A 144,179-nucleotide genomic window follows, 5' to 3' on the forward strand; every position below is an offset into this window, starting at 1 on the left:
CAAGAAGCGTGTGGAAAAACCAAGGCGAAAAATAACTGCCCATGAACTGAGAAAAGTCAAGCGTGCAGCTGCCAAGATGCCACTTGCCTCCAGTTTGGCCATATTTCAGAGCTGCAACATCACTGGAGTGCCCAAAAGCACAAGGTGTGCAATACTCAGAGACATGGCCAAGGTAAGAAAGGCTGAAAGACAACCACCACTGAACAAGACACACAAGCTGAAACGTCAAGACTGGGCCAAGAAATATCTCAAGACTGATTTTTCTAAGGTTTTATGGACTGATGAAATGAGAGTGAGTCTTGATGGGCCAGATGGATGGGCCCGTGGCTGCATTGGTAAAGGGCAGAGAGCTCCAGTCCGACTCAGACGCCAGCAAGGTGGAGGTGGAGTACTGGTTTGGGCTGGTATCATCAAAGATGAGCTTGTGGGGCCTTTTCGGGTTGAGGATGGAGTCAAGCTCAACTCCCAGTCCTACTGCCAGTTTCTGGAAGACACCTTCTTCAAGCAGTGGTACAGGAAGAAGTCTGCATCCTTCAAGAAAAACATGATTTTCATGCAGGACAATGCTCCATCACACGCGTCCAAGTACTCCACAGCGTGGCTAGCAAGAAAGGGTATAAAAGAAGAAAATCTAATGACATGGCCTCCTTGTTCACCTGATCTGAACCCCATTGAGAACCTGTGGTCCATCATCAAATGTGAGATTTACAAGGAGGGAAAACAGTACACCTCTCTGAACAGTGTCTGGGAGGCTGTGGTTGCTGCTGCACACAATGTTGATGGTGAACAGATCAAAACACTGACAGAATCCATGGATGGCAGGCTTTTGAGTGTCCTTGCAAAGAAAGGTGGCTATATTGGTCACTGATTTGTTTTTGTTTTGTTTTTTGAATGTCAGAAATGTATAGTTGTGAATGTTGAGATGTTATATTGGTTTCACTGGTAAAAATAAATAATTGAAATGGGTATATATTTGTTTTTTGTTAAGTTTCCTAATAATTATGCACAGTAATAGTCACCTGCACACACAGATATCCCCCTAAAATAGCTATAACTAAAAACAAACTAAAAACTACTTCCAAAACTATTCAGCTTTGATATTAATGAGTTTTTTGGGTTCATTGAGAACATGGTTGTTGTTCAATAATAAAATTAATCCTCAAAAACACAACTTGCCTAATAATTCTGCACTCCCTGTATTTAAACAGGTCTTTCAAAGACAGGTATAAAATGGCTCTAAGCGTTTAAACAAGTATCTCGTCTTTTTCAAGAGAATTAAAACAAAGTTGAGAAAGTGCTGCTTTTTGAAAGGCTCAGGTGCTTTAAATACAGGTAAGTAATGTCCCACTTCCGGTTTCCTGGAATTGGACTCACAATGTTTGCAATGAAAAACATCCTATTTTAACAGTTTATTCCCATCCAATTTCATATTATTTTATTTGTAGAAATTGTGGAGAATAGGAGATCCTACACAACAAGTATACACAAATAGCACTCCTGAGTCCTCAAAGGTTGGTTAAACCCACTGGTAATAATAATTACAAAGAATTTGTGTCAATACTATACTCATAGTATTGACACAATTTTTTTGTAATTATTATTACCAGTGGGTTTAACCAACCTTTGAGGACTCAGGAGTGCTATTTGTGTATACTTGTTGTGTAGGATCTCCTATTCTCCACAATTTCTACAAATTTCAGTCTTTCATATACACAGCACCAACCCTGGAACTTGGGTCAATAATACCTAAGTATCCTTTTACTGGGCAGCAGTTCCCATCTATTTATATGTAGTGCCATTGGATCTCTTCTTCTTTTAGCTTTGCCAATTTCATATTATGTCTATATTATTATAATAACTTTAAAAGCTAATTGGCGTAATAACGTTGTTTTTTGTTTTAATCTCAAACTATTATTACGATTTGGATGAGTATGAACTGATTCTACCCAATCCCTTACAACTTCCTTATTGTCAGCCAATCAGATGAATCATTGAAAACAGTTCCCATTCAAGTAGTCATGTTATAGAGTTCCAAATCAGGTCCATTTTTCATATCGGAATCACATGGTATATTTGGACCAATGGTGATGCTGTTGATATGTCCCTTGGCTTGTTCACATTATTGTTCCATATATTGTTGTATTATTGTCCAATGCTTATCGATGATCAGAAAAGTCCTTTCTAACATATACAATAATGGCACGAATCACCAGTAATATAGTATAGTGCAAGATGTTAAATATACAATCGCCAGTAATATAGGGAAAAAAGTTACATCGTCCCAATTATGATTGTAAAGTTAATGTTCATATTTGATTATATTCTTATAGAGTGTTAAACTTATGTTAGTAAAAAATAAAATAGTGTAAACATGTGATTTTTGTAAAGTGCTTTAATCCTTGCTGACTTTAGTGAAGGAATATTTGCTTTCATTCAAAGTTGTCAATCTAAAACTATATATTATAATCTTATTGAGAGCAATTTATTTGTGATACTTTAGTGCTCAATGTCAGGTTGCCTATATGACCATTCATTAAATCTTTTAATAAATCATATTTTTAAGTCTTATTTATGTGAACCCTGGTGATTACTAGCTAACAGTTGTATTGCCAACATTTTACTTCTCATAGTACTTTGATGTTAACCCCTTAGTGACCGGACCACTTTTCCATTTGTTGACCGTCTGGGACCAAGGCTATTTTTGCATTTCTGTGGTGTTTGTGTTTAGCTGTAATTTTTCTCTTACTCATTTACTGTACCCAAACATATTATATACCGTTTTTCTCGCCATTAAATGGAATTTCTAAAAATACCATTATTTTCATAAAATCTTATAATTTAATATAAAAAAATATATAAAATATGAGGAAAAAATGGAAAAAAAACACACTTTTTCTAACTTTGACCCTCAAAATCTCTTACACATCTACAACCACCATAAAACATCAATGTTACATAGTTTCTAAATTTTCTCCTGAGTTTAGAAATACCCAATGTTTATATGTTCTTTGCTTTTTTAGCAAGTTATAGGGCAATAAGTACAAGTAGCACTTTGCTATTTCCAAACCACTTTTTTTCAAAATTAGCGCTAGTTACATTTGAACACTATCTGTCAGGAATCCCTGAATATTCATTCAAATGTTTATATTTTTTAAAAGAATACAACCTAAGGTATTAAACTTGGGGTATTTTGACTTTTTTCATGCAACCAATTTACCACCAATCTATGCCAAATTTTGAGAAAAAAAAATTCTGATTTTTTTGACAAAATAGCAATTTAAGAATACATTTACTGAAAATGTTAAGGGTTACTGACAAATAACACCCCAATATGTCTTCAGCAGCATCTCCTTAGTACAGTGATACCACCTATATATAGGTGTGTCAGTTTCTCTGGGGGCTAAAAGGCCTTATTTGTAGGGGACACATTCCAGTTTTCCAACTTGAAATTTTCACATCTGTCATCATGCACCCATGTTCTATTTGGGACATTTCTGAAGCCAGCCAATGAAATTTACCCCCATCAAACCATATATTTTTGAAACGTAGACACCTTAGGGTATTTCAAATGCTGGTATTTTAACACTTTCCATGCACTAATTCAACCACCAGTCTTTGTCAAACTTTTGGGTAGTCATTTTTTTGTGTTATTTTTCACACACATTGTACTTTAGGCATGGATTCTCAGTTCCTGTTATATGTTACTGCCAAAAAACACCTCAATATGAGTTCAATAATATCTCCTGAGTACAGTGATACCACCCATGTATATGTGTGTCGGGTTCTCTATGAGCTAAAAGGCCTTATTTTTAGGGGGCGCATTAAAGTTTTTCAACTTTTAATTTTCACATTTGTCATCATGCACCCATGTTCTATTTGGGTCATTTCTGAAGCCAGCCAATGTAATTTACCCCCATCAAACCATATATTTTTGAAAAGTAAACACCCTAGGGTATTTCAAATGCTGGTATTTTAACACTTTCCATGCACTAATTCAACCACCAGTCTTTGTCAAACTTTTGGGTAGTCATTTTTTTGTGTTATTTTTCACACACATTCTACTTTAGGCATGGATTCTTAGTTCCTGTTATATGTTACTGCCAAAAAACACCTCAATATGAGTTCAATAATATCTCCTGAGTACAGTGATACCACCCATGTATAGGTGTGTTGGGTTCTCTATGGGCTAGAAGGCCTTATTTTTAGGGGGCGCATTCCAGTTTTTCAACTTGGAATTTTCACATTTGTCATCATGCACCCATGTTCTATTTGGGACATTTCTGAAGCCAGCCAATGTAATTTACCCCCATCAAACCATATATTTTTGAAAAGTAGACACCCTAGGGTATTTCAAATGCTGGTATTTTAACACTTTCCATGCACTAATTCAACCACCAGTCTTTGTCAAACGTTTGGATAGTCATTTTTTTGTGTTATTTTTCACACACATTCTACTTTAGGCATGGATTCTCAGTTCCTGTTATATGTTACTGCCACAAAACACCTCAATATGAGTTCAATAATATCTCCTGAGTACAGTGATACCACCCATGTATAGGTGTGTCGGGTTCTCTATGGGCTAAAAGGCCTTATTTTTAGGGGGCGCATTCAAGTTTTTCAACTTTTAATTTTCACATTTGTCATCATGCACCCATGTTCTATTTGGGACATTTCTGAAGCCAGCCAATGTAATTTACCCCCATCAAACCATATATTTTTGAAAAGTAAACACCCTAGGGTATTTCAAATGCTGGTATTTTAACACTTTCCATGCACTAATTCAACCACCAGTCTTTGTCAAACTTTTGGGTAGTCATTTTTTTGTGTTATTTTTTACACACATTCTACTTTAGGCATGGATTCCTAGTTCCTGTTATATGTTACTGCCAAAAAACACCTCAATATGAGTTCAAAAACATCTCCTGAGTACAGTGATACCACCCATGTATAGGTGTGTTGGGTTCTCTATGGGCTAAAAGGCCTTATTTTTAGGGGGCACATTCCAGTTTTTCAACTTGGAATTTTCACATCTGTCATCATGCACCCATGTTCTATTTGGGACATTTCTGAAGCCTTCCAATGTAATTTACCCCCATCAAACCATATATTTTTGAAAAGTAGACACCCTAGGGTATTTCAAATGTTGGTATTTTAACACTTTCCATTCACTAATTCAACCACCAGTGTTTGTCAAACTTTTGGGTAGTCATTTTTTGTGTTATTTTTCACACACATTGGCCTAGATTTGGAGTTTTGTCGGTAACGACCCGAAAAACTGACGCCGGCTTTTTTCTGGCCGCACCATAAAAATAACTCTGGTATCGAGAGTCCACATAAAGGCTGCGTTAGGCTCCAAAAAAGGAGCGTAGAGCATTTTTAACGCAGCTTCAACTCTCGATACCAGAGTTGCTTACGGACGCGGCCAGCCTCAAAAACGTGCTCGTGCACGATTCCCCCATAGGAAACAATGGGGCTGTTTGAGCTGAAAAAAAACCAAACACCTGCAAAAAAGCCGCGTTCAGCTCCTAACGCAGCCCCATTGTTTGCTATGCGGTAACCCTTCCTACGTCTGCACTTAACACTCTAACATGTACCCCGAGTCTAAACACCCCTAACCTTAGACTTATTAACCCCTAATCTGCCGCCCCCGCTATCGCTGACCTCTGCATATTATTATTAACCCCTAATCTGCCGCTCCGTAAACCGCCGCTACTTACATTATCCCTATGTACCCCTAATCTGCTGCCCCTAACACCGCCGACCCCTATATTATATTTATTAACCCCTAATCTGCCCCCCACAACGTCGCCTCCACCTGCCTACACTTATTAACCCCTAATCTGCCGACCGGACCTGAGCGCTACTATAATATTATTAACCCCTAATCTGCCCTCCCTAACATCGCCGACACCTAACTTCAATTATTAACCCCTAATCTGCCGACCGGAACTCACAACTACTCTAATAAATGTATTAACCCCTAAAGCTAAGTCTAACCCTAACACTAACACCCCCCTAAAATAGTTAAAATAACTAGCTAAAATAGTTAAAATAATTACAAATTTACCTGTAAAAGAAATCCTAACCTAAGTTACAAATAAACCTAACACTAGACTATCAATAAATTAATTAAATAAACTACCTACAATTACCTACAATTAACCTAACACTACACTATCAATAAATTAATTAAATACAATTGCTACAAATAAATACAATTAAATAAACTAGCTAAAGTACAAAAAATAAAAAAAAACTAAGTTACAAAAAATAAAAAAATATTTACAAACATAAGAAAAATATTAAAACCATTTCTAAACTAATTACACCTACTCTAAGCCCCCTAATAAAATAACAAAGCCCCCCAAAATAAAAAAATGCCCTACCCTATTCTAAATTACTAAAGTTCAAAGCTCTTTTACCTTACCAGCCCTGAACAGGGCCCTTTGCGGGGCATGCCCCAAGAAATTCAGCTCTTTTGCCTGTAAAAAAACCCATACAATACCCCCCCCAACATTACAACCCACCACCCACATACCCCTAATCTAACCCAAACCCCACTTAAATAAACCTAACACTAAGCCCCTGAAGATCATCCTACCTTGTCTTCACCATACCAGGTTCACCGATCGGTCCAGAAGAGCTCCTCCGATGTCCTGATCCAAGCCCAAGCGGGGGGCTGAAGAGGTCCATGATCCGGCTGAAGTCTTCATCCAAGCGGGCCAGAAGAGGTCTTCCATCCGATTGAAGTCTTCATCCAAGCGGCATCCATCCGGAGCGAAGTGGCAGCATCCTGAAGACCTCCACCGCGGAACATCCATCCTGGCCGACGACTGAACGACGAATGACGGTTCCTTTAAATGACGTCATCCAAGATGGCGTCCCTCCAATTCCGATTGGCTGATAGGATTCTATCAGCCAATCGGAATTAAGGTAGGAATATTCTGATTGGCTGATGGAATCAGCCAATCAGAATCAAGTTCAATCCGATTGGCTGATCCAATCAGCCCATCAGATTGAGCTTGCATTCTATTGGCTGATCGGAACAGCCAATAGAATGCGAGCTCAATCTGATTGGCTGATCGGAGGACATCGGAGGAGCTCTTCTGGACCGATCGGTGAACCTGGTATGGTGAAGACAAGGTAGGATGATCTTCAGGGGCTTAGTGTTAGGTTTATTTAAGGGGGGTTTGGGTTAGATTAGGGGTATGTGGGTGGTGGGTTGTAATGTTGGGGGGGGTATTGTATGTTTTTTTTTACAGGCAAAAGAGCTGAATTTCTTGGGGCATGCCCCGCAAAGGGCCCTGTTCAGGGCTGGTAAGGTAAAAGAGCTTTGAACTTTAGTAATTTAGAATAGGGTAGGGCATTTTTTTATTTTGGGGGGCTTTGTTATTTTATTAGGGGGCTTAGAGTAGGTGTAATTAGTTTAAAATTGTAATATTTTTCTTATGTTTGTAAATATTTTTTTATTTTTTGTAACTTAGTTCTTTTTTATTTTTTGTACTTTAGCTAGTTTATTTAATTGTATTTATTTGTAGCAATTGTATTTAATTAATTTATTGATAGTGTAGTGTTAGGTTAATTGTAGGTAATTGTAGGTAGTTTATTTAATTAATTTATTGATAGTCTAGTGTTAGGTTTATTTGTAACTTAGGTTAGGATTTCTTTTACAGGTAAATTTGTAATTATTTTAACTATTTTAGCTATTAAATAGTTCTTAACTATTTAATAGCTATTGTACCTGGTTAAAATAAATACAAAGTTACCTGTAAAATAAATATAAATCCTAAAATAGCTATAATATAATTATAATTTATATTGTAGCTATATTAGGATTTATTTTACAGGTAAGTATTTAGCTTTAAATTGGAATAATTTATTTAATAATAGTTAATTAATTTTGTTAGATTTAAATTATATTTAATTTAGGTGGGTGTTAGTATTAGGGTTAGACTTAGCTTGAGGGGTTAATACATTTATTAGAATAGCGGCGAGATTCGGTCGGCAGATTAGGGGTTAATAATTGAAGTTAGGTGTCGGCGATGTTAGGGAGGGCAGATTAGGGGTTAATACTATTTATGATAGGGTTAGTGAGGCGGATTAGGGGTTAATAACTTTATTATAGTAGCGCTCAGGTCCGGTCGGCAGATTAGGGGTTAATAAGTGTAGGCAGGTGGAGGCGACGTTGTGGAGGGCAGATTAGGGGTTAATAAATATAATAATGGGGTTGGCGGTGTTAGGGGCAGCAGATTAGAGGTACATAAGGATAACGTAGGTGGCGGCGCTTTGCGGTCGGCAGATTAGGGGTTAATAAGTGTAGGCAGGTGGAGGCGACGTTGAGGGGGGCAGATTAGGGGTTAATAAATATAATACAGGGTTCGGTGGTGTTAGGGGCAGCAGATTAGGGGTACATAAGGATAACGTAGGTGGCGGTTGGCAGATTAGGGGTTAAAAAATTTTTTTCGAGTGTCGGCGATGTGGGGGGACCTCGGTTTAGGGGTACATAGGTAGTTTATGGGTGTTAGTGTACTTTAGAGTACAGTAGTTAAGAGCTTTAGAAACCGGCGTTAGCCCAGAAAGCTCTTAACTACTGACTTTTTTCCTGCGGCTGGAGTTTTGTCGTTAGATGTCTAACGCTCACTTCAGAAACGACTCTAAATACCGGAGTTAGAAAAATCCCATTGAAAAGATAGGATACGCAATTTACGTAAGGGGATCTGCGGTATGGAAAAGTTGTGGCTGGAAAGTGAGCGTTAGACCCTATTTTGAGTGACTCCAAATACCGGCGGTAGCCTAAAACCAGCGTTAGGAGCCTCTAACGCTGGTTTTCACGGCTAACGCCAAACTCTAAATCTAGGCCAAAGTATTTTAGGCATGGATTCTCAGTTCCTGTTATATGTTACTGCCAAAAAACACCTCAATATGAGTTCAATAACATCTCCTGAGTACAGTGATACCACCCATGTATAGGTGTGTCGGGTTCTCTATGGGCTAAAAGGCCTTATTTTTAGGGGGCGCATTCAAGTTTTTCAACTTGGAATTTTCACATTTGTCATCATGCACCCATGTTCTATTTGGGACATTTCTGAAGCCAGCCAATGTAATTTACCCCCATCAAACCATATATTTTTGAAAAGTAAACACCCTAGGGTATTTCAAATGCTGGTATTTTAACACTTTCCATGCACTAATTCAACCACCAGTCTTTGTCAAACTTTTGGGTAGTCATTTTTTTGTGTTATTTTTCACACACATTCTACTTTAGGCATGGATTCTTAGTTCCTGTTATATGTTACTGCCAAAAAACACCTCAATATGAGTTCAATAATATCTCCTGAGTACAGTGATACCACCCATGTATAGGTGTGTCGGGTTCTCTATGGGCTAGAAGGCCTTATTTTTAGGGGGTGCATTCCAGTTTTTCAACTTGGAATTTTCACATTTGTCATCATGCACCCATGTTCTATTTGGGACATTTCTGAAGCCAGCCAATGTAATTTACCCCCATCAAACCATATATTTTTGAAAAGTAGACACCCTAGGGTATTTCAAATGCTGGTATTTTAACACTTTCCATGCACTAATTCAACCACCAGTCTTTGTCAAACGTTTGGATAGTCATTTTTTTGTGTTATTTTTCACACACATTCTACTTTAGGCATGGATTCTCAGTTCCTGTTATATGTTACTGCCAAAAAACACCTCAATATTTGTTCAATAACATCTCCTCAGTACAGTGATACTACCCTTGTATAGGTGTGTCGGGTTCTCTATGGGCTAAAAGGCCTTATTTTTAGGGGGCACATTCCAGTTTTTCAACTTGGAATTTTCACATCTGTCATCATGCACCCATGTTCTATTTGGGACATTTCTGAAGCCTGCCAATGTAATTTACCCCCATCAAACCATATATTTTTGAAAAGTAGACACCCTAGGGTATTTCAAATGCTGGTATTTTAACACTTTCCATTCACTAATTCAACCACCAGTCTTTGTCAAACTTTTGGGTAGTCATTTTTTGTGTCATTTTTCACACACATTTTATTTTAGGCATGGATTCTCAGTTCCTGTTATATGTTACTGCCATAAAACACCTCAATATGAGTTCAATAACATCTCCTGAGTACAGTGATACCACCCATGTATAGGTGTGTCGGGTTCTCTGGGGGCTAAAAGGCCTTATTTTTAGGGGGCCCATTCCAGTTTTTCAACTTGGAATTTTCACATCTGTCATCATGCACCCATGTTCTATTTGGGACATTTCTGAAGCCAGCCAATGTAATTTACCCCCATCAAACCATATATTTTTGAAAAGTAGACACCCTAGGGCATTTCAAATGCTGGTATTTTAACACTTTCCATGCACTAATTCAACCAACAGTCTTTATCAAACTTTTGGGTAGTCATTTTTTTGTGTTATTTTTCCACATTCTACTTTAGGCATGGATTCTCAGTTCCTGTTATATGTTACTGCCAAAAACACCTCAATATGTGTTCAACAACATCTCCTGAGTACAGTGATACCACCCATGTATAGGTGTGTTGGGTTCTCTGGGGGCTTAAAGGCCTTATTTCTAGGGGGCGCATTCCAGTTTTTCAACTTGGAATTTTCACTACCCATGCCCCCATGTAATATTTAGGACATTTCTGAAGCCGGCCAATGTAATTTAGCCCATCAAACCATATATTTTTAAAAAGTAGACAACCTAGGGTATTTTAAATGCTGGTATTTTAACACTTTGTATGCACTAATTCAACCACCAGTCTTTGTCAAACTATTGGGTATTCATTTTTTTGTGTTAATTTTCACACACATTGTACTTTAGACATGGATTCTTAGCTCCTGTTATGTGTTACTGCCAAAAAAGACCCCAATATGTGTTCACCAACATCTCCTGAGTACAGTTATACCACCTATGCATAGGTTTGTTGGCTTGTTTGGGGGGTGCAATGCCAAATGTCTGACATGCATTTGTGATTTCTTTTCACATTTAACATATTTTCTTTGCCTATAGTCTTTTTTGGGGGTATTTTTACATATCCCAATTTATTTGTTTTCCATGAATGTGCATATATTTCAAAAGTTGACACCCCAAGGTATTGTATATGGTGTGCTTTGTTGCCTTTGATGCAACCGTTTTAGCCCAAACAATTGGAGAAAGTGTATGGTGGTAATTTTTCAATTTTCATTTTTACACACACATTGCTTTTTGACTATGATTTAGGAGAGACTGTTGTAAGTTATTGCAAAAAAACACTCCAGGTTGTTTTTGGCAAGACCTCCTGAGTACACCTATGCCCCCCATGCATAGGTTTGCCAGGATTTTGGGAAGGTTCACTTACAATTGTATGACTTGTAATTTGAGTTGAAAGTGAGGGTATTTTTTCTGATAGGCCTATCTTTAGTTTGGGGCCTATTGCATACCCCAGTTTTATTTATTGCCATGAAAGTGTATATATTTGTAATGTTGACACCCCAAGCGATTGTATATGGTGTGCTTTGATGCCTTTGGTGCAACAGTTTTAGCCCAAAAAATTGGAGAAAGTGTATTGTGGTAATTTTTCAATTTTCATTTTTACACACACATTGCTTTTTGACTATGATTTAGGAGAGACTGTTGTAAGTTATTGCAAAAAAACACTCCAGGTTGTTTTCGGCAAGACCTCCTGAGTACACCTATGCCCCCCATGCATAGGTTTGCCAGGATTTTGCGAAGGTTATGTTACAATTTTATGACTTGCGATTTTAGTTATTAAAAGTGAGAGTATTTCTTATGATAGGCCTATCTTTAGTTTGGGGCCTATCGAATACTCCAGTTTTATTTATTGCAATGAAAGTGTATATTTTTGAAATGTTGACACCCCAAGGTATTGTATATAGTGTGCTGTGATGTCTTTGAAGCAACCGTTTTAGCCAAAAAAATTGAGAAAATGTGGGGCGGAGCCTGCAGGCATCCAAGATGGCTGCGAGTCATTAGAGCTCCTTACGCAGAGATAAGGCTAGTTAAGATAAAATAGGTTCTGTCTTTTCAAACTAGCTAACAGACTGAGCACCGGAATGCTAAATTCCCCAGGAGTCATTTGGACTATTTTCCACCGGTAATCTCGGACGCAACTCACGCACGCCTCAAAACATAATTGGAAGGCCTTCACAAGCACGCTATAACGGAGCGAGTGCCCGAGACATTACAGCATAGCTGAACTCAATACCTTCCTCACGCAGTGCGGACAACAGGAGGTTCGGATATGTAATACCCTCGAGACATAATTAAGAAGCTACAACAGCAGATGGCCAAATGTGAGTACAACATAATAACAGCTATTGCGATACTGCGCAGCTTACACGCTATGTAAAGGCTTACACGCTGCCAGGCCCTGCATAAACAGCGCCCCATACTACCTGCAATGCCTGCATAAATCTATAAGAGATCATCCAGCACTTACTATGTGAATCGGCAGGAAAACTCAGAAACACTCACATCAGATAAATACTGTTTATAAGTTCTGTGCACAAAATCCTGCGTACAGAGGGGATTTAAGAGGACTTTAATTAAACAGGGATAAAGCTTACAAACCTCTCCCAAGTTCATGTGATAATAACTACTTAGAACCCGCTGATCTCTATACAGAGACACGCATTGACACTGCAACTCATAATGGCGTTGCGCAAACCGCCAAAGTCAGACAAGCATTTGAAAAGCAATAGCACCACACATAGTGTGGTCTCCAACTTCTTTAAAAATACAGAGAAGAAAAAGTCTCCACAACACTCTCTAGTAGAGGAAGAGGATATAGAGCAATATACTAGCTCCCAACCAGGTTCCCCTAAATCACCACATTCCGCTACAGACAGAGATGTAGATCAACCTGCCACCATCAAAGACATAGCAATATTAATTGACCAAGTGAAAAGCTGCATTAAGCAGGAATGTGCTGATCTTAAAAAAGACATCACAGACTTGGGGGCCAGAGTTGAAGCATTAGAGGGTGACCATGAGGATATTTGCATAAATATGACAGAGATCAACCACACAGTGTCCCAACATGATACCCTCATTAAGGAATTAGAAAATAAGCTGGATGACCTCGAAAACAGAACGAGGCGCTGTAATCTAAGATTTAGAGGCATCCCAGAAGAGATCGCAGGAGCAGATATAAAAGATTTCTTACAGGGCCTGTTCCACAGAATGCTGCTCTCATCTGTTCACGAAGAGGATCAACACATCCCCCTTGAAAGGGCACACCGATCCCTGAGGCCGAAGCCGCAAGAAGATCAACCACCTAGGGACATCATAATTTGTTTCCAGAGTTATCAAGACAAAGAAAAGATTCTATCTATTGCCAGGCGGCAATCCCACCTAATTCATCAAGGATCGAAAATCCAAATATACCAAGATCTATCCTTCCGTACGCTGCAACAGAGGAAAACTTATAATGAACTAACTGCACATTTGCAAGGCCTAAAAGTCCCATATAGATGGGGCTTCCCAGTATCTCTAATAGTCCAAAAGGAAGGGCGCCGATATGAATGCAAAGACCCTCTAAATTCCCTACAATTCTGCAAACAATTAGGGATCCCTGCCCCAACGTTCGAAAGATCAGGAAATGGGCGACAACATCAAGATGAAGCGCAACTCCCCAAAGACCAACGCAAGAACTGGCAAACACCAGCAAAGAGACCTCCTCGAAAACGCCAATTAACCACTCCAGCTGAAACCCAGGAGCCCCGCTGACAAGTTGAAGACTGGGGTTGCCTTTGAACTACGGCTTTGCAAGAACATTTGGGAAATATGACTTTGCCAGATGCTAATCGATCTTACAGATTGAGAGTCAGACTCCCATCCCCACAGTCTATAGTTTACATTAGTTAACATTGGTTTTAGAAAGACGATGCTAGTTGAGAAAATACATATACGGGGGGGAGGTAAATTGTTTGTGAAAGATGGGTAATGTTATATCTAATTTAAACAAACATCCGTATTTTGAAAATTCTCAGATGTTTTCTTTGGGCATTCATGTTATTGTAGCCTTTACAAATTTGTATTCTTAAATGACTGTTGATTGTTAACCGAACCGTGTTTAATAGCTTAGGTCCACTCATACCACAGGTAAGACATGTAACCTAACGTATAAGTTTTCAATTTATAGCCTTATTTCTGTGATTTGTTCCTCACTATTTTTTCCTTTTTATTACTTTTTCTCTACTTTTTGTTACACAGTAGAGTATTTTGTTGTTACTCTCAGACACAGTTGAACCACCACACAAACACCATTACACACACACTACAAACACACACAAACCCACGTTTCTTCTCGCTCCAGGTTTAATCACACTACTTGTACGAACACATCCATAAGATATTACACAACATACAGCTTAAACCTACGTCCAAGCGCACGCTTAATTTGAGAGAATAAATATGACGGCCAAGGACTCTACAGGAGATTTTATGATAGCAACACAAAATGTCAAGGGATTTTTGTCCCAGGAAAAGAGATCCATAGCGTTCCATGACTTTTTTAAGAAAAAGATAGATATCATACTGACACAAGAAACTCATTTCAAAAAGCATAGAGCACCTACCATCTCCAATAGATACTACACTCAGCACTTTCTCAGTTCAGGAATAGACGGGAAAAACAGGGTATGCACATCAGTTAGACGCGGAATACCTTTCGAGCTACTAGACAGCTATCGAGATAAAGAGGGCAGGATTCTGATCTTGGTAGGCTTACTATACAACAGGCCCATCACTATTGCCAACATATACGCACCTAATAGACCTACACCTCCTTTCTTCAGATTAGTTACCAGATCTCTACTAGATATTGCAAAGGGGCCGATACTGTTGGGGGGAGACCTGAACTTCCCAATATGTCCAGCTCTTGACACCTCCTCTGGGAAATCCTACATACCTATCAGACACATAAAAACTAATTACATGACACTCCAGATCCCCATGCTATTTGACACCTGGAGAGTGGTTCATCCAGAGACCAAAGATTTCACTTTTTTCTCCAACCCCCAACGTAGCTACTCTAGAATCGATTATATCCTATGTTCCCAAAATATGCTTACGAACCTTAAACATTCCAGAATCTCACATACCTCATGGTCCGACCACAGCATGGTTTTAACCTCCTTTACATGGCTATCCAAACCCAAACCTGAAAACCACTGGAGACTTAATGATAACCTTTTTACCGACACCACAGTCGTAGAGACGATTGACAAACGTACAGAGGAATTCTTCCTGCATAAAGACCCTATGGACACATCCGCAACCAATTATTGGGAAGCATTTAAATGCACCATTAGAGGTGAAATAATCCAACATACACATAGACTCTGCAAACAGAGATCAACTATATATCTCTCCCTTATAGATAATTTAAAAAGGGCAGAAGTGGCACACAAAACCGACCCAAAATCGTCCCAGAGACTATCTGACTTAACCATAGCTAGGACAGCACTAAATGTACACCTGACCCATAATGCACATCTACGAGCACTGACCACTAAAGCCAAATTCTTCATTGAAAGCAATAAAGCAGGGGAAATGCTAGCTAGATCATTAAAAAAGAAAAAACTGCAAACGTACATTCGCATGATAAGAGGTCAAGAAGACACTACTCAGCACCAAAATGACACTATTGTTGAAAGCTTTGCAGAATACTATAGGTCTTTATATAATTTGAACACCCAGAACACTTGCAATAAGTTAGAGTTAATACAGCAGTATCTTTCCAAAGTAGAAGTTCCAATGATCTCCGACACAGATAAGGAATACATAGAAACCCCCATTACTCTGCAAGAGGTCCTAGACACCATAAATTCTTTACCAACAGGTAAAGCACCAGGCCCGGATGGACTCACCTCTAAATTTTATCAATTATTCAAACTTCACTTAGGAAAACAACTACTATCACTCTACCAAGATATAGATAATGGCTCACAATTTTCCCAACCGCTTTTAGAGGCATCCATTACAGTAATCCCGAAACTCAAAATTATCGGCCAATCTCCCTAATCAATATAGACATGAAAATATATGCAAAACTATTAGCCTCAAGACTAAATAACATTCTCCCCCAAATTGTTAATAACGACCAGGTAGGTTTCATACAAGGACGAGAAGCAAAAGACAACACCACAAGAATACTTCACACACTACAATACGCGACGGATAACAACATACCCATGACTTTCCTCTCCACTGACGCCGAAAAGGCATTTGACAGAGTTGACTGGGACTTCATGTGGGCGACATTGATGAAATTCAACTTCCCCTGTAAATTTATAGACAGAATTAAAGCCCTGTATACCATTCCACTCAGCTAAAGTAATAGCCAACGGCACTCTATCCAATAGCTTTCTAATTAGGAACGGTACGAGGCAGGGATGCCCCCTCTCACCACTGCTTTTTATCCTTACTGTAGAAATTCTGGCGTCTATAGTCAGAACACACCCCGATATTAAAGGCTTCACATACGGCGCTTATACCCAAAAATGTCTTCTTTTTGCTGACGACATTATATTTACACTGACAGAACCGAAGACCTCATTACCCCCTTTACTAGAAATCTTTCAGAAATATAACCAGGTCTCAAACTTCTCGATCAATTTGGACAAGTCCATGCTAATGCCCCTTAACCTGGATGAATCAACTACTCAGTTCATCACCGCTCATACACAATTTGACTTAGTCAGGTTGATTACTTACCTCGGGACAGTTATCCCAGATAAACCGTCGGAGATATATAATAAAAACTTTACACCTTTATATGAGGGAATAAATCAACTGTTAGGCACTTGGCATAGACAGGGTCATCTGTCATGGATGGGGCGCATAAATGCGATCAAAATGTCAATAATACCCAAATATCTCTACCTATTCCAAGCGCTACCTATAGATTTACCCCAAAACTTCTTTAATACCCATCAAAAACGCATAGAATCATTCATTTGGGCATACAGTAAACCGAGAGTAGCGAGAAGGACTTTATACCTTACCAAAGAAGATGGGGGATTGAATGTCCCGATCCTTAGGAATTATTATTTAGCAACTATCCTAGCACGGATAGTAGCATGGTGTCATAACAGTCCATCAAAACAATGGGTCCAGATGGAGGCACAATTAATTGACACGCCCAACATGTCTAACTTGCCCTGGTTACAGAAAAAACACAGACCACATCAGGTAGGGACCAATCCATTAATTAAAACCACCCTAGATACCTGGGATAAAACACTTAAAGAACACAACACTCTCTCTACGAAGGTCTCCCCTATGTCCCCCATATTTCAAAACCCATATTTCTTCCCAGACAATTTGGAGGGCTTAGCCACCCCTTTCCCCAATTACAGAAATGTTCCTATCCATACACTGATACAAAAAGGCCTGTTTAAAAGCCAACACGACCTAAAAGAAGAAATAGGACCACCTTTTGATAAGTGGTACATATACTTACAAGCGAGACATTCAGTTATGACAGACCCACAAAAGCATGAACTTCTGAGAGCCCTTACACCTTTTGAGAACCTGTGCACATCTGCTACGTTGACGAAATCACATATTTCTTTGATTTAAACAAAACTGAGTAAAAAGACGCCTAACACTAAACCGTCCTATACAAAACAATGGGAACATGAGCTACAATTAGAAATTAATGAAGAACAGTGGTCTCATTCTTTCATCTCTACTAAAAAATCTTCCATTTCACTTAACTTAGTAGAACTAAATTACAAGATACTGTCTAGATGGTATCTAACCCCACACAGACTGTGCAAACTTTTTCCGTCAGTGTCTCCTCTTTGTTGGAGACACTGTGGAGAAACAGGAACCATGACTCATATCTGGTGGTCATGCCCAAAATTGAAACCATTTTGGGACCAGATAAACACATTAGAGATATAATAAAACTTGACATAACACTAAACCCCTCCATGGTTTTACTGAATCATACCCCTAACTTAGGCTGTGCTTACAGAGGGAAATTATTATCTTGCATGATAACCTGTGCGAAAAGATTGATTCCTAGAAGGTGGAAGAAATTAGAGATCCCGAGTCTAGGACAGTGGATCTCGGAGGTTACTATGGTACTAAAGCTAGAAAAAATGTACTATAGCTATATAGGGAAAAAAAACTTCATTCTGGAGGTTATATTCCTCTGGGAGCAGGCACCCGCAAACATTGGTTAAACAGAATGGGCAGTGTCAAAGGTCAAACAAAATGAAAGGGTGGTAATGTTAATTACAAATGATGATTACTATAATCGCATAATGAAACACATGGTCATGTACTATATAAGTGTGTATGCCTTCCTTTTCTTTTTCTCTTCTTTCTCTTTCTTTTTCTTTTGCTTTATATAAGGACTAATTGGATGTTAAAACATTGCTGGTGTTCTACAAAAGATGTAGTGTATTGTGATAATAGATTATTTGTTTTCTTTTCTGTATAAAACAAATTGAAAACTCAATAAAAACATTTATTTAAAAAAATAAAATTGAGAAAATGTATGGTGGTAATTTTTCAATTTTCATTTTTACATACACACACTGCTTTTTGACTATGATTTAGGAGAGACTGTTGTAAGTTATTGCAAAAAAATACTTTAGGTTGTTTTCTGCAAGGCACCCTGAGAACACCTATGTCCCCCATCCATAGGTTTGACAAGGGTTTTTAAAGAAAAAAAAAAAAATAGCCCCAATTTTAGAAAAAAAGTAGTGAAATGTAAAAATCTGGAACAGTAAAAGTAAAAAAAAACAACCAAAAAACAGTAAACATAACCAAAAAACTGCAAATTTATTTATTTTTTAAAAATTGACCATTGTATGGTACTGCTTGAAACAGTCCCCAATGCAGAGTGCAGGCTGTCCAGGGCAATCAGGACAGTGATATATAGTGTCCCTTCTCTTCCCCCTCTTGGTACAGACTCTGCATTTTTTTTGTGGTTTCTGATTTGCGGCAGTAAGGGGGATTTTAAAAATAAAATGGGTAGCCCCAACTCTGCTCTCTCCCATCACCGCCCGGGGAGTAGGTGTATCATGGTACAAAATCCCCAAAATGATCTGGAGCTGAAACTGTAAAAAAGTCTGTTTCATTCCGGGGTTTGCTTTTTTGAACAACAAAAAAGCATTGTGGGTTGCAATCTGCATTAGGTAAATTGCAACCTTTTTGTACCAGGCCCTTGTCTTCCGCATAATTAGGTAAGGCTGCAGCAGCTGATCTGCCAGATCAACCCCACCCATATGCCGGTTATAAGACTTGATGCAGACTGGCTTCCTTATGATCTCAGCTCTGCCACATACAGAGACCGCCACCGTCCTCTCATTGTGGATGGTGGTAAGAAGGTTTACATCCTTCTTGTCTCTGTACTTAAGTGCCAACAGCTCCTCTTGGCGCAGAGCTGAGTCTCCCCCCTTTGTAGCCGGGTGCGTACAACTTAGTTGTCCTGGGAAACCTGTGCGGTTCTTTTTAATTGTACCGCAAGCTACTGTATCAAAGCAATACAGTAACTTGAACAAAAGGACACTTGTATAAAAATTGTCTAAGTACAAGTGATACCCTTTGTTCATTAGGGGTAATATCAGGTCCCAGACAATCTTGCCAGTGGTTCCCATATGTTCTGGGCAACCTGGAGGGTCAAGGTGGCTATCCTTTCCCTCATACACCCGGAAGGCCTGAGTATACCCATTCTCGCTGTCACAGAGCTTATACACCTTTACCCCATATCTGGAGCGCTTGGAAGGAATAAACTGCTTGAATCCCAGCCTTCCCTTATACTTCATCAGGGATTCATCAATGCATATATTCCTTCCAGGTGTATAAGCCTCTGCAAACCTGGCAGAAAAGAGCCTGTCAAATTGGGGATGCTCCCTAGGGGGGCACAGGCTGTTGTCGCTGAAGTGCATGAAATGCAGAATCATTTCATACCTCTGCCTCAACATACTCTGGGAGAAAATTGGGGTAGAGCAGATGGGGCTACTGCTCCAGTAGGAGCGAACAGAGGGTTTCTTTATGATGCCCATCAGCATAGTCAATGCCCCGAATTTTTTAAATTCTGGCACATCGACGGGGGCCCATTGCTGCTTTGCCAAATATGTTTCAGGCTTTGCAGCACGGTACTGATGGGCATATAAATTAGTTTGGGCGACAATGTTCCCCAATACATCATCGCCCAGAAACACCTCCAAAACTGTTGGGGGCTAAAACCTGCCACATCTATATTTATTCCAGCATTTGCTGTGAAGGGTGGGATATCTGGCCTCTGGAGATGAGGCATTACCCACTCTTCAGCGGCAATGGCAGCAACACGCCTCCTTCTGGCAGGGGGGCTGGTAGGGGGGGGTAGCAGGGGGGCTAGCAGCCACAGATACATCACTATTAGTTGAGACTGCATCTAGTGATGTATCTGAGCATATGGCAGGGTCAAAATTGGGGTCGGAGTCAGACATAGAGACATCTGACTCTGACGCAAGGATGGCATATGCCTCCTCAACACTATATGTTTTCTGTGACATTATTGTATCTGTCACAGAAAAACAAATTAAATTAAATTAATTAGCTAAATGGCAAGCTAGGGGTTAATGGCTCTGAAAATTAAATGAACTAAATGGCCTTTTTTAAAGTTTTTAAAAAATTACAACAACGAAATTAACCCCTAAAAAATGCACAGAAAGCAAAAAAGTACAGCTATGCTACTGCCAGTGATTTATAGCGATCACTGGCAAGCTAGGGGTTAATGACTCTGGAAATTAAATTAAATTATCTAAATGGCTATGAAAAGAGCCTTTGGCTTTTTTTAAAAAAATTACAACAAAAAAATTAACCCCTAAAAAAAATGCACAGACAGCAAAAAAAGTGCAGCTATGCTAATGCCAGTGATTTATAGCGATCACTGGCAAGCTAGGGGTTAATAACTCTGGAAATTAAATTGAATTAATTAAGTTAAATTAACTAAATGGCTCTGAAAAGAGCCTTTGGCTTTTTAAAAAAAATTACAACAAAAAAATGAACCCCTAAAAAAATGCACAGACAGCAAAAAAAGTGCAGCTATGCTAATGCCAGTGATTTATAGTGATCACTGGCAAGCTAGGGGTTAATGGCTCTGAAAAGAGCCTTTGGATCTCAATTTTTTTTAACAAATATAATAAATAAAGCTCTCTCTGCTAAATACAGGTCTCTCTCTCTCTCCAACAAAATCGCAAGTGAGGAGAGGGAGGGAGATCCACACTGATCAGTGTCAATATTTACAAATATTGACATGATCAGACAAATGGGGTATTTTATTTATTTTTTATTTTTTTGGGTGGGAGGCTCAGATTGGGTGACCCTAGCTTGCCCCTATGATGAGGCAGGCTAGGGACACCCCCAGAGGCCCCATGATGCACTGGGCATCGCCATCTTGGATGCCCTGTGAAGGGGGAGGGGGGGCTATTTTGGGCTGTTTTTTTATTTTGTGCTGTTTTTTATTTATTTTTTATTTTATAACTAACTAAGTGCCTCGACCCACCGAGGCACTTAGCACACAAGCAGAGCATCGGAAGCGTGTCCGATCGCTTCCGATGCTCTGCTGCACTGCCGGGCTCCACGTGGAGCAAAACCAGAAGTGATCACTCGTGGTGGAGTGATCAATCGGGTCCCGGCACTCGTAAACAGTATTGCAGGGATGCCTAGACATCAAGGCATCCCTGCAATACTGGAAGCGTTAACTGTATTTTTTTGCAGGACGTATGGCGTACGTCGTCGGTCACTAAGGGGTTAAGTATCAGATTACTTATGCTATTGTGGTGTCGTTTTTTTTAATGATAGGTATATCAGCTTTGTTAATAGCTGTAACAATTTTTTAGATTTTAAATGAATGCTGCTATTCTTATGTCTTTATTAAGCCCCACTGTCCGTATGTCTTCATAGTATGTATCCACCATAGTTCCCTTCTATCGAGCTCCTTTTCCATCTTAACCCCTCTCCAATGTAGGGAAACTTTTTCTATACCAATCCAAGTTAAATTACTTTTGTTATATAGAGGGCAACGGTTGCAATGTAGAGGGACTCCATGGTCATCCTTTCCTTTTTTAATTTTGTTCAAATGTTCCAGTATTCTGGTCTTCATAAAACGTGAAGTTTGACCTAAATACTGGATCTTACAATTGCATTGTAATAAATAGATTACATTTCTTGTCTTACAACTAATAAAATCTTTTATTTGATAAGTTTTACCTGTTGTAGTTGAGACAAAAGTTTAGTGTGTTCTTTTTGTATAATTACACGCTTTGCAGTGACCGCAGGTGTAACAAGTTGTAAGGTTTGAAATTTGAATAGATTTAGGGGGGTTCATACCTTTATCTAGGGAGGGGGCTAATCTTTGTTTATAATTAGTGCCTTTTCTGAAGGTTATCTGTGGTTTCTCTGGGATTATAATATTGAGGAACTCATCATTCTTTAGAATAAGCCAATGTTGATTTATAATACGTTTGATTTGTTTGTGTCCACAATTGAAAGTTGTAATAAATCTAGGAAAAACTTGAGTTTGGACACTATTTATATTGTTGCGTTTTATTAGAGAGTGTCTGTTTCTGTTACCTACCTCTATTCTATCTTGTTCCAAAATTTTACTTTCATATCCCTTCTGTTCAAATCTAGTTTTTATGATGTTTGATTGTATATTAAAATCTTCAATTCTATCACAATTTCTCCTGATTCTCAGGAATTGTCCCTTTGGAATGGATTTAAGCCACTCTGTCTTTCCTTATGTATATGTGTTCATATCACATTTTTTGAAAAATGTTTTAGTGTGTATATTGCCTTCTATTATAAAAATTGAGAGATCTAAAAAGTCAATTTCTGTTCTGCTTGTTTCTGGTGTTAATATTATATTCATATTGTTATTGTTTAGATGTGAGACAAAGGAACCTAAAGTGTCATTATCTCTATTCCAGATGCATAGAACATTGTCTATGTATTTCCTCCATTTTACCAGGCTCGCCCCAAATACGCTATTGGACCATACGTAAGTGTGTTCGAAGTGGTCCATATAGATATTTGCATAACTTGGGGCAAACCTGGTACCCATGGCGGTCCCGCAAATTTGTAAATATTGTTTATCATTGAACCAAAAAAAGTTATGTTTCAATATATATTCAATTGATAAGACAATAAACTCTGAAAGGGCGGTTGCCAAATCATAATCTTGTTCTAACTTCCACTTTATGGCTTCTATGCCTTTTTGATGATCTATAATAGAATAGAGGGAGATCACATCCATTGTAACCCAGGAGTATTCTGGTTCCTATTTGGTGTCACTGAGTATATTTAAAGCATGTTTTGTGTCTCTAAGATAGGAGTTAGCCGTTTGTGCATATGGTTGTTAAAAAATAATCTATGAAGGCTGATAGATTGCATGTTAGCGAATCTATCCCAGTAATAATGGGCTTACCAGGGGGTCTCTCTGGATTTTTGTGGACTTTAGGGAGGAAATAGAATATTGGCGTTTTGGATTCTGTTTTGCAAAAAATAGATATTCTTCCTTAGAAATTATCTCCCTATCCATAGTTTGTGATAATATGTCATTCAGTTCTTGAGTAAATTTCTTTTTAGGGTTATCTTTGAGAATTTGATAAGTATTAGTGTCCGACAATATTCTATTTGCCTCCTCCATATAATAACTGTGGTCCATGATAACTATGCCCCCTCCCTTATCTGCTTACTTTATGATGCTATCATCATGTTTGTTTAGAGCTTGATAGATCTCAAATTCTTGTTTATTTAAATTGTAATATTTAGGTTTCGACTGTATGTTTTCTATGTCTTTAAGTATAAGTTTTCCAAAAACTTCTATATTTGAGCCTTTGCAAATGGCTGGGTAAAAAGTGGATTTATTTCTAAAATGGGAACTAGGATCCCTTACTTGTAATGTGTTTACTGTATTATAACTTAAAGTATCCTTTCTAGCAAAGAACATTTTAACTGTTAAATTGCGAATAAACTTCTGTGAATCTATAAAGAGTTGAAATGTGTTAACACTTTGTGTTGGAATACATTTTAAACACTTTAATAATACTGTTTTCTCTTGGTCCGTAATGGTTTGTGAGGAAATGTTGTGTATTCCTATTCTCTCTGGCACCTCCTTCTGTGCCTTTCCTCTTCCTCCTCTTCCCCCCCTGAATGATCTGGTGTCCTTTCTCTATTTCTCTGGTTGGTTCTGTCTGCATTTAAAAAGCAGCACTTTCTCAACTTTGTTTTAATGCTCTTGAAAAAGATGAGATACTCGTTGAAATGTGTAGAGCCATTTTATACATGTCTTTGAAAGACCTGTTTTAAATAAATGTTTGTTTTGATGACAAATATTTGCTGCCTTTTTGAAACCACAAAACATCTTTTTTAACCACATTGTGAGGAGCTGGATTCAGACTTTATCGGAGTGAGTATACTGCACTTAATATTCCTTTCAGCTATATCTACAAAGGAGACAATCCTATAAAAACCTTACTCCACATTAAAGAAGCACACTGGAGAATTGAAGGAGTTGGACTCTGAATTTATCGGAGTGAGTATATTGCACCCATTTTATTGTGTTTATCTATACACACCAAAGTGAAGTTTCTCTTCCCCAGCTATTATTGGAAGCTTTGATTTATTGAAGGGGAAACATTAGAACCTGCGCCTCTTTTTCCAAATTCCAAGGATCTATAAACAGTCTTTCGGGAGAGACTGGAAGAAGGCTACGGTTTGCTCAGAGGGGAGTATTGTTTTTTATCAATTTCTATACAGTTATTATTGCAAGATCTGTAATAACTTGTATTAGGCTAGTTTTCTAAATATATACACATATAAACATTAAACACATAAATACATAGATACTGTAAATAAACATATTTAGAAGTGCATTAAAGCCCTTTGCCATTAAGTAGATGAAAACATGGGAAAGCATATAAATGCAATATCAATATTTTATAAAGGTTTTAAGTATGTATTTACTGTAACTATTTCTCATTCCACTGTTCTGCACATAGCAGAATATTTTCCATGTATTTCTAAATAGATATTCCTATATATAGCTGTATATATCTATACCTACTGTGACAGAAAGCAAGGCCTGGTTATAAATGGAAGATATTTGAGACCAAGCATTGTACATGCTATTTCTCCTTTCAGTTAAAACCCCAGGGAGAAAGTGTGTGTATTTGATTATGCAGTTGATAAACTGTGTTCTGGGTACCTGGGGTTTGGGATAATTGGAGAGAGGGTGGGCCATTATCCCAGACAGCTGTGAAGCTGTCCAGCAGCTAATCACAGGTGTGGCTAATTAGAAGTTGTGAGGGTTTAAATAGCAGCCTCACTTAGGCCTTGAGAGAGAGTTACACAGCTACAGAAGCTGGTGTGTGTGTGTGTTTGTTACACTGTGTAAAAGACTTTTGTTCCTGTGAACTGTAAAAGGACATTATTTTTACAAAGCACTTGTGGAATGCTGTGAAGTACTGGGACACATTTAAAAGTACTTAACTTTGCTGCAGAGGAAGGATTTCCCTCTTTTGAAAATGAACTGCCTGTTTGTTATTGCTGTGAAAAATAAAGCCTTTTAAACTACAGTGGACTGTCCTGTGCTGCATTTGTGCCCTAGAAGACCGTGCTTAAAAGTGTTCCTGTTACACTCACACAATATTTTAATTTACCACACTGAGTCCCAATCTCCACCTCAGCTGTAGGATATTCCCGTTTATCTCCATGAACACAGATAATTCCCATTTTTTCCCCATAATCTAATACTGCATCGGGTACTATAGATTTAGCCACTAGTGTGACCATACTTCCTGAATCAAGCAAAGCCCTAGACACTTTACCATTAATCGTCACAGTACACCAATGGGAATCATTATTAACAGAGCTGTTGCTATTAGACAATAGTGAATGTGCAACATTACAGTCCATAAATTCATCTTTATCACAGTCTCTAGCAATATGCCCAACCTCATTACATTTAAAACATCTTACAGGTTGGTTATATTTAAATGTCTCCTTAATTCCTGGGGAAATGTCTCTGGTGTTTTGCCTATACACCTGCTGCTCTCTTATTCCCTTTATCCCCTGAACAGTTTTACCAGTTCTTGTAGAGCTCTGGGACTTGGGATTGTGGGGCTGATCCACTGAAGATCGTTGCAAAACTTCTCCTGAAGCTATAAATCTTTCGACCAATACAATCAACTGATCTGCTGTTTGAGGATCACCTTGATTAACCCACCGCCGTAGGGAAGCAGGTAATCCACGCTGAAACCGGTCCATCACCAGTAGTTCCACTATTTTGGTAGCCAAATTCACCTCTGGTTGCAGCCACTTCCTGGCAAGGTGTATAAGGTCGAACATCTGGGATCTTGCAGCATTATGAGATGAAAACATCCAGGAATGGAATCTTTGTGCACGGACTGCCGAAGTCACCCCCAGGCGTGCAAGGATTTCTGCTTTCAATTTCTCATAGTCACTGGCTCTTGCTGGCTCTAAATCATAGTAGGCCTTCTGAGGTTCACCACTAAGAAATGGCGCAAGTATACTCGCCCACTCAAATGTCGGACATTTTTCTCTTTCTGCTGTGCGTTCAAATGCCAAAAGATACGACTCAACATCATCAGCTGCTGTCATTTTTTTAAGATAATGACTAGCCCTTATTACTCTGGAACCTTGGCTGCCACTAACATATTCAGAGTTCAGTTTTTCTGATATGGCTTGAACCTCTCGTTGCAGAGTTTGTGTAGCACTTTGTTGCTCTTCCCGGGTCTTCCTGAATGTCTCAGCTTGCACAGCAGCCATCTGTTGTATTAACAATTCAGTGTTCTCCTTCTGTGATTTAGCCAGCAGCATAGCACTCTCTGACTGGACCAAGACCAACTGTTGCAGTGCTGCACTATTTTCAGCAGCTTTTCTGTTAGTCTCCTGCTGTATAGCATTAGAATGGATCAAAGCCTTAATGACTTCCTACATGTTGCTTGCAGATTATTATGCCCACAGACATACAACGTGGTTGCCCGTATTCTCCACCAAGTGTAACAGGAACACTTTTAACCACAGTGTTCTAGGGCACAAATGCAGCACAGGACAGTCCACTGTAGTTTAAAAGGCTTTATTTTTCACAGCAATAACAAACAGGCAGTTCATTTTCAAAAGAGGGAAATCCTTCCTCTGCAGCAAAGTTAAGTACTTTTAAATGTGTCCCAGTACTTCACAGCATTCCACAAGAAAAGAACTATTCTATAGTGGAGAAAGAATGCCTTGCCATTAAGTGGGCTTTAGAGACCCTTAGGTACTATCTGTTGGGAAGAAAATTTAAATTAATAACAGATCATGCTCCTCTCACATGGATGAGTCAGAATATGGAAACCAATTCAAGGGTTACTAGGTGGTTTCTTAGCTTGCAACCCTTCAATTTTACTGTTGAGCACCTGGCTGGTCTTTTGCAGGGCAATGCTGATGGTTTGTCTCGGGTACATTCATTGATGTCCATGGTCGCTCAACCCATTGGGTGTGAGCTGGGGGGAGGATATGTGACAGAAAGCAAGGCCTGGTTATAAATGGAAGATATTTGAGACCAAGCATTGTACATGCTATTTCTCCTTTCAGTTAAAACCCCAGGGAGAAAGTGTGTGTATTTGATTATGCAGTTGATAAACTGTGTTCTGGGTCCCTGGGGTTTGGGATAATTGTAGAGACGGTGGGCCATTATCCCAGACAGCTGTGAAGCTGTCCAGCAGCTAATCACAGGTGTGGCTAATTAAAAGTTGTGAGGGTTTAAATAGCAGCCTCACTTAGGCCTTGAGAGAGAGTTACACAGCTACAGAAGCTGGTGTGTGTGTGTTTGTTACACTGTGTAAAAGACTTTTGTTCCTGTGAACTGTAACAGGACATTATTTTTACAAAGCACTTGTGGAATGCTGTGAAGTACTGGGACACATTTAAAAGTACTTAACTTTGCTGCAGAGGAAAAAATCTGAAGTTAGAATATCACGTGCACGTTCACGTATTCACCCATTAAAGTCAATGGAGAAAAAAAAGTGGAAAAACCTAACACACAAACATGATCTCATATTCTCATTTGCACTAACCCGACATGAAAATATGAATATTTCTCATTACAATGTTCTTCACATAAGAAAATGTTCTATTTATTCATAAATAAATATTTCTACATATATCTGATGATTTTTTGGTAATATATATATATATAATATATACATGATTTTATATACGTAGTGTAACAGGAACACTTTTAACCACGGTCTTCTAGAGCACAAATGCAGCACAGGACAGTCCACTGTAGTTTAAAAGGCTTTATTTTTCACAGCAATAACAAACAGGCAGTTCATTTTCAAAAGAGGGAAATCCTTCCTCTGCAGCAAAGTTAAGTACTTTTAAATGTGTCCCAGTACTTCACAGCATTCCACAAGTGCTTTGTAAAAATAATGTCCTGTTACAGTTCACAGGAACAAAAGTCTTTTACACAGTGTAACAAACACACACACACCAGCTTCTGTAGCTGTGTAACTAACTCTCAAGGCCTAAGTGAGGCTGCTATTTAAACCCTCACAACTTCTAATTAGCCACACCTGTGATTAGCTGCTGGACAGCTTCACAGCTGTCTCTGATAATGGCCCACCGTCTCTACAATTATCCCAAACCCCAGGGACCCAGAACACAGTTTATCAACTGCATAATCAAATACACACACTTTCTCCCTGGGGTTTTAACTGAAAGGAGAAATAGCATGTACAATGCTTGGTCTCAAATATCTTCCATTTATAACCAGGCCTTGCTTTCTGTCACATATCCTCCCCCCAGCTCACACCCAATGGGTTGAGCGACCATGGACATCAATGAATGTACCCGAGACAAACCATCAGCATTGCCCTGCAAAAGACCAGCCAGGTGCTCAACAGTAAAATTGAAGGGTTGCAAGCTAAGAAACCACCTAGTAACCCTTGAATTGGTTTCCATATTCTGACTCATCCATGTGAGAGGAGCATGATCTGTTATTAATTTAAATTTTCTTCCCAACAGATAGTACCTAAGGGTCTCTAAAGCCCACTTAATGGCAAGGCATTCTTTCTCCACTATAGAATAGTTCTTTTCTTGTGGAATGCTGTGAAGTACTGGGACACATTTAAAAGTACTTAACTTTGCTGCAGAGGAAGGATTTCCCTCTTTTGAAAATGAACTGCCTGTTTGTTATTGCTGTGAAAAATAAAGCCTTTTAAACTACTGTGGACTGTCCTGTGCTGCATTTGTGCCCTACAAGACCGTGGTTAAAAGTGTTCCTGTTACACTACGTATATAAAATCATGTATATATTATATATATATATATTACCAAAAAATCATCAGATATATGTAGAAATATTTATTTATGAATAAATAGAACATTTTCTTATGTGAAGAACATTGTAATGAGAAATATTCATATTTTCATGTCGGGTTAGTGCAAATGAGAACATGAGATCATGTTTGTGTGTTAGGTTTTTCCACTTTTTTTTCTCCATTGACTTTAATGGGTGAATACGTGAACGTGCACGTGATATTCTAACTTCAGATTTTTGTGCTTGTTAGGTTACCACAAGAGTGAAAACTATTTACTTTCAACTCATAATATGAGCGCACCCAATGTAATCTGCTTAAAAGGTTATAAATATTTTCTTTTTTCAACTAATAAAAACATGTCATCAGCTAAGTAAAAGTTTACATGTTTAATCCCACTTACTTTGATTTTTAAACGAAGTTTGCTTCAGAATAAAAATTATATTTTTATTTCTCCTCCAAACAGCACTAATGCCCGCCCCTAGATGTAGGCTGGGTTTTCTCATTACCTATGCAATTCCATTAACTAATAGCAGGGCAGCAAGGATCATCTAATTTGCATATTTAGATTAGAACTGTTATTTGGGCTTGCCATGTATGTACAAGAGAAGTTATTCTCCTATCTGGCCAGTGCCAGAAAACTGCCTGAAGCACAGTGAGTGGCTGCTGCATGCACGGTTAGTGTAGGTTGTAAGCGGCAAGATGAGTGACAGATGAGGCAGAGATACATCAGCGGCTGTGATCAGTTAAACATATTTATTTCCTCTAAAGCACACGCTCCTATCAGGTTCCGTACCGGGATTCCTGTGACACTGTCTAATTAGTGAGTATTGCCTGAGTCAGTGGGGGACCGAGGACACAATGTCACTGAAAGGAGCTGAGCAGGCAGTTTGCTCCCTACACTGGGACGTCCCTGGTTCCACAAGCAGAGGTCTTAAGCTTCTACAACTAACACTCAGCAAATGAGCATCCATGGGCAGGTTTATGATGTATACTCATTACTCAGCAGGAAAACAAGATTTTACACTAACTGCACCAGCGTCCTCACCACTCCTAACACTAACGCTGTATGCTTGACGCTGCAAACAGCCCACTGTCTAGGAGCTACTGCAGCGGAGACGGCTCGTTTGTCACAACGATCAGATGTACCAGAGACTGCACGGAACAAGCCCAAACCTCTCCAGACCAGGGAATACAGGAACAAATGATAGTGGAGCCAGAACTTCTTCCACATAAAACATATGAACCTTATTGTCACAATAATAAAACCACAGTATATGGACAATAAAGGTCATATGTTTTGTATGGAATAAGTGCCGGCTCCCCTATCATTTGTAATTTGAGGGCAATCACATGATCTGTTCCTAGTAATACCCCGCCCGCACTCTTCTCTGGCTCCTAAGCTTGACAATGAGATTTGCGCATGCGTGGATCACAGAGAAGACAGAATGCGCATGCGGGCCGCCATGACTGTTCTACCTAGGTAGAACAGTTTGATTTGATGTACATAATGAGGATCCGGAGGGGTTTGGCAGGATAAAGGTTTATTTTTGTAAATTGCAGGTAAACAAGCAAAAATTTCTTAAAGATGTTATTTGCAAAGTAAAAGATTATGTCACAAAGTTTGCAATCGTGTAAAGTTTTTTTTTAGGTTTACTATCCCTTTAAATTAATGTGCCAACAAATGCATAAATATTAATTCATTGTCTAAAACCTTTGCACAATCTAATTGTATCACTGCCCAAAACTATTCTAGAAGTGTTATGAGTTTTGGTTTTTCTCACTGTCCTGCAAAATTACCTTTAATATCACTCAATGGTCAACAGCACACACTTACAAAGAAAATATCAGACCTTTAGGTTAAATGCACACACATTTAACAATGTGTGCCAATTCTAAAATGTTTAATGTAAGCTGTGTAATTTTAGACCTTTAGGTGAAACACACTAAAAAAGCATACACATTTAACTATTTTGCCAATTCTAAAATTTTTCTTGTAATCTGCTCAGTGTGAAAAAGTGCTTAATGTGACAATAAATTAAAAATCAATTAATTGTCTCAAAACTTTGCACATGTTTATTTTATCACTGACTAAGGGCCCCCTGTAATAAACTGTCAGCTAGTTGTTTGTCCACTTTTCTATGCTAATATCCATGCATGGATAGAAATTCATATGTACGAAGCAGCAAAATCTGTAAAAATGCAATTTACAAGTATTGAGCGAACTTGTCTGCAACTCTTCAATCTGATCCTTTTTTGCAGCATAAAGCTTCTCACTTGACATAAATCTCACACTTAACCATAGTTACTAAAACATTTATTTTTCCGCTGGATACTTTTTCCGCGTCAACCTTGTGAAGTATTTCCCGCCAGCATTTAGGTGGCGAGCACTATAATGAACAATAGGAGCTATAAGATATATGCCTACAACTGAGATAAAAAAGGTCAACAGACTTAAATTGTTACTCACTGTAGATATTGTTAAAAATGAAGACAGAGCAGATGCTTTTGAAAATCATTACAGATGCATATACAGTGTGTATTCCTTCAATAGTTTGGTTTAGATGGCCTTTCTTATAGAGAGGATGTTTAAAGATTCTGTCTGGATGGTTAATCAATATTGAATTTGTAGGCTGAAATTGCTGATTTAATTCAGCCTATGACGGCGCAGTCAATGGCCATTCCCGAGCTCCTAAAGTTCTTGGCAGCGCTGCACTTTTTTTGCCACAGGATCCTTTCAGGCCGTGTGTAGTGTAATTATTGGGATCAGTCAATCAGCCTTTTTCGCATCACCTAACAAAAGCTATTGATGCAATGATGCATATATTTCCTCCCTATGTTTGTCTACCATCTACCCCTGAAGGGTGTCAATAAATCAAGTCTCAATTCTATAGAATGGCAGGTATGCCAAACATCCTAGGAGCCATTGACTGTACCCATGTTGGAGTAAGACCGCCATGTTTATGCAAGAAGATTTATAGGAGCCAAAGGTCTTGCCATTCTCTGAATGTACAGATGGTGTGTGACTCCAATATGAGAATCATCAGTGTATCAGTAATATCATTATACCTTTTCTTGATCTGGTCCATGTATTTTTTTTCCAGGACCATGGGCACTTATAGCATCACTTATACGTTGCCAGATACTCCTTTTTCGTGTAAGTGAAGTTTGCATCACATAACATCCAAATATATACTTATAAGGGTCCAGTACCATACCTACACAAACCATGTTCTGCTGATGTGAAAAGTGGGGGTTCTTGGATTTTGATGTCTGTGAGTCTGCTCCAGAACAAGCCATAACTGTTAACATTTAATGCAAATAATTCAGAAAATGTAATTAACAAATAAGGGCAAATCGGCACTACAATCCAAAAAAACGTATAAAATAATATAGGCCTTTTACAATGCTAAAATTGCTCAAATTTTAGCATTGAAAAAGGTCATGTAAGTCCGAAACTTGTTTGTTGCACTATCTTTTCTAACTTGACTCTCCACTATCCCACCTGATGCCGAGTTTCCGGTATATCGACCAGGACTCTTTGGGATTAGTGTGATGCTTTCTTTTTTGAACTTTTTCTGTTTATTTTCTTAATTTATTCACTCTGCTTTTTTCAGTGCTATGTAACCTTACTTAGTGGGAGGGTAGTATGCGAGCAGAGTGATTTGATGTTATATTACCTTCTGTTAATGATTTTAATTGATAAATAAATACTATGTTTTATTAGTAGGGAATAGTGCTGTAAGCCCCCATACTTTCTCTCTTTTGTGTAATTTAAATAATTCAAAAAGTCCCGCTACTGAATAATACATTTTCTGTCAAAATTTCCAAAAGTTTGCTTTTATATAGTGCTGACTTCTCTTCCCAAAACAAATGTGACGTCTCTGACACCTTGAATCATGTGGGACAAAACTGACTGAAAAGTTCTCCAGAGAGAATAGTACATTTCAATTTTCGATACTAGCGAGGCATCACATTTATCAATCATCCGCCGTCGCTCGCTGCGGATTAGACACAACAATTTTTTATTTTTTAGTACATATGGATAGCGGGCTTCGTTTCACTCACTGTGAGTTGTAGCGAGTTTATCTGACACACGATCAGCGAGCAAATTGGCGCGTTAATACATGGAGCCCTTAAGTCTATTCAAGAAGTTCTATGTGTTTTGGTTTCACTGACTGCAAATAAATCATGTTAAATGCATTTTTTTGGGAGGGGGGTGCTTAATATTGCTTAACATAAAAAAATTAACTTTAATATCACTCAATTATAACAAAATGTTTCACAATAAAATATCTAAACTCCACACATCTATACAAAAAAAACAGTCCTTAAGGTGAAACAGATTGCAAGTGGAGCGCTAAATTATTGTGCACCCGCAAAAGGGCAAATTTGCCCTTTTGTGGGCGCACAATAACTAACCAGCAAGCTCAGGGTAGCAATTAGCGCTCAGAAAATTATCTAAAAGTGCTCTAAATGCCCTCAAAATAGAGGGCATTATAGTTTTTTATTTTAAAAGAATGTAGCAGTAGCATTTGCTTTTAAAATAAAAAACAACTGCATTAGGCAGTTTTGGGGGTCTAAAGTTAGTGGAAGTGGGGTGTTAGAAAATAAAATGGCACTGAAAAGTGCCTTTACATTGAGGTCTATGGGAACTGTGTGTTCCCTGTAAATATATATGTATATGATTATATACATATATATTTATGCTTTAACATGTGCATAAATACATATTAACAAATAAATATATATGTATATATAAGCATATACATATATATTTATATTTGCTGCCCATCACTGCACTACTTACCCCTTTTCTGCACTTAGGTTCTGATGTTCGTCTCTGACGGCATCAAAAGAAGGCTCCCATTGGAGCCTATGAAAACTCGCTCACATGAACACAATGCTTCTCAGCAATGCGAACACAAGCTCACATTCACATTGCGCTTTACTTATAAAGCAATATTTAGCGCTCCACTCATAATCTAGCCATATGCTTTTATTTTTGCCAATTCAAAAACATTAATTAAATCAGCTTAAGGCGAAAAAGGACTTAATGTGCCACATAATGTCTAAACATCAATCAAGGGGGTTTATCTCTGCCTATGCTTTTTCTAGGAGTTTCATCAGTTTATAAACACATTAAGTGCATGTTTTGAGGTGCTTAAAGTTAATTAACTAATTTTGAGGTTGATATCTGCCCTATTTCCAAATGCTGGGGACTTTTTTGTTTAGCCAGTTATTATGGAAGATGTCGTTCACATCAACTAGTAACAGATATTAGCATTTATTCCTGCTGTTGAGGACTTTCGTTCTTATCACTAACAATCAAGCATGCTGCTCAGACTTTATTGTAAGAACCTTCATGCTTGCTTAATTTCAGGCATTCTATTGTCACTGTTTTATGATGAAAAAATAGCTGCAGCTGCATTAAAGTAAACCTTTAGTTAGTAAAACTGTGTCTATGTGTAATGAAAGAAACATTAAACACTTAGAAATAGAACATGTTTATCATTATTCATTTTTCATCCTCTTATTTAAAGGGACATGAAACCCAATTTATGTCTTCATAATTCAGATAGAGCATGTAATTTTAAATAACTTTCCAATTTATTACTATTATCTAATTTGTCTATTTCTCTTTGTATACTTTGTTGAAAAGTATATGAAAAAAGGAGACAGAAGCGCCACATGGCCTAGTACTGTACAGAAAATATGAAATTCAGTATGTAAGGTTCAGATTCACTGATACTGAACTGAAGCAGCAGCCATATTAATTTAAAGGAGAACTTATTTATAGCGGCAAACATTTCGCTTACATGGTATTTCATTGTAATTACAAACCACAGCTAACGTATACTTTCTTACTCGTTATAGCTGGTAGATTTGAATACTACGATACCACCAGTTAATTAAAGCTATATAATTTTGTGTGCAAGCTATATGGATTACGCTTACAGAGTAAGTGAAAAGTTGACGTAGCAGTGGTCAGTTTATTAACACTAGTATTATGGATATTATAGTAAGTGTTATCTTTATAAGGGATCTATCTATTTGAGTAAAGCGTTATTAGAAACTCACTCAAAGCAACAGTCTGTCACAGAAATTAAGATAAACCTTTCTATAAAGAACATGTGTTAAAGTGGAGTGACACCGATACTGGTTATCTTAAATATAAATCCTCAATAAATTTAACATATTTGACCACTAAAGATATTAACTAATAAAGTATCAGCTCTAAATATTAGTCATCCTTGTCACTCTTATGAATTTTGTGGAACCTCATGAATGTTGTACCAATAATATTTCAAGCTCTGTGCAAACTTGTATTATACATAAAGAGGATAGCTACTAAAGCAGTACATCTTTTCTGAATTATGCCAAATAGATACAAGGCACAATAGATTGATTATAACATTTAGAACACAAGACCACTTGTAGCAATACTATTACAAATTTCAACTTTTGATTACACTGATCTTTTGTTACAGGGTGTACGTTTGCTAATGCTAGGCTCTGTTTTTCTAATACCGATTATATTATAATTGATTGGCCTAAAGCTTACACTTATCCTTGATATACAAGGTGTTGCAATAATATGCTATTTGGTGATAAAGTGTATATCATGAATGTTGCATACACTAGTATGGATATGACTCAGTGATATGTCATTCTAAACCTATAGGCATAAACTAATTCCAGGTGTGCTCATAATTTAATTATGTTTAAATTTTGCTGCTTTAGCCCCTCAACAGGTTAAACCACAGCTGTATATTTATATCTATCCTGATATTCACCAATAATACCAATCTAGAAGGGATTCCACATAAAGTCCCTAATATTACTGTACATAGGTGAATATTAGTACCAATTCACTAGCAGCGTTACACCAATTCACCTCACTTGAGAATCCTATAACTGGTGTACATTTAATGAGAGTGTATGCTGTTAGTTCTAATACCACATATTAAATTTATTGGAGGTGTTACATATCCGCTATACCCAGGATTACAGATTTTCTACAAATTAACAAGAATCTCTAGGCTCCTAGGAGTGATTTTAAGTGTGTGTTTTCCAATTTTAATTTTGCCTCTAATAAAAGTTAATTTTTAATTTAGACTAGTTATACCAGACAGTTTTGTCTTTGTTCTTTGCACATTCTTGCTTGGATTTTCTCTACGTTACCCGAATTAGATTTAACCGAGCATTCCCCTGAGTGCTATATATGTAGTCTTTTCTAGATAAGGCTTACTCAGCCTATCTTGCTGTTTGTTCATACATTCTCCCACTACATAGCACCAATTTCCTTAACTATATTAATGTGTATGAATTCACATTAGTTATTAGTGAATAAAGGGGATATTTACATTTGTTAATGTGTAGTGCCATTGGTAATCTCCTCTCTTTTCTTGGAATCTAACAGTCACCCAGCAGACTGATCTCCGGTGTTGTAGCACTGCAGCAATATTTAGTGGAGCACCGCTCTTGGTGCATTAGAGGCAGGCTGGAATCTAACAGTCACCCAGCAGACTGATATCCGGTGTGGTAGCAGCAATATTTAGTGGAGCACCGCTCTTGGTGCATTAGAGGCAGGCTGGAATCTAACAGTCACCCAGCAGACTGATCTCCGGTGTGGTAGCAGCAATATTTAGTGGAGCACCGCTCTTGGTGCATTAGAGGCAGGCTGGAATCTAACAGTCACCCAGCAGACTGACTTCTGGTGTGAAGCTCCAATGGGTCAGGATACAAGAAGCAAATGACCAAGATGCAAATTGGAATAAAAAGTATGGCAGCAAGTAGGTAAGTAAAAACTTACTTTAACAAAAATCATAAAACAAGCAATGCGTCTCTCAATCTGTTAGATTCCAGCCTGCCCCTAATGCACCAAGAGAGGTGCTCTAATTAAATATTGCTGCTACCACAATGGAGATCAGTCTGCTGGGTGACTGTTTGATTCCAGCTTGCCCCTAATGCACCAAGAGAGGTACTCCACTAAATATTGCTGCTACCATACCAGAGATCAGTCTGCTGGGTGACTGTTTGATTCCTGCTTGCCCCTAATGCACCAAGAGAGGTGCCCCACTAAATATTGCTGCTACCATACCAGAGATCAGTCTGCCGGGTGACTGTTTGATTCCAGCTTGCCTTACCAGCACCGCTAGGGGTGCCCACATAAATGTGAGTGTTATACCTTACAGACTGAATTTCATATTTTCTATACAGTACTAGGCCATGTGGTGCTTCTGTCTCCTTTTTTCATATACAGATTATTGATCCTGGATTGTGACCTCGATCCATCACAGACAGCTGCCTGGACCTGAATATCACCCTTTTTGGGGGGTTCCACTTCTTATTATATGGGACTATAATTGTTGTATTATATTGCGCTATATGCAACTGCTACCTGCCACGTTATATTACCAAATTGCATCTCAATTTCTGTTATAGTGTCAATTGTATCTTAATCTCGGTTTTAGTATCTTAATTCCTTTTATGCTGTACTGATTGTTGGTATATCAAGGGCGCCCCCTATCTATATTACTTTGTTGAAAAGTATATCTAGGTAGGCTCAACAGCTGCTGATATGTGGCTATACACATATGCCTCTTTTCATTGGCTTTCAGCTAACTCCCAGTAGTGCTTTGCTGTTCCTTCATCAAAGAATACTAAGAGATTGAAGCAAATTAAATAATAGAAGTAAATTGGAAAGTTGTTTAAAATTGTATGTTCTATCTGAATCACGAAAGAAAATGTTTGGGTTTCATGTCCCTTTAAGTCTGAAAATGTAAAAGTGCTTAACATGATTTATTTGCAGATTCGGGAATCCAATGCTTAGTCAGTGATAAACTTAGCTTGTGCAAAGTTTGAATACCATTGATTCACTTTTTTGACATATTTAGTCCTTTTTCAAATTGAGTAGATTATATTAAACATTTTAGAAATGGTAAAAAAGGTTAAAAGTACATGATTTTAGTGTGTTTCACCTAAAGTGTGTTGTTGGAATATTGTATTATGGAAAATGTAGTGGCCATTGAAGGATATTAAAGGTTATTTCTGCACGGTAAGCAATATTAAGCACTATGTTGTTCAGCTGCCATGCAATATTTCTGTGGTCATCATGCCGTAATAAAGCATTTTGGAAAAATAAAAAATACTCAGTAATCATGATATTATAAAGATATAAACATGTATATCTCATATGTTGCAGACAGATTTAGGTACAATAAGCTTCCATAGACATCAAAAACAAGATTCATTGATTTATTTAATTCCTTTTTGAATAAAGCATAAAATATGGATCTTGCTTCACTTGTGTGACGCGAGTGGTCAGTAAATACATATTTGTTCATGCGGTGTATCTTTTAGAATCTAACTGATGGTCTATATGTGTCACTACACTACCACAAAAAACGTACTCTGTGTGAGCATGAGGGATCAATATCTATTTACTCATAATTTAGCCATATTTTGTGTATTTTGCCACAACCTCGCCATGTTTTCGAAAAAAGTGAGAAGTGTAGGGTGGAAATGTTTAGATAATGATGCTGGGATTTGAGAGAAAATTTCATACAAGCCCTTGAAACTCCATGAAACTCCCATGTTCGCCCATGTGCAGCCCATTTTACGATAAAACAATTACTCTTTGTGTTTTGTACTTATAAGTAAAAGTTTTTACATGTTTTTATATCAAGTTTTCTTAAATTACAATTTACACTGTGCATATTTATTTAATACAATGTATTCCTATGTAATTTACATACACATTTTAGGTTTTGGATAAAATATGATTTTTGGTGAACAATTTTGTTTTACAATTTATGATGCACCAAAACAATACAATTTTTTTCCTGCATATTTTTATGTGAATGGTTCAATTACTTATTTTGTGTGATTTTTAAATTATGATTTTCATTGCGCATGTATGCATCACCTAAAATGCAGTATACGCCCCTGAGGGCCTGATATTCAAAAGTTTGCCGCTCAGGTGAGATGATCTAAGACATCTCGTCAGTATGGAGAGGTCCCTAAAAAAATCTTAGTAACACAAATTTTTATTTGAAAGATATTTATATTACTATGCAGAGTTCTTGATGTGAAGGAGATACACCTAAATTACAACATAAGGTCTAAAAAAAATCCCCACAAATTTGCATGATTTCTCTCCATGCCAGCAAGGTTTTGAATATCAGGCCCTAAGCGAGATGTCCTGTTTTCAGGGTAAAAGTGGCTTTAGATCATTCCATCATGGAAATAGAAGCACGGACGACCATTCTTTAATAATCTCGCCAGCTCAGAGACCTTTAGATCATTGACCTTAAATACTGTATAGCCTGTATCATTTTTTATTTTTTTTATTGTAATGCATTTATTTATTTTTAAATAAATATTTTGTAGACCATAGGAAAATACTGTTTACCTGTTCAGTATAAACACAGGTGTGTGCCATATATAAAACTATATAAACGTTTGTTCGCATGAGTAAGAATTCTCCATTTATTTAATCTGTTTATAAATCTACCAGAATTACACATTGATTTACATCTCCAAGGATGCTCCTTAGGAGAATCACATATTGGGCTAATTTGATTCACACATATCCTTTGTTTTTATATTTTTGTTCATCACACTTATTATAAAGTTATATTTTTAGACCATCAGCAATTGTAAATGTAAGTTGTTAAAGTGATGGTTAACTATTGCAAACTTCAACATGCGATAGTATAGATAACAAAAAAAAATGCACTTTCATTCACCAAAACGCTGAAAACTGTCAGTATTTGTAAATATTTACTTTTTAGATGCTTCCATTTCAGCTCCGTTCCTCCACCTGTACAATCGCCACCATAGATTTTAAAAATCACGTGTTTTCAACTTGCAATCAGAATCCTGGACAGTCGGCGACTGTAAAACACACTAACACGCCCCTCGTTAGCTATGCGCATGCGCTACATGTTAGATCTCAGACTGATCGTCTGAAAACATGTATTAAGCAATTAACGCATGCGCAAAGTGAATAGTTGAAGAACAATATTCCTTATATAATGACGTAGAGAGCGGGTTGCTCCGCTCTCTACTACAGCTCATACACAGATCAGGAAGTAATCCTGGGGGCGGAGCAAGGAGCGATAACGCTCAGTAAGTAAAATATTATTTAAAAAAAAACGATTGAATTTTAAATAAAAAAAAACTAGCGATTTTGGTGATAGAGACTTGAGTAATACGATTTTACCTTCAAATTGCCCTCAATTTACCATCACTTTAAGAAGATTTGGTCTCCAGGACTGTACACAATATTCCATCCAGATGAGTATTAATGAGTGATCGATATTCTTATCTAATTAAACTACATTTTTTGTAATATAATTTAAAGTAATAAAAATATTTTTTCGTATGCAAATTTCTTATATAAACACAATATTGACTACAATCAAACTATATATACATTTCCTAATACCACTGTAAGCACCAGTATTTTATATATTCTTTTTCTCATGCACATAGTATTTCTGCTATTATTAAGAGCAAATATAAGTTATGCTGACTAGAACAGAGCACAAAGGTATTAAGTAATATAATTATTCTTGGAAAGCCTTTATTGTGGTGAGTAAGGTTAATACAAATTATAGCCACAACAATGATGCAGCCCAATGCAATTCAAACTGTCGCAAGCATTTTCATTACTACCATCTAGTAATTGATTCTGCCATTGGACTATTCTAAATGTTGCTGAGACAAGCATTAGGTTGGCGATATAGTAACCATTTCTTATCTTAAAACAAGGTTGCAGAATTGAAACCTGAGTCACACACACAAAATAAATAAAATAACATTAAAAAAATATAAATAAATAAATAATATTAAATATTTTTTATTTTAAAAAATACTTTATACTTTCTTTAATCTGTGGAAAATTAAAGCCAAGATTATCCTACAGAATTCAACACCTATGAGCACAAATGTATTTATTCTATGTCTTTGTTACCAACAGTGGATTATAGTTTCAAATATATATTGATTTTTTTTAATTTTTAATCCGTGAGTATGTTTTCCTCTCCTTTGTTGAATTATTTGATGCTTTTTAGTTTTCCTGTTTTATATGTTAATTATCTGACTATTTAATATAATATTGATAAAGAATATTTCCTATCTACAGTGAACACATGCACCACATTTTATACATATCATGTGCTGATAGTATAGTTCACATATTTAAAAAATATGTGAAACAAGAAAGATTGCAATACAAATTGCCATTAAATTATTGACTAACTACTAAAACTGAAGATCTGCTGAGCATGTTTTCTGTCACAAATCCAGTGTGCTTTACTGAGTAACATTTCTCCTTGTTCTAACATGTTATATATTGATATATATTGAGCATCTATACGTTTGCACTTTTCATTTAAAAAACTGCTTAGAAATGCATTTCTCCAGGGAAGAAACTGGAAAAGGTATGATTGCTTGAAAACAGCTATTTGTAGAAGGTTTTCCTAAAGTTAGATTCCTCAATACAAGCTTAAAAATTCTATGTTAAAGATACCCATAATTTTATGAAAATGTCTCATACAGGACTATACAATGGATATTAGACATTGCTCATTTAGTAAAACAAATATGTTAAATCAAAGTTAACATAAAAATATACAAATTGTGTAAAAAAAATAGCAAACAATTTACTTATTTTCTTGCAAAATTAGCTGCTACCCTCAGGGATATAAGAGCTGCAATTTTGTTTGCACTCAGCCTCTTCTGAGCATGAGCAAATCTGACTTCCTGTTTATCTAGTATTTACATAATAGTAAACCAGCTCATGTTACTCTAAAAAGTTTTATGACATTAAGCTAGCTAAGTCTTCCTGTACAAACCCCAGCTTCCTTTTAGGGCTGTAATAGGAAGTAAAGGGCAATACACAAATAGAGAAATTTAATTTAAAATCCTTTTAAAATTTTGAATAATATATATTGCAATGAGTTCTATTAAGTATAAGCCACTGCTTAGTGCATTTTATTACAAAAAATGAAACAGACTGTTTCATATCCCTTTAAAACTGCATCTCATAAAATCCCTTAGGGAACAGCCAGACCTAATAGGAAATATTTAGAAAATTAAGAAATTGCTTAAAAAATCAAGCAAAACGTGAAGAAAAATGTATTTTTCTCTAACGCTATTTTTATATTTAATTACTAAAAGAAATTAGTAAAGCAAAATATACATTTTACTACTTGGATTGAGCAGCATTCCTAAAGAATAGTTAGAATATCATGCGCACAATAACCTATTCCTGAATGAAGTCAATGGAGAAAAAACTAACACTCCACTTGCACGCTAACCATAACACAGAGAGCTCCATTTAGTAAGCAAAGGATGCTGCTTTGGAGGCCTATAGGTAAGTTATGAAGCAGCGGTCATAAAGGTGGTGAAATCAACCCAATCCGATCGGGATGATTGACAGCCCCTGCTAGCCGCCAGTGATCAGGGGGCGGCATTGCACAAGCATTTCACCAGAAATGCTTGTACAATGTTAAATGCAGACAGCGTATGTCTAAAAGTGAATCATGTATGCTCGACATTTTATAAATCAACCCCATATTCTCATATTCTTAAGCTAATCCGACATAAAAATATGAATAATTCACATTCCAATGATCTGCAAATCGAAGAATATGTTCTATTTATTCATTAATATATATTTCTACATATACATGTTGTTTTTTGGTACAATATATGTCTATAGCTATATATTTAGATGATTATATACAGGTATAGATATATACAGATAAATATAGGAATATCTATTTCAAAATACATAGAACCTATTCTGCTATGTGCAGAACATAAGAATGTGAAATATTTACAGTAAATACACAGTATAACAGTTTATTAAAAATTAATATTCCATAAATATGTTTTTTCATGTTTTCATCTACTTAACTGTGTGTGTGTGTGTACTGTACGTATGTATTATGTGTTTATATGTGTATATATATATGTCTGTAAATACATATATACACATATAAATATATAAATACGTACATATAAACATATATACTTCTATACACATACATTCACATATTTACACATGCATATGTATATATGTATCTCCATTTTATAGCCCTTTGCCTGCCTTTTTTTTTTTTTTTTTTGTAACACGTGAGATCTCATATCTTTGAGCTTTTGTAAATTTTGTGTACAATATTTTTTTTACAATAATTTTGAATATATGGTGTAATTATGAGTGCAGCTGTACTTTGTAATTTTTTTTTTATGTGTACTGTGACCCTTTTTTGTTTTGCAAAACAGTTAACCAGAGATCTGAGGTAACGGTAATCATTCTAGCGTAAATCACAATTTACTTTCAACTTGTAATACGAACACAATTTAACTTGCACTCAAAGTCAAACTAACGTGAAAACCTGATATCGCTTACACACAAACTCTAGTGCTCCACTCTTAATCTTGCCCTAGGTGTTTAATACACTCCCCTGCCACTAACAAAAAAAAAAGTATATGTGCATATCCTCCAAGAAAATGGTGATGCTATACTTAATTAGAATTAAAGAGTTATTTACATTTGTTTAGCATGTCCCTATAGTGCATTCATTTCTATTACATATGGAAATACAATCTAAAGATTACAGGAGGAATTTTTTTGGAATTGTTTCTCTCTCTCTCTCTCTCTCTCTCTCTCTCTCTCTCTCACACACACACACAGATGACTAAAACAGCAGACACACACACACAAATCACATATATATAATGAGGAAAAGAGTAGCTTATTTGTGTAGGTCTACTGTTAGTGACACAAATTGATGTCAAAGGGACAGCAAACATTGTATAGTTACAACATTTCTCTACAGTTTTTCATTAGATTCAAATATCAGTCTTAATAATAATTTAAAAAAAAATGAATACCTTGTTTGCTGCAAATGTTTTTTTTTTTTTTTTTCCAATAACCACTTTCTTTATTTGTAGAAACCAATCAGGACTTCTGGAGATGACAAGGCTTACCACATTTATTGTGTTAACAAAATCTTTATTGTTATTAAGAAATAATAAGATGACCAACTGCAAGATATGGATATAAATAAGGAAAGGTAAGGCTTTTGAATCCTGGAAAAATCTACAATTTAGATACTTTAATTACAAATTAAAATGATGAAACTAAATTGAAAGTATATTGAAAATTGTTTACTGTCCCTTTAACTACTTAAAGGGATATGAAACCCACATTTTTTCTTTCATGATTCAGAAAGAACATGCCATTTTAAATAACTCTCCAATTTACTTCTATTATTTAATGTGTTTCTTTCTCTTGTTATCCTTTGCTGAAAGGTTTATCTAGATTAGCTCAAGAGCAGAAATGAACCTAGGTTCTAGCTGCTGATTGGTGGCTGCATATATATACAGATGGTCATTAGCTCACCCCATGATGCATATTTATCAAATGTCTGTCGGACATTATGAATGCGGAAAGAAATACCCTCTCCATAATCAGCATTGCACCAGCAGCTCGTGCAACGCCGCCCCCTGCAGACTCAGCAGGGAGGTGTCAATCAATCTGATTGTACGCGATCGGGTTGAATTCCGGCGATGTCTGTCCGCCTGCTCAGAGCAGGCGGACACGGTTATGGAGCAGCGGTCTTTAGACCGCTGCTTCATAACTGCTGTTTCTGGAAGGTCTGAAGACTCGCCCGGGCCCTCAAGCTCCATTCGGAGCTTGATAAATGGGCCTCATTGTGTTCAGTTAGAAACCAGTAGTGCACTGCTGCTCCTTCAACAAATTATACCAAGAGCAATTATACCCAATGCTGCTTTTTAACACCCGCTGGTATTACGAGTCAGGCAGGAGAGGGTCTACCGCTCACTTTTTTTCCGCGATTTTAGCATACCGCAAATCCCCTTACATCAATTGCGTATCCTATCTTTTAATGGGATTTGCCTAACGCCGGTATTACGATCGCCTGAAAAAGTGAGCGGTAGACCCTCTCCTGGCAAGACTTCTACCGCATTTAAAAATCAGTAGTTAAGAGTTTTATGGGCTAATGCCGGAACATAAAGCTCTTAACTAATATGATAAAAAGTACACTAACGCATTTTAACTAGGCCGCAACCACACAAAAATATCGGCCAATTTCAGATAGCCGTCATAGCTGAAAGGATAATGGAAAAGAGAGACCTCATCAAGCCACCGAATTGCAGCATTTTGTGCTACCATTAAAGTCTGACAACTACCTAAATTCATACTCTTATGAGTTACCGCACTGAGGGAAGCTGGATCGCTGAGACCTGAGAGGGCTAATACTTCCCAACACCCGGTAATGGAGTAATCTAAGAGCAGACACCGTTCTGCAATTTACAAACTTCCCACCTCTGTTGCCCATATCTGTCTCCCATTATGGATACGCAGCTATGCTATGACACCTTCAGCCCTGTGTTTGCATGGCTAGAAAAAAAAGATGTGAGAGCAGTTTGCTTATCTCACTCAGTCACTACACGATGTGTGCGTACAGCCTGATGATGACACCATAGTACAAGAGACAGAGGAGTTCCAGCAGTGTAACACCCTACCTACCTTTCCCTGGATACTTCCTACCTTCGTCGCGCCTGATCGAGATGACCAGGAGGTTGAGATATTTGCCATGGAAATGGGTAAACGACACTTAGGTAAGATGGCCACAGCGCCTGTAGGAAAAATAGTTACGGACCCTCTTCCACCTCCCAACCCTACCGCAGATTTCTTACTCCTCTTCCTGGCTCACAGACAGAAGACTAACCGACTGGATACTTCTTACCTCTTATGGCTCTTTACCCTCACACAATATCGGAGGATACAGGGACTTATGTAGCCAGCCGACAATCTCATTTATCCTGACCAATGGTGCCCACGGACTGGTATTGGATGAAGCAGAGACAAAGCACAAAACCACAGTAGGAGCCGTGTCAGTGTTTTCTGGTCTTGTACTGACTCATTAACTCATTAACTAATTCTCCCGTGGTTCTGCCCTGTAAACTTAGGCAACGATAAGCAAGGCTGATGTCTCATCTTCATATTTTCCTGAAACAGCAGCCGTACTGCAAAGCGGCAGAAGTAACACAGCTCAAAAGGACTTATATTTCAGCTTTATTTACACCGAAGCTTATATAACCCAAAGTTCCCTGCAAGAGACACATTAACACCAGTTGATATTGACGTAAAACTTGGTAATTGCCTGGTATCTTTCATTTCACCATAGTCCAAAGATCCCTTACTGCTATGTTGGACGTCTCTCTTTATAATTCCATTGGTTCATTTCCTATTATGTTATTGCAAAATTTGCTGATGTTCATAATATTTTATGCAATGAGCCCTAGACATGCTTAATCTGTATATATAACTATAGTAATTTAACAAATTCAATATCAATATATGTTGCATTAATTATTTCCATTATGTTCTGGCTGCTATTAATTATGTTCAGTAATAGCCGCTTGCATCTCTTGTTTGAACTATATTTAATGTCAACTGTATATGCACCTACTCAGGTTTTTATATGAGATTCTTAGAGTAAGCTCTAGATACAATAGTAGTATTTATAACGTTTCCAGTGACCTAATACTTACAGTTGATCAGCAGTATACTTGGCTGTTTGATATGCCCTATTTTTGCCATATACACCTCTTGGAAACTTTGTAGAGCTGCATTATCCATACACACTCACACCAGAAATACAGTTTAATGACACATTCTCACATCCCCTTACTACACTAATAAGTTAATTGACTGGGCATATTGTACTCTCTTTTGGAACCATTACTGTATAGATTCCTCAGGTTTCCCCTCTCCTACCTTGCTCTCATAAACCTATGTTGCTATTTATGTACCTCCTAAGCTGTATTTCTCTATCGGTTTGTGACAGGTTTAGATACGTATTTATACATGTCTTAGAGAGAGTAGACTCGAGAGTTGCCTTTCCTTGTTCTATATCACACAGCTTTAGTGACCTAAGAGTCCCCTTAGACTGATGTTCTAACTAGCTCCGCCCCCCTTCCCCCTATCTTATAGCGGCTTTGGCCCGCTGATTCCCCCTTTCCCTAAAATATAAAACCCCGCTACTAATCCCCCATTTTGCCCCAATCTGTCCTGATCAGATAAGCCACTCTGAAATTTAAACAGCATTTTGGGGACCATTATTATTCTTTCATATGCTAAAGGTTAAAATGAGGTCTCATAATTATGCTCTAGGTACCCTTATCTACCACACTTGAATGTCTTTTCATCTTTACTTTTTGTATGTCATGAGTTTTATGATCCGCATGATAGATATACTGCCCTTTCCCTGTTAGACTCTACATTCTTGTTGTTGAACTTGTTGTTCTGTAAACTAAAAGCCCTCATTGGCAGGTATTTACCACCACCGTAGATCAGACTCAGTAATTATAATGGTAATAATTGAATCCTTATGTGTTGGATCAATTATATATTCTGTTAAATCTAATTTGTACCTAGACATATTTTCTGATCAGCCAATCAGATTGAGCTCGCATTCTATTGGCTGATCGGAACAGCCAATAGAATGCAAGCTCAATCTGATTGACTGATTGAATCAGCCAATGGGATTGAACTTGAACTTGATTCTGATTGGCTGATTCAATTTTCCTACCTTAATTCCGATTGGCTGATAGAATCCTATCAGCCAATCGGAATTCGAGGGACGCCATCTTGGATGACGTCCCTTAAAGGAACCGTCATTCGTCGGGAAGTCGTCGGAAGAAGAAGATGGGTCCGCGGTGGAGGTCTTCAAGATGGAGCCGGTCGTCATCGGATGAAGATAGAAGATGCCGCTTGGATCAAGATGGTTGCCGGTCCGGATCGCCTCTTCTTCCCGGATAGGATGAAGACTTTGGAGCTTCTTCTGGACCTCTTCAGCCGCCGGATTATGGATCGCCAGCCCCCGCTTGGGCTTGGATGAAGATTTCGGAGCCTGGAACGATCGGTGATACCTGGCATGGTGAAGACAAGGTAGGAAGATCTTCAGGGGCTTAGTGTTAGGTTTATTTAAGGGGGGTTTGGGTTAGAATAGGGGTATGGGTGGTGGGTTGTAATGTTGGGGGGGGGTATTGTATGTTTTTTTTTACAGGCAAAAGAGCTGAATTCTTTGGGGCATGCCCCGCAAAGGGCCCTTTTAAGGGCTGGTAAGGTAAAAGAGCTTTGAACTTTTGTAATTTAGAATAGGGTAGGGCATTTTTTTATTTTGGGGGTCTTTGTTATTTTATTAGGGGGCTTAGAGTAGGTGCAATTAGTTTAAAATTGTTGTAATTTTTTTCTAATGTTTGTAAATATTTTTTTATTTTTTGTAACTTAGTTCTTTTTTATTTTTGAACTTTAGTTAGTTTATTTAATTGTATTTATTTGTAGGAATTGTATTTAATTTATTTATTGATAGTGTAGTGTTAGGTTTAATTGTAGATAATTGTAGGTAGTTTATTTAATTTATTTATTGATAGTGTAGTGTTAGGTTTAATTGTAACTTAGGTTAGGATTTATTTTACAGGTAATTTTGTAATTATTTTAACTAGGTAGCTATTAAATAGTAAATAACTATTTAATAGCTATTGTACCTGGTTAAAATAAATACAAAGTTGCCTGTAAAATAAATATTAATCCTAAAATAGCTGCAATATAATTATAATTTATATTGTAGCTATATTAGGGTTTATTTTACAGGTAAGTATTTAGATTTAAATAGGAATAATTTATTTAATAAGAGTTAATTTATTTCGTTAGATAAAAATTATATTTAACTTAGGGGGTTTTAGTGTTAGGGTTAGACTTAGCTTTAGGGGTTATAGTAGCGGTGAGCTCCGATCGGCAGATTAGGGGTTAATTATTGTAGGTAGCTGGCGGCGACTTTGTGGGGGGGCAGATTAGGGGTTAATAAATATAATATAGGGGTCAGCGGTGTTTGGGGCAGCAGATTAGGGGTATATAGGGATAATGTAGGTAGCGGCGGTATACAGAGCGGCAGATTAGGGGTTAAAAAAAATATGAAGGGGTCAGCGATAGCGGGGGTGGCAGATTAGGGGTTAATAAGTGTAAGGTTAGGGGTGTTTAGACTCAGGGTACATGTTAGAGTGTTAGGTGCAGACGTAGGAAGTGTTTCCCCATAGAAAACAATGGGGCTGCGTTAGGAGCTGAACGCTGCTTTTTTGCAGGTGTTTTTTTTCAGCTCAAACTGCCCCATTGTTTTCTATGGTGATATCGTGCACGAGCACGTTTTTGAAGCTGGCCGGGTCCGTAAGCACCGCTGGTATCTAGAGTTGCAGTGGCGTTAAATTATGCTCTACGCTCCCTTTTTGGAGCCTAACGCACTGAAAACCCAGCCATTCTGTGAACTCTAAATACCAGCGGTATTTAAAAGGTGCGGGAGAAAAAAGCACGCATAGCTAACGCACCCCTTTGGCCGCAAAACTCTAAATCTAGCCGTTAGGGTTTATTTTATTGGTAATTATTTAGTTTTAAATAGGATTAATTTATTTAATTGTAGTAAATTTTTTTAGATTTATATAAATTATATTTAAGTTAGGGGGGTGTTAGGGTTAGGGTTAGACTTAGGTTTAGGGGTTAATACATTTATTATAGTGGCAGCGACGTTGGCGGCGGAAGATTAGGGGTTAATAAATTTAATGTAGGGTTCGGCGATGTTGGGGGCAGCAGATTACGGGTTCATAAGTATAATGTAGGTGACGGCGGTGTCCAGAGCGGCAGATTAGGGGTTAATAATATAATGTAGGTGGCGACGATGTTGGGTGCCGCAGATTAGGGTTTAATAAGTGTATGATTAGGGGTGTTTAGACTCGGGGTTCATGTTAGGGTGTTAGGTGCAGACATAAAATTAATTTCCCCATAGGAAACAATGGAGCTGCGTTAGGAGCTGAACGCTGCTTTTTTGCAGGTGTTAGGTTTTTTTTCAGCCAGCTCAGCCCCATTGTTTCCTATGGGGAAATCGTGCACAAGCACGTTTTGCCAGCTTACTGCTGACTTAAGCAGCGTTGGTATTACAGTGAGATGTGGAGCTAAATTTTGCTCAACGCTCACTTTTCTGAGGCTAACGTCGGCTTGAAGAAAACTTGTAATACCAGCGTTGGCTTAAGTGAGCGGTAAGAAAAAAGGCTCGTTAGCACCTCACAACTTACCAACAAAAGTTCATAATCTAGCCGATTGTTTTTCTTAATGTTGTTTTTGGGAGGATCAAAACATAAAAAGCGTCATTTCTTTCTATTGTGATATCTATCAATAAAGTTAAAGGGACAGTCAACACCTGAATTTTTGTTGTTTTAAAAGTTAGATAATCCCTTAATTACCAATTCCCCAGTTTTGCATAACCAACACAGTTATAATAATGCATGTTTTATCTCTGTGATTACCTTGTATCCAAGCCTCTGCAGACTGCCCCCTTATTTCAGTCCTTTTGACAGACATGCATTTTAGCCAATCAGTGCTCACTCCTCGGTAAATTCACGTGCATGAGCTCAATGTTATCTATATGAAACACATGAACTAACACCCTCTAGTGGTGAAAAACTGTCAAAATGCATTTAGATTAGAGGTGGCCTTCAAGGTCTAAGAAATTAGCATATGAACCTCCTAGGATTAGCTTTCAACTAAGAATACCAAGAGAACAAAGCAAAATTGGTGATAAAAGTAAATTGGAAAGTTGTTTAAAATTACATGCCTTATTTGAATCATGAACATTTTTTTGGGGGGCTTGACTGTCCCTTTAAAGGGATATGAAACCCCAAAAATGTATTTTGTGATTCAGACAGAGCAAATCATTTTAAAAAAAAGTTTCCAATTTACTTATTTTATCAAATTTGCTTCATTCCCATGATATTCTGTGTTGAAAAGATACCTAGGTAGGCCTCTTGAGTTCTACAAAGCAGAAAAAAGTGCTTCCATTTAATGCTCTTGTAAATGGATAACATTCTTTCAAAACTGCTGCCGTATAGTGCACCAGGTGCGGGGGGGGGGGGGTGCGGGCCGCACCTGGGTGACACCCTCCATGGGGTGACACAACCTTTTTAGAGCTTACAGCTCATAATTTTTTTTTTATTTATTTTTTTTAAATTTTATTGAAATTCAAAGAAATACAATGTAGAGATGCATATATTTTTTATTAGAGGGGCCAGCATTTGTGAACATTAGTGGGACTGGGGAAGTTGCAGACACTTAATTTTTTTGAGCCAGTGCTGCAATTTCCACAAATAGTTTTCCCGGCTGATTTTGCTTGTTTGTACTTTGCTCTTCCCTGCCTAATTTCACTATGAATGTTGTGGGCGTGCCGTGGGGCTTGCAAAAGTTGCACTGCTAGCCTAAACCTGTCTGCCTATCTGTGCTCACTGCTCAGTGGCGTGTGGAGCAGTGGAGTCACTCATTGCTGTGCTGTCTCTCTAATCGGGAACTGGGAAATCATGCAGGGGGATGCCTGGCACCTGACTGCATGATTGTCTGACACTGTCTCTAAAGCGAAGGAGCCACATATGATGCCCACCAGACCGGTACGGTTACGGTACATTAAGTTCATACTGAAGAGGTAGGAGGGGAGGGCAGGCGGGGGTCTGGGGGTGGGCAGAGAGCAGAGGTGCTTGGCCATAAGAAGCGGTAGACACGCGGCCCGGGGCTGTGCACTTACAGACTTGGAACAGAGTCAGAGAGCAGAATTTTCATAGTTTGCGCGAATATAAACCTTTTCCTTTAGTGATTTATTTTTAGAGTGCTCTGTTTATCTTTCATTTGATGCTCTGCTGAGCCAGGGAGCATCTCTAGGCCATGAGCTTTATATGTCTGAGTGTTTTTGTGTGTGTGTCTGAGTGTTTTTGTGTGTGTGTGTGTGTGTGTCTGAGTGTTTTGTGTGTGTGTGTGTGTCTGAGTGTTTTCTTTTGTGTGTGTGTGTCTGAGTGTTTTTTGTGTGTGTGTGTGAGTGTTTTTGTGTGTCTGAGTGTTTCTGTGTGTGTCTGAGTGTTTTTGTGCGTGTGTCTGAGTGTGTTTCAGAGTGTTTGTGTGTGCATTCGAGTGTGTTTTTAAGTGTGTCTGAGTGTGTCTGAGTGTTTGTATGTGTGTGCCTTTGTTTTTGTGTTTGTGTGTGTCTGCTTTCTGGGGGGAGGAGGGGTGACACCATAACGTTCCGCGCCGGGTGACACCAACCCTAGTGACGCCACTGGGCCGGCTCCAAAGCACGCTCCTACTTTTAAAAAAAAATATACCAAGAGAATGAAGAAAATGGAATAGAGGTAAATTAGAACTTTTTTTTTTTTTTTTAAATCGCATGCTTTATCTGAATCATGGAAGAAAAATGTTGGGTTTCATATCCCTTTAAAGGAATTTGATGAATGAGCATAAACATGAATAGCAATCCCAATTTGAAAGTTAAAAATGAAACTTTATTGATTCAGATAGTGCATGTAATTTAAAAACAAAATCCAGTTTATTATCACATTCTTTTGGTATACCTTTTTAGAGCTTACAGCTCATAATTTTTTTTTTATTTTTATTTTTTTAATTTTATTGAAATTAAAAGAAATACAATGTAGAGATGCATATATTTTTTATTAGAGGGGCCAGCATTTGTGAACATTAGTGGGACTGGGGAAGTTGTAGACACTTCATTTTTTTGAGCCAGTGCTGCAATTTCCACAAATAGTTTTCCCGGCTGATTTTGCTTGTTTGTACTTTGCTCTTCCCTGCCTAATTTCACTATGAATGTTGTGGGCGTGCCGTGGGGCTTGCAAAAGTTGCACTGCTAGCCTAAACCTGCCTATCTGTGCTCACTACTCAGTGGCGTGTGGAGCAGTGGAGTCACTCACTGCTGTGCTGTCTCTCTAATTGGGAACTGGGAAATCATGAGGGGGATGCCTGGCACCTGACTGCATGACTGTCTGACACTGTCTCTAAAGCGAAGGAGCCATGTATGATGCCCACCAGACCGGTACGGTTACGGTACACTAAGTTCATACTGAAGAGGTAGGAGGGGGAGGGCAGGCGGGGGTCTGGGGGTGGGAAGAGAGCAGAGGTGCTTGGCCATAAGAAGCGGTAGACACGCGGCCCGGGGCTGTGCACTGACAGACTTGGAACAGAGTCAGAGAGCAGAATTTTCATAGTTTGCGCGAATAAACCTTTTCTTTAGTGATTTATTTTTAGAGTGCTCTGTTTATCTTTCATTTGATGCTCTGCTGAGCAGGGAGCATCTCTAGGCATTGAGCTTTAATATGTCTGAGTGTTTTTGTGTGTGTAGTCTGAGTGTTTTTGTGTGTGTGTGTGTGTGTGTCTGAGTGTTTTTGTGTGGTGTGTGTGTCTGAGTGTTTTGTTGTGTGTGTGTTGTGTGTGTGTGTGTGTGTCTTAGTGTTTTTGTGTGTGTGTGTCTGAGTGTTTTTGTGTGTGTGTGTGTCTGAGTGTTTCTGTGTGTGTGTCTGAGTGTTTTTGTGTGTGTGTCTGAATGTATTTTGTGCGTGTGTCTGAGTGTGTTTCAGAGTGTGTTACAGAGTGTTTTGTGTGTGCATTTGAGTGTGTTTTTAAGTGTGTCTGAGTGTGTCTGAGTGTTTGTATGTGTGTATGCCTTTGTTTTTGTGTTTGTGTGTGTCTGCTTTCTGGGGAGAGGGGGGTGGGACACCATAATGTACCGCAACCGGGTGACACCACCCCTAGTGACGCCACTGGGCCGGCTCCAAAGCACGCTCCTACTTTTAAAAAAAATATACCAAGAGAATGAAGAAAATCCCAATTTGAAAGTTAAAAATGAAACTTTATTGATTCTTACACCCTACGCCACCTCTGAGGTGGCGGGGGAAAATCACTGATAGCGAGCAAGCCCCTTCAGTCGCGCAATTGGTCGTGCAAATGAAAGAGTGGGCATTACACACTCAGATGAGTGTGTAATGACAAATACGGAGAAATGTTGAAACTCACAGCGCTAAAGAAAAGTGACCAATGGCTCCTATCTAAAGTGGGTCCCCAACTACCCACAGAAAGAGATAATACAGTGTCTAGGGTTTAGAGAGGAGCGCCAAAAAGAGGCAAGGGTCTAATGAGTGTGGAAGTAATGGTATAATTCAGTATGGTAATAAACTGGAGTAGTGAATAATCCTATGTTAGCACTTATTAAATTTATTTGTTTCACTCTAGAGAATTTTCCTTTGTCATATTATTATTATCATTGTATTATTTTTTTTGTATTGTTTATCGCTCTACTTTTTAAGCTAACACCCCCACTAGGGTGTACTGATTAGAACCTTTGAGGTAGACGGGAAGTGACGCTTACCGACACTCATCATTCTAACCTTACTGTTTTTAAGATCACTATCTGTTAGCTTCATATCAGCCATTGATTGGGTCACTTCTTTGGAAGGATCATACACATTCATTTTGGCATTTTTAAACACTACTTTTGTTCATTCATCACATTTTACACTTGTATATTTAATTTTATTGTATTGATTTTATGTTATTTGTTTTTACTGTACCATGGATCCATGTTTATTTATATAATCTGTAATAAATTGCGTTTTAATATTCTTGCTAATTACTGTTGGTTAGTCCTGTAGTCTTTGAGGCTAATTAGCAGTACCTAATAAGTGCTAACATAGGATTATTCAATACTCCAGTTTATTACCATACTGAATTATACCATTACTTCCACACTCATTAGACCTTGCCTCTTTTGACGCTCCTCTCTAAACCCTAGAACTGTAATGACAAATACGGGCAAACGGATCAACAGATCCACTGCCCATGTGTAGCGAAGGCGGGCGGACAGCTTCGGGAGTTGAGAAGCTGTCCGCCTGCCGCATAATACATGAAGCCCTATGTGTTATTGCATTGCCTTTTTTATATTTGTTTGTTTGTTGTTCGATTGTATTACATTGAATGGTATTTTTTTTCAATGCCCTAAGCTCAGCCATAGGCACACATCCCAGAAAAAATACTAGTCTAAGGGGATTTTGATGAGGGGCACACACAATTGTAACGCTGATAAAAAATAACTTCTTTATCAAAATCACTCCATGAACATTGGGATAGACAATAGTTTTCTTCTGCCTGATTTTTTGGGTTTGCCAGTGTTGTCCTTAAAAAATCAGTAAACAAATGTGTAGCTTGTATGGGTCCTGGGCACTGCTGTAATCATTCTTACAATAACAGAAATAAGCAGTGGTTAAAGAACATTTGCATCAATAATCAATAATAATAATGATGTATAGGTGTAAGTTCATAAGAATAAAAGATGTATTTCACATGCCATAACTAAAATATGATGGTTATTCAAAAGCTAGCACTCATAAGCAATACTTATGTACATTTTGTAAATAATGCATGAGAATTGTAATTCATAGCCCACAACATAAGTAACTATAGTCAATTAATGTGCAATTATAATATCACAATTAAAAGTAATGCAATTACAATTCTCAAAAATAGATTTTTTTTTTTGATTTGCACACTTTCGTAGACAAAAGCTACTGAGCTTGTGCATATATATTAGGCATGTGCAAAATTTCGGGAGTTTTGCGTTGCTGCTCGTAACGCTGAAAATATAGCATTTTCAGCATTTAAACAGCACCGCAGACATTACAAGTCTTGTCAGCATAGGTGTACCGCAAGCCTTTTAGCCTGTAATGCAACGTCAGTACTGCACTCCTAAAAATTATGTTTTTTTTAATGGGATTCCCATAGCGATGGTATTACGAATTTTGCGTTCTGGCTAAAAAGCCAGTGTTACAGCCTAAAATGACAAGATCCGTAACACCATCTAAAGTCAGCACCCATAAACAACTATTACCCCCCTAAACCGTGGCCCTCCCGCATCGTAAACATTATAATAAATTCATTAACCCCTAATCTGCTACTCTTCACACCCGCCACCACTAATAAAATGTATTAACCCCTATTCTGCCGTTCCCTGACATCGTTGCACCTATAATAAAACCTATTAACCTCTAAACCACCGACCTCCACTTTGCAAACACTATTTAAATATTATTAACCCCTAATCTGCCATCCATCCACACTGCGCTATAATAAACCTATTAAACCTCTGAACTGAAAGCCCCCCACAACGAAATAAACTAAAATAAATGATTAAGTCCTAAACTGAAAGCCCCACAATGGAATATACTAAAATAAACTATTAACCCCTAAACCTAACGACCCCTAACTTTATATTAAAATTACAATTTCCCTATCTTAAATTAAATTAAAAACTTACCTGTCAAATTAAAAAAATAATTTTAAACTAACAATTAAACTATATAATTATTAAACTAAAATTAAATTAACTACCAATAAAATAAACTAAACTACACATTAAAAAAATACTAACACTAAACTAAAAATTACAAAAAGTATCTAATTACAAAAAATAAAATAACTAAATTACAAAAAATAACCAACGAAATGTGAAAAAAGAAAAAAGAATTAAACCTAATCTAATATCCCTATCAAAATAAAAAGCCCCCACAAAATAAAAAATACCCTAGTCTACAATAAACTACCAATGGCCCTTAAAAGGGCCTTTTGTGGCACATTGCCCCAAATATATCAGCTCTTTTACATGTAAAAAAAAATACAAACACCCACCCAACAGTAAAACCCACCACCCAACCAACCACCCCAAATAAAAAAACTATCTAAAATAACCTAAGCTAACCATTTCCCTGAAAAGGGCTTTTGTATGGGCATTGCTCTTTTACATTGCCAAAACCCTAATCTAATAAAAACCCACCCAAAAACCTAACACTAACCCCCGACGATTCACTTACAGTTGTTGAAGACCCCGCTTGCAGGATCCATCCAGCCGGCAAAGTCATCATCCATGCGGCAAGAAGTCTTCATCCAGACGGCCTCTTCTATCTTCATCCAGCTGGCGAAGTCCCTCATCCAGGTGGCAAGAAGTCTTCTTCTAGGCAGGCTCTTTGATCTTCAGCCAGCTGGTGTGGAGCGGGTCCATCCTGAAGACATCCGACGGGGAGCATCCTCTTCATACGGTCGCCGCTGTATAACTGATCTTCAATTGCAAGTGACGCAATCCAAGATGGTTGTCCCTTACTTCCTATTGGCTGAAATATTTCAATCAGCCAATAGGAATTAGGAATTAGAGCTGCTAAAATCATATTGGCTATTCCAATCAGTCAATAGGATTGAGCTCTCATTCTATTGGCTGTTCCAATCAGCCAATAGAATGAGAGCTCAATCCTACTGGCTGATTGGAACAGCCAATAGAATGAGAGCTCAATCCTATTGGCTGATTAGAACAGCCAATAGAATTTTAGCAGCTCTAATTCCTATTGGCTGATTGAAATCTTTCAGCCAATAGAAATGCAAGGGATGCCATCTTGGATTGCGTCACTTGCATTGAAGAATCAGTATATGGTAGCGACCATATGAAGAGAATGCTCTGCGCCGGATGTCTTCAGGATGGACCCGCTCTGCGCCGGCTGGATGAAGATCGAAGAGGCCGTCTGGATGAAGACTTCTTGCCACCTGGATGAGGACTTCACCAGCTGGATGAAGATAGAAGAGGTCGTCTGGATGAAGACTTCTTGCCACATGGATGATGACTTCAATGGTGGGAGCAATCCTTCAAGTGGGACTTCAACAACTTTAAGTGGATCGTCGGGGTTAGTGTTAGTTTTTTTTTTAAGTTTTTTTTGGGGTTGTTTTTTTTTTCGATTAGGATTTGGGCAATGTAAAAGAATTAAATGCCCTTTTAAGGGCAATTCCATTAAAAAATGCCCTTTTCATGGCAATGGTTAGCTTAGGTTATTTTAGATAGTTTTTTAATTTTGGGGGGCTGGTTGGGTGTGTGGGTTTTACTGTTGGGGATTGTTTGTATTTTATTTACAGGTAAAAGAGCTGATATCTTTGTGGCAATGCCCCACAAAAGGCCCTTTTAAGGGCATTGGTAGTTTATTGTAGGTAAGGTTTTTTATTTTGGGGGGAGGCTTTTTTATTTTGATCGGCGCTATTAGATTTCGGTGTAATTCTTTTTTTATGTTTGATAAATTTGTTTGTTATTTTTCGTAATTTAGTTTTATTTTATTTTTAGTAATTTTTAGTGTTTTGTTTTTATTTTGTAACGTTAGGTTTTAGTGTAAGGCAGGTTAGGTTTTATTTCACAGGTAAGTTTGTAATTATTTTAACTAGGTAGTTAGTAAATAATTAATAACTATTTACCTAACTAGTCTACCTAGTTAAAATAAATACAAACTTACCAGTGAAATAAAAATAAAACCTAAGCTAACTACAATATAACTATTAGTTATATTGTAGCTAGCTTAGGTTTTATTTCACAGGTAATTTTATATTTAGTTTTAAATTGATATTATTGAGTTAATAATTGTTAACTTTAATTTAGCTCTATTTCAATTATGTTAAAGTTAGGCGGTGGTAGAATTAGGGTTAGGCTTAGGGTTATGTTAGGGTTAGGTTTAGGGTTAATATATTTATTTAGTGGTAGTGATGTGAGAGGCCAGAGGTTTAGGGGTTAATAACTTTAGTATAGTGGCGGCGACATTAGGGGGCAGCAGATTAGGTTTTTTTAAGTTACGAAAGGAACGAAAATTAGAAGTTTGATGACGCTTGGGTCTATTCTTCTTATCCTGTGGTAAAAAAAAACTCCCTTTTCCACCAGTAAACCATGGAATTTATCTCTGCCAGACCAGGACCAAATAAAGCCTTAACCTTAAAAGGTAGAGACAGAAGCTTGGATTTAAAATTCACATCTGCAGCAAGTATTAGCCAGCTTTAGAGCCTTGATCATATCCTGGATCACCTCTATAGTAGTCTCCTTTGTAATTAGATCAGACAAAGAGTCAAACCATAAGAGCTGCACCAGAACTGTCACAATACTAGCAACTGGTTGCCACTGCAAAACTCTGATGAAGAAACATCTTTCTTAAATAACCCTCAAGTTTCTTATCCATAGGGTCTCTAAAAGAGGAACTATCCTCAAGATAGATATAGCGACCCCTCTACTCTAGGAGCAATGCACCCACATATCTTGCACTGAATTCAGCCACAGGGGAAACTTCCTTATAAACACAGGAGACGGGTTTAAAAGGAAGACCCGGCTTTTCCCATTACTGAGATATAATGTCAGACATAGCGATCTGGAACAAGAAAAACCATCACCAGATTTAGGTTTGACATCAAAAACTCTATTCAGTTTATTAGCCTTTTAAGGAACCTCTGCAACAGTTTCAGAGTCATCCAAAGTAGCTAAAACCTCCTTCAAAAGTAAATGGAGATGGTCCAGTTTAGATCTAAAATTAAGCTTCTCAGAATCTATTGTACTAGTAACTGAAGATTCTGAATTAGAGATCTCGCCCTCAGAAGCTGTAGAGGAATCGATCCTCGCTAGATAACTGAGAAAGACTAACCAAATCAGTCTTGGCTGAATCAGAACCATAGAAATGTTCTTAGATTGCCTCTTCCTTTTACCAGAACTAGGTAAAAGCACTGCAGAAGTCAACTGTGCAGCCAAAATCTTTAGGCAAACAAACACTCCCAGAGACTGACTGAGAGGAACTGCAGGACACTGCAATGCGAATCAGTCAAAGACTGGGACATGTTAGAAGAAGGCTGAGACAAACCACTGAGCAGTATTATCCTGAGAAAAAGAAGGCTCATATAAGGAAATCTTATCCTTAGATAATAAAACCTTACTAAGGCAAGGGGAACAAAATTGCACAGGAGGTATAACCTGGGCATCTGCAGAATAAAGACATTTATCAGATGACATAGAGAAAGCTTGGGATTGGCTTCCATACACCTAGATTTGGAGTTTGGCGTTAGCCGTGAAAACCAGCGTTAGAGGCTCCTAACGCTAGTTTTAGGCTACCGCCGGTATTTGGAGTCCACTCAAAATAGGGTCTAACGCTCACTTTTCAGCCGCGACTTTTCCATACCGCAGATCCCCTTACGTAAATTGCATATCCTATCTTTTCAATAGGGATCTTTCTAACTCCGGTATTTAGAGTCGTTTCTGAAGTGAGCGTTTAGACATCTAACGACAAAACTCCAGCCTGCAGGAAAAAAGTCAGTAGTTAAGAGCTTACTGGGCTAACGCCGGTTCATAAAGCTCTTAACTACTGTACTCTAAAGTACACTAACACCCATAAACTACCTATGTACCCCCTAAAAACCGAGGTCCCCCACATCGCCGACACTCAATAATTTTTTTTTAACCCCTAATCTGCCGACCCGCTCACCTACGTATTCTTATGTACCCTAATATGCTGCCCCTAACACCGCCGACCCCTGTATTATATTTATTAACCCCTAACCTGCCCCCCACAATGTCGCCATCCACTACCTACACTTATTAACCCCTAATCTGCCGACCGCAAAGCGCCGCCACCTACTAACGTATATCCTTATGTAGCCCTAATCAGCTGCCCCTAACACCGCCGACCCCTATATTATATTTATTAACCCCTAATCTGCCCCCCTCAACGTCGCCTCCACCTGCCACACTTATTAACCCCTAATCTGCCGAGCGGACCTGAGCGCTACTATAATAAAGTTATTAAACCCCTAATCCGCCTCACTAACCCTATAATAAATAGTATTAACCCCTAATCTGCCCTCCCTAACATCGCCGACACCTAAATTCAATTATTAACCCCTAATCTGCCGACCGGAGCTCACCGCTATTCTAATAAATGTATTAACCCCTAAAGCTAAGTCTAAAGCTAACACTAACACCCCCCTAAGTTAAATATAATTTAAAATCTAAGGAAATTAATTAATTCTTATTAAATAAATTTATTCCTATTAAAGACTAAATAATTACCTGTAAAAATAAATCCTAATATAGCTACAATATAAATATAATTATATTCGTAGCTAGTTTAGGATTAATATTTATTTTACAGGTAACTTTGTATTTATTTTAACCAGGGTCAATAGCTATTAAATAGTTAAGAACTATTTAATAGCTAAAATAGTTAAAAATAATTACAAATTTACCTGTAAAAGAAATCCTAACCTATAATTAAAATTAATCCTAACACTAGACTATCAATAAATTCAATTAAATAAACTACCTACAATTACCTACAATTAACCTAACAATACACTATCAATAAATTAATTAAATACAATTGCTACAAATAAATACAATTAAAATAAACTAGCTAAAGTACAAAAAATAAAAAAGAACTAAGTTACAAAAAATAAAAAAATATTTACAAACATAAGAAAAATATTACAACAATTTTAAACTAATTACACCTACTCTAAGCCCCCTAATAAAATAACAAAGCCCCCCAAAATAAAAAAAATGCCCTACCCTATTCTAAATTACTAAAGTTCAAAGCTCTTTTACCTTACCAGCCCTGAACAGGGCCCTTTGCGGGGAATGCCCCAAGAAATACAGCTCTTTTGCCTGTAAAAAAAAACATACAATACCCAAGCCCCCCCAACATTACAAACCCACCACCCACATACCCCTAATCTAACACCCAAACCCCCCTTAAATAAACCTAACACTAAGCCACTGAAGATCATCCTACCTTGTCTTCACCTCACCGGGTATCACCCACCGATCCGTCCAGAAGAGCTCCTCCGATGTCCTGATCCCAAGCCCAAGCGGGGGGCTGAAGAGGTCCATGATCTGGCTGAAGTAATCTCATCCAAGCGGGGCAGAAGAGGTCTTCCATCCGATTGAAGTCTTCATCCAAGCGGCATCCATCCGGAGCGAAGCGGGCAGCATCCTGAAGACCTCCACCCGCGGAACATCCATCCTGGCCGACGACTGAACGTCGAATGACGGTTCCTTTAAATGACGTCATCCAAGATGGCGTCCCTCAAATTCCGATTGGCTGATAGGATTCTATCAGCCAATCGGAATTAAGGTAGGAATATTCTGATTGGCTGATGGAATCAGCCAATCAGAATCAAGTTTCAATCCGATTGGCTGATCCGATCAGCCAATCAGATTGAGCTCGCATTCTATTGGCTGATCGGAACAGCAATAGAATGCGAGCTCAATTCTGATTGGCTGATTGGATCAGCCAATCGGATTGAACTTGATTCTGATTGGCTGATTCCATCAGCCAATCAGAATATTCCTACCTTAATTCCGATTGGCTGATAGAATCCTATCAGCCAATCGGAATTTGAGGGACGCCATCTTGGATGACGTCATTTAAAGGAACCGTCATTCGTCGTTCAGTCGCTGTCGGCCAGGATGGATGTTCCGCGGTGGAGGTCTTCAGGATGCTGCCGTTTCGCTACGGATGGATGCCGCTTGGATGAAGACTTCAATCGGATGGAAGACCTCTTCTGCCCCGCTTGGATGAAGACTTCAGCCAGATCATGGACCTCTTCAGCCCCCCGCTTGGGCTTGGATCAGGACATCGGAAGAGCTCTTCTGGACGGATCGGTGTGATACCCGGTGAGGTGAAAGACAAGGTAGGATGATCTTCAGGGGCTTAGTGTTAGGTTTATTTAAGGGGGGGTTGCTTTAGATTAGGGGTATGTGGGTGGTGGGTTGTAATGTTGGGGGGCTTGGGTATTGTATGTTTTTTTTTACAGGCAAAAGAGCTGTATTTCTTGGGGCATGCCCCGCAAAGGGCCCTGTTCAGGGCTGGTAGGTAAAAGAGCTTTGAACTTTAGTAATTAGAATAGGGTAGGGCATTTTTTTTATTTTGGGGGCTTTGTTATTTTATTAGGGGGCTTAGAGTAGGTGTTAATTAGTTTAAAATTGTTGTAATATTTTTCTTATGTTTGTAAATATTTTTTTATTTTTTGTAACTTAGTTCTTTTTATTTTTTGTACTTTAGCTAGTTTATTTAATTGTAATTTATTTGTAGCAATTGTATTTAATTAATTTATTGATAGTGTAGTGTTAGGTTAATTGTAGGTAATTGTAGGTAGTTTTATTTAATTAATTTATTGATAGTCTAGTGTTAGGTTTAATTGTAACTTAGGTTAGGATTTCTTTTACAGGTACATTTGTAATTATTTTAACTATTTAGCTATTAAATAGTTCTTAACTATTTAATAGCTATTGTACCTGGTTAAAATAAATACAAAGTTACCTGTAAAATAAATATTAATCCTAAACTAGCTACAATATAATTATAATTTATATTGTAGCTATATTATGATTTATTTTACAGGTAAGTATTTAGCTTTAAATAGGAATAATTTATTTAATAAGAGTTAATTAATTTCGTTAGATTTAAATTATATTTAACTTAGGGGGGTGTTAGTGTTAGGGTTAGACTTAGCTTTAGGGGTTAATACATTTATTAGAGTAGCGGGTGAGCTCCAGTCGGCAGATTAGGGGTTAATAATTGAAGTTAGGTGTCGGCGATGTTAGGGAGGGCAGATTAGGGGTTAATACTATTTATTATAGGGTTAGTGAAGGGGATTAGGGGTTAATAACTTTATTATAGTAGCGCTCAGGTCGCTCGGACAGATTAGGGGTTAATAAGTGTAGGCAGGTGGAGGCGTTGTTAAGGGGGGCAGATTAGGGGTTAATAAATATAATATAGGGGTCGGCAGTGTTAGGGGCAGCAGATTAGGGGTACATAGGGATAATGTAAGTAGCGGCGGTTTACGGAGCGGCAGATTAGGGGTTAAAAATAAAATGCAGGTGTCAGCGATAGCGGGGGCGGCAGATTAGGGGTTAATAAGTGTTAAGGTTAGGGGTGTTTAGACTCGGGGTACATGTTAGGGTGTTAGGTGCAGACGTAGGAAGTGTTTCCTCATAGCAAACAATGGGGCTGCGTTAAGAGCTGAACGCGGCTTTTTTGCAGGTGTTTGGTTTTTTTTCAGCTCAAACAGCCCCATTGTTTCCTATGGGGGAATCGTGCACGAGCACGTTTTTGAGGCTGGCCGCTTGCGTAAGCAACTCTGGTATTGAGAGTTGAAGCTGCGTTAAAAATGCTCTACGCCCCTTTTTTGGAGCCTAACGCAGCCTTTATGTGGACTCTCAATACCAGAGTTATTTTTATGGTGCGGCCAGAAAAAAGCCGTTAGTTTTTCGGGTCGTTACCGACAAAACTCCAAATCTAGCGGATAGTAAATAAAATAGCCCTTTATTTCCCTTATACTCTAATATAAATATAAAAAATAGAATAACATTCTAAGCATAGATAAATAATTATTAAACCCAACACCTCTACCACCCAGCCATGCTGGAGAGACTCGCCCAACTGGTAATCAGTAATCCAATCCACACCAGCAGATAAATCCTGTTCAAACTGCAGATCCTAGAAAGCTGCAAACATCAGAGAGAAGCTACAGGCAGTAAAAATGATCTAATGCCAGAAAATCCCGTCTGTCTCCTAGAAAATCCGGCTTCCAAACAGCTGGCTAGAAACAAACTGTTTAGCACTCAGGAAGTAACAGAGCGGTCACATGATCACAAATTCAAAAGTAAGGCGAGTTGCAACAACTTTCTTAAAGAGATATTACCCAACTAAATAAAAGGTAAACTTGTGCAAACAAATCCCCATAGCCAAAATCAAAAAAGCTCTTAACATGACAGAACAGTACCTGAACTGCTGCCCAATAGATCCCCAACATTTTAAATGAATATTCAGTCCCGTAAGGATCCACCTTGTTCTCTAAGTATCCTTTTTTTCAAAACAAGGAACTCCTAAGTGCTGCATCCTTCTCATCTAGAAGGTAAAGGCACTTACCTGTGGATCCACTGTAGGGCAGGTACAGAAAACAGGTGTGACAGAATCCTCACTGACATAGACCTGTAGATAAAGAAAAACAGTGTTACCAACCCTGGTTTTCTATATAGGGGGAGCAAAAATGTTGGAAGGTAAGCAAAGACCACCTTGTCATCTTCCAACTTCTAAAAGTCACCATTACTCTTACTAAAGATAATTACATGGACACAACATAACCTTGCTTGCAGGGAAAAGTACCCATTAAAGGATAAGAAACTTGATTTTTTTTCAGACACCTTCTTCACACATCACCTACAATGTTACACAGGCAAAGAATGACTGGTAATTGTTGGTAATGGGAGGATACTTAAAGCTTTGCTGGAGTGTTTTTTTGCCTCCACCTGGTGGTCAGGAGTTGAATTCCCACTAGTAATTGAATGGATTTGTGAACTCTCCATGCCATCGGAAAGAAATTGATAATTGAAGTAAAACAAGAAAGTTGTTTACCATTGCATGCTCTATCTGAATAATAAAAGAAAAATTTTGAGTTTCATATCCCTTAATATATTTATGTTGTTTTTTTAGAGCAAATTGTAATTTAGCCTAACCCTTTACACAAGGACTTCAGTCGCGCCAACCCTACGGGCACAAATTTAGGCCTAGATTTGGAGTTTGGCGGTAAAAGGGCTGTTTTAACGCTCCGCGGGCTTTTTTCTGGGCCGCACCATAAAATTAACTCTGGTATCGAGAGTTCAAAACAAATGCTGCGTTAGGCTCCAAAAAAGGAGCGTAGAGCATTTTTACCGCAAATGCAACTCTCGATACCGGCGGGTGCTTACGGACGCGGCCAGCCTCAAAAACGTGCTCGTGCACGATTCCCCCATAGGAAACAATGGGACTGTTTGAGCTGAAAAAAAAACCTAACACCTGCAAAAAAAGCAGCGTTCAGCTCCTAACGCAGCCCCATTGTTTCCTATGGGGAAACACTTCCTACGTCTGCACCTAACACTCTAACATGTACCCCGAGTCTAAACACCCCTAAACTTACACTTATTAACCCCTAATCTGCCACCCCCCGCTATCGCTGACCCCTGCATATTTTTTTTAACCCCTAATCTTCCGCTCCGTAAACCGCCGCAACCTACGTTATCCCTATGTACCCCTAATCTGCTGCCTAACATCGCCGACCCCTATATTATATTTATTAACCCCTAATCTGCCCCCCTCAAACGTCGCCGACACCTGCCTACACTTATAACCCCTAATCTGCCGAGCAGACCTGAGCGCTACTATAATAAAGTTATTAACCCCTAATCCGCCTCACTAACCCTATCATAAATAGTATTAACCCCCTAATCTGCCCTCCCTAACATCGCCGACACCTAACTTCAATTAATAACCCCTAATCTGATGACCAGAGCTCACCGCTATTCTAATTAATGTATTAACCCCTAACGCTAAGTCTAACCCTAACACTAACACCCCCATAACTAAATATAATTTACATCTAACGAAATAAATTAACTCTTATTAAATAAATGATTCCTATTTAAAGCTAAATACTTACCTGTAAAATAAATCCTAATATAGCTACAATATAAATTATAATTATATTATAGCTATTTTAGGATTAATATTTATTTTACAGGCAACTTGGTATTTATTTTACCTAGGTACAATAGCTATTAAATAGTTAAGAACTATTTAATAGTTACCTAGTTAAAATAATAACAAATTTACCTGTAAAATAAATCCTAACCTAAGATATAATTAAACCTAACACTACCCTATCAATAAAATAATTAAATAAACTACCTACAATTACCTACAATTAACCTAACACTACACTATCAATAAATTAATTAAACACAATTGCTACAAATAAATACAATTAAATAAACTAGCTAAAGTACAAAAAATAAAAAAGAACTAAGTTACAAAAAATAAAAAAATAAGTTACAAACATAAGAAAAATATTACAACAATTTTAAACTAATTACACCTACTCTAAGCCCCCTAATAAAATAACAAAGCCCCCCAAAATAAAAAAATACCTACCCTATTCTAAATTAAAAAAGTTACAAGCTCTTTTACCTTACCAGCCCTGAACAGGGCCCTTTGTGGGGCATGCCCCAAGAATTTCAGCTCTTTTGCCTGTAAAAGAATAAATACAATACCCCCCCCCCAACATTACAACCCACCACCCACATACCCCTAATCTAACCCAAACCCCCCTTAAATAAACCTAACACTAAGCCCCTGAAGATCTTCCTACCTTGTCTTCACCATACCAGGTTCACCGATCCGTCCTGGCTCCAACATCTTCATCCAACCCAAGCGGGGGTTGGCGATCCATCATCCGGTGCTGAAGAGGTCCAGAAGAGGCTCCAAAGTCTTCCTCCTATCTGGCAAGAAGAGGACATCCGGACCGGCAAACATCTTCTCCAAGCGGCATCTTCGATCTTCTTCCATCCGGTGCGGGGCGGGTCCATCTTGAAGCAGGCGACGCGGATCCATCCTCTTCTTCCGTTGTCTCCCGACTAATGACGGTTCCTTTAAGGGACGTCATCCAAGATGGCGTCCCTCGAATTCCGATTGGCTGATAGGATTCTATCAGCCAATCGGAATTAAGGTAGGAATTTTCTGATTGGCTGATGGAATCAGCCAATCAGAATCAAGTTCAATCCGATTGGCTGATCCAATCAGCCAATCAGATTGAGCTCGCATTCTATTGGCTGTTCCGATCAGCCAATCGGAATTCGAGGGACGCCATCTTGGATGACGTCCCTTAAAGGAACCGTCATTAGTCGGGAGACAACGGAAGAAGAGGATGGATCCGCGTCGCCTGCTTCAAGATGGACCCGCTCCGCACCGGATGGAAGAAGATCGAAGATGCCGCTTGGAGAAGATGTTTGCCGGTCCGGATGTCCTCTTCTTGCCGGATAGGAGGAAGACTTTGGAGCCTCTTCTGGACCTCTTCAGCACCGGATGATGGATCGCCAACCCCCGCTTGGGTTGGATGAAGATGTTGGAGCCAGGACGGATCGGTGAACCTGGTATGGTGAAGACAAGGTAGGAAGATCTTCAGGGGCTTAGTGTTAGGTTTATTTAAGGGGGGTTTGGGTTAGATTAGGGGTATGTGGGTGGTGGGTTGTAATGTTGGGGGGTGGGTATTGTATGTTTTTTTTTACAGGCAAAAGAGCTTAAATTCTTGGGGCATGCCCCGCAAAGGGCCCTGTTCAGGGCTGGTAAGGTAAAAGATCTTGTAACTTTTTTAATTTAGAATAGGGGTAGGGAATTTTTTATTTTGGGGGGCTTTGTTATTTTATTAGGGGGCTTAGAGTAGGTGTAATTAGTTTAAAATTGTTGTAATATTTTTCTTATGTTTGTAAATATTTTTTTATTTTTTGTAACTTAGTTCTTTTTTATTTTTTGTACTTTAGCTAGTTTATTTAATTGTATTTATTTGTAGCAATTGTGTTTGTTTAATTAATTTATTGATAGTGTAGTGTTAGGTTAATTGTAGGTAATTGTAGGTAGTTTATTTAATTATTTATTGATAGGGTAGTGTTAGGTTTAATTATATCTTAGGTTAGGATTTATTTTACAGGTAAATTTGTTATTATTTTAACTAGGTAGCTATTAAATAGTTCTTAACTATTTAATAGCTATTGTACCTAGTTAAAATAAATACCAAGTTGCCTGTAAAATAAATATTAATCCTAAAATAGCTATAATATAATTATAATTTATATTGTAGCTATATTAGGATTTATTTTACAGGTAAGTATTTAGCTTTAAATAGGAATCATTTATTTAATAAGAGTTAATTTATTTCATTAGATGTAAATTATATTTAAGTTAGGGGGGGTGTTAGTGATAGGGTTAGACTTAGCTTTAGGGGTTAATCAATTTATTAGAATAGCGGTGAGCTCCTGTCGTCAGATTAGGGGTTAATAATTGAAGTTAGGTGTCGGCTGATGTTAGGGAGGGCAGATTAGGGGGTTAATACTATTTATTATAGGGTTAGTGAGGCGGGTTAGGGGTTATTAACTTTATTATAGTAGCGCTCAGGTCCGCTCGGGCAGATTAGGGGTTAATAAGTGTAGGCAGGTGTCGACGACGTTGAGGGGGGGCAGATTAGGGGTTAATAAATATAATATAGGGGTCGGCGGTGTTAGGGGTAGCAGATTAGGGGGTACATAGGGATAACGTAAGGTGGCGGCGCTTTGCCGGTCGGAAGATTAGGGGTTAATTATTTTAAGTAGCTGGCGGCGACGTTGTGGGGGGCAGGTTAGGGGTTAATAAATGTAATACAGGGGTCGGCGGGGTTAGGGGCAGCAGATTAGGGGTACATAAGTATAACGTAGGTGGCGGTCGGCAGATTAGGGGATAAAAATTTTAATCGAGTGGCGGCGATGTGGGGGTGGCCTCGGTTTAGGGGTACATAGGTAGTTTATGGGTGTTAGTGTACTTTAGGGTACAGTAGTTAAGAGCTTTATGAACCGGCGTTAGCCAGAAAGCTCTTAACTCCTGCTATTTTCAGGCGGCTGGAATTTTGTCGTTAGAGCTCTAAACGCTCACTTCAGAAACGACTCTAAATACCGGCGTTAAGAAAGATCCCATTGAAAAGATAGGATACGCAAATGGCGTAGGGGGATCTGCGGTATGGAAAAGTCGCCGGCTGAAAAGTGAGCGTTAGACCCTTTAATCACTGACTCCAAATACCAGCGGGCGGCCAAAACCAGCGTTAGGAGCCTCTAACGCTGGTTTTGACGGCTACCGCTCCGAACTCCAAATCTAGGCCTTAGTTTGCTCTTGTGCGGTCACCTTTACTTTCAACTTGAATATGAGGAAAAGTTACTGCGGGCACAATATTTCAATATCGTGCACATGCTGACTTTAGCACGCCACTTGTAATCTAGCCCTTTATTGAGTGGTCATTAATTGTGTGGTGAGAAATTTTATATTTAATGTAAATGAGGGCTGAGAGCCAGTGTTTGATGGAAAGAGGGAGTGTACAAAGGAGGACATTAAAGATAGAAAAATTCAGTAGAAGGACAGAATTGATATTACAGTCAAAAAAGTGTTTTGTTTAGAGCAGGGACATAGCATTGATTTGAAAGAAGTTGTGCAGTAAGATTTCATCAACTTTATCTGCTTATATGTCATCATTAAAGTGCAAGTGTCCGACAGGTATGGGAAAAGCCATATTGTCTAGGGAAGTGGTTAGTAAACTGTTGTAATGAGAAATAGACTATTTGTGGAAGGAAGGGTTATAAGAGATTTTGAAATCTGTAGTCAACCTATAGACTTTAGGCTTCAGAAATATCTTTTAAATAGGTTTGGGGATGAAAGAACATAAAGTGCAGTTAAAGGGACATTATCTTTGTTCTATCTAAAACAGAATGTTTCAATTGTATTGTACTGAATATAATTATATTTTCTACATGAGTTGTCCTTAAAACGTCTTAGTAAACCAATATCCAATTGTGGAAAATGATGCACTTCCTGTTAGCACATATAAATATATAATTTACAATATATAATTATGGTAAAAAAAAGACAGTTGCAGAAAATTAATAATTTATAATTAAAACAAGCAGTTTAAATTATACACAATAATTAAAATAATATGCATTATACTGTAAAATACATGTCATTTAAACATTCTATATAAATGTAATGCTACTCTAAACTTTAAATACCTTAAGCGCCCTCATCCTCAGTGCAACCTTACTCCGCAACACTATTAATCCCTAATCTGCCATAACATATTAACCTAACAACCCCTAACCTATTAACACCTAAACCACCAATACCCCCAACGCAAGAAACCCTTAACCTATTTCCCCCCAAACCGTCAATTGCCCCATCTCAAACTACCCCTACACTACTTCAACCACAACAGCTACCCCCTCCAAGACCCCTAACCAGAACCTAAAAACCCCTATGTTACACGAAAGAAAAACACAATAAAAACAAACAAAACAAACAAACAAACAGTAAGGCCTTTCCCTAAAACTAAAGTCCCTTAAAAAAGCCCCTTAAAAAAAGCCCACCCCAAAATAAAAAAAATATAATAACTCTAAAACCTACTATAAAAATTGCCCTGAAAGGGGCATTTGTAGGGCATTACCCTAAAGTGATTTAGTTATTTTACTTGGCAAAACAAATCCCTGTTCTAAAACCAAAGTAACCCCCCACTCCCAAATAAAAATGCCTATATTAAAAAATACCTAAACTAAAAATTGTTTCTGAGAAGGGAATTTGGTAGGAAATTGTCCTAACATGATTATTATTCATTTACTTTTAAAATAAATTCCTATTTAAAAACTACCCTAAAAAAATCCCTGTCCTAAAAATCAATTGTCCTTTGGTAGGGCATTGCCCTAAAGATTTACAGCTCTTTTGCCCTGAAAGAAAAAACAACAACCCTAAGCTGAAACAAACTATAACCTAAAAAAGAAAAATTGCCTTGATAAGTACATTTGGTTGGGCATTGTCCTTAGAAGGGCTTTTGGAAGGGCATTGCCCTAAAATAGTTATAGCTCTTTTGCCCAGAAAAAAAATACCTATCTATAAAAAAAAGTTTGTCTTTATAAGGGCATTTGGCAAGACATTAACCTAAAGTGATCAAGCTGTTTTGCATAAGAAAAATTCTAAAAAAAAAAATAATAAAAAAAATAAAAAACCCTATCCTAAAAAAACAAACACCCCACTCCAAAAAAAAGCCTTATGCTAAACCCCAAAGATGGCACTCCCATTCCAAGGCGGTGCTCCTCTTCTATCTTCATCATGGTAGTCGTCCTTCTTCCCTCTTCAGCCATGGTGGCCCTCCCTTGGGGATGTCCTCTTCCACCCGACTAGTCTCCATCAATCTTACATCACCTGATCTTATGATCTTTTGACCTTCATATCTTCCATCACCAACATCCTCTTCATGTGTTTAACACCACAGACTGATGTTTGAAATCAAGATACCACCTTATATAGGGGTGCCCTTGCATTCTTATTGGTTGATTTCAAAAATCCAAATTAAAATCAGCCAATAGAAAAAGCTTTCATTCTATTGGGTGATTTGAATTTGGTTTTGAAAATGTTTTTTTTAGGATATGGTTTTTATTTATTTATTTATTTATTTATTTTTAATAATAGTATTTTTTTATGCAAAAGAGCTTAATCACTTTACAGTGATGACCTACTAAATGCCCTTCTAATGACTATGCCCAACCAATGCCATTATCAGGGCACTTTTTTAGGATAGTTTTTTTTAGCTTAGGGTTTTTTAGAATAGGGATTTGATTATATTGTAAAAGAGCTTAAAGGTGCAGTATACACCAATTTTTATATAACTGCATGTAATAGAAACTACTATAAAGAAGAATATGCACAGATACTGATCTAAAATCCACTATAAAACCTTTTAAATACGTACTTAGAATCTCCTATTTTAGCACTTTTAATAAGGTTTGGCTGGGACCACCCAGTGAAAAGGGACAGGGGAAACAATAAGAGCAGACACTCCCCCTCCTCCCCTTCCCTTCATATTAAAAGACAGATAACATAAACCAGAACACAGCAGGAGTCTGTAAACGCGTGTATACATCAGACTCTGTGGGATTTGGGGCGCGAATCCGATATACTGCATAGTTTTCGGCGCAAGCGAGGAATCCCGCGCCAGCCGTAATTTCACCTCACACATCGGGCTATCCAATATACGGCGCCATCAGATGCAAAAGTAGCGTAAGTAGGACAAACTGGCGTTGTTCAGAAAAGAGCGCAAATACCCAATTTTAGTCGTCGCAAGTACTTACGCCGGTCTTTTGTTCACGTAAAGTCTCAATAAAGTGTAGTTTTATGCAAATTTGTATAAGAGAAAAAAAGAAAAAAAGAAAACACAGCGCATCCGCGATTCACAGCATCGTTTTATTCATAACACACAGCTCCACGTAAAATGGCACACTTACAAGATGCAAATTTGGCTAAGACTCGTAAAATTACCCGATACTCCATCTAAAACTGCGCAACATAATTACGCTATTCAAAAGTCATATATAAACCCATGCGCAGCCGCCATTTTCTTTAGTGTGTTTGGATGGTTCGTTGAGCTACAGCACACTACAGTGAGTTGAGGATTAGTAAGAGTAGTGAGAGAGGCGCAGCATAATAGTTAGTTAAGTCGGATTGTTGTTTGGGTAAGCTTGTACATTTACTTACACTTATTTTCACATATTGCACACATATTGCATACATACATATACAAAATACACAACACTTTTTTTTCTAACACCTCACAAATTTTATTTCAATTTTACAGTGTGATAGGCTAAGTGTTTGGTTGTGATTGTGTGTGATTGAACTGGGAGTGAGTGTGATTGTGTGAGTGTGTGTAGTTTGAGGATGGCAGGGAGAGGTAGGGCGGAGGGGAGGAGGGAAGCGGAGTTGCAGGGAGAGGAGTATTATAGCGGACAGGAGGAGCAGCGGGGTCCCCGTCAGGAAGGTAGTGGAGTGGGGAGAGGGAGAGTTAGAAGGGATGATGGGAGGGGAGATGCCGAGAGACCAGGCACACTTAGAAGAGGGTCAGAGGGTGCACATGGGGACAGAAGAGGGGAGGAGGGAGAGGATAGGGAGGAACCCACACCAGGGACATCCCAGGGAGGAAGCCAGGTGGCCACATAGGAGGAGCGCATAAGATTGCCATCATGGACAACCGCACTGCCCTCTTTGGCCAGGAGAAGGGCAGAGGCGTTGCCCGAAGGCGTAAGGAAGCCTGTTAAGCGGTAGAGGAGGCCTGTAAACAGTGTGGACCCGCAGAGGAGGACTGTCGAGGATTGAAAAAAAGATGGAATGATTGCAAGAGGCGGGTGAAGGAGAAGATGGGCCAGGAAGCCAATGCACCCAGAGGGGAGAACAGGCGGTGGTCCACCCTTGGAAGCAGAATACAATGTATGGCAGGAGATGATACGTAACTCTCTGAGTATCACAGCTGTCCGTGGACTTCCAGGGGCTCATGACTCAGGGATTGCAACCACAAGCACCTCACTATAGTCATCGCAATACTTTTAGCTCAGCAAGCAGGTTCTGTGCCTACATCAGGGCAAAAGTAAATTGTGTGACCATAGTGTCACTTAAAGAACACATTTTCTCCATCACTGACATCACTGACATGTACACATAACTCTTGTGTGAAACACATACCTGTATACTGTGCAGATTAAAATCCCTCATAGAGAGTTTGACATGAGAATGAGTATTGTCCCTAGCATGTATCAATGTATATTGTATGCCCACATGGACATATATATGACTGTACTAATCCCTATCATCATTTGACTACTCCTCAGAACCTCCTGTCACCAGGTGGCAAACTGGGCATGCCGCTACCTCCACAACCACCCACCAGTCACAGCCATGCAGCCACCTCCACCACCGGTCTTCATGCAGCAACATGGACATTATGCTCCCAGGCATCAGCTGGGTTGGATTGCCTCCGTTGAGGACCCAGAGTCATGCCACCACCATTAAACATACGATCCATGGCAAGATACCTGGCCTGAGGAACATCCTTTTGGCATTGAGTGGGAGCCAAGTCAGCCACAAAGGGTTGATGTCTTTACCCCCCCCCAACACAACTATCAGGCCAGTCATTGCTTTTCCACACAGGGGATGTCGCAAGGTATGCAAAGTGGACAGGCTGAGTGGTCACACACTAGTGGACAATGGGACTACCAATCTAGCATGAGAGCTCCACCATCTGCTTCCCTTGGGAGAGCTCCACCATCCGCTTCCCTTGGGAGAGCTCCACCATCCACTTCCCTTGGGAGAGCTCCACCATCCTCAGATGAGCATATAGCTGAGGTTTGTCCCTGAAGCAAGGAAGTGTTATAACTCACAGCGCTATAAAAAAGTGACCTATAGCTCCTGTCTAAGTGTGGGTCCCCAATTACCCCACAAATAGAAATACTGCAAAGAATGGGGTTTAGAGAGGAGCGCCAAAAGAGGCAAGGTCTCGGGAGTGTGGAGGTTATACAACAAAGATCTATGTCAGTGTTAGAACCATATTCGGACACTGTTATTATTACAGATGGCCCCAAAGGCTACAGGAATTTATTGACAATGGTTGGCAAAAGGTAATACAACACAATTTATTACAGATAAAATATGAATGAGTTATATCGCTAAGCATGGATCCATGTTACATAAAAAACACATAAATATAAAAACAATCCAAAAATATATAATATATGTATAAATGTGTACAGTTTGAACACTAAAAATATTAGAATTTATAAAATGCCAAATTGAGTATAATCCTCACTAAGAGGTGACCCAATAATTAGTGCTAAAAACAGTATGGTTAGAAAAGATAGGAGTCGATAACGTCACTACCCTCTATTGCAAAGGTCTAGAAATATACACACTGGTAGGGGTCTAAACTGGGTTTAGAATCAATAAGCCATACATAAAATGGTACAAATATACCAAAAAACAATTGCAGTTAGATACTATAAATGAAAAAAAGAAATGAAAAAATAATCCAGATGGTGGATTGAGAAGTAATCAAAAAATTAACTAGTGTGTGCACAAACTAGTGTTAATCCAAAAATAGATAGAAAAATATAACAAAAATATATAAATGCTGATCAAGGTCACACAGTGAGTGGTGTGTGAAAAAAATATATTAATAATAGTGTGGAAGTCCGTGAAAAATGTACAAAAAAGAAGCAAATAAGTGATCACAAAAATATTGTCCTGAGGGAGTCCAAAATATATGCAAAAAGAAAATAAATTAAGTCCAAAATTATTGTTCACAAAAGTCAGATGATAGTGACCTTATGGTAATCCAAATGAAAATGTGTATCCAAATAAACAGTTCAGATCCTTGAATGCCAAGTGAAAAATAAAAGTGAAAGCAAAAAACTATATAGTGATAGTAGAAAGCTTGGAACATCCTCAAAACCTGAAAACAGAAAATAGTACATAGTATAGTACTGTTTATTATGCTAGTAAATCAAGAAATATAGCTCACCATATAATTGCCAACACGTTTCGGCCCACAACTGGGGCCTTTTTCAAGACTAATATATGGTTAGGATGAGCAGGAGCTTTTTATATCTATATACCACCAATAAGATTGTATTCCTATTGGCGCCAAAAACTTTTAGTACCGGAAGTGTTTTACCGGAAGTGTCAATCATATACCGGATGTAGTCACTCCAGTCATGTGAGAAAAAAAAATATTCATAGAATTTGTGTAGAGTTAGTTAAATTAAATTGCCATGAAAGATGCCTTGTCTTACTGATGTTGGTTATTCTTTCTAGTAGTTTACCCACCAGGTTCCTATCCTAATAGCCACATTTGGTACCACCGGATGTTTTTAGTGTCTTACGCTAAACCGGATGTTGCTATATCCTCTTACTTCCGGTTTGATATTGGTGCGCCAAACCGGAAGTGTGTTTGCGCGAAACCGGAAGTGTGGTTTCTTTTTGCCGGTAAGGGATAAATGTCTTATCCCGGTGGTACTATTAGCTGAATTTTTAGTGTATATAGAGAAAAGGGAACCGGGTCATACAAGTCAGTGGATCGACCATGGGATTACTTATCTAAAAAAAATCGCCATATATATGGTTATGAGAAATATGATCCAAAATGTGTAAATTTGTGTTCCCAGAGATTTAAAACGGAAAGATCTCATCACATGCCTAAAGGTTTTAAATTTATGGTGCATGCTTGTGTCATCTTCATCTGTGTTATCAAAGCACTATATGTCAGGTGAAAAGGTATACATGGAGAAGTGATACATATGCATAGATTGTAAAGAACCGGAAAAGTTCTATTATGCTATATTAAAATTCAGATGTCTATATGGACCATATATATGGCGATTTTTTAGATAAGTAATCCCATGGTCGATCTACTGACTTGTATGACCCCGGTTCCCTTTTCTCTATATACACTAAAATTCAGCTAATAGTACCACCGGGATAAGACATTTATCCATTACCGGCAAAAAGAAACCACACTTCCGGTTTTCGCGCAAACACACTTCGGTTTGGCGCACCAATATCAAACCGGAAGTAGAGGATATAATCAACATCCGGTTTAGCGTAAGACATCTAAAAACATCCGGTGGTACCAAATGTGGCTATTTTAGGATAGGAACCTGGTGGGGTAAACTACTAGAAGAATAACCAACATCAGTAAGAACAAGGCATCTTTCATGGCAAATTAATTTAACTAACTCTACACCAAATTCTATGAATATTTCTTTTTTCTCACATGACTGGAGTGACTACCATCCGGTACATGATTGACAACTTCCGGTAAAACCACTTCCGGTACTAAAAGTTTTTGGCGCCAATAGGAATACAATCTTATTGGTGTCTATAGATATAAAAGCTCCTGCCTCACTAACCATATATTAGTCTTGAAAAAGGCCCCAGTTGTGGGCCGAAACGCGTTGGGCAAATTATATGGTGAGCTATATTTCTTGATTTGCTAGCATAATAACAGTACTATACTATGTTACTATTTTCTGTTTTCAGGTTTTGAGGATTTCCCAGCTTTCTACTATCATTATATTTTTTTTTGCTTTCACTTTTATTTTTCACTTGGCATTCAAGGATCTGAACTGATTTATTTGGATACACATTTTCATTTGGATTACCATTAAGGTCACTATCACTCTATAAAAGAAGAAAAATAAAGATATCTCACACCAGCACTCTTAGTCCAATATGTTTTACTTAGTAACAGATAGTTTACAAATACTTAAAACTATCTACTGTGCACAGTTAACATAACTAATATTTAGGCAGAGCATATGTAACAGGTTTTGTACACCCTATTATCATACAAAGAATATTGAAACAAATAAGAAAAAGGAAATATAAATAAAACATAAAATACTGAGGTAAATGCTCGCAATCAAAACAACAGATTTTGATGAATAATAAAGTTCATGAGATAAAGTTCAGCTTAAATATACTTATCGTTGGCCAACGTTAATGCTGTATAGTAGCTGTCTGGAAAGTGACAAAATATCATTTGAACCGATCATCAAAAAGAAATCCACATGATTTGTAATCCGCCTGTGGCTTTTCTTTCCGTAAGAAGCAGATTCTTCAGTGTAGCAAGGTGATCCTGGAGGGGGCTAAGTTCCACAGCCGAAGGCCGGTTGATCCCGGCACACACAAGCCGTGGCGTGTAATATAAACGTAACAATACTTCCTCCCTCTACACTCTGTTACTTGCTAATTCGCTGCTTGTCAGAAAGTCCTTCCATAGGAGCTGAACACTGTTTAAAATCTTCACAGTTGTACAGACTATTGCGGATTATTGCGGGCGTTCTCCTCACTCTCGCTCAGATCAAAACTGAGCCGTTAGAGCCGACGTATGTTTCACCAATTCTTTGGCTTCATCCGGGCAATTTGTATATTTGTATTTGGTGCCGTCCTCATTTAAAGGGATATTGGGTGCCGTTACCTCCGGAAACTTGGCTGGTGAATATTGGTTCCTATTCATTAAGTTTCATTAATGCACATTTCTTTATAATAAAAGAAACGCTTATGTTTCAATATGATATTTGCAACCTTTTGCTACAAGCAACATAATAATTGCTAAGTGAACATTATAGTGTATATAAAGATACTATTATTCACTAATATAGTAAATATCTCAGTGCAGAGGCATATTCACTCACAGGGACAGCGACTAAATCCAGATACCAACTCAATTTTCAGATTTAACCTCAAGGCTATAGCTTATTGTTCAGATTGATTAAATTCAACTCTAAACAATATTGGGAAAATAAATATTGTTTCTTCACTATTATAGAAAATGACCTAGATTATTTCTTCATTTAAACCCTGGGGGCGTAAGGGTTCCCAGATTGAAAATCCACTTACTTTCTCGCTGTAGCAAAATTTTGTCGGAATATTGCCACCGCGAATACCCAGGTTGACCTTATCAATGCCTATAAGTCTGGAAACATTTAGGAGAAGAATTATGATATTCTGTAAAGTGTCTCGCCACACTTGAAGTAATGACATCATTGTTCGATATCTCTTACATGTTCTAATGTGCGATCACGTAGAGGCCCTTGTAGTTTTCCTACATAGTATTGGGGACAATTACATTTTGCTAAATATACTAGGCCCTGCGTCCTACACGATTATTTTAGATTCGAATCTTGTATATTTTACCTTCCTATCAGGAGAAATAACGTATTTTCTCTATATAGTTGCAAGCTTTACATTGGTTTGCATGGATAACATCCTGGCTCCATACTCTTCCTGTCCAGCCAATTTCCATCCAATTGTGGCCGAACATAATGACTATGGACCAGGCTGTCACGTAAATTAGGAGCCCTTCGTGTTGTCATTAGGGGATCTGGAGTTAGAATTTCACTTAATTTAGATATCCGTCAGAAGAATATGCCAGTATCTCCGCATAATTTCCTCAAATCTTTCCAGCTTTCATTGTATCTTGATATAAATCTTATTGGTCCACTCTGTCTTTTATTAGATTGCTTAGCTGTAGTATTGAAGATACTTTCTTCCAGTGTTCGTTTAAATTGACGTTGATATGCGGTGCTTATCATTTTTTTTAGGATACCCCCCTATCTTTTAAAACGTTTGGTTAGCTCCTGTGATTCTTTCATATACTCCTCATCTGTTGTACAATTCCTTCGTGCCCAAAAGAACTGTGATACTGGTATGCCTTTTATTTGATGTTTAGGGTGAAAGCTATCAGCCTTAACAGGCTATTAGTGGAGGTTTTTTTCCGATAAACTTTTGTGGTCAATATACCTTGATGTGGACATAACTGTTACATCCAAAAAATTAATGGAGTAAGAGTCATACGTAAGTGTGAATTTTAAATTGAATATTTCATTGTTCAAAGACACAACATAAGACTTCAATTGTGATTGTGTACCCCGCCACAGTAGGAACACGTCATCTATGTAACAAAGCCACATATAGACGAGTTCACTCACCTGTGACAGAGTCCAGAACCACAATGTTTTCCAGAAACCCAGATAGAGGCACGCATATGAGGGCGCAAATTTCGCCCCCATAGCCGGTGCCTCGCATCTGCAGGAAATACCTGTCATCATACACAAAGAGGTTATTAGTAAGTGCGATTTCCAGTAAATCACAAAACGAAGTCTGTGTGTTTCTGAAAAGCACACCCCCCTCTGCTGCAGAAATGAATCGTGTAGCCTGCATTCCCTTTTCATGGGGAATGCTAGAATACAAAGAATCAACATCAATAGTTGCCAAATTGTATCCTCTTCTATACTGATACCATTGATCTTTCTTAGGAAATCAGGGGTTGTCCCTGGACATAAGTAGTCAGATATTGCACAAAAGGTTTAAGAAAATGATCTATATAATTCTCCTATACTTTCCAAAGGTCCATCAATGCCGGCAATTATTGGTCTTCCAGGGGGGTATTTTAAACCCCCCACCTTATGGACCTTTGGGATAGTATAAAATGGGGGTATCATTGGATTTTTGGGGTAACAAATAATCAAATTCGCATTTTGAAATAATATCATTCATCAAACCATCTTCTAAGATAGTTTTTAGTTTTGATAAGATGCTATTTAAAGGGTTAGCATGCAGATTTCTATATATTGAGCTGTGTCATTTAGTTGTCTATAACACTCCTCCTTCTATTTTGTAGTATCCTGAATGACCACATTTCCACCTTTGTCAGATGATTTAATGGTTAGATTTTTTGATTGATCCTAGGCTCATAAAGAGCTTTTCTTTCATTTTGAGTAAGATTATCCATTACAATTTTGTCATTATTCAGACGCATAATCTCCCCTTCTACCAATCTGACAAAGTCGAAACTACCGGTACTTTATTGAGATTAGGCATAAAGGTCGATTTTGGTTTAAGACCACTATCAATGTATTCTGATTCTCAATAGTATCAGTAGTTACATTATCATGTACCAGTGATTCAAGTGTTGCCAAGACGGTGTCTGAATTTGAATTTGTTTCTGACTCTACAGCAAATAGTTTATTACAAATTAATTTTCTGGCAAATAATTTTAAATCCTTTACTGCTCAAATTTATCCAATACACAGGTTGGCGAGTAAGGTTAAACCCTTTATTTTAGGAGAGATATTGTTCACTCGTCAGTTTATTGAAGAAAGATTAATTATAGCCATATCAGTTATTTCTTTGTTCTCAATTTGTAATTCGATCTCCTGTTGTTGGCCGTTTTCTTTTTTTGGGGGTTACTTTTACTTCTACTGCGTCTAGTTTTTGGGTGTCTTTTTCTGTTTGTCCTAAAGGGACCTTCCTTTGTTTTTGCCCACTTTTTGCTTCATCTGAGTCACTGCCATCATTTTTATTTTTATTATAAGTATAAACCTGTTTCGTTTTGTAATCCCTATCATCTTCTGACATATTTTTTTTCTTTTTTCTTAATTATCATTTCAGAGTGTGTCGCAGGATTTATTTTTCATTTTATCATTTAATTCCTTAAATTCACTATTCTCTTCCCATTTATTGTAATGTAGGCTGTTGTGTCAATCAGTTGTTATTATTATTTTCTCAAGTTTTAGTCTATCTTCTTTTAAAAATAAAGTCATTATTTTATTTGAACATTCAGTCAATATATCTTCCCATTGTTCCCTAAAGTCAGGTTATTTCTGTTTCTTGTAAATTTGTACCTGTAATTTCAAGAATCTAAAGACCTCTTGGAATCATATTATCAGTTTGATACTTAGTTAAACTTGATATTTCCCATTTAACTCTTAATTGTTTGTATAGAACTTGCTTCTGTTCTTTAAAGGCTTTATAAATATTTTTATCTGCTTGTGATATGTCATCATCTGAGTCATCTAGATTAAAGGTGTCTTTCACATCTGAATCCCAGTCACTGTCGCTGTAAGTGAAAGCCATGCCTACTGCTGTTTGATTTGACCAATAGTTATGTAGTATATACACAGTTATATTTTTCTTCAATAAGAAAAGCAGACCGAGCCAAAGTAAAAGAAAGGATATTATCAATCCAGAAATCTTATATTGTACTCAAAAAGATACTTTGCTCAGGTCTTTTTAAACTTTAGGACTTTAGATATATGGTAATATCGGTGCTGAGATATAATAATGCTAATACTCTATAAAAGAAGAAAAATTTTCATTTGGATTACCATAAGGTCACTATCATCTGACTTTTGTGAACAATAATTTTGGACTTAAGTTATTTTCTTTTTGCATATATTTTGGACTCCCTCAGGACAATATTTTTGTGATCACTTATTTGCTTCTTTTTTGTACATTTTTCACGGACTTCCACACTATTATTAATATATTTTTTTCACACACCACTCACTGTGTGACTTGATCAGCATATATATATATATATATATATATATATATTTGTTATATTTTTCTATCTATTTTTGGATTAACACTAGTTTGTGCACACACTAGTTAATTTTTTGATCACTTCTCAATCCACCATCTGGATTATTTTTTCATTTCTTTTTTTCATTTATAGTATCTAACTGCAATTGTTTTTTGGTATATTTGTACCATTTTATGTATGGCTTATTGATTCTAAACCCAGTTTAGACCCCTACCAGTGTGTATATATCTAGACCTTTGCAATAGAGGGTATTGACGTTTATCGACTCCTATCTTTTCTAACCATACTGTTTTTAGCACTAATTGTTGGGTCACCTCGTAGTGAGGATTATACTCAATTTGGCATTTTATAAATTCTAATATTTTTAGTGTTTAACTGTACACATTTATACATATATTATATATTTTTGGATTGTTTTTATATGTATGTGTTTTTATGTAACATGGATCCATGCTTAGCGATATAACTCATTCTTATTTTATCAACCATTGTCGATAAATTCCTGTAGCCTTTGGGGCCATCTGTAATAATAACAGTGTCCGAATAGGGTTCCACACTGACATAGATCTTTGTTGTATAACCTCCACACTCCCGAGACCTTGCCTCTTTTGGCGCTCCTCTCTAAACCCCATTCTTTGCAGTTGTCCCTGAAGCACCTGCAGCTGGGGTTGGCCGTGAAGCAGGTGCAGCTGAGGTTGGCCCTGAAGCAGATGCAGCTGAGGTTGTCCCTGAAGCAGATGCAGCTGAGGTTGTCCCTGAAACAGATGCAGCTGAAGTTGTCCATGATGCATCAGCAGATAGAGCAGAACCTGCACCTACAATCACTGCTGCTCAAGAGCCTTTTGATCCACTGTATTCTCCCCTGGGAGAGGAATACATTTCACTACAGAGGAGGCTGATAACAAGCTGCAAAAGCATTCAAAGAGGCCAACAGAGGTTTCATAGGAGCCAAGAGAGGCTACTCAAGTGTAGCATCGAGCTGCAGAGGGATATTGCAGCCTCATTAAATGGAATTGTCCAAAATCAGTCTCAAATGATGAGAATACAGTCTGATATGCAGATACAGATGGACAACAGATGTTGGGAACAAAACCAACTCTTGGGTGTGTTGGTGGAGCACTTCACACACCAGCAGGACACTGCCTCCCCAGCCTTTCATCTGTGGCCAGCACTCCAGCAGAATCCTCTGAAGCTTCCCAAACCAGGAGGAACCTGGAAATCCACTCCAGTCACCTCTGCCCCCTCATCCAAGAAGCAAAAAAAAAAAAAAATTCTTATAGTTCACCATAAATCTTGTCCTCTGTTTTTTCACCATATAATTGTCATCCACATCCATGTGAGGGGTGTTTTAGTACACTAATATTGTTAAAACATATAATAAGGCCTGTGTTGAAATGGCCCAAAAAAGGTAATATTATCCTATTTCTAACATATTCTTGTACTATAACTCCCAACCACAATAGTTGTTTCTGAAGGGTACATATAGTAATATTCACTTGTAAGATGTAAATCAATGTATCTCACATCCAATATAAATTGACCCATTGGTATATATAGTAGTGATGTTACTGATAGGGTGGGTATTATCAGGTGATTTAAATCTGCAGGTGAGAGGTTGTGGTGTGTGTGATTGGTTTAACACAATTGCAAAGAGGCAGCCTTCAAGAAGGTGTTATAAATGATCACATGAGCCATCCTATGGTTTGCTTTCAACTAAGAATTCCAAGAGAACAAAGCAAGTGTTCAAATTAAATCTGACAGTAGTTATAAATAACATGCCCTATTTGAAACAAGAAGGTTTTCTTTGGAGTTGACTGTATATTTTGGCATCAGTGCCAAGCTGTGTTAGCATTAGAATAAATTACACTCCAGTGGGTTCTAAAGAGATGAAGGTAATCCAATTTACAGTAAATAAGCAAGTATATGTCCCCAATGTGATAAAGTACCTACAAGCTCAATCCATTTGACTATTTCAAATACACAAATAAACCTTTAAAAAGCAATATCATAGTATACTGTCCCTTTAACCTTGAGATGCTGCTTAAATGTATGTGTTTGTTAAGGCTTCCAGGGAGTTACGTTGGTTTTTTAGTCAGTGCAAGGGCTCCTGCGCCTGCAATTTGGGGCAAGATGAGAATGGAGTAGATTTTCTGAAATCTGCGCGCGTAAGTACTTACGTTGTATATTGGATACCAAACTGCGCGTGTTTTGTATGTCAGTCTATGGGTAAAAATAATACGGGTGAAGGCAGAAATATACACGCGTAACTTCTAGGTTACGCCGTATATAGGATACCAAACCCCCAAAATATGGCGTCGTTGGCTTTTGCGGGTGACGCTGCATATCGGATCGGGCCCCTGGTTAGGAGTCTGAATATCAGCACAATGTTATTAAAAAGTAAGCAAAACTATACATTTTAACAAAAGCACTCCTAGATGGGCTATATAAATGGATCATCTACAAAACATTTATACAAAGAAAAATCTAGTGTACAATGTCCCTTTTTTTTAAAAAAAAAAATACTGTTTTTTATTCAAAGTTTTGCAAATCCATAACATATCAATTGGGGACTCGCAGGACCCCTTACAACAATAAAATTAAGTAGAGTATTGGGTCTTCTGATCCTACACAGAAAGTTCTGTACGTTTGAAAAGAGAAGAAAAAGAAACAAAATAAGGCCAACCAGATTCAGATACATCAAGTTGGCCTCACCCTGTACAATTTACAAATTGTTTCTTGTGAGGATGAGCGGATCAATGATTATACAGTAGAGCACTTCAACTTAAATATATTGAGTACAGGGAAAAGAAGGGGGGAAGGATAGGGGGGGCACATATGTGTGTAATAGGGAGGGGGGGAGGGGGGTATGCTACAGTCAATACTTCCAGACATCTGCGCATAATGTCAGTCAAGGGAAGTAGTCAGGTCTCTAACTGTCAGTTTGGGCGTCATTTGCCAGAATTTGTGGGTGCCATATAGTGTTGTGATTGTCTTTCCAATCAGCCCAAGCCATTTCAAACAGGTCAGATTTGTTGAGATCAAAGTATATAGTCTTTTCCATAGTGTACAAGTAGGCCATTGTGTGGACAACATCCTTCCAGCTAGGAGGAGTATTTATTTTCCAAGCCCGGGCTATTAGTTTTAATCGAGGCCAATAGGTAAACGCCAAAGAGACCTTGGTGCTTGGGAAGGACGTGAAGGCCTAGGTGGAGAAGGGCAAGCGCTGGACCACCAGATACTCTAAAGCCATAATCAGTGAGGGTGCGTATTCCTCTTTCCCACAAGGGTCTAATAATGGGGCACTCCCACCAAATGTGTAGTAAACTACCCTGAAGACCACAGCCTCTCCAACATAGGGGAGACGTTCCTGGGAACATTTTAGACAATCGGGTAGGAACAAGGTACCAGTGTGAGAGAACTTTGTAGTATGTCTCGAACATTGTTACACAATGTAAAGTCTTTTTAGTCAGCTGGATGGCCCTTTGCCAAAAGTCGGTAGGGGTTTTGATACATAGGAGGGTGTCCCATCTAAAGAGATGCGGAACCAAAGTAGTTATAGGAGAGGGATGGGGAGCAATGAGCTGACAATGCCTAAGCTTATAACAGATTGATAAGCACTCCAGAATGACCAGGTTGTTTATGCCCATGGTTCTGCGGCTGTGCGGTGGGATTCAAATAACATCTCTAAGGAGAACATTGGGTGGCAAGGATGCCTGCTCAAGTGCTCTCCACCTTTCACAGGACTGGAGTACTCCCCATTGGGAGATATGCGTTAGCATGGCTCCCTTGTAGTATTTCACTACCGACGGAGATGCAAGTCCGCCTGAGGGGATGGGGAATTGAAAAGTCCTATGGGCAATTCGGGGGGTCTTGCCTTGCCAAATGAACTTTGTGATCTCACTCTGAAATTGAAGGAGGAGATGCATAGGGACCCGAATTGGTAAGCAGCGAAACAGGTAGGTTAACTTAGGGAGGAAAGATATTTTAAGAGAAGCAATTCTTCCCATCCATGAGATGGACTTATGGTCCCACATGTTTTTTAGGTTACGTAATTCTGTTAGTAGGGGGGAGTAATTATCTTTTATCATTTGTGGGACACTAGCAGACAGTTTTACTCCTAAATGGGTAATCCGCTCAGTCAACCACTTGAAGTTGTATCTGTCTTTCAGCTCACGGATGTAGGATTGCGGGTATCCCCACCAAAAAATTTCAGTTTTGTGCACATTGAGTCTATAGAAGGAGAGATCTCCAAATAACCTCAAGGTATCTAACAGTTTAGGGATAGCTTTGGTGGGTACAATGTCCCTTTAATCACTTTAGGACAATGCCCTTCAAAATGCTCCTCTCGGGGCAATGCCCAACCAAATGCCCTTATAAAGGATTTTTTTTTTAGCTTAGGGATTTTTTTTAGAATATGGATTTTTATTTATTGTACAAGAGCTTGATCACTTTAGGGCAATTCCTTACCAAATTTCTTTCTCAGGGCAATTTTTAGTGTGTGTTTTTTTAAGATTTTTATTTTTTTAAACAAGAGCTAAATCACTTTTGCCGAACAAAATACCCTTCTAAAGGGCAATTTTTAGAGTAGGTTTTAGTGTTAGTATAATGCTTTTTATTTTGGGTGTTTTTTTTTTTAAGGGGACTTTACTTTTAGTATAGACATAACTGTTTGGGGTTTTCTATTTTTGGCAGTGTTTTTTTATTTGTAACGTGTTATTTTTTGTAATGTTAGTATTTTTTATTTTGTGTAACTTAGGGAGGTGTTATGTTAGGCGTCATGCAGGGGGATAGCTTTTAGGGAATTAAGTAGCGTAGGAGTAGTTTGTGGTGGGGCTGTGGTGGTTTAGGGGTTTAGTAGAGAAGGAAGGTTAATACAGTGGGGTATTGGTGGTTTAAGGGTTAAGTAGTGTAGAGGTTATTGCTGTGGGGTTGGGGTGGTTTAGGGGTTAAGTAGGTTAGGGTGATAATGTTGTGGGGTATTGGCGGTGTAGGAGTTACGTAGGTTAGGTGATAATGCGTGGGGTATTGGCAGTGTAGGGGGTTAAGTATGTTAGGGCGTTAATGTAGTGGGGTAATGGCATTGTAGGGGTTAAAGGGACACTCAGGTCAGATTAAATTTTCATGATTAAGATACAGCATGTAATTTTAAACAACTTTCCAATTTAATTCCATTAAAAAAAGTGCACATTCTTTTATATTTACACTTTTTGAGTCACCAGCTCCTACTGAGCATGTGCAAGAATTCACTGACTATACGTATGCATTTGTGATTGGCTGATTACTATCACATGGTACAGGGGGAGTGGAAATATACATAACTTTGAAATTTGTTAGAAAAAAATGTACTGCTTATTTGAAATTCAGAGTAAACGCTATTGTATTGTCTTGTTATCTTGCATTTGTTGATAATGCAAATCTACTGTGTTGACTGGTCCTTTAAGTAAGTTAGGGGAATAATGTGGTGGGGTATTGGTAGTTTAGGGGTTAATTAGGTTAGGGGGAAAATGTGGTGGGGTATTGGCGGTTTAGGAGTTAATTAAGTTAGGGGGATAATGCGGTGGGGTAATGGCAGGGTAGGGGTTAAGTAGGTTTGGGGGATAATGTGGTTGGGTATTGGTGGAGTAGGGTTTAAGTAGGTTAGGGAGATAATGTGGTGGGGTATTGGTGGTGTAAGGGTTAAGAAGATTAGTGGGATAATTTGGTGGGGTATTGGCGGTGTTGTGGTTAATTAGGTTAGGGGGCTAATGTGGTGTGGTATTGATGGTGTAGGGGTAAGTAGGTTAGGGGTATAATGCGGTGGGTTATTGGGGGTTTAAGGGTTAAGTAGGTAAAGAGGATAATTTGGTGGAGTATTGGCTGTGTAGAGATTAAGTAGGTTAGGGAGATAATGTTTTTTGACATGAAATTCTAGTGTAAAAGAATACTGACAAAGCTGCCTGAAAATGTAAAGCCTTGAAAAAATCGTTTGCAAAAGAAACAGAATTAAGAGATTACAGAAAAATAACCTAAGGATATAGTAATAAATGGGGGAAAGGTAGCTATGAAACAAGACATTATTGTTTCATTCATCACCTTTATTTATTTATTTACTCTTTATTTTGTAGGAAATACAATAATTATGAAGGGAACAATAACATGTGAGGAAAGAATAAAACCAAGAGTTACATTAATAAAAAGCATAACAATTATTGTTTACATTAAGCCCTCAATAAGAGAATTTGATTCTTAAAAAGCTTTAACAACTATACAAGCAATATAACAGAAGGGTAGATTGAGAGTGTTTTTAATTTTTTAAATTTGATTTCCTTGCATCAAATTGACTCTAACTAAAATTAGGGTAACTATTACATTGTATTATACAATACTATTAAATAATATACAAATATGGATCATTAAGGATACATTATCTATTAACTCAACTGTGTATTCTATATGATGAATTGTATTATTAATTGATTTTTTTTATTTAAGTTTTCTTCTACTCTACAAAAAAATAAGACTGACCGAGTGCTCCATATAAGCTATATTTACTGTTTTTATCACACTGCAATGCTTTCAAGTTCCATGGTATGAACAACACAGGGTAAATTATATGTCCTCCTAGTCACCTGTAAGGCTGGCAATTTAACACAGTGATTAGGAAGAAAGGGCAGACCTTTTATCTCTTCTGTGCAACAAGACCAGTTCTGTAGTTTCAAGAAAACTGCATCAGCCAAGAGAACTTAAAGGGACATAATACTCATATGCTAAATAACTTGAATCTGATGCAGTATAACTGTAAAAAGCAGACAGGAAAATATCACCTGAGCATCTCTGTGTAAAAAATGGAGATATTTTGCCTCACAATCTCATCAGATTAGCAGAGTAAGTTCTGTGTAAAAAGTTATACTCAGCTGTTACTCAGCTGTTGCTCAGCTGCAGGTAAAAAAAAAAAGAAGAAGAAATGAACAGCAGCCAATCAGCATCAACAGTGCTGAGGCCATAAACTCTTTTACTGTGATCTTATGAGATTTCACTTAACTCTCATCAGATTTCATAGTAAACTTCCTTAAACTGAATAGGGAAATAAGATGAGTTTGCACGGGGGGCGGAGCTAGCCAGCAATGGAAGCAGCAGCATCTGAAAGGAGCTCTGAGTAAGAAAAGAGTTTTAACTGTTAAAAAGAAGTTATTTGTGGCCACTGAGGCCAGAAATCAACTCCGGACAGTACCCTTAACTATGGGGTAATAAGTAGAAACAATTTTAAAAAGTTTGCAGAAAGAACATTTTGAACCGGAATTTGAGAACCGGAACAAAATCAGGAAAGTCTACAGCTGCGGCCTAGTCCGGGCTGAGAGGCCATTCTAGAGGAGAAAAAAAAAAACTGCTGAGACAATAACTACAGCCCAAACCAAACAAACAACTATAGTGAGAGATCAAGTGAAGTGGAGGAGAAGCTGCAGAAAGCCCTTTTATCTCTGGAGAAAAACGGAGGCCCTTCCAGCAAACTTAGCAGCCTCATAAAATAAAAGTGGTGGAGGTGAAACTGAAAATATCTAAGTTGGGCAGAGGAACTATCCCAGATTTGTCGGAAGGAACGCATCTCCACAGATATATTTTATTCTGAGCTATGACTATTGAAAGCTCCACAAAAGATTTATGGGGGTCTATAGAGAGACTTCTAACTGCTCACTTTGCTAAGTTTGAGAGCCGATTAGATGCCGTAATCCAAAAATATGGTTGCCCGGAGAGATTTTGTGACACTGGTGGAGATGACTACCCTCTTACAGCAGGCACCTCGACTTACATGGCAACCCCAGAGGTGCGGATTAACGACCAGGTTGCTGCTCGTCACATGCCAGCTGGAAGCACAATGATCACTTCTACACCCGGAGCAATTGGAGTTCCGGCTGTGATGAGGCCCGTTCGCTGAGCAGCTTATAACAAGAACACAAAGCGTCTGAACAGATGGGAATCTAAGCCATGTACTAAGAAGAAAATGTTCTGGAGATCATATACCCCTCTAGCACAGGGGAAGCAATGTCTCTTGCTCTTGCTAAATATTGCTCAACTTGTTGCAGATGATGGTGACAACTATTCTCTTCATGGAACAGGTTTGCTTTATTTATGCACCGTAATAGCCATGAGAATGGGAGTAGGTTAAGTCAAAGACATACACGAGAGACAAACCAAAACTCTGTTATTAAAATCTTGCTCCTACCACTCACTGAGGATAACACAACCCCTCTACAATTTATAATGTAGACGTTTTAGTAATTTGTAGTTGTACTGTATCTCCAACTTTATCTCTTTCTATCAATGTGACAAATGTATTGCTCCAGATTCCTTTGTGTTTTAGAGTGTTATTGCTGTGAGGAATGCACATTCCCCTCCCCTCTGGCCTCAAGCTTGCTTTTTTGTAATGTTGGTGTCCTCTTTGTTTTCAGGCAGTTTAGTATAAGATAAAGCCCAAATATCTGACAGTTTTAAGCTGTCGCACGCTAACAACAGGCCATTTTAAATATTTTAAGGTCAGTTTAGAAGCATACTCTGCATGGTGAATTGGTCTCTGTTGATCTCCAATTGCAGGAGTTACACTATACAACGTGCATCTGCGCCATATGCTAAAATTTCTATATATTCTTGGGATCAGATCTCAGTGGTTAAAACCCTACTGCATACATTGTATATTCCTTTAACTAATGTGCTCATATCCATTTAGGTGGGTTGATGGCTGATATACTTAGAGGACTACAGCTTTTAGGCATGCTAGCAGCTCTTAAGCTTGGCGATCGATATTAAACATTAAACCTGAACATTAACAACGCCACTATATTGCACATAATGTTTTGCAGGATTCTTATATATTATTGTCATGGTTTACTTCCTATATGTAGCTCGGAGATTTGAATTATTGGCTTCTCCCCTTCTCACATGAATGGTACAATAAGCTTTTTGCATTCAGCTTTCTGTGGAACATAGATTTTATGCCTTATAAATAGTGAGGCCAGCCTTCAGCATATATGGGCATAATTGTCTGGGTCATACCTCATCAATCCTAAATACACTTATCTGTTGCTGAGAAAGTAGATGTGTGGGAACTTAGCTATGGGGAGCTACATTGTTTATATTGTTCACGTGGTATGCTGCTCCTCTTGACTGCCAAATATATTCTGTCCTTGCACTGTTAGTGTTCCACTACCACGCCTATAGTAGTACATTTAGAAATCATTGCCCCACTACACTGTCTTGCCTTGGATGTCAAGCTAGTACTTTCATTTAGCTTTCTCTTTAGTAACTTTTACTCAAAACATTTAATTAGCGTTACATACTTAGTAAGTTGCCATTTAACTTGGTAGCCTTTGGGGATCGCTGTTTCTAGATCCTCATTTTTTTATTTTCTCACCATTGATAGAGTTGTTTTAAATTTCTGGTATGTGGGCCAACAGTGATGAAGGAGTACACTGTTACTTGAATAACCTCCGCCCCCCATCAACTTTATGCGGTAATGGTTGAATAACCTCCTCCGCATTCCCTTTTTGGCAGAGTTAAGGTAGCCTCTGCCTAGTCTGAAGAACCGTGACTAAGTTTCTTCCTACGATTCCTTAAATAGGTTCTTCGGGCCCTAGACAAGAAAATTTGCTATGTTTATGATTTTCTGGTTAACGGAGATTGTCTAGACTAATAATTGTACTATTTTTTATGTTATTACCCATGTTCAGTGTTATAACTAACTATGCTTACAGTGGCAACTGAGGACTGTTCAGCACAACACTTTTATCAGTTTATGGTGTTTGATGTTAATTGACATTATCTGAGAGTAATTTAGGTGTCCTCCTGTATTTTTATATTTTGATATTGGTTACAGTACCCAAAGTTTGCCGCCATTATATATCCATTGACACTGGACTTTTTGATATTAGCTTCATTAATGTGTCCTCCTCAGTGGTTGATTGCAGTTTATGGTCCCTTGAGTGGACCTGTTTGCTTGGAGGACATTATGACCACAAAAGAAAAAAAAATGATGGGTTCCTAGAATATCATGTTGATGTCAGTGTGCTATGTGTTGATGTTTCCACATGCTGTATTGTATTGACCTTTTTTGTTGTTTCGTTTATCCCTACATGACATATGTAAATTGTATCTTTCCTGATATGACTATATTGTAAAAGCCATTTTTTTTATATTGGATCTTGCTTCCATTTTAAGCCATATGTATGTGTAATATTATATATATATATTATATATATATATATATATATATATATGTATACTGTATATGGATGTATTTGATATTAAAAATAAATAAGGAAACAAACATTTTACTGGTTTCTGATATAGAGATTTATATAATAGCCAATTGTAAGATCATAAATCCTGTCCCTAATAGAAGCTAACTGTTTACCAACTCAATAAAAAGTCTATAATGCGAGTCGCACTTTCCTGAGCTCCTGGAGAGTGGCCTTTAATTCCGCTGTACAAAGTACCACAACTACAGCACCTGACTCCAGCAAGAGATTATTTGGGACACTTAAACAGCATATAACAAAATTGGAGACATTTAGTTGTATTTATGACCCGCAGGGCCGGAATTGGACAATGAGGCCTGTAGAGCGGTGATCTACACAGGGCAGCGTCCCCCCCCGGTATACCGGGTGACTCACCAGGACTGACCGCACCATCTGAATCTATCCAGACACCCTTAAACTAATTATAACGTCTTTTATAACGTTACTGAGTGGAGGATCATGAAACGGTACGGTAGGCTCCCCTATTGGCTGACACATGGGATAAGAGCCCCTCCACTACGCTTGACATTATCTTCCTCAAATTGGAGAGGATCTTTCAGCCTCTGATAGAGAAGGCACCTTCGGCACATGAGCTTCAGATTCTTATGAATAAAATACCGCTACAACAACGGAGGTGCCGACAACAAATCCATTCTGCAACATGGGAGCTCGGCCTATCCCTAGGGCCCGGGTGGGGCCGTGCAGCATGAAGCTTCATTGGCTGGAGATCTGCATCAAACTGAGCACCTCCCAGCTGTGGGCAAAAACGGACATTGATCCCTCAATAGAGATCGTAAATAGGGTAAGCCAGCAGGCGCCTTGTTTTTTTTACCAACAGCCTACAGGGGAGAAAACACGGGCTAGCTATCAGTTGAAGCAACCACTTGCTCCAGCACAGCATACAGAAAAGCTAAAATCTTCAATGGCTATGCCGACAATACGGAGCTATACATGGAGTATCTTATGAACTCCCTCACTATCGGGGGTTAATGGTGGAGCTGCACTAATAAGACTAAAAACTAGACAGGGACTGGGTTCTTGAGCGGCTGCCCCGGTGATTTTGGGGAGGGATCCTGGGAGACCGCGGAATCAGTGTCATTTAGAGCTTGGCCCTCTATCAGTCCACAAAATGGTGCTCTATGGTGCCTGGGAAATATCAAACTTATTTTACCCTAGGGTTTGGTATCATATGCTGAAAATCCCTGAAAAATTGTAAATTTTGGACTATGTGGAGTTTCTATATAATCAGAAACAGGCTTCCTATAATGCACAAATGCCAGATGCTTATATGTTAAAGAGATTTTGTTTTTGTATGGTATCTATACACTATAACCTAAGGAAATAGGGGAGAATGTAAATATGCAAAATATTATTTTCAATACCTGCGGGTTCCCAAATTATTATAGCCCCCAATGTATATAATTCTTATTGAGAACTTGGGAACTAAGTGTAGTTTTTGCCCTTAAAGACAAGCTAGAATGTTTTTACCTGGTTTATAACATCACCCCTTCACCAAACTGTCCTTATTTATATAATTCCAAAAAGTTAAAGCAAATAGTTGACCACAGTATCAACAGGACGGGAACTTAATACCACAATTAGATTACAATATCCACCACCTTCAGAAGTTCCTATTATATTTTTAATACGGTGACAATCCTTTAATTATCATGTCTATAGTTAAAATAAGTTAGGCATACTTTGTACTTTGGTGTCTGGCCTTCCCTTGCGTTGTCGGCGGCCGAGACGGCATGGGGGAGGTTTCAGTATATCTGGCGTAGAAACTGCCTTTATGTAATTATACAGACATGTCACTTATAATTCTAAAGATGTAATTTTGGATCACCGGTAATTTTATATTCTCCTATAATCTATTTACATAGTAAAACATATGTGTGTCTATATTTAATGTTTAATCAGTCAGTCCTGGTGTTTTGCATCTTTTTTTTTACTACAGTTACATTTGTTGTGCTTGCGTAACAATCCTTTTTTCCTTATTACATGATGCAGAGTTCTATGTTATGTTTGTTATATATATGTACCATGTTTAATGTATACCCCTTGTGACTTTTAAAAAAAAAAAAAAAAAAAAGTCTATAATGCAAGTTATATTAAAGTCCAATACTTTAATAAAATGTATCTGTTATAAAAGTTCTTTCTTTTATTTATATTGTGTCTAAAAGCATATTTATCATTTAATAAAAAAATAAATAAAAGCTCAACAACACCAAAAACTATATATAATATATAATATGTAGTTGATTGGAGTAGCCGTGTTAGTTCAGTGATTTAGATATCAAAATACAAGAGTATTGCATTGAGCAATGATACTTTTTTATTGGACTAACTATACATTTATAAGTTGACAAGCTTCGGAAGAATTCCTCCCTTTCTTAAGTCAGTAGCAATGCTGACCAATTCAGTGGAATTTACAGATTATATCTTAAAACACAGGGCCTAGATTTAGAGGTTTGCGGTAGCCGGTGAAAACCAGCGTTAGAGGCTCCTAACGCTGGGTTTTTAGGCTACCGCCGGTATTTGGAGTCAGTCAGGAAAGGGTCTAACGCTCACTTTTCAGCCACGACTTTTCCATACCGCAGATCCCCTTACGTCAATTGCGTAATCCTATCTTTTCAATGGGATCTTTCTAACTCCGTTATTTAGAGTCGTGGCTGAAGTGAGCGTTAGAAATCTAACGACAAAACTCCAGCCGCAGAAAAAAGTCAGTAGTTAAGAGTTTTCTGGGCTAATGCCGGTTTATAAAGCTCTTAACTACTGTGCTCTAAAGTACACTAACACCCATAAACTACCTATGTACCCCTAAACCGAGGTCCCCCCCACATCGCCACCACTCGATTAAATTTTTTTAACCCCTAATCTGCCGACCGCCACCTTCGTTATACTTAAGTACCCCTAATCTGCTGCCCCTAACACCGCGGACCCCTATATTATATTTATTAACCCCTAACCTGCCCCCACAACGTCGCCCGCCAGCTACCTACAATAATTAACCCCTAAGCTGCCGACCGCCACCTACGTTATCCTTATGTACCCCTAATCTGCTGCTCCTAACACCGCCGACCCCTATATTATATTTATTAGCCCCTAATCTGCCCCCCTCAACATCGCCCTCCACCTGCCTACACTTATTAACCCCTAATCTGCCGAGCGGATCTCCCGCTACTATAATACAGTTATTAACCCCTAATCCGCCTCACTCCTGCCTCAATAACCCTATAATAAATAGTACTAACCCCTAATCTGCCCTCCCTAACATCGCGACACCTAACCTTCAAGTATTAACCCCTAATCTGCCGACTGGAGCTCACCGCTATTCTAATAAAAAAGGATTTAACCCCTAAAGCTAAGTCTAACCCTAACACTAACACCCCCCTAAGTTAAATATAATTTAAATCTAACGAAATAAATTAACTCTTATTAAATAAATTATTCCTATTTAAAGCTAAATACTTACCTGTAAAATAAACCCTAATATAGCTACAATATAAATTATAATTATATTATAGCTATTTTAGGATTTATATTTATTTAGCAGGTAACTTTGTATTTATTTTAACCAGGTACAATAGCTATTAAATAGTTAAGAACTATTTAATAGCTAAATAGTTTAAAATAATTACAAAATTACCTGTAAAATAAATCCTAACCTAAGTTACAATTAAACCTACTACACTATCAATAAATTAATTAAATAAAATACCTACAATTATCTACAATTTTAAACCTAACACTACACTATCAATAAATTAATTAAATACAATTCCTACAAATAAATACAATTAAATAAACAAACTAAAGTACAAAAAATAAAAAAGAACTATGTACAAAAAATTTTAAAAAATATTTACAAACATTAGAAAAATTATTACAATTTTAAACTAATTACACTACCTAAAGCCCCCTAATAAAATAACAAAGCCCCCCAAAATAAAAAAATGCCCTACCCTATTCTAAATTACAAAAGGTTCAAAGCTCTTTTACCTTACCAGGCCCATAACAGGGGCCCTTTGCGGGGCATGCCCCAAGAATTTCAGCTCTTTTGCCTGTAAAAAAACACATACAATACCCCCCCCAACATTACAACCCACCACCCCACATACCCCTAATCAACCCCAAACCCCCCTTAAATAAACTAACACTAAGCCCCTGAAGATCTTCCTACCTTATCTTCACCTCGCCGGGTATCACACCGATCGGTCCAGGCTCCAAAATCTTCATCCAACCACAGCGGGGGGCTAGACATCCATCATCTAACGGCTGAAGAAAGTCCAGAAGAGGGTCCAAAGTCTACATCCTATCCAAGAAGGAAGAGTAGATCCGGACCGGCAACCATCTTCTTCCAAGCGGCATCTTCTATCTTCATCCGATGAGGACCCGGCTCCACTCGTGAAGACCTCCATCGCGGACCCATCTTCTTCGACGCCGTCCAACTGAAGAATGAAGTTTTTTAAGGGGATGTCATCCAAGATGGCGTCCCTCGAATTCCCGATTTGCTGATAGGATTCTATCAGCCAATCGGAATAAAGGTAGGAAAATTCTGATTGGGCTGATGGAATCAGCAATCAGAATCAAGTTCAATCCGATTGGCTGATCCGATCAGCCAATCAGATTGAGCTCACATTCTATTGACTGTTCCGATCAGCCAATCGGATTGAACTTGATTCTGATTGGCTGATTCCATCAGCCAATCAGAATTTTCCCCACCTTAATTCCGTGTTGGCTGATAGAATCCTATCAGCCAATTAGAAATTCGAGGGACGCCATCTTGGATGACGTCCCTTAAAGGAACCGTCATTCTTTAGTTGGACGTCGTCGGAAGAAGATGGGTCCGCGATGGAGGTCTTCACGATGGAGCCGGTCCTCATCGGATGAAGATAGAAGATGCCGCTTGGAAGAAGATGGTTGCCGGTCCGGATCTACTCTTCTTCCCGGATAGGATGAAGACTTTGGCCCTCTTCTGGACTTCTTCAGCCGTCGGATGATGGATGTCTAGCCCCCGCTTGGGTTGGATGAAGATTTTGGAGCCAGGACCGATCGGGTGTGATACCCGGCGAGGTGAAGATAAGGTAGGAAGATCTTCAGGGGCTTAGTGTTAGGTTTATTTAAGGGGGGTTTGGGTTAGATTAGGGGTATGTGGGTGGTGGGTTGTAATGTTGGGGGGGGTATTGTATGTGTTTTTTTACAGGCAAAAGAGCTGAATTTCTTGGGGCATGACCCGCAAAGGGCCCTGTTAAGGGCTGGTAAGGTAAAAGAGCTTTGAACTTTTGTAATTTAGAATAGGGTAGGGCATTTTTTTATTTTGGGGGGGCTTTGTTATTTTATTAGGGGGCTTAGAGTAGGTGTAATTAGTTTAAAATTGTTGTAATATTTTTCTGATGTTTGTAAATATTTTTTTATTTTTTGTAACTTAGTTCTTTTTTATTTTTTGTACTTTAGTTAGTTTATTTCATTGTATTTATTTGTAGATATTGTATTTAATTAATGTATTGATAGTGTAGTGTTAGGTTTAATTGTAGGTAATTGTAGGTATTTTATTTAAATAATTTATTGATAGTGTAGTGTTAGGTTTAATTGTAACTTAGGTTAGGATTTATTTTACAGGTAATTTTGTAATTATTTTAACTATTTTAGCTATTAAATAGTTCTTAACTATTTAATAGCTATTGTACCTGGTTAAAATAAATACAAAGTTGCCTGTAAAATAAATATAAATCCTAAAATAGCTATAATATAATTATAATTTATATTGTAGCTATATTTGGATTTATTTTACAGGTAATATTTAGCTTTTAAATAGGAATAATTTATTTAATAAGAGTTAATTAATTTCGTTAGATTTAAATTATATTTAACTTAGGGGGGTGTTAGTGTTAGGGTTAGACTTAGCTTTAGGGGTTAATACATTTATTAGAATAGCGGTGAGCTCCAGTCGGCAGATTAGGGGTTAATGTTTGAAGTTAGGTGTCGGCGATGTTAGGGAGGGCAGATTAGGGGTTAATACTATTTATTATAGGGTTAGTGAGGCGGATTAGGGGTTAATAACTTTATTATAATAGCGGTGCGGTCCGTTCGGCAGATTAGGGGTTAATACGTGTAGGCAGGTGGAGGCGACGTTGGGGGGGGCAGATTAGGGGTTAATAAATATAATATAGGGGTCGGCGGTGTTAGGGACAGCAGATTAGGGGTACATAGGTATAATGTAAGTAGCGGCGGTTTACCGGAGCGGGCAGATTAGGGGTTAATAATAATATGCAGGGGTCAGCGATAGCGGGGGCGGCAGATTAGGGGTTAATAAGTGTAAGGTTAGGGGTGTTTAGACTCAGGGTACATGTTAGGGTGTTAGGTGCAGACGTAGGAAGTGTTTCCCCATAGCAAACAATGGGGCTGCGTTAGGAGCTGAACGCGGCTTTTTTGCAGGTGTTAGTTTTTTTTTCAGCTCAAACAGCCCCATTGTTTCCTATGGGGGAATCGTGCACGAGCACATTTTTGAAGCTGGCCGCGTCCGTAAGCAACTCTGGTATCGAGAGTTGAAGTTGCGTTAAATATGCTCTACGCTCCTTTTTTGGAGCCTAACGCAGCCATTCTGTGGACTCTCAATACCAGAGTTATTTAAAAGGTGCGGCCAGAAAAAAGCCAGCGTTAGCTACGCGGGTCGTTACGGACAAAACTCAAATCTAGCCGAGGATGTCCTATAAAGAACAGAAAGTATTTCAACTTCATGATTTTTATGACAACACCTCCTCTCCCTGCACTCAGACCTCTGAAACACTTTCTGTTCTTTTTTAGCCATCCTGTGTTTTAAGATATAATCTGTAAATTCCATTGAATTGGTCAGTATTTCTTCAGACTTAAAGGGATACTGAACCCAAATGTTTTCTTTCATGATTCAGATAGAGCATGCAATTTTAAGCAACTTTCTAATTTACTCCTATTATCAATTTTCTTTTTTCTCTTGCTATCTTTATTTGAAAAAGAAAGTCCAGAACCTTTGACAGCACTTGTTTATTGGTGGATGAATTTATTCCACCAATCAGAAAGAACAACCCAGGTTGTTCACCAAAATGGACCGGGCATCTAAACTTACATTCTTGCGCTTCAAATAAAGATACCAAGAGAATGAAAAACATTTGCTAATAGGAGTAATATAGAAAGTTGCTTAAAATTGCATGCTCTATCTGAATCACAAAAGAAAAAAATTGGGTTTAGTGTCCCTTTAAGAAAGGGAGGAATTCTTCCAAAAGCTTGTCATCTTATAAATGTATAGTTAGTCCAATAAAAAAGTATTATTGCTCATTAGCAATACTCTTGTTATATATATATATATATATATATGTGTGTGTGTGTGTGTGTGTGTGTGTGTGTGTGTTTCTGTGTTGTTGAGCTTTATGTTTTTTAATACAGCACTATAGTAGATCACATAATGGTTTGTTCTAACATATACATTTTGAGGTTGTAATGTAGCAAGCAGTTTTACACCTTAAATATGTTCAAACTGAAATAAGTAAATAAAGATATCGTAATTTCGTAACAGACGTGACATTTGACCCTTATTCTTCTTCACCTCAGCAATATGCAGCAAAAACAGTGTGCCCACTGATCGATGTGGGGAAATGACCCTGCTGCCCTGACTTTTACAAAAGAGGAAACTCAGACAGCATCAATTCATTAGGTGATGTTATTAGAACTTTGCGATCTAAGAAAGTGTGAGACAAGCAACTAGCGACATTCCTCCCAAACACTGACACTGTGATACCATTCTCTGTGTCAAGTATTCAGGAAGGATGTGTGTTAGCTGCTTGGTTCTAAATTTTTCATGAACTACAGATTAAACACAATCCGTTCTAGATGCCTCCAGAGTCCCCTCTCCAAGTAAAATTGTAAAGGTAATTTTCCGCCAGAAAGTGCCACCCACCCAATCTGCCATCTTAGGCAAGTGTCTTGCCTAGATTATAATATGTCCCTGTAGATATATACAACAACAATACATTTGAATTTAATACTGATAAATGGGGTTTGCCGTTTTTCTTTCCAACCATTTTTACAAAACTAGTGAAGCTAAAGAAAATACCACCAACTATATTCATTATGTTTGTCCTAATTTTAGGAATACTCCATGAGGCCTATTTATCAAATGTTGGTCAGACCTGATCCGACAGTGCGGATCAGGTCCGACAGACATCACTGAATACGGCGAGCAATACGCTCTCCATATTCAGCATTGCACCAGCAGCTCTTGTGAGCTGCTGGTGCAACGCTGCCCCCTGCAGACCTCGCGGCCAATCGGCCGCCAGCAGGGGGGTGTCAATCAACCTGATCGTATTCGATCGGGTTGAATTGTGGCGATGTCTGTCCGCCTCATCAGAGCAGGCGGACAGGGTTATGGAGCATGCGGTCCTTTAGACTGCTGCTTCATAACTGCTGTTTCTGGTGAGCCTACAGGCTCGCCAGATACACGAGCCCTCAAGCTCCATTCGGAGCTTGCTAAATGGGCCTCCATATGTTTTGTGTTTCATAGTTATTTATATAAACTATAGGCCAAATACTACAAAGCTGGAATTATTTGGTTTAAACAAAAATGTGCTATGCTGTATGTATTTCTGTAAGTTAAATATTGGTCACCCCAATTCAAGAAGTGCTACACAAACTTTATTTTTAGAATTTAGACACCCCAGGGTATTTATCTAGAGGTATTTTGACACATCCTGTTTAACCGTTTAATCGCCAAGAGGGCAGAAGAAAACATTTTTAGGGATAAAAAAAAAATCTCTTTAATCAAAATGATAAAAAATTACTTTATTAAAATCACTGTCACAGTGATTGTATATAAAGTAACTGTCATTTTTTACAGTAACTGTACTGCTGCTGACGAACTTCACATGAAGGTTTCCAGCAGCAGTAAGATATATACTGAGTGTAGCATGTATCTCATAATGTAGGTGCCCCACTGACAGGCATGGGATCACAGGGTCCCTAATATGGCCAGCCTGGGGTATCCTCCACACTATTTCTGCACTTTCTCACTGCTTAGGCATGCAGAAATAGCACAGGTGTGGCAACAGCAGCAACAGAGGCTAGCTAAGAGCCCAGGACACAGCCGCCATACAGGGTACAGTGCTGGTTCTTGAGGGCTAAATGACTAGCGCTGTACAGGGTATGGTGCTGATTGCTAAGGGGTTAAGATTCCTTTACCCCTCTTATACAAACTATCTAATGATATAAAAAGAGGACTCTGGGAGTTTTGTTTAACCCCATTTTCACAGTTTTTTTTGCAGAAGGGCAATACGTTTTAGATGCCAGGAGAGATAAATCTGATTCAAAATAAGGGATGATTTGCCATTTTGAGGCTAAACACATTAATTTAGGAATTTGTTTTCAATACTTAGAGGGACGGTGTACTCTAAATGTTTCTCCCCTTAAATTTGTTCCCAATGGTTCATTTTACCTGCTGGGGTGTATTAATAGTTTACAAATAGCTAATTTATCTTATTTCAGCATTTGAAAATGGATTATTTTGGATATAGTATCCCTACCTATACTGAAGGTTTTTTTATACTTAAGTATTTGATATAGAAACTCTGTGTAAACATAGCCAGCAGAAGAAATAATGCTCCCCAGTGGGAGTTAGGAGAGATAAGTAATAAAAACAGAATTTATGTTTACCTGATAAATTACTTTCTCCAACGGTGTTGTCCGGTCCACGGCGTCATCCTTACTTGTGGGATATTCTCTTCCCCAACAGGAAATGGCAAAGAGCCCAGCAAAGCTGGTCACATGATCCCTCCTAGCTCCGCCTACCCCAGTCATTCGACCGACGTTAAGGAGGAATATTTGCATAGGAGAAACCATATGTTACCGTGGTGACTGTAGTTAAAGAAAATAAATTATCAGACCTGATTAAAAAAAAACCCGGGCGGGCCGTGGACCGGACACACCGTTGGAGAAAGTAATTTATCAGGTAAACATAAATTTTTTTTTTCTCCAACATCGGTGTGTCGGGTCCACGGCGTCATCCTTACTTGTGGGAACCAATACCAAAGCTTTAGGACACGGATGAAGGGAGGGAGCAAATCAGGTCACCTAAATGGAAGGCACCACGGCTTGCAAAACCTTTTCTCCCAAAAATAGCCTCAGAAGAAGCAAAAGTATCAAATTTGTAAAATTTAGAAAAAGTGTGCAGTGAAGACCAAGTCGCTGCCTTACATATCTGATCAACAGAAGCCTCGTTCTTGAAGGCCCATGTGGAAGCCACAGCCCTAGTGGAGTGAGCTGTGATTCTTTCAGGAGGCTGCCGTCCGGCAGTCTCATAAGCAATCGGATAATGCTTTTAATCCAGAAGGAGAGAGAGGTAGAAGTTGCTTTTTGACCTCTCCGTTTTACCAGAATAAACAACAAACAAAGACAAAGTTTGTCTGAAATCCTTAGTAGCTGCTAAGTAAAATTTGAGAGCACGAACTACATCCAAGTTGTGCAACAAACGTTCCTTCTTTGAAACTGGATTAGGACACAAAGAAGGCACAACTATCTCCTGGTTAATGTTTTTGTTAGAAACAACTTTTGGAAGAAAACCAGGTTTAGTACGCAAAACCCACCTTATCTGCATGGAACACCAGATAAGGAGAAGAACACTGCAGAGCAGATAATTCTGAAACTCTTCTAGCAGAAGAAATTGCAACCAAAAACAAAACTTTAAATTTTAAACTAAACACACTTTATTACTGCAATTGCGAAAAAGTATGAAGGAATTGTTCAAAATTCACCAAAATTTCACCACAGTGTCTTAAAGCCTTAAAAGTATTGCACACCAAATTTGGAAGCTTTAACCCTTAAAATAACGGAACCGGAGCCGTTTTTATATTTAACCCCTTTACAGTCCCTGGAATCTGCTTTGCTGAGACCCAACCAAGCCCAAATGGGGAATACAGATACCAAAATGATGCCTTCAGAAAGACTTTTCTATGTATCAGAGCTCCACACACATGCATGCTGCATGCCATGCTGTCCTCAAAAACAAGTGCGCCATACCGGCGCGAAAATGAGGCTCTGACTATGATTAGGGAAAGCCCCTAAAGAATAAGGTGTCTAAAACAGTGCCTGCCGATATAATCATATCAAAATACCCAGAATAAATGATTCCTCAAGGCTAAATATGTGTTAATAATGAATCGATTTAGCCCAGAAAAAGTCTACAGTCTTAATAAGCCCTTGTGAAGCCCTTATTTACTATCTTAATAAACATGGCTTACCGGATCCCATAGGGAAAATGACAGCTTCCAGCATTACATCGTCTTGTTAGAATGTGTCATACCTCAAGCAGTAAGAGACTGCACACTGTTCCCCCAACTGAAAGTTAATTGCTCTCAACAGTCCCTGTGTGGAACAGCCATGGATTTTAGTTACGGTGCTAAAATCATTTTCCTCATACAAACAGAAATCTTCATCTCTTTTCTGTTTTCTGAGTAAATAGTACATACCAGCACTATTTTAAAATAACAAACTCTTGATTGAATAATAAAAACTACAGTTAAACACTAAAAAACTCTAAGCCATCTCCGTGGAGATGTTGCCTGTACAACGGCAAAGAGAATGACTGGGGTAGGGCGGAGCCTAGGAGGGATCATGTGACCAGCTTTGCTGGGTCTCTTTGCCATTTCCCTGTTGGGGAAGAGAATATCCCACAAGTAAGGATGACGCCGTGGACCGGACACACCTATGTTGGAGAAATGTTATTTTTCAATTGTTTTCTTTAAGTATTGGGCTTATGGTATACAGACAGAGCGATATTATAAAGAATGTGTGTGAACAGAAAGTTATAAATAAGGATTTTCTTTTTATTATTATACTTTATTTATGAAGTGCCAACATATTCATTAGCGCTGTCCATGTGTACAATTCATTTAAATAAAACAATGATATAAAACTTGTAAGAGACAGGACAAAATTTACAAACACATACAGGAGGGATTGAGGGCCCTATTCCTGTGGGAACTTACAATCTAGAAGGGTAGGAGGTTGAGAAACAGGAGGTGAGGACTGTAAGATTGAGAGAGATGTTAATGCAGAGTTAGATGAGGGAAATGTTAGGTAAGTGAAATTAATTTATTATTGAGTTGGGTGGTAGGCTTCTCTGAACAAGCATGAGGGGAGAGTGTTCCAGAGTGTATGTGCTGTACAATAGAAGTCCTGCAGTCTAGCATGAGAAGAGGTGAGAGTCACGGATGCAAGGAGCAGGTCATTGTTGGATCTTAGTGGGCGGGGCTGGAGTATACTTGTTGATTAGAAAGGATAGGTAGTGGGGAGCGGCGTTGGGTAAGAGCTTTGTATAAAAGGGTGAGGATTTTGAATTTAATTTTGCTGTGAATGAGGAGTCAATGAGGGACTCGCAGAGAGGTGCAGCAGATAACTAGTGATGGGAAAGGTGGATTAGCCTGGCAGAGGAATTTAGGATAGCTTGATGGGGGGGGGGGGGAGTGGGAAAGAGGAAGACCAGTAAGAAGGTTATTGCAGTACTCAAGTCAGGAAATAACAAGGGAGTGGATTAATTTGCTTTGTGGTGTTAGCCTCTCAGAAAAGGGCGAATCTTGGAAATATTGTGTAGGTGGTTGCGGCAGGATATAGAAAGCAATTTGATGTGGGGGGGGCGAAGGAAAGATTTGAGTCAAGTGTAACTCCGAGGCAGCGGACTTGGGGCGATGGGGAAATGGGGCGATGGGGAAAGGATATATGATTTTCCTATCAACTCAAAGCATTTTAGTGGGTTGTAGTTTCAAAGAACAAAATTAGCCTTTTCCTGCAAAAATAAAGCTAAAGAAGCATTTTTCCATACATTGTATGCTCTACAGATTGTATAACAAGTCATTGGATACACATTAAAGAAAAACACTTTTACAGTACACTGTCCCTTTAAAAGACCTTTGTTGAACAACAGTTGATTGGATTCATTTTAATGTGTTTGTTTGTTGCCCGTTCATATGCACTTTTTAAAGTTTGATATTTTACATAACATAAAATTAAAAAAAAAATGTTTTTTTTTATTAAATACAACCTGATTACTGTTAATCTTTATGCTTTTTTAATTTATATTTTAAAAGTAAAAAAAAAAATCGCTCATAATAAAAATACACAGTATATTAATTTATCAGATGGCAATATATATATTGTTTTGTGATTTACCTTTGATAGTTGATAGTTTTAACAGCAATATGTCATGCCAATTGATTTTTTTTTCATTATGCAGCAATTTTGAGAAGATTTTTTTCTTAGAAAATGGAGTGTCCTTGATAAGAATTGACTAAGGGTAAAACTACAAAATGAATAGATACAGTAAATGTAACAAAATGCATGTTTATGTATAAAGTATATGTGTCTTTCTGTAATGAATAATATAATAGCAATTTGATTGACAACAATGTGTTCCATGTTACTATGGTAGATAGAGGCTAACATATTAACCCAGATTACACCATTTTTATGCAGAACTTAAAGCATATTGCTTTAGAAATATCTGTTAATCTACATATGTTGAGTTTTTCACACAAACCCATACTTAACAAGCACCTAGATTACGAGTTTTGCGTTAGAGGCTACGCGGTGCTAATGAGCAGTTTATGCTCCCCGTTCACTTACAGACAGCGCTGGTATTACGGGTTTTTACAAACCTGGCGTTAACAGACAAAAAGTGAGCGTAGAGCAAAATTTTGCTCCACATCTCACTTCAATACCAGCGCTGCTTACGTTAGCGGTGAGCTGGTGTAATGTGCTCATGCACGATTTCCCCATAGGAATCAACGGGGAGAGCCGGCTGAAAAAAAGTCTAACACCTGCAAAAAAGCAGCGTTTAGCTCCTAACGCAGCCCCATAGATTCCTATGGGGAAATAAAATTTATGTTTACACTTAACAACCCGAACATGAACCCCAAGTATAAACACCCCTAATCTTACACTTATTAACCCCTAACCTGCCACCCCCGACATCGCCGACACCTACATTATAACTATTAACCCCTAATCTGCCGCTCAGGACATCGCCGCCACCTACATTATACTTATTAACCCCTAATCTGCTGCCCCCAACATCGCCGACACCTACATTAGATTTATTAACCCCTAATCTGCCACCCCCAACATCGCCGCCACTATCTAAATTTACTAACACCTAAACCTAAGTATAACCCTAACCCCCCTAACTTAAATATAATTTAAATAAATCTAAATAAAATTCATATCATTATCTAAATTATTCCTATTTAAAACTAAATACTTAGCTGTAAAATAAACCCTAAGCTAGCTACAATATAACTAATAGTTACATTGTATCTAGTTTAGGGTTTATTTTTATTTTACAGGCAAGTTTGTATTATATTTTAACTAGGTAGAATAGTTACTAAATAGTTATTAACTATTTAATAAATACAATCAGCCAATAGGATTGAGCTCGCATTCTATTGGCTGATTGGAACAAATCTGGCCAAAAAAGTGAGCAGTACACCTGTACCTGCAAAACTCGTAATACCAGCGGGCGTTAAAAAGCAGCGTTAGGACCGGCCAACGCTGCTTTTAAAGCCTAACGCACAACTCGTAATCTAGCTGAAGGTATTTAAAGTAAAAGCGTAAATTGTATGCAGAAAATATATTGTTTGTTGAGACAGCTAAGGAAACTTGTCCTTATAAACAGGCATATTATTTAAGATTACATATAATAGATTACCAAGCACATATAATTTCTATCTTGAGTTGTGTGATATTTCTATTTTGAGGATTCAAATAAAATACCTTTTGCATTTCTAAAGTGTTACAATATGCACATTTTTAGGGGTTTTTAATCAGGTCCAGCGGGACCTGATAATATGGATAGCAACGGAGCCACAGTATAGTTGTAGTCTTTTTGCCATTAAGTGGCATGGCAGCAATTACTCTCTTTTACCAATAGCCAAAAAGCAACTGTTTCCAAGTGGTGTTACTTTTTTTTGGAAGCTACTTTAAAAACATAGCAGTAGTATGCTATGGATATCGTTATAATGTGCACCCTTATGTGAAATTGATGTTACCAATGTTTGACTATGAGAGCAAAAAGCTGTTATAAACCTGTTTTCTTGTGTAAAATCCTTGTTCTAAAATATTAAATTAAATGCATTTAAAATAACTTTTCTGCAGGAGTTGAAGGAGAAGAAAGAGAAGTGAGAAAGGAGAGAAGTACCGCTGTTTGCCCATCAACTGTCTACATTTAAAGACAAAGGAGAGAGGTACCGCTGTTTGCCCAGCAACTCTCTACATTTAAAGACAAAGGAGAGAGGTACCGCTGTTTGCCCATCAACTGTCTACATTTAAAGACAAAGGAGAGAGGTACCGCTGTTTGCCCAGCAACTCTCTACATTTAAAGACAAAGGAGAGAAGTACCGCTGTTTGCCCATCAACTGTCTACATTTAAAGACAAAGGAGAGAGGTACCGCTGTTTGCCCAGCAACTCTCTACATTTAAAGACAAAGGAGAGAAGTACCGCTGTTTGCCCATCAACTGTCTACATTTAAAGACAAAGGAGAGAGGTACCGCTGTTTGCCCATCAACTGTCTACATTTAAAGACAAAGGAGAGAGGGTACCGCTGTTTGCCCAGCAACTCTCTACATTTAAAGACAAAGGAGAGAGGTTCTTTTGTTTGCCCAGCAACTCTCTACATTTAAAGACAAAGGAGAGAGGTACTGCTGTTGGCCCAGCAACTGTCTACATTTAAAGACAAAGGAGAGAGGTGCTGCTTGTTGCCCATCAACTGTCTACATTTAAAGACAAAGGAGAGAGGTGCTGCTTGTTGCCCAGCAACTCTCTACATTTAAAGACAAAGGAGAGAGGTGCTGCTTGTTGCCCATCAACTGTCTACATTTAAAGACAAAGGAGAGAGGTGCTGCTTGTTGCCCATCAACTGTCTACATTTAAAGACAAAGGAGAGAGGTGCTGCTTGTTGCCCATCAACTGTCTACATTTAAAGACAAAGGAGAGAGGTGCTGCTTGTTGCCCATCAACTGTCTACATTTAAAGTCAAAGGAGAGAGGTGCTGCTTGTTGCCCATCAACTGTCTACATTTAAAGACAAAGGCGAGAGGTGCAGCTGTTTGCCTAGCAACTCTCTACATAAAGACAAAGGAGAGAGGTACCGTTGTTTGCCCAGCAACTCTCTACATAAAAACAAAGGAGAGAGGTACCGCTGTTTGCCCATCAACTGTCTACATTTTAAAGACAAAGGCGAGAGGTGCAGCTGTTTAACCAGCAACTCTCTACATTTAAAGACAAAGGAGAGAGGTACCGCTGTTTGACCAGCAAGTCTCTACATTTAAAGACAAAGGAGAGAGGTGCAGAAGTTCCCCAAGAACTCTCTACATTCGAAGACAAAGGAGAGAGGTGCTGCTGTTTGCCCAGCAACTCTCTACATTTAAAGACAAAGGATAGAGGTGCAGCTTTTTGCCCAGCAACCCTCTACATTTAACGACAATGGGGAGAGGTACTTCTGTTTGCCCCAAGTATAAACACCCCTAATCTTACACTTATTAACCCCTAACCTGCCACCCCCGACATCGCAGACACCTACATTATAACTATTAACCCCTAATCTGCCGCTCACGACCCCCTGCCACCTACATTATACTTATTAACCCCTAATCTGCTGCCCCCAACATCGCCGACACCTACATTAGATGTATTAACCCCTAATCTGCCGCCCCCAACTTCGCCGCCACTATTCTAAATTTATTAACACCTAAACCTAAGTATAACCCTAACCCCCCGAACTTAACTATAATTTAAATAAATCTAAATAAAATTCATATCATTATCGAAATTATTCCTATTTAAAACTAAATACTTAGCTGTAAATAAACCCTAAGCTAGCTACAATATAACTAATAGTTACATTGTATCTAGTTTAGGGTTTATTTTTATTTTACAGGCAAGTTTGTATTTATTTTAACTAGGTAGAATAGTTACTAAATAGTTATTAACTATTTAATAAATACAATCAGCCAATAGGATTGAGCTCGCATTCTATTGGCTGATTGGAACAAATCTGGCCAAAAAAGTGAGCAGTACACCTGTACCTGCAAAACTCGTAATACCAGCGGGCGTTAAAAAGCAGCGTTAGGATCTGGCCAACGCTGCTTTTTAAGCCTAACGCACAACTCGTAATCTAGCCAAAGGTATTTAAAGTAAAAGCGTAAATGGTATGCAGAAAATATATTGTTTGTTGAGACAGCTAAGGAAACTTGTCCTTATAAACAGGCATATTATTTAAGATTACATATAATAATTACCAAGCACATATAATTTCTATCTTGAGTTGTGTGATATTTCTATTTTGAGGATTCAAATAAACTACCTTTTGCATTTCTAAGAGTTACAATATGCAAATTTTTAGGGTTTTTTAATCAGGTCCAGCGGCGGACCTGATAATATTGATAGCAACGGAGCCACAGTATAGTTGTAGTATTTTTGCCATTAAGTGGCATGGCAGCAATTACTCTCTTTTACCAATAGCCAAAAAGCAACTGTTTTCCAAGTGGTGTTACTTTTTTTATGGAAGCTACTTTAAAAGCATAGCAGTAGTATGCTATGGATATCGTTATAATGTGCACCCTTATGTGAAATTGATGTTACCAATGTTTGACTGTGAGAGCAAAAAGCTGTTATAAAACCTGTTTTCTTGTGTAAAATCCTTGTTCTAAAATATTAAATTAAATGCATTTAAAATAACTTTTCTGCAGGAGTTGAAGGAGAAGAAAGAGAAGTGAGAAAGGAGAGAGGTACCACTGTTTGCCCAGCAACTCTCTACATTTAAAGACAAAGGAGAGAGGTAACGCTGTTTGCCCATCAACTGTCTACATTTAAAGACAAAGGAGAGAGGTTAACACTGTTTGCCCATCAACTGTCTACATTTAAAGACAAAGGAGAGAGGTACCACTGTTTGCCCATCAACTGTCTACATTTAAAGACAAAGGAGAGAGGTACCGCTGTTTGCCCATTCAACTGTCTACATTTAAAGACAAAGGAGAGAGGTACTGCTGTTTGCCCAGCAACTCTCTACATTTAAAGACAAAGGATAGAGGTTCTTTTGTTTGCCCAACAACTCTCTACATTTAAAGACAAAGGAGAAAGGTACCGCTGTTGGCCCAGCAACTCTCTACATTTAAAGACAAAGGAGAGAGGTGTTGCTTGTTGCCCATCAACTGTCTACATTTAAAAACAAAGGAGAGAGGTGCTGCTTGTTGCCCATCAACTGTCTACATTTAAAGACAAAGGAGAGATGTGCTGCTTGTTGCCCATCAACTGTCTACATTTAAAGACAAAGTTGAGAGGTGCAGCTGTTTGCCCAGCAACTCTCTACATTTAAAGACAAAGGAGAGAGGTACCACTGTTTGCCCAGCAACTCTCTACATTTAAAGACAATGGGGAGAGGTACTTCTGTTTGCCCCAAGTATAAACACCCCTAATCTTACACTTATTAACCCCTAACCTGCCACCCCCGACATCGCCGACACCTACATTATAACTATTAACCCCTAATCTGCCGCTCAGGACAATCGCCGTCACCCTACATTATACTTATTAACCCCTAATCTGCTGCCCCCAACATCGCCGACACCTACATTAGATTTATTAACCCCTAATCTGCCGCCCCCAACGTCGCCGCCACTATTCTAAATTTATTAGCACCTAAAACTAAGTATAACCCTAACCCCCCCTAACTTAATATAATTTAAATAAATCTAAATAAAATTCAAATCATTATCTAAATTATTCCTATTTAAAACTAAATACTTAGCTGTAAAATAAACCCTAAGCTAGCTACAATATAACTAATAGTTACATTGTATCTAGTTTAGGGTTTATTTTTATTTTACAGGCAAGTTTGTATTTATTTTAACTAGGTAGAATAGTTACTAAATAGTTATTAACTATTTAATAAATACAATCAGCCAATAGGATTGAGCTTGCATTCTATTGGCTAATTGGAACAAATCTGGCCAAAAAAGTGAGCAGTACACATTGTACCTGCAAAACTCGTAATACCAGCGGGCGTTAAAAAGCAGCGTTAGGACCGGCTAACGCTGCTTTTTAAGCCTAACGCACAACTCGTAATCTAGCCGAAGGTATTTAAAGTAAAAGCGTAAATTGTATGCAGAAAATATATTGTTTGTTGAGACAGCTAAGGAAACTTGTCCTTATAAACAGGCATATTATTTAAGATTACATATAATAATTACCAAGCACATATAATTTCTATCTTGAGTTGTGTGATATTTCTATTTTGAGGATTCAAATAAAATACCTTTTGCATTTCTAAAGTGTTGCAATATGCACATTTTTAGGGTTTTTAATCAGGTCCAGCGGGACCTGATAATATTGATAGCAACGGAGCCACAGTATAGTTGTAGTCTTTTTGCCATTAAGTGGCATGGCAGCAATTACTCTCTTTTACCAATAGCCAAAAAGCAACTGTTTCCAAGTGGTGTTACTTTTTTTGGAAGCTACTTTAAAAGCATAGCAGTAGTATGCTATGGATATCGTTATAATGTGCACCCTTATGTGAAATTGATGTTACCAATGTTTGACTGTGAGAGCAAAAAGCTGTTATAAACCTGTTTTCTTGTGTAAAATCCTTGTTCTAAAATATTAAATTAAATGCATTTAAAATAACTTTTCTGCAGGAGTTGAAGGAGAAGAAAGAGAAGTGAGAAGGAGAGAGGTACCGCTGTTTGCCCATCAACTGTCTACATTTAAAGACAAAGGAGAGAGGTACCGCCTGTTTGCCCAGCAACTGTCTACATTTAAAGACAAAGGAGAGAGGTACTGCTGTTTGCCCATCAACTGTCTACATTTAAAGACAAAGGAGAGAGGTACCGCTGTTTGCCCAGCAACTCTCTACATTTAAAGACAAAGGAGAGAGGGTACCGCTGTTTGCCCATCAACTGTCTACATTTAAAGACAAAGGAGAGAGGGTACCGCTGTTTGCCCATCCAACTGTCTACATTTAAAGACAAAGGAGAGAGGTACCGCTGTTTGCCCATCAACTGTCTACATTTAAAGACAAAGGAGAGAGGTAACACTGTTTGCCCATCAACTGTCTACATTTAAAGACAAAGGAGAAAGGTACCGCTGTTTGCCCAGCAACTCTCTACATTTAAAGACAAAGGAGAGAGGTTCTTTTGTTTGCCCAGCAACTCTCTACATTTAAAGACAAAGGAGAGAGGTACCGCTGTTGGCCCAGCAACTCTCTACATTTAAAGACAAAAGGGAGAGGTGCAGCTGTTTGCCCAGGAACTCTCTACATTCGAAGACAAAGGAGAGAGGTGCAGCTGTTTGCCCAGCAACTCTCAACATTTAAAGACAAAGGGGAGAGGTACTTCTGTTTCCCCAGCAACTCTCTACATTTAAAGACGAAAGAGAGAGGTGCAGCTGTTTTCCCAGCAACTCTCTACATTTAAAGACAAAGGGGAGAGTACTTCTGTTTGCCCAGCAACTGTCTACATTTAAAGACAAAGGAGAGAGGTGCAGCTGTTTGCCCAGCAAATCTCTACATTTAAAGACAAAGTAGATAGGTGCAGCTGTTTGACCAGCAACTCTCTACATTTAAAGACAAAGGAGAGAGGCTCTTTTGTTTGACCAGCAACTCTCTACATTTAAAGACAAAGGAGAGAGATACCGCTGTTTGCCCAGCAACTCTCTACATTCGAAGACAAAGGCAAGAGGTGCAGCTGTTTGCCCAGCAACTGTCTACATTTAAAGACAAAGGAAAGAGGTAATGCTGTTTGCCCAGCAACTCTCTACAATTAAAGACAAAGGAGAGAGGTGCCACTGTTTGCCCAGCAACTCTCTACATTTAAAGACAAAGGCGAGAGGTGCAGCTGTTTGACTAGCAACTGTCTACATTTAAAGACAAAGGAGAGGTACCACTGTTTGAACAGGAACTCTCCACATTCAAAGAGGTGGGTCAGAACATTTTATAAGGTGACATGGCCCATTTTCACAAGACAGTAAAATTGTTGTCCCCTGGTATCCATAATATACTGAGCATTGATTGATTTCAAATCAAAGCCATAATATATAAAAAAAATATACAGTGCTACTGCATCTGCCAATATCCATTTAAATATGAGTAATCAATACAAAGACAAATACATATAGACTGTAGGGTAAAGATGGCAATCAGTTTATTCAAGTAGATACTCATGAAATCATGAAACATTAAAAATAAAAAAGTGAAATACTGAGTTTGCACAGGTCAGTGTATGAGACTAAACCATATCATTTCATTGCCTCATAGTAACTTTCGTATAACATTATCTATTTAAAATAACAACATTGCCACCCTGCTGTATAAAAAATAGATTTTCTCACAACAATTATAAAGCCTTATATTCTTCTCATGTTAAATTATTCTGATAGCACTAAAATGTGTTACAGTTATTCCGTTCTAAAATCTAAAATACTCAATTGCATTGCTTGACTATGGACAGGATAAAATATCTATGGTTATCTAAAACTGAAATAGGAATAATTTTTAGAAGCTTCCATACAAGTACAAATCTGTAAAAAAAAAAAAACAACAACAACATTTATGGGGCCGATTTATTATGCTGTGAATGCAGCAGTTTCCGCGCCGGAAACATAAGTTAAGAAACAGCGGTCACAAGACCACTGCTCCTTAACTCATCTGCCACCTTTGAAGCGGCGGACAGCAGTTAACTCAATCAGATACGATCAGGTTGATTGACACTCGCTGCTAGCGGCCGGTTGGCCGTGAATGTGCAGGAGGCGGTATTGCACAAGCATTTCATGAGAAATGCTTTTGCAATTATAAATGCCGACAGCGTATGTTGTCGGCATTTATCGATGTCGGGTGTACATGATCCGCTACAGTGGTTCATGTCCGTCTGACAAATGATAAATCGGCCCCATAGTGTACACATGGATCTTGAAATAATCTTGAAATTATGTAACCTTATTTTGACTACATGTAAATTAAAATGTTGGTGTAATCCAGATTGAGGAAGTCTCACTGTCCTCTAGTGATAAAAATGTTTGTGTATTGCTAATTTGTAGGCATGTGCATTAGTTAGTTATTTTGCATTTGTTTCACAAACAAATGACAGTTGGCAAACATGGGTAAAGCCAGCAACATTTGCCTATTTTCAATGTGGGATTTAGTAGCATCAAACTGCATCACACAATTATCTCTGCTTTAACACTAATAAACCTGGCACTAAAAAGAACTGAATGCCCAATGAATGCACATAGCTACTTTTCTTACAAACCAATTGAACACAGTTAAAGTTTGAAATAAATTGATATAACAAGTAGGTAAATAAAAGTTCCTAAGGACAATAATGTCAATTGTACCAAAGATAAATCAAACAATGATTTGCTCTATTTTCTCTGTGGGTAATGGGAGGCAAACTTTGTCTACATTGTCATGGCTCATGTCCCTGCAACCCCTTTTGGCAGATTTAACAAAGTATGGCAGACCGGGCCATACATCTTCACCCCTGTCTGCCCTGCTTTGCATATAGCGGGCAGCAATACTCTGCCCTCATTTAGCATTGCATGGCTATTGTGCAACACCACCCCCTGATCACGCGGGAGCAAGGGCTGTTAAAGGGATACTAAACCCAAATTTTTTTTCTTTCATGATTCAGATAGAGCAGGCAATTTTAAGCAACTTTATAATTTACTCCTATTGTTTATTTTTCTTCATTCTCTTGCTATCGTTGTCTGAAAAGCAGAAATATAAGCTTAGGAACCGGCCCATTTTTGGTTCAGTACCCTGGATAGTGCTTGCTGATTGGTGACTACATTTAGCCACCAATCAGCAAGCGCTACCCAGGTGCTGAAATTTTGCCAGATATAAATATATTTTTTGATTAATGTGAGATTTTTATCAGCTCTGTTAAATAATTATCCATTTGTCTGACATATTCCAATTCAACTTTGTAGCTATATTTAAATGTTTAATAAGTTATATCATATTTATTGTTCTCTATAATGCCAATTTTACTTTTGGTATGGAAAGTGCTCACAAAGGCCTAGATTTGGAGTTTGGCGGTAGCCGTCAAAACCAGCGTTAGAGGCTCCTAACGCTGGTTTTGGCCGCCCGCTGGTATTTGGAGTCAGTGATTAAAGGGTCTAACGCTCACTTTTCAGCCGCGACTTTTCCATACCGCAGATCCCCCTACGCCATTTGCGTAGCCTATCTTTTCAATGGGATCTTTCTAACGCTGGTATTTAGAGTCGTTTCTGAAGTGAGCGTTAGAGCTCTAACGACAAGATTCCAGCCGCCTGAAAATAGCAGGAGTTAAGAGCTTTCTGGCTAACGCCGGTTCATAAAGCTCTTAACTACTGTACCCTAAAGTACACTAACACCCATAAACTACCTATGTACCCCTAAACTGAGGCCCCCCCACATCGCCGACACTCGATTAAAATTTTTAACCCCTAATCTGCCGACCGCCACCTACGTTATATTTATGTACCCCTAATCTGCTGCCCCTAACCCCGCCGACCCCTGTATTATATTTATTAACCCCTAACCTGCCCCCCACAACATCGCCGCCAGCTACTTAAAATAATTAACCCCTAATCTTCCGACCGCAAAGTGCCGCCACCTACGTTATCCCTATGTACCCCTAATCTGCTACCCCTAACAACGCCGACCCCTATATTATATTTATTAACCCCTAATCTGCCCCCCACAACATCGCCGACACCTGCCTACACTTATTAACTCCTAATCTGCCGAGCGGACCTGAGCGCTACTATAATAAAGTTATTAACCCCTAATCCGCCTCACTAACCCTATCATAAATAGTATTAACCCCTAATCTGCCCTCCCTAACATCGCCGACACCTACCTTCAATTATTAACCCCTAATCTTCCGATCGGAGCTCACCGCTATTCTAATAAATGGATTAACCCTAAAGCTAAGTCTAACCCTAACACTAACACCCCCCTAAGTTAAATATAATTTACATCTAACGAAATAAATTAACTCTTATTAAATAAATGATTCCTATTTAAAGCTAAATACTTACCTGTAAAATAAATCCTAATATAGCTACAACATAAATTATAATTATATTATAGCTATTTTAGGATTAATATTTATTTTACAGGCAACTTTGTAATTATTTTAACCAGGTACAATAGCTATTAAATAGTTAAGAACTATTTAATAGTTACCTAGTTAAAATAATAACAAATTTACCTGTAAAATAAATCCTAACCTAAGATATAATTAAACCTAACACTACCCTATCAATAAAATAATTAAATAAACTACCTACAATTACCTACAATTAACCTAACACTACACTATCAATAAATTAATTAAACACAATTCCTACAAATAAATACAATTAAATAAACTAGCTAAAGTACAAAAAATAAAAAAGAACTAAGTTACAGAAAATAAAAAAATATTTACAAACATAAGAAAAATATTACAACAATTTTAAACTAATTACACCTACTCTAAGCCCCCTAATAAAATAACAAAGCCCCCCAAAATAAAAAATTCCCTCCCCTATTCTAAATTAAAAAAGTTACAAGCTCTTTTACCTTACCAGCCCTGAACAGGGCCCTTTGCGGGGCATGCCCCAAGAAGTTCAGCTCTTTTGCCTGTAAAAAAAAACATACAATACCCCCCCCCAACATTACAACCCACCACCCACATACCCCTAATCTAACCCAAACCCCCCTTAAATAAACCTAACACTAATCCCCTGAAGATCTTCCTACCTTGTCTTCACCATCCAGGTATCACCGATCCGTCCTGGCTCCAAGATCTTCATCCAACCCAAGCGGGGGTTGGCGATCCATAATCCGGTGCTGAAGAGGTCCAGAAGAGGCTCCAAAGTCTTCCTCCTATCCGGCAAGAAGAGGACATCCAGACCGGCAAACATCTTCTCCAAGCGGCATCTTCGATCTTCTTCCATCCGGAGCGAAGCGGCAGGATCCTGAAGACCTCCAGCGCGGAACATCCATCCGGACCGACGACTGAACGACGAATGACTGTTCCTTTAAGGGACGTCATCCAAGATGGCGTCCCTCGAATTCCGATTGGCTGATAGGATTCTATCAGCCAATCGGAATTAAGGTAGGAATTTTCTGATTGGCTGATGGAATCAGCCAATCAGAATCTAGTTCAATCCGATTGGCCGATCCAATCAGCCAATCAGATTGAGCTCGCATTCTATTGGCTGATCGGAACAGCCAATAGAATGCGAGCTCAATCTGATTGGCTGATTGGATCAGCCAATCGGATTGAACTTGATTCTGATTGGCTGATTCCATCAGCCAATCAGAAAATTCCTACCTTAATTCCGATTGGCTGATAGAATCCTATCAGCCAATCGGAATTCGAGGGACGCCATCTTGGATGACGTCCCTTAAAGGAACAGTCATTCGTCGTTCAGTCGTCGGTCCGGATGGATGTTCCGCGCTGGAGGTCTTCAGGATCCTGCCGCTTCGCTCCGGATGGAAGAAGATCGAAGATGCCGCTTGGAGAAGATGTTTGCCGGTCTGGATGTCCTCTTCTTGCTGGATAGGAGGAAGACTTTGGAGCCTCTTCTGGACCTCTTCAGCACCGGATTATGGATCGCCAACCCCCGCTTGGGTTGGATGAAGATCTTGGAGCCAGGACGGATCGGTGATACCTGGATGGTGAAGACAAGGTAGGAAGATCTTCAGGGGATTAGTGTTAGGTTTATTTAAGGGGGGTTTGGGTTAGATTAGGGGTATGTGGGTGGTGGGTTGTAATGTTGGGGGGGGGTATTGTATGTTTTTTTTTACAGGCAAAAGAGCTGAACTTCTTGGGGCATGCCCCGCAAAGGGCCCTGTTCAGGGCTGGTAAGGTAAAAGAGCTTGTAACTTTTTTAATTTAGAATAGGGTAGGGAATTTTTTTTATTTTGGGGGGCTTTGTTATTTTATTAGGGGGCTTAGAGTAGGTGTAATTAGTTTAAAATTGTTGTAATATTTTTCTTATGTTTGTAAATATTTTTTTATTTTCTGTAACTTAGTTCTTTTTTATTTTTTGTACTTTAGCTAGTTTATTTAATTGTATTTATTTGTAGGAATTGTGTTTAATTAATTTATTGATAGTGTAGTGTTAGGTTAATTGTAGGTAATTGTAGGTAGTTTATTTAATTAATTTATTGATAGGGTAGTGTTAGGTTTAATTATATCTTAAGTTAGGATTTATTTTACAGGTAAATTTGTTATTATTTTAACTAGGTAACTATTAAATAGTTCTTAACTATTTAATAGCTATTGTACCTGGTTAAAATAATTACAAAGTTGCCTGTAAAATAAATATTAATCCTAAAATAGCTATAATATAATTATAATTTATATTGTAGCTATATTAGGGTTTATTTTACAGGTAAGTATTTAGCTTTAAATAGGAATCATTTATTTAATAAGAGTTAATTTATTTCGTTAGATAAAAATTATATTTAACTTAGGGGGGTGTTAGTGTTAGGGTTAGACTTAGCTTTAGGGGTTAATCCATTTATTAGAATAGCGGTGAGGTCCGCTCGGCAGATTAGGGGTTAATAATTGAAGGTAGGTGTCGGCGATGTTAGGGAGGGCAGATTAGGGGTTAATACTATTTATGATAGGGTTAGTGAGGCGGATTAGGGGTTAATAACTTTATTATAGTAGCGCTCAGGTCCGCTCGGCAGATTAGGGGTTAATAAGTGTAGGCAGGTGTCGGCGACGTTGAGGGGGGCAGATTAGGGGTTAATAAATATAATATAGGGGTCGGCGATGTTAGGGGCAGCAGATTAGGGGTACATAGGGATAACGTAGGTTGTGGCGGTTTACGGAGCGGCAGATTAGGGGTTAAAAAAAATATGCAGGGGTCAGCGATAGCGGGGGGCGGCAGATTAGGGGTTAATAAGTGTAAGGTTAGGGGTGTTTAGACTCGGGGTACATGTTAGGGTGTTAGGTGCAGACGTAGGAAGTGTTTCCCCATAGGAAACAATGGGGCTGCGTTAGGAGCTGAACACTGCTTTTTTGCAGGTGTTAGGTTTTTTTTCAGCTCAAACAGCCCCATTGTTTCCTATGGGAGAATCGTGCACGAGCACGTTTTTGAGGCCGGCCGCGTCCGTAAGCAACTCTGGTATCGAGAGTTGCATTTGCGTTAAAAATGCTCTACGCTCCTTTTTTGGAGCCTAACGCAGCATTTGATTAAACTCTCGATACCAGAGTTAAATTTATGGTGCGGCCAGAAAAAAGCCCGCGGAGCGTTAACAGCCCTTTTACCGCCGAACTCCAAATCTAGGCCAAAGTAAGTGTGATTTATTTGGCAGGTCTTCATCACCTAATTATTCATACTTTCTTCTAAAGTATTACATTTTACATAAACGACACTAGAGATAGAAAATGTATTTAACTTTATCTTTAATTGCTTTGCAATGAAAACTTTATTGTTTGCTAATTTGATATCTAGAAATCTATATTAATCTTTTGCAATATTGGATGATCCCTTCTGAATTCATACAATTCAGAACCTAATATACTTGAGCCATAAAAATTATTTGATTGCAATATTCGGGGGAAAAAACAAACTGATTTTCATTTTCAAGCTGTTAATATTACTTTATGCTTAAAATTGTTTAAAATTGCTCACTTTAAAAGTTTTGCTGCTTGCTGAGAGAATGAGATACATCAACCCAAATCTTTGATAACAGCCAATTTGCTTGTGATTTCTCAAGTGCAATTCTCTCATTAAATCATATTTTGTATTTCACTGACTTCTGTAATTTAAACATATACAGTTGTGTGACTTTTCAAGAGAAAAACTATTGAAAATCTAATTTTTTATATTTAAATTTAGATAAAAATATATATTTTTTTAAAGTATTCATTATTGATTCATATGTAGATACAAACACTGCAATTTATGTGTAACATATTTTAAGCTAACCTTTCTCTTCCTAAGATAAATAATGAAAGTATATTTCATTTTTGCATTTTATTACTATACATATTTAAACTTGTATGGGGATTTAAACTCTGTTGATACACAGTATACTCAAAAATTCTACAGGGTTGTTTTCCTCTTGACAATGTATTAAAAATATTTTATCAGTTACACGCCATCTCCCAGCAGGGGTGTATATGGAAAATAGAACAACTCTCCAGCCCAGTATAAGTTAAATTAAGTATAATGTTTTATATATATTAATTCAAATTATGGTGGAGATACAAGCATGAGATTAAAATCCTCCATTTCATAATAGTAAAGAAACAGAATTATTGCATTATATACATACAAATACACACATACAAACATACATAGATTTTTTTATATACTGTATATATATATATATATATATATATATATATATATATATATATATATATATATATATATATATATATATATTGAAGAGAACACTGCAAAATTATCAGTTTCTCTGGTTTTATTATTTCTAGTTATGTGTTTAAATAAAAAACATTTTTGTTTTATCAACCTACTGACAAAGGTTCTCCCAAATTCCAAATAAAGATATTTAAATTTTAGAGCATTTATTTGCAGAAAATGACAACTGGTCGAAAGAAAGCTCATATTTATTTTTAAACAACACAATACGAATGTTTTAACTTAGCAAGAGTTCAGAAATTAAAATTTGGTAGAATAACCCTTATTTTCAATCACAGTTTTCATGCATCTTGGCATGCTCTCCACCAATCTTTAACATTGCAGTTGGGTGACTTGCACAAAAATTCAAGCAGGTCGGCTTTTTTTCATTAATGGCTTTTTTTTTTTTTTAAATCATCTTTATTAAGGGTATCGAAATTGACAGCAACAATATACATTACAAACTGTGTCAAGTAAAAGCAGGCTTTACAAATGATTCTATGTATACACGTAATGTAATGATAATATAAAACTTTGCCTAACCAAGGTTGCCATCATACTAGGCACAAGAAATAGGGGTGACAAAATGGTGAATCAGACGAATATTATCAGGCGACTTATGCCCCTAAAAACAAACAGTTTAACAATTTCTTTTTTTTTTTTTTTTAAAGGTAAATGTACATAGTAGTTGTAAAGAACCAAGATTGAATTAGAGAAGAAAAGAATGAAATATCATAAATAGTCGTAGGGGGAGGAGGGAAGGGGTATTTGGATGAGTGAATAGGTCGAGTTTCAGATGAGGGGAAGGAAGAAGAAGAAGAGGGAAGAAAAGGGGGGAGCAAGGGGGAAGAGAGGAAAAAAAAAAAAAAAAAGGGGGGGGGGGGAAAGTCGCCCACACATCCAAGGAATTGGATGGTCAAGTGGTCTCGTCCCAGTAGGTGTATTCAGATTGTGTGATTCCAAAGTGACTTCATCATTTCGTATGTTTCTAGTTTGCTAGTTTTAAGATAATGGTATCTTTCCAACTATAAGACGTCTGTCACCATTATTTTCCAATCCTCCAAGGAAGGAATTGTTTTAGATTTCCAAAACTTAGGTATTAGCTTTTTAGCAGCCGTAATCATTATCAATAGTAAACGTTTTTTACCAAGGCCAATCATCTTAGGTAGGGAAAGGAACAGAATGACCTTTAGGTCCGGGTCGATTCGTACTGAAATTGTCTCTGAAATGACTAAGAAAATGTTTGCCCAGTAGTTGTCTAAAAGTGGACATGTCCACCATAGGTGTAGTAAGGAACCCTCTGCTCCACATCCCCTCCAACATGAATTGTTTAATGAAGGAAAGATTCTATGTAGTCTAGATGGAGTTAAGTACCATCTACATGACAATTTCAAATGTACCTCTTGTATCTGCGCTGAGACAGAAGATTTCTTAGATAGTTTGAATGCTTTCAACCACATCTCTTCGTCAAGCTTGCATCCGAGATCTCTAAACCAAGAGTGTACATATGTAGGGAGGTTTGAGACATTTAGGTTGTTTAAAAGTTTGTAGAGTTTGGAGATAAGATGGGTTGGAGTTGATGCCATTAAGCAGAGTCTCTCAAATACTGTGGGTTCCCTGCCCAAGTCGGATTTGTACTTATTGTGGGTGATGAAGTGAATTAGTTGGTGGTAGTGGAGCCATGAGGAAAAAATTTCCCCATGGGTTTCCATCAGAACCTCTTGAGATTTAAACTTGCCCTCCTCAGTAACAAATTGTATTGAGCCTACGTTAAGGTTATAGGGGTGTTTTAGAGTGAAGCCTAGCCGATGATACGGCAGATCCGCATGCTCTATTAGTGAAGTGGTTGGGGCTAGCCTTGAGGATATATGCATTGTGGAGGCTAAAATCTTATCCCACTCTGCAAGGATATTTGTTGTGAGAAAGTAAAGGTTCAAAATTGTGGGTCTTTGTATAAGTCCATGCCAGTGTTGCAACGTTATTAAGTTTGAAAATGTGCCTGTCAATTTGAACCCAGGCCTTGGCATCCGTATTATGGGCCCATTCAACTACATGCTGTAGTGTTATTGCATATTTGTAAGCCTGCAGATTTGGGACGCCCAGGCCCCCATTGTCCCTGGGGAGGAACATGGTTTTTTTAGGGATTCTTGGTTTGGTTCCAAGCCAAATGAATTGTTCAAAAGCTTTCTGTATTTGAGTTATATAATTTTCAGGTAGTCTGATCGGGAGTGTCTGGAGGAGATAGAGAAATCTCGGGAGGATATTCATTTTTAAGACTCCAATTCTCCCCAGCCATGATATGTGCTTATTTTTCCAGGAGGACAGGTCTCTTATGATTTCGTTTTTTAAATTAGCATAGTTGAATTTAAATAGATCCTGCATTGAGTGGGTTAGAAATATTCATAGGTATTTAAGTTTTTTTGAGCAATGGGGATCCCAAATCTGTCTTTTATATTTTTTATAACCCTCGGGCTAGTATTAATATTCATTATCTCCGATTTGGAGATGTTTAGTTGGAAATTAGAAGCTCTACTGTAACGATCCAACTAGAAGTTCTGGGACCGAAGTCTCAACTTCCGTAAGTGTGTACAGAGCGTCATCAGCATATAGAGCCTGTTTGTGTACGGTCTCGCCTACCACTAACCCCTTGATTCCTGGATTTTGCCTAATTTTTAGTGCTAATACTTCCATTGCTATAGCAAAAAGCAAGGGAGATAGCGGGCACCCTGCCTGGTGCCATTATAAATGTTAAATGACTCCGACAAAGTGCCATTGACTCTGATTCGGGCGTTAGGGAATGAGTAAAGGGCCAAGGACATGTTCAAGAAGGGAACCGGGATCCCCATCTCCTCCATAGCTCTTCGCAAAAAAGGCCAGCCCACCCTATCGAACGCCTTTTCTGCGTCGGTAGCGAGAAGGGCCAAGGGAGTGTTTGTAATCCTAGCATGGTTTATTAACTGTAGCACTCTGATAGTATTATCACGGGCTTCACGCCCTGGGACAAAGCCTACCTGATCGTTATGGCTTAAAGTGGGTAAATATTTATTCAGGCGGTTGGATAGAATTTTGGCCAGTAATTTCATGTCGGTGTTGATAAGTGAGATTGGTCTGAAATTCTCTGGGCATATGGCAGTCTTGCCGGGTTTAGGGATTACTGTTATATGAGCTTCTAAGAGTGAGCTAGACAATTTGGGGTTGTCCCTTAAATTATTAAAAAGTTGTAAGATGGTCCCGGGCTTTTGCCAGAGGGAGTATCTTTAATGGCCTGATGTAACTCCTCTAAAGAGATAGGGGATTCTAGGTATGTCTTTGCGTCATCTGGTAGGGAGGGAAGATTTAGATTTTGGAAGTACATCTCCAGGCTAGTCATGCTGTCTGAGCTATCTTCATGTGAGTATGTTGGTTTGTCAATGCCATATAGGGAGCTATAGTAAGCTCAAAAAGCAGAAGCAATGGTTTTACTATCGGGTATGACTAATCCCTCTTTTCTGGTTAGGGAGTGAGTATATGCTGATAATTGTTTCCTACGAAGGGTTCTTGCCAGAATTTTTCCTGGTTTGTTACCTCCTTCGTAGTAGAATTGTTTGAGGTGAAGGGTATTTCGTTGGTGTACCTCTGTTAGGAAGTGTTTGAGTTCCCTTCTAGAGTGCATAAGGGCCTGTTTCAGAGTGTCATTACCAGGATTCTTTTTGTGTTCTTTTTCAAGGGAGTCAATCTTATTTAAGAGGTTAGAATGCATTTCTCTTGATTGTTTGGAGATTCTAGCTCTATGTTTGATAAATAGACCTCTAATAACAGATTTGTGAGCTTCCCATTCCATTAATGCGGAAGAGGAGGTATTCACATTCAACAGAAAGTATTCCGATAACTGTTTTCCTACATCTTCAAGTATCAATGGGTTTGACAACAAAGTGTCATCCAGCTTCCAAATACGGGACGTGATTGGAAGATCTGGCCATGTGACAGAACAAGTGATTGGGGCGTGATCTGACCATGTTATGTTCCCTATTTTACACTGATTGATAAGGGTAAGGCCGTTAGTATCTGTAAATATGTGATTAATACGCATATAGCAGTTATGTGGGGAGGAGAAAAAGGTATAATCCTTCGCAGAAGGATGCAGCGCTCTCCAAACATCGTGGAGCGAGAGACTCTGTAGGGAGTTCTTCACGGACTTAAGTACAGATCTGGGGATGCTTGAGGAGCCTCTAGAGGCGTCTATAGTGGGGTCAAATGAGATGTTAAAATCCCCGGCTAATAGAATTACTCCTTTGGCATGGTCTAAAAGTAAATTTGTTATTTTTTTTAAAAAAAAAACAGCTCTGATTTTGATTGGGGCATAGATATTTAGTAGAGTAATGTTTTGGCCGAAGAGCGAACCAACCAAAAGGACATAACGACCCTCTGGGTCTTTTATATTTTGTGATATCTGGAGAGGTAGGGATTTGTGAATTAGAACCCCCACTCCCCCTCTTTTGCTAGGCCCAGAGGCGAAGCAGGTGACGGGATAAAGTGTAGGGGACCACCGAGGCTCCTTACCTTTTTGGAAATAAGTTTCCTGTAACATCAGGATTTGACTGTCAAGTTTATTTAGCTCCCTTAGAACGATGGATCTTTTACCAGGGCTATTCAATCCCTTTACATTTATTGAAGTCACTTGAAAAGAGTGGTCTTGAAACCTACTGAGTTTAACAGGCATTGTGTCGGGTATCTGTGAGAGAAAAAAAAAAAAAAAAAAAAGGAGAGGGGCCGCCCAACTCAGAGAAGGGAGGAACCCCATAGGAATGGCAAGAGGGGTACACCAAAACACTCTCCACCAGCGGAGGAACTCGTGCTAATAAGGTATAGGGAACAGTTCAATAGAGATATTTTAACCTGAGGGCAATTGAGGTTAGCATATAACAAATATTGACATTTTGATGTTTAAGGTAAATGAAAATAAGTAAGCGGATGAGGCGAAATTTAAATAAGGCAATGTAGGCCCCATGCATCCCTATCTTTTGTAACCACAAATATTCTTAAAAGAAGAACTAGGTTAGTAAACAACATTTAAACGATTGTTTAGAATTATTAAATCAACCTCCAAACAGCATATATTATGAACATTAGCTACATAAGAGTTCATTGTGCTCCGCTAGTGAGAACAATATTTTTTTTTTATTTTTTTTTTTGTGAAGCAAGTGGTCCCACATGTTCTCTTCACATGTGAAAGTTCCCAGAAGATGGTTACAATATAGCGTAACACAGTAATAATTTCCCTGCAAAAGGAAGAAAAAAAAAATAAACATAACACTCTGAACATAAATGAAGGTAACTGTCAAAGGATACAGGGCTATTGATGTTTGTGTCCGCTGGTATCCCCGAAGGGGGGAGATTAAATCATAAAGCCCAACAATATACAGGACCCAAGGACATTCATATGGGCCAATGATGCGCATGCAATGCTGAAAAGTGATACCAATTAGCTATCACTGGAAATCCATCCCTGGTAGGAGAAGGGATGTAGGTTAACCATCTAGAAAGTGAAGATCTGCTTCATCCCAGAGCTTTTTGAATAATCCAGAAAAAGCACATTTTTCATATAGCCTCTCTGCTGGTAGAGGCAGATGTAGGGCCTTGTTGGCGGGTGTTGTCATCTGGAGTCCAAGGAAGGGAGAGCTCTCTATAGAAGACACCGGGATCCGATTCTGGCCTATAGATTGCCGTTTTGTTTCTGAATGTTGCTATTATGGAAACCGGAAAGCCCCATCTGTAGTGTATCTTGTTGTTTTTTAAAATGGTGGTGACGTGTGACATATCTCTCCTCTTCTGAAGTGTTATGGGAGATAGATCAGAGAAAAGTTGAATCTCTTCCCCCACATGCATAATGGGACTTTTTTCCCTGGCATAGCGAAGGAGTTCTTCCTTATCCTTATACCGGAGGAATTTAATTATTATGTCTCTCGGAGGTGCTTTTGGGGGGGCTTTGGTCGGATAGCTCTATGAGCCCTCTCAATTTGAAGATCTTCTGAATCGGGGCTATTCTTTATGACTCTGAAAAGGGCTTGGAGATACCCCTCTATCGCTGGAGGTAGAACAGACTCAGAAACTCCCCTAATCCGGAGGTTATTCCTCCGACAGCGGTTCTCCAGGTCCTCCAGCTTATCGGAAAGGGCCTGTATCTTGCCGTCTTGAGCAGTAATATTTGAGGAATTAGTTTGAATCTCTTTCTGTAGATCAATTTGAGTTTCTTCAAGGGAAACCACTCTTCTGTCAATTGCACTGAGGTCTTTCCTGAGATCCCCAAAGAGGGTTCTCATTTCGTGTAACACCACTTTGATGTCGTCTTTTGAAGACAAATGTGTAAGATCCCCCTTAGTAACATAAGAAACAGTCTCTGGATTCTCTCTTCCTGCTGGAGTAGCCATTATAAGTTGTTCTTCTATTGTGTTTGGTGTATCAATGAGGGGTTGTTGTTCCCTAGGCTTTAGGAATTGCGTTAAGGGCTTAGTGGATGAGGATGAGGCCTTATCTCCTTTATGTGATTTCTTGCAAGGCATCACCTGATGGCAGTGTCAGAGTAAGGCAAAAGTTCCCTGATAGTTGTACAGTCTATAGGTGTATTGAGGAGCAAGGACTGTAAATATAACTGAGTGTCCCTGTGTTAGACTAGAGATTACATGAGTTGTTTGTTTTTAAAACCTTTTTTGATTTTAGGCAGTAGATCTACTATATAGGCCTATGTCTCTAAGTCTGCGTCAGTCTAACGTGGTGCCTTTTAGGTTAAGGAGTAGCCATAAAGCAGTGTGTCGGAGTAAAGGGAGAACAATGCTTAATCGGCCAATTACCTTCTTTGATTAACTTCTGCAAGCAAGCCGTCTGTGTTGCAGACCGGAGGTATTAAGCGGCAGCTGTTTTACTCGGTGCGCTGTGTAGTACAGAGACAGAGTCGCATGGTGTGATGAGCGCTCCGTCGCCCCCTCGCCTCACTCAGTCCCTCTCTCCCCCGCAGCGTGAGCAAAGGAGGATAATAGCTTCTTGCAGGTAAGTGCGGGAGCACTTTTTCATTTGCACGGGGATGAGGCAGGCTATTTGTTGTAGCACTCCTTAGGATTTCTCGATGTAGTGAAGTTAGGCTTTATCTTTGTTGCAGCACCGGGCCTCAGTAATGAAACCGAGTGATGTGAGAGGGCCCCACACTCGGCAAAGAGGATTCTTGTCCAGGAGGTTTAATGTAGTGTTTTGGAGGGGGGAGAGGATGGTGGGGAAGGATCACGTCCCTAAAAATTGCTAGATACTGGCATAGGAGATGGGAGCCCTTCTAACTAGCAGCCATCTTCCAGCGTGGCTAGACTCCGCCCCCCCCATTAATGGCTTTTTAAATTCCATCTTCCTCTTGATCACATTCCAGAAGTTTTCAAAGGGGTTTAGGTCTGGAGATTGGGCTGGCTATAAGATTATCTTGATCTGGTGGCCCTCTATCCACACCTTGATTGACCTGGCTGTGGGGCATGGAACATTGTCTTGTTGGAAAAAACATCTTCAGAATTGGGGAAAATTATCAGAGCAGAAGGCAGCAAGTTTTCTTCCAGGATAAACTTTTATTTGACTTGATTCATGCGTCCTTCACAAAGATAAATCTGCCCAATTCCTGCCTTGCTGAAGCACTCTCATATAATCACTGACCCTCCATCAAATTTCACAGTGAGTGCGAGACTCTCCAGGTCTCAATCTAACCATTAGAGGACCAGGTGTTGGACAAAGCTGAAAACTGGACTCATCAGGGAAGATTGGGCAGATTTATCTTTGAAGGATGCATGAATGAAGCCCCGTACAAGGTTATCCTGGAAGAAAAATTGCTTCCTTCTGCTCTGACAATGTTCCCCAACTCTGAGGATTGTTTTTTTTCCAGCAGTAAACTAATCACTGCATTGCAAAGGCTCTGCATTTTTAAATAAATGTTTTTAGGCCTAGATTACAACTGGAAAATGTTGGCACAATTGAGTGCTAGCACAACTAATGTTAAATCAATAGCGCTGAAAGTTGAAAGTAAAAAGCTTTTGCTTGAGCAAAAGCCTAAAGTGTGCTAACATCTGGAGGTCAGATAGTGTGGCTGTGTGGTCCCTTTGCCTATAAATTTCTAAGGGGCACTCTACAAAAGCCTTTTCTAGCTTTCCCTCACACGTTAACTCGAAGGTGAGCTAAGATAAAGACGAAGGTATGTTTAGAAATACTTGAAATAGCATTTTACTTCACTCTGAAGAAAGTTTTACCTTTAATCTTTTAATGTTATATATATATATATATATATATATATATATATATATATATACATATATATATATATATACAGTATATATATATTTATATGTATATATATATATATATATATATATATATATATATATATACTGTATATATATAATGTAGCAAAGATGTGCACTCTCACCTTGGAAACATCTACCAGGGTGCTAGTAGATAATTATAAACAGCATGAAAGAAGACTTGCACTCTCTGGATTTTTTAAAAAGAATTTACTGTGACTGTGTGACGTTTCGGGGGACAATGGGGCCTAGTTATCAAGCCGTCAACCTCAAATACGCTGGAATTACGCAGCGTATTTGTGGCGAGGCTGATTCGCCTTAGTTATCAAAGGCTAGAGACCGGCAAAAGTAGAATTTTGTGACGTAAACTTCGATCCGCCGGACTCAGTCCGACACAGATCGATTCTTACATCACTACAGATGTTCCGCACACAAGTGCGGCACAATCTGACTACTTTTGCTAGTTATCAAAAAACTAGCAGGTACGCTCGGCACTTTTACGGCCCAGCGTACCTGGTTTTCAAACCGCCACCCTGGAGGCGGCGGATCCCATAGGAATCAATGGGAGTCTGACCATAGCGAAAGTACAAGTTTGCTGCTGACAGACATCCCATTGATTCCTATGGGAGATGTCTGAACCTAACACCCTAACATGTACCCCGAGTCTAAACACAACTAATCTGTCCCCCCTACACCACCGCAACTAAATAAAGTTATTACCCTCTAAACCGCCGCTCCCAGAGCCCACCGCAAGCTACTCTATACATATTAACCCCTAAACCGCCGCTCCCGGAGCCCACCGCAACTATAATATATGTATTAACCCCTAAACCGCCGCTCCCGGAGCCCACCGCAAATATAATATATGTATTAACCCCTAAACCGCCGCTCCCGGACCCTGACGCAACCTATATTAAATTTATTAACCCCTAATCTGCCCACCCTACACCGTCGCCACCTATAATACATTTATTAACCCCTATCCTGCCCCCCACTACACCGCCGCCACTGTAATAAATTTATTAACCCCTAAACCTAAGTCTAACACTAACCCTAACACCCCCCTAACTTAAATATTAATTAAATAAATCTAAATAATATTTCTATTATGAACTAAATTAATCCTATGTAAAACTAAATACTTACCTATAAAATAAACCCTAATATAGCTACAATATAAATAATAATTATATTGTAGCTATCTTCGGATTTATTTTTATTTTACAGGCATCTTTCAATTTATTTTAACTAGGTACAATAGCTATTAAATAGTTATTAACTATTTAATAGCTTACCTAGCTAAAATAAAGAGAAATTAACCTGTAAAATAAAAACTAACCTAAGTTACAATTACACCTAACACTACACTATACTTTAATAAATTATTCCTATTTAAAACTAAATACTTACCTGTAAAATAAACCCTAAGATAGCTACAATGTAATTAATAATTACATTGTAGCTATCTTAGGATTTATATTTATTTTACAGGTAACTTTGTATTTATTTTAGCTAGTTAGAATAGTTATTAAATAGTTATTAACTATTTAATAACTACCTAGCTAAAAGAAATACAAAATTACCTGTAAAATAAATCCTAACCTAAGTTACAATTAAACCTAACACTACACTATCATTACATTAATTAAATAAATTAACTACAAATAACTACAATTAAATACAATTACATAAACTAACTAAAGTACAAAAAAAAAAGCTAAGTTACAAAAAATAAAAAAAATAGGTTACAAACATTTTAAAAATATTACAACAATTTTAAGCTACTTACACCTAATCTAAGCCCCCTAATAAAATAACAAACCCCCCAAAATAAAAAAATGCCCTACCCTATTCTAAATTAAAAAAGTTCAAAGCTCTTTTACCTTACCAGCCCTTAAAAGGGCATTTTGCGGGGCATGCCCCAACGAATTCAGCTCTTTTGCCTGTAAAAGAAAAATACAACCTCCCCAACATTAAAACCCACCACCCACATACCCCTAATCTAACCCAAACCCCCCTTAAAATAACCTAAAACTAATCCCCTGAAGATCATCCTACCTTTAGTCATCTTCACTCAGCCGAGCAGCGATGGAACCAAAGAGGAGACCCGGAGCGGCAGAAGTTATCCTCCAAGCGGCGCTGAAGAAATCTTCCATCCAATGAAGTGATCCTCCAAGCGGCGCTGAAGAAGTCTTCTATCCGGGCGATGTCATCTTCCAAGCGGGGTCTTCAATCTTCATCCCGCCGACGCGGAACATCCTTCTTTCCCGACGGACTACGGACGAATGAAGGCTCCTTTAAGGGACGTCATCCAAGATGGCGTCTCTTCAATTCCGATTGGCTGATAGGATTCTATCAGCCAATCGGAATTAAGGTAGGAAAAATCTGATTGACTGATTGAATCAGCCAATCAGATTCAAGTTCAATCCGATTGGCTGATCCAATCAGCCAATCAGATTGAGCTCGCATTCTATTGGCTGTTCCGATCAGCCAATCGGATTGAACTTGAATTTGATTGGCTGAATCAATCAGCCAATCAGATTTTTCCTACCTTAATTCCGATTGGCTGATAGAATCCTATCAGCCAATCGGAATTGAAGGGACGCCATCTTGGATGACGTCCCTTAAAGGAGCCTTCATTCGTCGGTAGTCCGTCGGTAAAGAAGGATGTTCCGCGTCGGCGGGATGAAGATTGAAGACCCCGCTTGGAAGATGACATCGCCCGGATGGAAGATTTCTTCAGCGGCGCGTGGAGGATAACTTCTGCCACTCCGGGTCTCCTCTTCGGTTCCATCGCTGCTCGGCTGAGTGAAGACAACTAAAGGTAGGATGATCTTCAGGGGATTAGTGTTAGGTTATTTTAAGGGGGGTTTGGGTTAGATTAGGGGTATGTGGGTGGTGGGTTTTAATGTTGGGGGGGTTGTATTTTTCTTTTACAGGCAAAAGAGCTGAATTCTTTGGGGCATGCCCCTCAAAATGCCCTTTTAAGGGCTGGTAAGTTAAAAGAGCTTTGAACTTTTTTAATTTAGAAAAGGGTAGGGCATTTTTTTATTTTGGGGGGTTTTGTTATTTTATTAGGGGGCTTAGATTAGGTGTAAGTAGCTTAAAATTGTTGTAATATTTTTAAAATGTTTGTAACCTATTTTTTTTATTTTTTGTAACTTAGCTTTTTTTTGTACTTTAGTTAGTTTATGTATTTGTATTTAATTGTAGTTATTTGTAGTTAATTTATTTAATTAATTTAATGATGGTGTAGTGTTAGGTTTAATTGTAACTTAGGTTAGGATTTATTTTACAGGTAATTTTGTATTTCTTTTAGCTAGGTAGTTATTAAATAGTTAATAACTATTTAATAACTATTCTAACTAGCTAAAATAAATACAGTTACCTGTAAAATAAATATAATTCATAAAATAGCTACAATGTAATTATTAATTACATTGTAGCTATCTTAGGGTTTATTTTACAGGTAAGTATTTAGTTTTAAATAGGAATAATTTATTAAAGTATAGTGTAGTGTTAGGTGTAATTGTAACTTAGGTTAGTTTTTATTTTACAGGTTAATTTCTCTTTATTTTAGCTAGGTAAGCTATTAAATAGTTAATAACTATTTAATAGCTATTGTACCTAGTTAAAATAAATTGAAAGATGCCTGTAAAATAAAAATAAATTCTAAGATAGCTACAATGTAATTATTATTTATATTGTAGCTATATTAGGGTTTATTTTAAAGGTAAGTATTTAGTTTTAAATAGGATTAATTTAGTTCATAATAAAAATATTATTTAGATTTATTTAATTAATATTTAAGTTAGGGGGGTGTTAGGGTTAGTGTTAGACTTAGGTTTAGGGGTTAATAATTTTATTACAGTGGCGGCGGTGTAGTGGGGGGCAGGATAGGGGTTAATAAATGTATTATAGGTGGTGACTGTGTAGGGGGGGCAAGATAGGGGTTAATAAATTTAATATAGGTTGCGGCGGGGTCAGGGAGCGGCGGTTTAGGGGTTAAACTATTTATTTAGTTGCGGCGAGGTGCGGGATCAGCAGGATAGGGGTTAATAACTTTATTATAGAGGGCGACGGTATGGGGGGGCAGGATAGGGGTTACTAGGTATAATGTAGGTGGCAGCGGTGTCTGGGAGCGGTGGTTTAGGGGTTAATACATTTATAACAGTTGCGGCGGGGTCTAGGAGCGGCAGTTTAGGGGTTAATACATTTATAACAGTTGTGGCGGGTTCTAGGAGTAGCGGTTTAGGGGTTAGTAACTTTATTTAGTTGCGGGGGGCTCCGGGGGCGCCGGTATAGGGGGTAGAACAGTGTAGTTAGTGTGGGTGCTTCGTGACAGGCTAGCAAGAAAGCTGCAAAAAAGCCGAAGAGCAGTGAGATCGGATGAGTGATAACTATCACAGTCCGCTGCTCATCGCCCCGTACTTGGTGCGCGTTTTTTTGACAGCTTTTTTGATAACTTAGGCAAATTTTTGCAGGTCCGCGGCGGTGATGTGAGGCGAGCTTAGGCGGGCGTATTGGGCCCGCGAAGACAGGTAAAATAGACACGTTGATAACTAACCCCCAATATATCTGAGGAAGGGGATATATTGTCCCCGAAACGTCACACGGTCACAGTAAAATCTGTTTAAAAAAGAGAGTGCAAGTCTTCTTTCATGCTATATATATATATATATATATGTATATATAAGAAAAAAGAGTGCTGGAAGGAATTCAGCGCCAGTTAGTGTGCCCTCCAAAAGTGTATTGTTATATTATAAATTCATAAACTTAAAATATTGCAATATTGAGTTAAACTTTATCTTGTTTCAAATGGAAACATAAAGATAATGAAAGATAATAGTGGTAATAGTGCCAAATTGCAGGATGAAACAGTGCTTCTTAAAAGATTCAGAAGTTTCCAAACAGTTAATATCCACTAAAGGTTTGTATAATCTACTTACTAGACACACCCCCAATCATATGAGGTAAGTGTGAAGCATGATCTGGCCGATTTTCAACAAATGGTGTAAGTACTGCGTGGTCCACTTGTGTTACAAGCTCTACCCCTGCTGTCTCCAGAAAGTTGTCCACCCAACTCTGATATGTGACTTGTCTCTGGTTAGTAAGTTATGTTGACACCCAGGTAGTCCCCTCAGCAGATTGCCAAATATCGTTTAAAGGAGAGATGGTGACAAAACATAGCGTAATACTGTTTTTATTTATAAAAACATATATAAATACGTTTAGCCAAATGCACACTTACATTGACAAACCTCAATGATAATGAGGTAACTGTGAAACATAAAACAAATAAAATGCCAAGAGGAACAAAAGTCCAATTCCTGCTTTATGCGTGAAAGTTTTGTTTAAAAGAGAGTTGCACCGGCCGGTTGCAACCTAATTATGAGTATGATCTTGGGGTTTGAGAGTCAAATCCGACAGTACAATGAGTGCTCAATATGTGAGCCCCTTTCACCTTACGTGTTTCAAAGGATATGCTTTTTGAGCTCCTTCTTCATCAGAGGTATATATGTATATATGCAAAGAATATAAATTTCAAGTATTTCTATTCTAAAAACTGTTTTGGTACAGACTTGCAGAGGATGTGGACATAAGACAAACTCTATTTGTTCATCCATAATGACTGACAAGACCTGCACTCACACAATTGGTTGCAGGGGGGAAGAGTTGCATGAGCGTTTGCTGCTCTTTTAGCTGCAAAGACACGTGGACAGGTTATCTCTATGAGAACCTTGTTCACATACAGAATAATAAATCCCAGCCATTTTATCTATCAGTCACCCAGTCAGCTTTCAGCTATATTTATCATAAACCTTCTTTACTGCTAAACTTTCTTTTTCCTCAGCTTTACCTGTCATAGGTCTTACCCATCACTTATTGTTGCTTATCTTTTTCCTGAAACATATTTACATACCTTGTACCTGCATATGCTTTCCTGATTCCTGAAAGTGAAATCATATTTACCTGATACTTGGGTATCCTCAACTTGTTCCAATTGTAAAGAAGCACTACAAGAAAAAGCAAGATATAGGCCTCCATTGATCAAAGCTCCAATGTGCAATTTGGGAGTTATCATTTGTCAAAATTTGTGCATCCTGTGCACCTTATTTCTCAAGATGTCAATCCTATAAAAAATAATGGAAGCTTTGATACCCGGAACTGTATACCATTGTAATTATGGGCATGACTGAGTTAAGCTTTTTTTCCACATGTATTTGGCCTAATCCAATTAACATCTTCTACTTATTATATTTTTTTTTTTCTTATTTTTGCATCTACAAACAGACTTGGATTGCAATTGTTCATTCACCAATACTGTAAGAAACAATAGAGGATTAGTGAACAAAGAAGGTCTAAATAAAGGCACACAGACATACAATTTTACTTACTTTTTTGTGTTTTCTTCTGGGAGTTTATTTATGGAAGTATTTGATGTATATTCTGGTGGCCACATTTCTACTTAGAAGACATAGAAAACATTGTTGTGCCCTATGGTAAAGGGAAGAACTTGCTCGGCAGAGAAGACCCAGAAGGGTTTCAAGGGTTTTCCTGCCTAGATGAGAACTGGAAGCTCTTACAGAGGAAGAGAGATTGCAGAGATTGTTCCTTACCAGTGAATCAATATTGGCCCTTTATAAAGAAATACAGTATGATTTACAACCTGCAACCCCCAGAATATGCATCATCCCTGGTAGGGTGAATCTGCTTTCTGTCTTGCACTTTATGCCCACTGATTCTTTCCAATTCATATCCAGTGTGGTAGTTGGCATTAATTTTCATGGCTTTTAGATACAATCCTAGATTAAATGTATAATAAATTCAAACATCATGGATATATCTGCCAAATATAGCAGAGGAATGGCAAGCTGTCAAATTTAACTTTTTCTGGATAGTTGGAATCCCAAACGTTCTAGGTGTTACATACATGTGGCCTTTAAACCAACCAAGAACAGAGAGGAGTTATACAGAAACAGAAAGCATTTCCACTAAAAAAATAAATAAATATGCAAATGTTTTGTGATACTCTCCTACAGATTATACATGTTTGTTTAGAGGTCCTTTCATAATTATTATATTATCAGACAATCTGGACTGTATGCTAAGTTTGAGTGGGGCCAGATGACTGAGAGATGGCTACTTGGCATGATGTACTTTTACATAATTGTTATACTTTATTATCATTCTTTTATAGAATATATTACATGCAAATAACTATACTGCAAATCCATTTTACATGTAAAACTTGAAATTTCCTACAGAGACTAATCTCATTACACTTAGAAACAACTATTAATTTTTTTTTTATTTTTTTTTACTTTTATCCCCAGGGGGGACAATGGATATCCTTGCCAAAATTGGTTGCTAACACCAATCAATGACGCATGTAGAGCATCAGAATTCAGATGCAATTATGTCCATTGTCAGTGTAGCATAAATAATCTATATATACTGTGCTTTTGATATTAAACTGTCTTGACCTCTCTGGGGGTATCCTCCAGTATTCTCCAGAGAAGGTAACAAGCATCATCATTGTGTCATATATCTTGCACAACATCGCTATTCTACAGGGTTTGGATGAGCTACCAGGCCAATTAGAAAATGAAGAAGAGTATATATCTGAAAGTGAAATTAAACACTTTAAGATGGTAATATATAATGATAAATTGTACACAAATATTTACATTTATTTTATCCCCTTTTCCTGTAATTCCATTCTGAAGTTGTGAGCATTTCAGTTCCTGTTAGAAGTGCAGAACATTGTTATATTCCACAAAGCAATTGGATGCACACTCTAGTCACCTATTTATAACTGTCCCTAACTGGCCACAGAAGAGGAAGTAACCTAAGTTATAACATGGCAGCTCCCATTGTTTAATAGACATTAACAATTTTCACTTATTTTGTCACTATTTAAACAACTAATGAAACTTTAAAAACTATATCTTCATGGGGCAGAGCTAGACACCGAAGAGGAAAGCCTCCTTTTAGAAGAGCACTGGCTAGGATTGATTACCTCTAGCATTTAACACCACTTGCAGGTTAACAATTTAGCTCAATTCACAAATAATAAGTTCTCTAACTTGTGGAGAACATCAACGGCAGTCCGATACCCTATTTATTCATTTTAATGCTAAAGCAGAAGACAGGTCAGGCCTAGACAGCGGTACGCCACATGGCTTCCCAGCATTAATCTCTCTACATAATTCACCTGGAAGCTCTGACAACCTTAGCCACCTTTTGTCCAGGGACACTCCGGAGGGTCCGGGATCTGTTCCGGAGCAAACCACAGCCGAAGCACTTAATTAGGCAACTATTGAAGCAACATTTGAAGTTGCGGCTTATCTGCCGGGCACCGCGTGGTCCAGCCCGACAGACTTCAGATCCCTTAACCTTACTTCCAGCATCTGGTGTTCATTTGGAGGGTCGGGGACACCTGCAGCAGCTTTAACAACCTTAGCCCCCTTTGATACAGTGGCGCTTTGGAGGGTCGGGGATCTGCTCCGGAACAAACTACAGTCGCAGCACTCAAGTAAGCAATCATCAAAGCAACACCTAAAGCTACGGCCTATTGGCCTGGCACCCCACAGTTCAGCACAACAGACTCCAGATTATTTACCCTTTCATCCAGCTAATGGTGTTCCTCTGGAGGGTCGGGGCTCCTCTCCAGAGACACCTACAGCAGCAAATAGCAGTACTCACATCCAGAGGAGTCTACTGAAGATTACCAACTGTGTCAGAGGGTAAGTGAACAACTTACTATATTATTACTTGCCTGACCCCTCACATAATTAAGGTAGATTATACCTACAAACTCAGAGAGACCCCAAATCAGTGTCTCAGGCTGGAGACTAGCTTAATCTCAAGCTAGATCAGGATCACATAGATCACATTGAAAAGACTTGAGACTTGGCATATAATACAACTACTTGGGCTTATTATTATTATCAGCGGCACTTCTTCTCCATCATTTTCCACCTGTAGGTTGCAGGTGGGTCATATCCACAGTCCCTTTCCCCACATAAGATGGTAAACTCCCCTGGAGAGAAGTGTTAATTATCTCTGACCCTAGTTGATTAAGGGTACATATACAAGGCCAAGACTGACTACAGATTTGAATGCAACTCTGAGAATACAAATGAACTAAGGTGCTAACAGATCTATATAGGCCCTTTGGGACACACCTTCTTGTCACCCCTGATTCTAGTATCAGCTAGGAGAAAGGGACACTGCTAAAATAATTCATTGGTGGCCTACACCGGTTGCACCTTTGTTTCTCTTGTTTTTATTGTGCCGCCTTCCCACAAAGGATGACTGGAAATCTATCTTAACATGATACTCTAACAATGAGATGATTATGCAGATCCTACAGACCTAGACAATACACCCTCCCAATCATCAGGAGTTCATCAATAAAGGGGGCCTGTTTTAGCAAAATTCCTCCTCTTCTTTGTCGTTAACTCCTTGGCAAACATATGATACACAGTTCTACTAACATGAAAGGGCATACACAATCTGTTAAAGAGTGTCTTTCTAAGTCACAGCAGAAGAAAAAGCCAACAGAACCTGAATCACTGACTGAGAAAGAATATATTTCACCAGCTATCCCTATCTCTTCACCTTCAAGCATTCAATCCTCTTCTAATGTAGAACTTTTGAAACAAATCAAACAAATATTTCATGATGAAATGAGAGCAGCACTGGCTGATCTTAAGCTTGACATCACCAACATAGGTGACAGAACGGCATCACTTGAAGAAAAAGTAGACAACATTTCAGATGAAATGCCTGACCTACAGTCTACTATTAAAGTGCAACAAATCCAAATTCAGAAGCTTGAAGAAAACTTAGAAGATCTGGAAAACAGATTGAGAAGATCAAACATCTGCATTCAAAACCTTCCTGAAACCTACAACAACCTCCAGGAAACTGTACTTCAAATATTTCAGTAATTACTGCCAGAGGTTGAAGAAGATCGATTTCTAATGGACAGAGTTCATAGAGCCCTTCCATATCAAAGACCAGTTGATGCAAGCAGCTCTCAATCTATCTATAAAGGTCACCACATTCAACTATACACAGATCTATCACCTATCACCCTTAAAAAAAGGTGAGACCTCAAACCCATTGTATCAGCCTTGATGAAAGCTTAAATTAAATTCCGTTGGGGTTACCCATTCAAGCTAATTGTCACAGCTGACAAGACATCTTACTCCTGCTCATCCTTATAAGAAGGACAAGCCATCCTTGAAAATCTTCAATTGGAAAAATCACCTACAGATCCAAACGAATCTCCTAAACCTCAACGCAAAGATCTGGAAGACGATGGACCCCAGTTGGAAAACATGACAAACCACATAGATTGGGACGAGGGTCAGAAAACCCCACCTGACTTGGATCTTAGACTCCTGATAAAAGTCTGTAAAAAATGTATTTCAACAAAAATGCTATACATAAGGACACTACTACAGTAGGACTACCTGTTCTTATTGTAATCCACAGATTAGGCCTAGTGATCCTTTGTGCTACATGCCCCTTTTTTCCCTACCTGTTGGGTCCGCCAACCCCTATATACCCTAAAGCTAAGCTAAAAATGCCTTTTAAATGTTTACATTTGTATTTGCACTTCAGATACAAGCCATTGTTGTTTCTGATTTATATGTTATGGTTTATGTTATTTGCTTGTTTTATAATTGTCTATTTTCCTATTAGGTCAAGATCACACATCAATACTGTATCAGAGGTAATCTGTGTATTCTATATACTATTTGTACATGTAAACCCTAATATGTCTAGTGAGGTAAGGTCAAACCTGTGCGGTAAAAGTAAGACAGAAGTCTGTAACTTTTCTGTCATCCTCCAACAACCCTCTAAGTAAATGTTGATAAATGTGATATCACATAATGTTAGAGGACTTCACTCTAACATTAAAAGACGCAAAGTCTTATCCAAATACAAATGAAAGACACTCACTTTACTAAACACTTTACTAAAACACCAAAGTATTTGGATAAAGTATAGCCTACACAATTCCACGCCACTAGTCACAAAAAGAAATGTGGCGTTTCCATACTTATCCATGCAAACCTCAACTTTAAAGAGGATGAGACCTTTATTGATAAGTCAGGATGATATATCATAGTTAAGGGCAGAATTCATGACACCCCATCATAATCTGAAATATCTATGTCCCCAATGAATCCTAAGCTACTTTTTTAGCAAAAATAAATAAACTATTAACTAACTGGAAGAAATATAGACTTATCATAGGCAGGGACTTTAATTTAGTAGTAGACTCCGATCTAGAAAAATCATCACAACACCCCCAAACTCAAATTAAAAAACCTAAAAAAATACTTTATGATTTCCTACTATATCACAATCTGATTGATAGTTGGAGAGCACAAAACAAACGAACAAAAGACTACACTTACTATTCAGCTGCACACAATGTTTATTCTTATATAGACTATAACATAAAACAGATCCTTTCCCCCCTGATTATCACCTCTATAATAATCTCAACCACATTGTCCGATCATAGCATTGTACTCACAGCTTTTACAGGATTGAATGACTCACTTAGAAATAGGAGTTGGACACTTAATCCAATACTCTTTAGAGATAAACGTTTTACTCAAAAGCAAAAAATGTAGATTACTGACTTCCTCAGAACTACCGACAATTCAGTGACAAACCCATTACATATATGGGGTCCCCTTAAAGATTACACTAGAGGTCTCTTAATAAGAGAATCAAGATATCAAAACAACATTTCACAACAACACATTTTAAAACTTAAAAAAATAAATTTCACAACTACAAGATAAAGATAAAAGATATCAAAATGCCAACACACTTAAAATCCTCAGCTCTAATAAATCTTCCCTGGACAGCTTACTGACCTTAGATGCTTCTAGATCCTTAAAAATCATTGACACACATTATTTCAACTATGCCAACAAACTGGACAAGAATAGATGCTGGCAAATAAGTTAAGGGATATAACTAGAACAAACCTCAATACCCCAAAATCTGAAACCTGGGGATCTAACAACCAATCACTCACAAATCATTGCAGATACCTTTGCAAAGTATTACCAAACCTTTATGCCATACCGACAAATAAAAATGCTACCAAACTAAATTCTAATACTTAAGAGTTTTTAAAAACATGTAATTTACCCAAAATTGAAACAGAAGACCTAAACAATCTAAATGGCCCTATAACTTTGCACAAAGTTAGGCAAACTTTTCGCAACTTAAAGATCAATAAAGCCCCCTGCCCAGATTGATATTCAGGCTTATTCTATAAGTCATTCATTGATGAACTGGGTCCTACTTTGGTCACGATTTTTAACTACATATTAGAGGGAAGTGAGACCCCCTAAGAACTCTTATCAGCACGAATATCTGTTATACCAAAACCAGACCTTACAAAACTTTTAGCAGTTTGATTAAACAATATAATGCCTAAACTTATCAACCCGGATCAAGTATGTTTCATTCACAATAGGGAAGCCCCAGATAACATAAGGAAGTTGATTGTCTTGGTTGACCTATGCATCAGCTTGGGGACTGCCTTCTCTGTTTCTCTTATTAAATGCAGAGAAGGCATTCAATCGTGTGAATTGAAACTATTTGCATTCTGTCCAAGAAAATTCCACGCTGCAATATTCTCAATTTACTCACACCCATCAGCATATTTCAAAATAGCAGGCTATAAATATAAACCCATACACATTTCCAATGGAACAAGGCAAGGTTGCCCTTTATCCCCTTAGCTCTGTGTGCTAATTATAGAACCACTAGCAGCCCACATCCGCCAAAACAAAGATATTAGAGGGATTAATATAAATTTGAAGGAATATAAAATTAGCCTTTTTGCTGATGATGTCATTCTTTCTATCACCAAACCTATGGTATCCATGCCACTGATATACTATACACTTCTTTGCCAAAATTTCTGGGTATAAGATTAACCAGGATAAGTGCAAACCCATAAGCACTAACATGCTATAACACACCAAGAAATTGATAGAACTTAACTTTATTTTCAGATGGGCAGAGCAAGGTATGAAATATCTACGAATACAACTCACAAGTAAAACAGATTCTTTGTATAAGAATAATTATAATCTAATAATCTCACAAATTAAAAAAATGAATGATAAAATGGGAGAAGCTTAACATATCACTATCCCTCCTAATGTGCTAAAAAAACTACAAAAATATATTATTTCTTTATATGGCAAAGAAGGAATTCCAGAATTAAAAAAACAACCTTAATTCGCCATAAGAGGGGGGAGGAATGGGGCTTCCAGACCTACTTGCATATTACTATGCAGCCAGGACAGCATAAACCTCACTTTGGCATAACACTTCAGACAATATACAATTGGTTCATATAGAATCAGACATGATGCAGATCTCACCGATCTATAAACTGTTATGGAGGACATATACCTTAATTTCCAATGCTATCACACTTTGAGACACCTTAATACCTAAATATTCTCTAATTGCTAAGGGCTCCAGGGCAACTCCACTGATAACCATATTCCCTAATTATAGCTACACACTACAGAATAAATGGGCCAATAAGGCCTATATCAAACACATTGCAAGGTCATACATTTTTAAGTTACATTCAATACACAGAATCGAATGCCCAAGACAAATCTAATGGTTCTAGTATCTCCAGCTTCGAGCAAGGGTAAATGAAGTTATAGGCAGAGATACACCCATGGCAATTACTTATCTTGCACAACTATGTCTATCACCAAAACAAACACGGGAGTCATCTCAAACTTATACCCACTGTTTAATATACCCACAAATACAGTTAAACTTCCCTTCATGTGTAAATTGGAATCTGAGTTCAATTTTAACTGGTAGGAAAAAAAATGGTACGATGTTCTGAATTGAGGTTCATCATTCTCAATTTGTGCGCATCTTAAAGAAAATTATCTAAAAGTAGCATTCAAATGGTACTTTCACCCCACTAGACTACACTCACTATTTTGTTCAATCCAAAACAATGTGCCTTAGAGGATGTGATGACCAGGGTTCATATTCACATATGTGGTGGCACTGTCCCCATGTAACTGACATATGGTCTCAAACCTCTAAACTATTAATTGACTTGTTTGATAAAGATATTCAATTATCCCTTACCCAAGCCCTTTTACAATAACGAATTCAGGGACTACAGTCAAGAGCTAATAAACCTGTCACTCTTACCTGCACAATAGTAAAACTAGTAATAACTCACTACTGGAAAACAAAAATCCCTTCATACCAAATTATAAAACACAAAATCCCTTATTACTATCAAATGAGCAGTGCCTCAGCTGATCTATTAAACACTAAAGAACAATTGCTATTTTACTATTGGAACCCTGAATTTTCTACACAGAAAATAGAGACAGACATTAAAATGTAAAAAAAACAAGATAGATAATAACTAATGAAACCACACTTTGTATAAAAGTTACAAATACTCTAGACCTACAAAGTTATACTCGAGATATATATGAAACCCTACACTGCAGATATTGAAATCAAATCTGCAAGTCAAATACCTGCAAACCTACGCCTAGATTTAGAGTTTTGCGGCCAAAGGGGTGCATTAGCTACGAGTGTTTTTTTTCTCCCGCACCTTTTAAATACAGCTGGTATTTAGAGTTCACAGAATGGCTGCGTTAGGCTCCAAAAAGGGAGCTTAAGGCATATTTACCGCCACTGCAACTCTAGATACCAGCGTTGCTTACGGACGTGGC

The sequence above is a fragment of the Bombina bombina genome, chromosome 6 (assembly GCF_027579735.1).
Source record: "Bombina bombina isolate aBomBom1 chromosome 6, aBomBom1.pri, whole genome shotgun sequence".
NCBI lineage: Eukaryota > Metazoa > Chordata > Amphibia > Anura > Bombinatoridae > Bombina > Bombina bombina.